At 42.0% G+C, this 144,179-nt stretch overlaps 1 protein-coding gene across 4 annotated transcripts; it reads right to left on the bottom strand.

The window, feature by feature from the left end:
• Positions 1 to 30,211: 30,211 nt before the first annotated feature.
• On the bottom strand, positions 30,212 to 142,259 carry SLC12A5 (solute carrier family 12 member 5). 4 transcript variants are annotated; one of them, XM_063459167.1, is made up of 26 exons: positions 142,032 to 142,259; positions 127,620 to 127,699; positions 126,280 to 126,411; positions 122,294 to 122,440; positions 107,962 to 108,016; positions 106,207 to 106,337; positions 104,560 to 104,801; positions 82,445 to 82,656; positions 81,621 to 81,785; positions 79,746 to 79,844; positions 79,470 to 79,527; positions 77,952 to 78,126; positions 76,192 to 76,310; positions 75,941 to 76,039; positions 75,510 to 75,629; positions 74,067 to 74,171; positions 72,609 to 72,777; positions 72,026 to 72,221; positions 71,718 to 71,887; positions 52,876 to 53,007; positions 49,006 to 49,113; positions 47,340 to 47,462; positions 47,033 to 47,232; positions 38,987 to 39,001; positions 35,723 to 35,856; positions 30,212 to 35,034 (listed from the first exon to the last, which is right to left on the bottom strand). In XM_063459167.1, exons 1-26 carry the CDS (start codon positions 142,081 to 142,083, stop codon positions 34,943 to 34,945), a joined length of 3,330 nt encoding a protein of 1,109 aa, XP_063315237.1. In that variant the 5' UTR covers positions 142,084 to 142,259; the 3' UTR covers positions 30,212 to 34,942. The 4 variants fall into 4 exon arrangements, with proteins under 4 accessions (XP_063315237.1, XP_063315238.1, XP_063315239.1 ...); XM_063459168.1 differs by lacking the exon at positions 38,987 to 39,001 and having other exon boundaries at positions 47,018 to 47,232; XM_063459169.1 differs by lacking the exon at positions 38,987 to 39,001.
• Between the last annotated feature and the right edge of the window lie 1,920 nt (positions 142,260 to 144,179).

The raw sequence follows: 144,179 nt of genomic DNA, 5'->3' as shown, positions 1-144,179 counted from the left end.
AATGAGCAGAATATAGACTTGTACATCTGGTCAGACCACATGGCTCATCCAAGACAAAGGAAATAAGTGCAATTTCAATTCCTGCATTCCTGCACATGCTCAGTACATTGATGACAGTATCCTAGCTATGTGTAGCTAACTAACTGACACAACATACACTTATGCCACGTGGACTAAATTTACATTCACTGAAATTCCACCACATTCCCCCCTTTGATGCCTCTGATACAAATTATTCCAGATGCATCACCAATCACAGGTTACCAATACCTCTCAAGTAGCCATTGAACCAGAGTAGACCTTGTAAGCATCTTAGCAAAAACTCCTTCAACATTCCTCATCCTGAATATGTTCTCTTTGAGCTAGGGGATCATATCTATAGACAGCCATTACATGAGCCGCTGTCTTTCTTTCTATAGTACTCTCTATAATACTACGTAAGGATCTCACCACTAATGGAATTAGACAGGGCAGAAAAAGACATAAGAATATGATAAACACTACTCCTCCTACTAATGCCTTAACTCCTCCAAGCTGCTCATACCAACTTCCAAACCAACTATTAGGATTATACCCATTCCAGACCTGAGTCGGTACATGCGCAAGTTTAACCATGTGACTAGTAAGTTCAGCCACTGCCTGACCTTCATCATCTATATGCAAACAACAGTTGCTAAGGTTAAACTTTCCGCATACACCTCCTTCCACTGCTAATAGATAATCTAAAGCTAATCTATTTTGATAGATGGCTGATCTCATCCTGGTATTTTGCTTAGCTAGAAGATTAAGCGCTTGAGCTGTCTCATTAGTAATAATCTCAACCACCGCCTGTGGTCTAATAATGCGGTTGAGTATATATATCGGAGTTCTATATCCTTAAGTGCCATCTTCTGCCCAAGTAGCAGGTCCATAATAATTAATAATGCGTTGAGGGGGCCACTCATCATCTTCCCAACTACCTATATTCAAGGATGCTCTCTTCTTTTTATGATTTACATAGTAAACCTTAACTCCCAAGGTCTCACCTGTCTCAATTGGCAACAAGAAGAAGGATGGTTTGAGCATACCTAATACACATGCCCCTTCCCAATCTTGTGGTAACTCCGAATATGCTTTCTTACCACAGATCCAATATAGATTTGCTGGGGCTTTCCAACTAGATGCAGCAGATAAGTCAAACCATACCTCCTTTAAATGAGTGTAATTGGCAAACGGATTAGTAGGCTCCGAGACATTTGAAGCTGACCACCAAGTAGTATCTTTAGTATTATCATTATAGGCTTTTTGTCCCAAACAAGTTAGCTCACCTACAGACGTGTTATACATTGTCCCTTTCCTGGCTACACAAACATGACCTATAATGGAGGTTTTTAACCGCCATTCCGATTTACTTCTAGTCCTTACTTGATGATCAGACTGAAAAGGTATCCGTTGTTCATATGTCTCAGAGCCAGGGTACCATATTTCCCTTGCCTCCCATGGCCATTGGTCTCCCATGTTAGTACCTGCACATACAAAGCAATTAGTTACATTAAGACTACCCGCAATACTCTCAGCCAAATCAATAAATAGGTTCTTAACATTATGGGGAATTTTATCCTTAACACTCATCTCCTCATAAAAGGAATTGAAAACCTGATGAGTTTGAGTTGCTACTGTCTCAGTTTCAAGACCTACATATATTATTGTTCCTGGATCTACTCCTGTACCATGTATTTGGAACCCAAATAGATTTCCAAATTTGTCAATAAAATGCTGGGGATTAGAGATGGTCATATGGACCGGATTACATTCCATAGATTTACAGTATGGTGTGGTAGGCAACCTTTGGATAATCATATCTCGATCCACTGTTTTCCCCAGGTTGCCCACCCTACACAAGACCAATAGGGACAAAAATTAGAATCTCTATTTGGGCAATCAGGATCAGTAGATCTTTTACTGGGACATAAGTATTTATCATTAAACCCATAAGTCCGTTCCCATTTAAGATTACCACATACATTCCAAGGTTTTCTACTACCAGAAATCGCCTTACATGCATCAAATAGCAGAACACCCGTAGAATGTATGGTATTTATCACAGTCCTATTTATTAGAGTTCCCTGGGAATTACTATTCCTAATTACCAACCAAATTGTATGGGGTTGGAATTGGGGATCGAAACATTTAGACTCTCCTGATACTGGCTTGCACACACTGTAATCAATATCCAAATATCTACATTTAGATACAGATCCCTTACATTCATACTGTGAGTGCCAAATAGGAGTTTGGGATATTTGGTTACCTGTTTTAGTAGTCTTAATGCAACTATCGCAATTCGGTATGTCTGTACTCTTACCCTCCTGAAAAATCACACAGATACTTAAACACACAATATAACACATCATTTCATAATTCCTCATTTTTCTTCGACCGTGCGACGGCACCTCAGCTTCCCGTTTGTGAGGGCTGCAAGGATGTTGTTCTTCTGATCCTCACTTTCCTTCACAGAGATCCCTTCGAGACGCTCTGGCTATGACACGTAGGCAGGTGGTCAGGCTTTATTATGGCCGTCAAAACACCTACTTGTTGATATGTGTTGTTAATCTAAATGTCCCAATATCTCCTCGTCACTCCGACTGAGTTGCACGCTTCAACCGGATCTTGCAAGGATTCTCAAGATCTGGGATAGCTTGCCAAGAGTCTGATGCTGGTTTAACCATAGAATGATGAATCCACGGAGTCACCTCTGCCACCTTTACAGCTGTTGGAGTAGATAAAAGAACAACATAAGGACCCCTCCACTTTGGACCTAATGGAACAATATTCCATTCTTTTATCCACACTTGATCTCCTGGTTGATAGGAATGAACAGGTGGATATATGTTCACCGGTAACCTATCTTGCACCCATTTCTGCACTTCCTCCATAGTTTTACCCAACTCTACAACCTGCTGTCGAGTAATTCCTTCACACAACTGATTTAAGTCCCCCCTTAGATTACTAAGTATGGGAGGTGGACGCCCATACATAATTTCAAAGGGAGACAGACCCATTCTTCTGGTAGGCGTACTACGTATCCGCAACAGAGCTATTGGCAAAAGGACATTCCACTTGAGCTGAGTCTCCTGACACATTTTAGCCAACTGGGTGTAAAGGTTCATCCTTTCCACCTTTCCAGAACTCTGAGGTCTATAGGCTGTATGAAGTTTCTACTTGATACCAAGCACATGAGTTAATTGTTGCAAACACTGATGGATAAAGGCTGGACCATTGTCTGATCCGATAGAACACGGAAAACGTACAACTTCTCCTGCCTTTTCTGTACGAGTTGGACAAGCTTCTACCCAGCCTGAGTAGGTACACACAGCTACCAACACATAATGGTATCCCCCAGATTTAGGCATTACAGTGTAATCTATTTGCAGATCTGACATTGGGAGCCCTCCCACATATTGAACTCCAGAGGGTTTGACAGGATCTTGTCTTGCATTATTTTGGGCACACAAAACACATTTCCGAACAATGGCTTGAGTAAGATTAGATAACCTTGGTATGTAGAAATGTTTCCTAAGAGATTCTTCCATATTATCTCTTCCAGTATGTGTACCATTATGGAAATTTTTAACAATCTCTATAGCCAGAGATGTCGGAATAACTATTCTTCCATCTTCTAACTGATACCAGTTTTTCTCCAGATATTTCCCAGCTTCAGTCTTCAACCACTCCATCTCTTGGGTTGTATATTTTGGAGTCCATTGAGACAGAGGTGCCGGTACAAGGGTTGCAATATATCCCATGTATTCCTCTTGCCCAGATTCAGCGACATGTTTTGCTGAGTTGTCGGCCATGCGATTTCCTTTGATGACATCACTATCACCTCTCAGATGTGCACTACAGTGTATAATACTGACTTCCTTCGGTTCCCATACCGCCTCTAGCAGTTGGAGTATCTCAGCCGCATACTTGATCTCTTTTCCTTCTGAATTCAATAATCCCCTTTCTTTATACAATGCTCCATGTGCATGGGTGGTTAGAAAAGCATACTTTGAATCAGTGTAGATATTCACTCTCAACCCTTCAGCTAATTGCAAAGCCCTAGTTAATGCAATCAGTTCCGCCTTCTTTGCTGATGTCCCTTTTGACAGTGGCCGTGCTTCTATCACCTTATCTATAGTCGTTACCGCATATCCTGCATAACGTACACCTTCCTTCACATAACTACTACCATCAGTATAATACTGAATGTCCGGATTCTGGATGGGAAAATCATGAAGATCATGTCTACTTGAAAACACTTCATCCATTATCTCCAAACAATCATGCTGACTTTCAGTAGTTTCAGTAGTCTGAGGCAAAATGGTAGATGAATTCAAATTGTTGACGGTTTCGAGGTGTACTCTTGGATTTTCACACAACATGATATTTGGTCATTCGACTGTTGCTAAACCAATGATTTCCTTTATAATCCAATAGGGTCTGTACTGCATGGGGTACTCGCACATAGAGTTCCTGACCCAAGGTGAGCTTGTCAGCCTCTGCTACCAGTAGGGCAGCAGCAGCCACTGCTCGCGGACAAGGTGGAAGACCACTGGCCAATGCATCCAACTGTTTGGACATGTATGCAGTTTAGTTATATTTCTCATACTAGCTCCAGGGGCGTATTAGCCGCGAGGCAAACAAGGCATTTGCCTTGGGCGGCATTTTCTAGGGGGCGGCAAAAAAAGCCGCCCCCCAAATGCCCAAGGCAAATGTCTTGTTAGCCTTGCGGCTAACAGACATGCTGGGCTGCTGCTGGGCGGTCGGGCGGCGCTCTTGGGCGGCTGGCGAGGGAGCACTTCATCTGAGCTGTCTGCTCAGCTCCCTCGCGTGCCGCAGAGTGAGGCTGGGAGCCGGAATATGACGTCATATTCCGGCTCCGCCTCCCAGCCTCACTGTGCGGCGCGCGAGGGAGCTGAGCAGACAGCTCAGATGAAGTGCTCCCTCGCCAGCCGCCCAAGAGCGCCGCCCGACCGCCCAGCAGCAGCCCAGCAGCCACTGGACCACCAGGGAAAAAAGATGCGCCCCCCCCCCCCCAGCATTCCCAAAGGTAAGGAGGCTGGGGGGGGGGGGGGGTTGAAGTAAAAAAAAAAAAAGTGTTAATGTGAGTGAGTGAGTGTGAGTGTGTGTGTCTGTTAGTGAGTGTGTGTCTGGTAGTGAGTGTGTCTGTTAGTGAGGGTGTGTGTGTGTTAGTGTGTTTGCCTGTGTGTGTATGTTAGTGAGTGTGTGTGTCTGCTAGTGACTGAGTGTGAGTGTGTCTGTTACTGAGTGTGAGTGTGTCTGTTACTGAGTGTGAGTGTGTCTGTTACTGAGTGTGAGTGTGTCTGTTACTGAGTGTGAGTGTGTCTGTTACTGAGTGTGAGTGTGTCTGTTAGTGTGTTTGCCTGTGAAGTGTGTATGTTAGTGAGTGTGTGTCTGCTAGTTTGTGTCTGCTAGTGACTGAGTGCATGTCTGTTAGTGCGTGTCTGTTACTGAGTGTGAGTGTGTCTGTTAGTGTGTTTGCCTGTGAAGTGTGTGTCTGACTGTGTGTATGTTAGCGAGTGTGTCTGCTAGTTTGTGTCTGCTAGTGACTGAGTGCGTGTCTGTTAGTGCGTGTCTGTTACTGAGTGTGAGTGTGTCTGTTACTGAGTGTGAGTGTGTCTGTTACTGAGTGTATGCGTATCTGTCAGTGAATGTGTGTGTGTGTATTTAGAATGCGGGACGGGGTAAAGGTTGGGTGGGGGTGGCGCGGGGGGGGGGGTGCCTGAGTTTTGTCCTGCCTAGGGCAGCACAAAACCAGGATACACCACTGACTAGCTCACGTTCTGATCTCTGTAGGACCTCTCTGAAGGCCTTTCTAAAGTGTTTTAACTGTTTATTCACTACTTTGTCACTCCTCTGAATAATCTTTCCTGACATACGCCTTCTACTAACCTACTTAACAAAACGAGTCACCAAACTATTGTACTAACGATATCCATTTAAAAAAAAAAGTGCCTGACTAATCTGTGCCACAACCTGTAATGCAACTGTTTACCGTTTTACCCTGATGCCGCTGTCGTGGCGCATTGAGGCTACCTGTTATTTCTGCGCACAACTAAAATAAAGAAAAAAACAAACAAAAAAAAACGCATACTTGGAGTCCGTGTAGATGTTCACTCTTAAACCTTCTGCCAATTGTAACGCTCGTGTTAGTGCAATTAATTCTGCCTTCTGTGCCGATGTTCCTTTTGACAATGGCCGAGCTTCTATCACCTTGTCTATGGTAGTCACTGCATATCCTGCATAGCGAATCCCTTCTTTCACATAACTACTGCCGTCCGTATAATACTGAACATCAGGGTTCTGGATAGGAAAATCACGAAGGTCCGGTCTACTTGAGAACACTTCATCCATCACCTCCAGGCAATCATGTTGACTCTCAGTAGGTTGTGGCAAAAGGGTAGCTGGATTCAAGGTATTAACAGTCTCTAAATGCACTCTTGGGTTTTCACACAACATAGCTTGATACTTAGTCATGCGGCTATTGCTAAACCAATGATTGCCTTTATAGTCTAGCAACGTTTGTACTGCGTGCTGGACTCGCACGTAGAGCTCTTGACCCAGAGTGAGTTTATCGGCTTCAGCTACGAGCAAGGCGGCGGCAGCTACGGCTCTTAGACAAGGTGGAAGACCACTGGCCACTGCATCCAGTTGTTTGGACATATATGCAACAGGTCTTTGCCATGATCCCAAGTATTGAGTTAATACTCCCACAGCCATTTTTCTTTGCTCATGCACATATAGATAAAAAGGACGCGTGTGATCTGGTAAACCTAAGGCTGGAGCACTCATAAGAGCTTTCTTAACATCTTCAAATGCCTTCTGTTGTTCAGAGGTCCACAAAAAGGGGTCATATTCTGTTCCTTTCACAGCTTCATATAGAGGTTTCCATATCCTGCAGAATCCTGCCGCTCCTAAGAATTCTCGCACTTGTCTTCTACACTTGGGTATAGATATCCGACACACTGCTTCTTTTCTTTCAGGTCCCATCATTCTTTGACCTTCGGCTATATGGAATCCTAAATATTTAACACTTGGCTGGCACAATTGTGCTTTCTTCCTCGATACCTTGTATCCTGCTCTCCATAGAATGTGAAGCAAATCATAAGTGGCTTGTTGGCATATCTCTTTAGTAACAGCCGCTATCAATAGATCATCCACATATTGAAGTAGTACACATTCTCCTGGGATGGACTTGAAATCTTGCAAATCCTGGCTTAATGCAGATCCAAATAGGGTAGGTGAATTATTGAACCCTTGAGGTAGTCTGGTCCAGGTCATCTGACGCTTTGAACCTGTAACAGCATCCTCCCATTGGAAAGCAAAGATATGTTGACTCTCAGCAGCAATTCGAAGGCAAAAGAAAGCATCCTTAAGGTCTAGAACTGTGAAGTAGGTTGCTCCACCTGGTATCAAAGCAAGCAGATTGCAAGGGTTGGGTACAACTGGGTGTATATTAACTACTGCATCATTAACTGCTCTCAAATCCTGTACAGGACAATATTCGTCCGATCCTGGTTTTTGAACAGGTAATAATGGAGTGTTCCAGGAGAAAGTACAAAATTTTAGGATGCCATACCTTACGAACTTATCCAAGTAGGTTTGTATGTTTTCCTTAGCCTTTTGGGGTATGTGATATTGACGTAGGCTCACAGGATAGGCCCCAAGCTTTAGTTCAATGTGTATGGGTGGGATATTACGAGCAAGTCCTGGTGGATTATTCTCTGCCCATACTCCTGGAATGTCAAATAAGGATTCATCACTCTTAGGGTTAGCACTTGTCACTATGGAGTAAAAACGCCATTCTTCTTCTCTTGGCACCGATACCGCCATTATGCCTGGTAATCCATTAAACTTCAGAGACGTTAATCCATTAGGTAAAAAGGTAATCTGGGCTTGAAGCTTCGATAATAGATCTCATCCTAGAAGTTGAATCGGACTATCTGGCATATATAGGAACTGATGCTTCACCAAATGGCCTCCCAGAGTACAAGTACGACTCTTAAGAACCGGTCTAGCTGCGCTTCTCCCAGTAGCTCCTATCACAGTTATAGTCTTCCCCGAAGGCGGAGCCACCATCTTAGTTACCACGGAATGTTCAGCACCTGTGTCAATCATGAAAGAACTTCTCTTTCCCCCTATTGCTACATCGACCATAGGCTCCGCTCGGCCAAGGGGGATGGAGTCCGGTTGGTATCAATAGTCTTCCATGATAGTGTCAGCCAGACCCACAAAATCTCTAACCTCTCTTTCTCTAGGTCTTTGCGTGGGTGGATAGTATCTGTCTCCTCGAACACTTCCTCTACTATTCCCACTGTTCCCTCCATAACAAAATGCTCTCTCTGTGGACACTCATTCTTCCAATGTCCCTCCTTTCTACAAAACGCACATTGATTCCTACTTAAAGATCCCTTACTCAGCCTATTCTCGTCTCCTCTATTCACTTCCCTTCCCTGTCTTTCTACGCTTGTGATAGCTACCGCTAGCATATCTGCCTTTTTCCTCATTTTACGTTCTTCCTGCCGCTTTACCTCAGTCTCCCTATTCATATATACTTTATTTGCAATCTCCATTAGCTGTGATATGGACATCCCTACAAATCCCTCTAATTTCTGCAATTTCCTTTTAATATCACCTTGGGCCTGGCTGACAAATGCTGAATTAATCATCCTAGAATTCTCAGGAGCTTCCGGATTAAGAGGAGTATACAACCTATACGACTCCAACAATCTCTCATAAAAGGTACTAGGTGACTCATCAACCTTTTGCAACACCTCAGCCGTTTTTGACATATTAATTGCCTTCTTCCCTCCTGCCTTCATGCCAGCAATTATGGCTTCCCGATAAGCCCTTAGTTGGGGCATGTCAGCACCATTCACATTCCAATTTGGATCAACATTTGGATAATGGGCTGCAGCCCATGCAACTGGATTGGTCTGATTTTGAGTACGGGCCGTTTCCTCAAGCGCTTTAATAGCCGCTTGATTAATCCGGGTCCTTTCCTCACAATGAAATAAAGTTAATAATAATTGCTGGCAATCAGCCCAGGTGGGATTATGTGTTTGGATAATTGGAGTAACCAAATCTGTCATGACTTGAGGTTTGTCAGTATATGAGGAGTTACGAGTCTTCCAGTTAAATAAATCAGTCGTAGTGAAGGGGACATATACAAACACTGGATCTGCCCATTGTATTTGGCCATTCTCATCCACGTGTGTTGGGCCTGATGTAAGTCGGAGGGGCATTTGGTAATGTCGGGGTTGGAGGGTACCAGTCATCTGTCGGGTTAATATGGGACTACGATACGATGATTTCATAATGAGTACCGGTCTAGGGGTAGTAAGGCAAGGGGAGTGAGGCGGATTAATTTTACTGGGCTGAAGTTCAGTCAACAGGATATTACGGGCCGGACTGGGAGGAGCCTAACCAGGAACCAGAAGTGACGTCAATTCCAGATATATGGAACTAGTGGGGGCCGGTACCGGAAGGGGAGGGCTCAGAGTCAGTGGGCTGGACTCTGAACTAGATGCATGAGTGGGCAGGGACAATGGAAAAGGGGGAGTGGCATCACCAGTAGCACCACCTCTAACCTTAGAGAAAGTGTAAGGGGGTGGGGAGGGAAGTTCAGTTTCAGAGGGAGAGTCTAAAATGGGCGGGGTTGCGGCCCTAATGGAGAGGCGAGTCCTGGCCACCATGAGGCGACATTGCTCCTCATGGCATACCTTAACCCATTTAGGCAATTCTTCTACAATCTGTTTCCAACAATCAATATACGGAAACTGGTCATAAAATTCAGGCCTACTAGATACAGCCGCGTGCACACGTTGTACCAAAATTAGATCGAGGCTACCACGTGGTGGCCATGCGGTCACCAGGATAGGCCATTCTCTACTACATAAGGTAGTCAAACGTTTTGGGGACAATTTCCCCCAAATCACAAGCTTTATATCCCTTTGTAAAATTCTTCAACATACACGACAAGGGATCAACGATCTTTGAGTCAGACGCACCCATACTGGCAACGGAGCGTCTAATACAAAGAAACACAATACTCCAAACACACTTCCAACAGTCACACTTGTTTCCCTAGCAACAGCACCACGTGGCACAGTTGCTAAGCCAAACATACACACACGATAACACGCAGAGAATTCTCGTACATACAGTGATATCACAGCGTCTCACTCACAAAGATTTACCAAACACTAGCTACTTACCTCTATAACTATAAATAGTCTCTACAATTATCTGTATTATAAATTAACTTTTAACTAACGATTATCTCACATTCTAGTAATCTCATCTTTACAGTCAGTGGTTATGGTACAGTTAGTAAGTGGTTATAATACAGTTTTAAAGTCACAGATCAGTTAGTAACAGTTATGGTATTATACATATAACATAAAACAGCAATTGTTAGTAATTTTTACACAATGTCAGTGGTTATGGTACATGTCAGTGGTTATGGTACTGTGCGCTATTTTACAGTTCTATACACAATTTACACTCCCACTAGACGGCAGAGCTCAAGCTTTCTAGCAGGACATACAATTTAACCAATTCACCAACTACAGTATATTTAACAACATTTACAATAATCCCAACTATTCTAACTGGCCAGCACCTCGAGAGCTTTCGATCTATTTGTACACCCGAGATTTGATAAGTCTTCGCTGCCCAGACACCACATATAGCGAACTAGAGGGCAGAATTTACACCAATACCCTTTTAGTCTATATACGCTATCAATAATCTAGTGGCTGGATTTACAAGCGAGCACACTTAGTCAAGATAGGGCGAGATCTAGCGGACGGAATATACACCAATATCCGCTTACTCTCCCGGTCTCCCTGACCTAGCAACCAAAATTTACACCTAGCATGCTAGTCAAGATAGGACACCGTTGTCCGACATGAAGTATGTACACCAAGTTTCAGTCTGACTATACCACCTATATTAGACGGGCTGACTACAGAGCGTCTAATGTCCAGATAAGCAGTGGGCCTTCGCTTCTTCCTTCCAGAGGGAAGGGGCCAATTCCAATAACCGGTTCCAAATATAAAACCCCTTGTGGGTCTACCGCTCTAACGGTATCAGTCTTACCTGTTAGTTCCTGGCCCTGGGTTCACATTCAAACGACGGGGCACCCCGGTACTCACTGTGCAGAAGCCGATGATCTCCTGGACAAAAGGCCAGTGGCGCCGAGACGAAAGGAGGTCCACACAGAGGTCCAGGGGTGCTGCCGTGGAGAACCTTGGTAAAAAGTTTTACCGTCTCAAATCTCTGCGCCAGCTTCCGTGCGATGAGAAGTTCCTGCCAATGCACCAATTATGTTACCGAGTAAACTAACAGAAGCCAAACATAGAGAAATGGATGCAGATCTTCAGGAAGTAAGAAGTCTTTATTAACATACAGATTGGGCCTCAGATGAACTACTGTTCCAAAAATATCTGAGAGACCAACACATGGTGTACATTCCTTATATAGCACTATAACTCCTCCCATTAATAGCTCCACCCACATATACCTTTAACCAATCAATGAGCAGAATATAGACGTGTACATCTGGTCAGACCACATGGCTCATCCAAGACAAAGGAAATAAGTGCAATTTCAGTTCCTGCATCCCTGCACATGCTCAGTACATTGATGACAGTATCCTAGCTATGTGTAGCTAACTAACTGACACAACATACACATATGCCACGTGGACTAAATTTACATTCACTGAAATTCCACCACATATCCACGAAATCCACTCAGTCACCCACCCCAGCCCTTAACCATAGCAGTAATGAGTACACATCCTAAAATGGGAAACACCGGCCTACCCACTTAAGTTACAAGGACCCCAAAGCGGAAGACTTAAATACCAGGTGAACGGAAGTCTGCGTGCTCCAGTCAAGTTATAGAGTACTAACGCGTTAAATCGCTACAGAGTCTTGAAGACTCAAGTCCCTTTATGTCACACTTTTCAGTTATTCTGTAATCAGTATTCCATGTACCATTTACATAAACTAGGCATAGCTTAATTATCCAAACTGTATACTGTATAATGTACAATTACTGCTACGACCTTGTTATGCGGTCTTACTAATCGCATTATTAAGTGTCACTTTTTATCTTTGTGTAACCAACTATTTTGACGGTGTGTTCCCACCGTACACAAGCAATATATTAAAAAATAATAATAACATTTTATTTTAAGTATTTAACTAGGAAAGGCACATTCAGATTACTATGGTTTTCAAGTACGTCCTGGGGATGTTACCTTAGCCCAACATCCAGGGGTTGTTACTATTACCCAATTTAATCAAAATAAAGAATGTTAAAATAAATAAATAAATAAATATATATATATATATATACATATATATATTTATATATATATATGAGCAAAAAAACCAAAAAAACACCACATGCCTTTACCAAACATTTCTACACAATTATTATTGCTGCACAGAGATATGTGAATATAGACTCATTTATTCATCCTAAATTTGGGTATACCACATGTGCCTCAGATTTTCATATATTGTTGACTGTTACGTCACTGTTTTAAGATACAAAAAAAAGACTTCCAAATTTGGTATATTTTTTTTCTACAAATTTTCTCCAAACCCAATTTAAACAGCAAAATGCATTTTGATACTTTATTAACCCGTATAATCAATCTCTTAATAAGGCTGTATGGTAATATTTTTTTCTAGTGGGGACAAGGGTAAACACACATGCTGTTACAAGCCTTAACCCCTTAACACCGCAGCCAAATGTACAAGTTGTGAACTAAACAAAATGTAAACAAAACCTGGCATTTGTGCTATATGTCTGTCCAACCGTAATTCACCTCTTTCATATTAAATGCACCCCCCCTTATTATATATCATTTTATTCAGGGGAAACAGGGCTTTCATTTAATATCAAATATTTAGCTATGAAACATAATTTAATATGAAAAAAATGGGAGAAAATAAGATTTTTTTTATTTTTTTAGTTCTACATGCCATTTTAACTGTCAATGTCATAATACTGTTTGCTTTTACTGCAATAAAATACACATATTTGTATTCAGCAAAGTCTCACGTGTAAAACAGTACCCCCTATGTACAGGCTTTATGGTGTTTTGGGAAGTTACAGGGTCAAATATAGCGTGTTACATTTGAAATTGAAATTCGCCAGATTGGTTACGTTGCCTTTGAGACTGTATAGTAGCCCAGGAAATAAATTTACACCCATAATGGCATACCATTTGCAATAGTAGACAACCCAAGGTATTGCAAATAAGGGATGTCCAGTCTTTTTTAGTAGCCATTTGGTCACAAACACTGGCCAAAGTTAGCGTTAGTATTTGTTTGTGTGTGAAAAATGCAAAAAACGCCAATTTTGGCCAGTGTCTGTGACTAAGTGGCTACTAAAAAAGACTGGACATACCCCATTTGCAATACCTTGGGTTGTCTACTATTGCAAATAGTATGCCATCATAGGGGTAATTTTCATTCTTGGGCTACCATAGGGTCATAAAAGCAACGTAAGCAATCTGGCGAATTTTAATGTGAAAAAAATGAAACACAAGCCTTATATTTGACGCTGTAATTTTTGAAAACACCATAAAACCTGTACATGAGGGGTACTGTTGTACTCGGGAGACTTTGCTGAACACAAATATTTGTGTTTCAAAACAGTAAAAAGTATTGCAGCAATAATATCGTCCGTGTAAGTGCTGTTTGTGCGTGAAAAATGCAAAAAACTTCACTTTTACTGGCGATATCATCGTTGTAATACATTTTACTGTTTTGAAACACTAATATTTGTGTTCAGCGAAGTCTCCCGAGTAAAACAGTACCCCCCATGTACAGGTTTTATGGTGTCTTGGAAAGTTATAGGGTTAAATATAGTGCTAGCAAATTAAATTCCCTATACTTTCGGCATGGGTTGTCAGGCAGGTCCCGCTAATTGTAATTAATTAGGATACCTAATTATGTAAAATTATTACATGAATATATGTGTAGAATTAATATATGTATATATATACATATGTGTATATATATATATATATATATATATAATTTCTTTTAAATATTTTTATTTATATATAGGTATATATATAGTGATATATACGTATATATTTATGTATATAGATATATATATTATTTCGTTCTACGTGTATTTTGATATAAATATATATATATATATTAATATCACAATACAGTTAGAACGAAATAAAACACATCTATATATTTTTTAATATTTAATTTGTAATTTTTTTAATTTTATTTTTTTACGTATTTACATATTTTTTTTATATTATTTATAAATATATATATAACAATAATTATATATATATTTAATCAGTATCAGTCTACGTGTAATTTGATATTAATATATATATATATAATTATATTTATATATATTAAAATACAAATACAAAAAGAGAAGTCCTGCGCTTAAGCTGCAAGGACTACAACACACATCAGCCCCAATATATAGTAAAAACCAAAGAAAAGAAAATGTTACTTGCGCTTTTTCCTTAATCCCTATGTATATTTAGACAAATGGAGGTCATTTAGTTGCTCCAATATAAAATATTAAAATTAAAAATTAAAATACACCTAGACGGTGTATGTGTGTGTATATGTGTATATATATACTTAGAGCATATATATATAATATATATATATATATGATCTAAGTATATATATATTTTTTTACACTTATTTGAACTTATTTTAATTTGATTTTCAGCCAGCAGGGGGACTAACTGTCATTACAGTTAGTCCCCCTGCTGGCATTGCTGCAGCCAGCTATCCCGGCCATGTGATTGTGAGGTCCTCGCAAGGACCTCACTCTCACATGACCGGGAGGGACCGGAGGAGGAAGATCTGCTGCGGGGGGGCTCCCTGGGAGTCCCCCCAACCGCGATCGCCGGCGTGGAACCGCCGGCGACCGGGTAAGTTACTAAAAACCGGAGGGCGTACTATTACGTCCTGCGGCGTTTAGAGCCGCTTTTAAAAGGACGTAATAGTACGCCCTCCGGTCTTAAGGGGTTAAACTGAAAGTAATGTCTGTTTGCTGTTTACTCTGAGGCTATTATCTCAAATGTGATGTCTTTACACCACCAGATAGACTTAAAGGGACACTATAGTCACCAGAAGAACTACAGCTTATTGAATTTGTTCTGGTGAGTATAATCATTACCTTCAGGCTTTTTGCTGTAAACAATGTCTTTTCAGAGAATATGCAGTGTTTACATTATAGCCTAGTGATAACTTCACTGGACACTCTTCAGACGGCTGTTAGAGATCCTTCCTGGGTCATGGCTGCCTAAAATGCATCCAAACATTCAGTGTCTCCTCCCTCTGCATGCAGACACTGAACTTTCCTCATAGAATTTCATTGATTCAATTCATCTCTATGAGGAGATGCTGATTGGCCAGGGCTGTGTTTGCATTGTGCTGGCTCTGCCTCCTTGTCAGTCTCAGCCAAACCTATAGGGAAGCACCGTGATTGGATCAGGCCACCACTTTTTTTTTTTTTTTTTTGTAAATTTCGTTTTTATTGAAGTTTTATCTGCTTTAACATGCCAGCATTTTGCACATTCAATATATAGCGACATATGAAATAAAGATAAACAAATCCAATAACAATAAAGGGTTTAGAATGTTGAGAGATGTGTGAGTAGATACTTCTTTTTGAATTAATGTGGGCTCGCAGGCCCAAGTTCGTATGAATAGCTTTTTGGCACGGAGGCCTCAATTGCATTATACATCCCATTCTCTTTACGCATAATCATGATTTCTATTGGGATATACACCCCGATCTCATGTGTCGTTAATCGTGTTCTCGTGTCTCGGGTGTAGTTCCTGATGCTGGTTGTGTGTGTGTTCGTGTTTTGTGTGAGGGTACGTGTGTGTGTGGGGAAGGCCCCGCAGCAGCCGCGGTCCCAATGTCCCCCGATCCAGTTCCCTTTAGGGCATGCTGGTTTTTACGCCTTCCAGCAGCTTGGGGGTTCCGCAGGAGCCCTTCTCTCGTTCTCAGGGGCTTCGTGCGAGCTAGTGGGTACTCGATGAGTGGGTTCACGTACGTCCCCCCCTATCTAACCTGTTCCCCTGTGGGGTTGTCCGTATGCTTATCTAGAATCCCACCTCTTGTCCGTCCTCTGTCAGTTCGCTTGTGTCGTTTGTTCATATGTCTGAACTCCCTATGAGTGTTCCAGCAAAGGTTGGAGGCCCCAGCCCCGATTTAGCCACGTTACCGGGAACCCCCCCCCCGTTTAGAGGCCGTGTCCTCCCCAGGGTCGTCTATATGTCGGTCAGAGGTGTGTCTTGTATAGCTACCGTGAAGTCTGGTTTGGATGTCTGGATGATCCAATGTGTCCATGTGTTTAAGTATTTTTGGAATGAATCGTTAGCGGTGTGGTGAAGTTCTTCTAGGGATCTCAGTTCCTCCATCTGTGCAAACCATGTTTTTAGGGGAGGGGTGTCCCTTTGTTTCCAGAACTGTGGTATCAGTGCTTTGGCTGTGTTTAGAATGCGTATTGTGAGCGATTTCTTGTAGGCGGATCTGGGGGTTGTGGTGTGATGTAACAGCATAGCTGCTGGGTTGAATGGTGGTGGGTCGTCCGTGAATCGTTGCAGTATTTTGTGTATGGCCTCCCAGTATGGGGTTATTTTTTTGCATTCCCACCATATGTGTAAGAGGGAGCCTTCTTTCTCCTCACATCGCCAGCACTGGGGGGACTGCGATGGGATTCTCATGTGTAGCTTCTCGGGTGTACGATACCACTGGGTCAGCAACTTATAGGCCGTCTCTTGCGTTTTACTAAAGCAGGAGCAGTGGTGAGTAAGGTAACATATTTTCTCCCAGTCTGCCTTTTCCAGTGTGAGGCCTAGTGCCGTCTTCCATTTCCCGTAGAATCTCGGTTGTTCTGTAGGTGTGAGTGTTAGTAGGAGGGTGTATAGGGCGGAAACCCCGTGTGCCAGTGGGTGTGGGTCTAGACAGAGTTTCTCAAAGGTGGTGGGCGCCCTGGTCAATATCGGCCCTTGGGGGAGTGAGGCTATATAGCTGCGAATCTGTCTATATTTCAGTCGCGTCAAAAGGGTGTGTTCTGTGGTTCCCCGCAGGTCCTCTAATGTCTTGGTGCCTTCTGCCGCGTGTACGTGTAGTAATCTAGGTATTGGGTCGTGTATTAGGTCTTTGAATGCTCTTGGATCTAGGCCCGGTGGGAAAGTCGAGTTGTGTGTGAGTGGTAATAGGGGGGTCGGGTGTGTGGTTAGACAGTGTCTCCCTTTTGTACGGTTCCATATCTCTAGGGTTGCCCTGGTGTATGGGGACTGTTTCGCGTTCCCTATAGAGGCCTCCGGAGGCAGCCATGGCAAGACTGCGATCTGTATGCCTGCTACGTGTTCCTCTGCCTGCTTCCATAATTTATGGTTCCCTGTCTTCGACCACTCCAGTATCCGCAGGAAGTGGCATGCCTTATAGTAGAGAGTGAAATCCGGTAGAGCCAGTCCACCCTTGTCTTTGGGTTGTGTTAGTAGTGAATGGCGGAGCCTGGGTTGCTTGCCGCCCCAAACGTAGTGCCCCAGTGCCGCACGCAGCGAGGCGAAAAAGGGGCCTGGGATTGCTATGGGGATGGTTTGGAATAAATAAAGGAGGCGTGGGAGGAAGTTCATTTTCACGACCTGTATCCTGCCCAGCCAGGAGATGTGTGGGAAGGCCCACTCTTGCATGTCCGCTTGCATTTTTTTCTGCAGGGTGGTGAAGTTTTCCCTGAACATGTCCCCTTCCCTTTTCGTTAGCCAGATACCCAGGTACTTAATTTTTTGGGACGCCCAGTTAAAGGAGTAACTTTGACGTAATGGTTCCGCTCTGCCTTCCGGGATGGAAACATTAAGTATGTAGGACTTGCTCAAGTTTATTTTTATTTTTTGAATTCTTTATTTTTGCGAGTAACGGAATGTAATACAACATATTTTGTAAGTAGCAGGTATAAGACTTAGACATTGCAGTTATATATACACATCACATAGCCGGACCTACTCAATTTTTTTTATTAGTTGGATACTAGTGCACCCAGGCTCATCGGTAAGTGGACCTACAGCTTGTAGTGTGGGGGGGGGTGCTGGTAAAAGGCTTTTTACGCCCTGTGGCTATGTCGCGGTGCGCCCTGGTATGCAATCTTTAATAAGGCGTTTATTTTAAGCTTTAAGCGGGCTTGTAGCTTCCCACGGCTGTACTATATGTTTGAATGTCTGTGCTGGTTTAGGTGGCTGGAATCGTGTGCAGTGTATTCAGAGGTCTGCTGTGTTGTGCGTTGGTGTCGCTTGTGGACCCTGTGCTGTGGGGGGGGGGGGGGGGGGAGACATGGTTACTCTACGTTAGCGCTGTGTCTTAAGCTTACGGAGCCAGCAGTATTACTACAGAGGTATGGTATATAATCAATCAAACAGTGAAGAAAGGTAACAATTAACGGTTTTGGTGGCAGACATGTGAGTATAGTCCCAAAGTTCAGGGTGGTGGTTCTGCCGCCGCAGGTGCTCCCTCTCTGGGTACAAATGGGGGTAACGTTTGCCACGTTCCAGGTTGGGTGTTCCGCTGCCCTTGTCTGTGCCGCTGGCAGCCCTAAAGCTTGTAGGAAAGATGGCGCTTCACCAGGGTGTGATATGGTGTATGTCTTCCCCGCTTTTTCGGCATGCAGACGGCGGGGGCCCCACTTGTATACAATGGAGTTGTCTTGGAGAAGCTGGGTTATAGGCTTGAGGGATTTCCGCCAGGATAAGGTATGTCTGGAGAAGTCCCGAAAAAATGCTAGTTGTGCTCCTTCAAAGGACACCAGCGGGGTGTCTCTGACCGCCCCCATTATAACTCCACGGTCGGAGTCCCGCACTAGTTTTAGTAGGACATCCCTGGGTACCTCTTGGGCTGCATTGGTCGCCTTGTTGATTCTGAAGCAGGTATCCACTGCCATCTGTTTGGCCTGTTTGGGCACGAGGAGAGTGGCAAAGAGCCTCCTGCAGTAATGAGGGAGTTCTGCTCCCAAGACTGTTTCAGGCACTCCCCTGATCCTCAGGTTGCGTGCCCTGGCTTTATCTTCCATGTTGGCTAATTGGGCTTGCTGTTCAGCACACTGTTTCTGCAGCGCTCCCATGGCTGCTTCTGTGGCCGACTGTGCCAGTTCATATCCTGCCATGCCGTCTTCCATTTTGTGTACGCGTGTAGTGAGAGAGGACACTGCGTCCCGTATTGGGGCTAGGTCTGCTGTAAACATGGCCTGGATCTCTGTCACTAGGGCTTTAATATCTGCCCTTGTTGCTGGTGCTGAGTCCCCCTGTGCTGTGGCCGTTGGTGGTCCCGATCTCCGCCTCGGATGAGGTGAAATATCGGCTGAGCTGCTGTCTTCCTCCGAGGACAGTGTTCCGTATGCTGCTGCGGGCGCCATCTTGGCTGGTGCAGGTCGCGTGGCTGCGCGCATATAGGCGCCGATATCCTGGGAACCCGAGCCCGGGTCCGGTCGCAGCTTCTTATTTTTCTTCCCCATGTCTTTGGGGATCGGGCAGGAGCTTGCTTGGGCGTTTTCCGAGGGCAGTGTCGGCTTGTATGCCTTCGTTCTCGGGCCCGTTTGCGGAGCTGCTCTGAAACACGTCCGGCTCGTTTGGGCGCTGGCTCCGCCCCCCTGCTCAAGTTTATTTTAAGGTTGGATAGTTGACCAAATTCCTGTAATGCTCGCAGTATGTTAGGGAGGGATATTTCTGGGTTGGTCACGTAAAATAAGAGGTCATCTGCGTACGCCGCAATTTTGTGATGTGTCGTCCCTAATTGCATCCCTCGTATGTCTGGGTTGTTCCTGACGGCCACTAGAAGCGGTTCCAGGGCCAGGACGAATAGGATCGGGGACAGGGGGCATCCCTGCCGCGTGCCGTTTTGTATGTCAAACGGCTCCGACAGGGCGCCGTTCACTATGACCTGTGCTGAGGGTTGCGAGTATAACGCTTCTATCCACCCCCGAATTCCCGGTCCCATTCCCATGTGTGCGAGGGTGCGAAATAGGTATTTCCACCCCACCCGATCGAAGGCCTTCTCCGCGTCCGTGGATAGCAGGAGAAGGCCTCCCGGGGTTCGTCTGCCGCTATGCATCACTGTGAGGGTGCGTATGGTGTTTTCCTTTGCTTCGCGTCCTAGCACGAATCCCACCTGGTCTGGGTGTACCAGCATTGGTAGATGTGTTTGTATCCTGTTTGCCAGTATTTTAGCTAAAAGTTTAAGGTCGCAATTTATCAGAGATATAGGGCGATAGCTCCCGCACTGTTCGCCGTCTTTGCCTTCCTTAGGAATAATCGTGATGTGCGCCGCCAGGGATTGTTTGGGGAATTGGTGGCCCTCCTTTATAGCATTTAGTGTTAATACTAGTGGGGTGTACAGAATGTCCGCGTACGTCTTATAGTAGCTGAGTGGCAGGCCATCTGGGCCCGGACTCTTGCCTGGTTTCATCTGCTTCACCGCTTTCGCCAGTTCAGCTATCGTTATCTCCTCATCAAGGAGCTCTGCTGTGGTTTTGTCTAATGTGGGCGTCAAGTGTGTTTGCAAGTATTTGTCGATCGCGTCCGTCAGACGTTCGTCTGCGTGTCGTGTGTGTGGTCGTGGGAGCGCGTATAGTTTGGCATAGTATCCTCTCATGGATTCCTGTATTTTTAGAGGTAGTCTGTGTAGTGTGTTTGCGCTGTCTCTGATTCGGTCTATGTACGTTAGTTGTCGGCGTTTGGCTAGCATTCTCGCTAAGAGTTTCCCGCTCTTGTTACCGTGCAATGCGAAGAACGCCTTGTGTCTCAGGGCGTCTCTGTGGTATCTCGTCTGGAGGAGTTTGGTCAGTTCTCTGCGCAGTGTTAGTAATTGGCACTGCAATTCGGGTGCCTGAGTGGTTTTGTTTAGGCTGTCTGTTTCTTGTATTTTCGTCAGTATGTTTGCCATGGCTGCCTCTCGCTGACGTTTAAGTATGGAGCTTTTTTGCAGAAAATGTCCCCTGATCACACTCTTGTGTGCCTCCCACCTAATCGTCGGGGACGTTTGGGTCAGCGTGTTAAGATCAAAATATTCTCGGAGGGTAACTCCGATGTCTGAGCTAACTTCTGGTATGGTGAGGAGATGCTCATTAAGCCGCCACTTGGCGGATCTCGGTCTGTACAATGGGGATGCGATTGTAAGTGTCACCGGCGCGTGATCCGACCACGTGGCTGTGCCGTGTTCAACTTGTAATGCGAGAGGGAGGTGATAGTGTGGTGTCATAAAGTAGTCGATTCTGGTGTATGAGTTGTGGGGGTGGGAAAAGAACGTGTAGTCCCTCTCGTCTGGGTGGTGGGCCCTCCAACAGTCTACCAGCCTGTGTTTAAATAGAAGTTGTTTGAGTGCGGTCAGGTGTTGAGTCGGGATGTGAGTGGTGCCAGTGGACGTGTCCCATTTCGGGTCTAATGCCAGGTTGAAGTCGCCCCCTATTATTAATATACCCTCCGTGAAACTCTGAATCCTACGGAGAATACCCGCTAGGAATCTGTAGTGTCTCTGATTGGGGGCATATATATTTGCAAAAGTGTAAGTTTGTCCAGCTATCGTGCCTTTCAGAAGTACGTATCTGCCTTCACGGTCTGTCTGTGTACCCTGTTCCCGGAAGGGGACTCCCCTGTGGATTAGAATTGCCGTGCCTCGAGCCTTGCCCCCATGATAGTCACTATAATACCCCGTGGGGTAGTGTTGGTCGTGCAGCTTCGGCCTGGCTCCCTCCTTAAAGTGTGTCTCCTGGATGAAGACAATAGATGCCCTAGCGGCGTGAAAGTCTCGTAGGGCTGCCGATCTTTTTTCGGGTTTATTCAGACCTCTTGCGTTGATTGTAATCAACGTGAGGTTAGCAGGCGTTAGTGTCATTTTAGGGCCTGTCTCGGCAGGTCCGGAACCCCGGCTGCTACGGGTTGGAGGGATGGTCGTGTCTGTGGGATATGTATGTGTGTTGTCTGTAGTGTCCGCTGTCTCTGCAGCGTTAGGGAATTTGCGTCTAGATGACCGTACTAACCCTCTCCCTCTCTAGGGTTTTCGTGTCGGCCACCTTAAAGTGGCGCTTCTCCCTTGTGGGAGTGGAAGGAATGCCAAGAAGTTCGGCTTTATCAGCGGGTAGGTGATTAAGTGTGGGGTGTACCCTTCACTAACCCTATCCGGTGTTGTCTTCGTGTCTCGGTCCGTGACCCTAGTCGTCCCCTATGGGGCTCCAAGTGATTGGATGCGTGCTTAGTAACCTCGTCTCTATCTCGTTGCGTGGTGTCGGGTCAGTTGAAACCCATATTGTGTTTTGTAACATGAAACATATAGTAAAACCTTTTACATAAACATATTAAAACATCAACTTTAAGGTATTTCCCCTTCAGTCAGTTTCAGGCGTGAGCCTTCCTTTTTGCTTCTGTTGCCTTAGGTCAGTCAGCGCCCATGTCCTCAGTGTCCTGGTCTCGGGACCCTCCCCCCCCCCCACATCTGCCTTCTTATGCGTCCGTCCGTCCCCATGGGTGCGTTCCTATGCGTCGGTACTTGTGTAGCAGCTGGAGTATTCCCCCCTGTCTTCTCCCCTCCGGTTCCCTATGTCCGTGTGTGTGCCGTTCGGGTAGTTTTGGTCATATAACATTGGGGTTGGGATATAAGGGTCTGTCTGATTCTGTCCTTTCCTATCCACTAGCTCCCGGTTCCCATCATATATAAACTTCTTGGTGTTATTGCTCGGAGCCATTACATCATTCCCCTCCCTCCTCCCCCTCTCCTCACGCCTGCGTGTCGGAGCGGCGCGGGCCCCCGTCCCCCGGCCTGCTCCTGGGAAGGTCATCACTAGGCCCTTCGGGGGGGAATGCGGTTGCCCGCGTCGGTCGTCTATCACCCTCCCGGTTCCCTCCCAATACATTAAATCGCTTCACATGCAGTTTTACCCCTCTGTACATCCCCCTCCCTCCTCCCCCCGTTACTTGTTAACGTTATCTCCTAATTGGTATGTTAATACGGTGTGGAGCCAAGAGTCTCTCTGGCCTGTCGGCCAGCTACACTAAGTACTTGCGTTTGGTTTCTTCCGACCCTCTGCCACCGGTCCTTGATTCCCGGGTCGTGGTTCAGTCAGTAGATCTGGGATCTCCAGTTAGCTTTTTCTGGGATGGAGGGGTCAGTGTCCTCGGTAGTCCTGCGGTAGAAAATGTCCTTTCTGTGGCCTGCAAAATGAGCCGTGTAGTCCAGATAGCGTTATGTCCACTGGGGTTGTGTATGTGTCCAGTAGTGGGGTGTCGGACGATGGTAATCGCGGCAGGTTAGGGTGTAGGTGGGTGGGGGAGAGAACTCCCCTGTGTGGGATCAACTCCTCAGTTGGTTCCAAATTTAGGCGCTGGCTTTTCCTTCTGCTCCTCACAGTCCTCTAGGACCCGTGGCTTGTTGACGGGTGGTACGTGGAATCTGGCTGCTTGCATCTTGCGTTCTCATATTTTGTGTAGGTGTCGGCGTATATAGGGTGAGAGGGTCCGGCCACTGTAGCGGGGCCGGCATGATTTGGAGCTCCCTTCCCAGGGCCTCCATGTCTGCCCTTTCTTTGATCGTAAACGGGCCTTTTGGTGTGTGCACTTGCAAACCGTTCGGGAAGCACCATCTATATTTGATTCTGTTCGCTTGGAGCTGCCTGGTGAAAGGGCGTAGGGCCCTGCGGTAGGCCAGGGTGGTGGGGGCACAGATCCGGGAACAGTTGAAGTTCTTTGCCCTCCAGCAGTACTTTGTCAGCCTCTCTGGCTCTGCGCAGGATCTCCTCCTTTGCCTGGTAGCTTGCCAGGCAGCAGATTACGTCTCTGGGGAAGCTACCCGGTGGGCCCTTCGGCCTGAGTGCTCTATGTGCTCTCACCAGTTCAATCGGTACCTGGGGTGTGCGGCCTAGTAGGTTATTGAAAACCTCCAGCAGGGTAGTCTGTATAGGTGCATTATCATCTACCTCTTCAGGTATTCCCCTAATCCTGATGTTCTGCCTCCTTCCTCTGTTATCAAGATCCTCCAGGTGGAACGCCATTTGCTGCATGCGTTGTACAGTGAGCTGTAGGGTTTCTGTGTTGGCAGACTGCGCCGCTTGCACGTGGTCGCAGTCTGCCTCGAGTTGGGACACCCTCTGGCTGAGGCCGCCAAACTCCTCCCTCATGGCCTGCAATTCTAGCTTGATTGAGGCCCGTAGTTCGTTATTCGCCTCTGCCAGGTCTGATTTGGTCGGTAGGCTTCGGAGGATGTGCAGCCATTCTGGGTGAGTATCCGCTGGGTGTTGTGTTGGTGCTTCGGTCAGGATCTCCTCTCCGCATAGGGAGGGCGAGGACGGGGATTCGTCCGAGGCCTGTGCCTCGCGGTCTGCCGGAGTGGACAGATACCGCCGCATGGAAGCGTTGGTGCTCGCCGTACCTCTCGGGGTGTCCGTCGGTTTGGAGCTGTGGGCTGCCCGGTGTGATTTGCCCATTTTCTAGGCAATTCGGAGCTTTAGACGAGGTTGTGCTTGGAGCCTTACGGGGAGCTCCGGGTTCAAGCGGCCATCTTGCTCGGCTTCCAAGCCACGCCCACCTTCCAGGCCACCACTTTTGATGATGTCAGCAGACAGCTTGTTTTTCTGAGACAAACAGCATGCAGATCTACAGTTTCTGGCTGGAATACAGTAAGATGTTGCTATATTTATAGAGGCATGATGGGCCCAGGGGGGCTAGATGGTGGTTTTAGCACTATAGGGTCAGGAATACATGTTTGTGTTCCTGACCCTATAGTGATCCTTTAACTGTTCCTGCATGACTGACATCATTTTGTAATTCTAGGGATAGCACAACCATAGATGTGAAGCAGAAACAAAGAGCTGTCTTGGCCAAAGAAAGACATACTGTTGCTGACATCCACCAAAGGTTCATAGCTGTGTATGGTGAGGGACAGTTGATATAAGCAATGTGTGAAGATGGGTGAAAAAGTTTAAATCAGGCGAAATGAGTGTTGGAGACAAACTGCAAGACTATCGACACCAGTCACGGATAAAAACCAAACTGGTGGATAAATTGATTCACACAGGCTGACGGATAACTGTCCGAGAGATTGTGGAGGAACCTGGCTGTGGTCACATTGCTGACTTAAAAAAAAAAGCAATCTGTAAGAAAAGACCACAGGAAACAGCTGAATGCAATCCAGCTAAGCCATGAATAATGCATAAGTTCACACTTATTTGGCAACATTGCAGGTTTTTCCAAAAACAAGATGGTCACATCCACCTTACAGCCCCGATTTCGCACTCTCAGACTTCGATTTGTTTAGTCAAATTAAGGAAAGTCTTCAGAATGGCACTTCAATGATACAGGTGAACTGAAAGACGATCAGATAATGAGTGAGGGGGTGCCCCAAAGACTAATTCCAAATTGGCTTTGAATAAAATGGGTTTTAATGATGGCGCAAATGTTGTTAATGTTGTAGATAAAGAGTTACTCTATATGTGTATATAGTTTTTCATTTCTTTTTTGTCTTGTACATAAAGGACTAATTACCTGACAGGCATTGCTTTCAGTACAACCCTCAAATGGGTTATTGCAGCAAATAAAAACAAACAACCCTTTTGTGGACTGCTAATAAATTTAATAGAACTATACCCATCCCATGCAATCATTTACCTGATATCTAGAATTCTGATAATAGGCTAATGTCCCATTTGTAGCTGTTTAGTATCCCACCAATTCACATTACCTTTTTTTAAGGCCTACATTCCACAAAAGACCATGCACAGTATTTCCAATGGGATATTGTAAGCCTTTTCATGTGCCCATTCTACTATGAAATTTCTGTGAAATGTATGTTAGTAGTTTTATGTATACATTGACTTTATGTTGCTCTGATGAATTTTTTATGCAGTAACATAATTCAGTTTGTGAGCTGTTGCATCTCTCGCGTACAATATCAGTTTTTTTTTTATTTTAATTTTATTATTTACGTGTAAGTGGAGTCCTCCATAGTGTCCGAGTGAGGGTAACAATGATGTGTTGTCTGTGAGCAGAGTTACAACAAAGCGTTTACTCTTTATCCCGACAGGGTGATATTAAACTTTGTATATGTTTGTGTTATAGCAACTTGCCCCCCCCAAAAACAAAGCTTCGCATTGAAAAAGCTACAGAGATCCGGGTCATAAAATACCAGGTAACATAAACATGTGTTCTGATGTTAATGAAAAATCTTCTGAAAGGGATAGGAAACTAATCAGTATTATTATCGCCATTTATATAGTGCCAACAGATTCAGTAGCACTTTACAATATTAATAAAGGGGGGATTTAACTATAAATAGGACAATTACAAGAAAACTTACAGGAACGATAGGTTGAACAGTACTCAAATGAGCTTACAGTCTACAGGAACCATTATGCATTATTTTTTTTATTTATTTTTTTTAAATTCTTTATTTTTGTGGTGCAAATAGTTAACACAAGCTCTTGCCATGCCCCAACAGCAGGTACAAGATTGGTAAAATACATACATGAACAGGTATAATGCATAGAAGGTCACTGCATACATTTTTTTTTTTTTTAGTTAAGTAGCTAGGTCACAGGATAGTCAAACATGTCTATATAGCAAAACATAAGATGTGGTCGATGTGAGTTACGTAGACATGTGAGTGAGTATAACACAAGCTGGTGAGACATGAGTGTTAACAGAGTAAAATAATAAACAAATAGATTATTAGGCAAACACATGTGTCAGTGTAAGATTAGTTGGTAACAGGCTATCTGAACGCATGCCTAATGAATGCTACATAAAATTATAAAAACATAAAATTACAAAATAAAATAATAATCATGCTGGATCTAGGTAAGGAGCTTTAGAGAAGCTATCACCCTGGTTGATCGAGGTTACTTGAGCTTATTCAAAACACAGGAACCGGCGCCATGGCGGGTCTGAGACCTCACATAAGGGAGCAGTTGTATGATTAGCCAATGCCTGCTCTGCCGTATCGGTGTAGCATGAAGTGAGTGTCTGTCGAGGCAGGAGTCTGGGCACAGTCCAGCAATGCTTTTCGCTTAATTCCTCGCTGGGTTCCCTTGAGCCGCAGCTGTGGTAAGTTGGGCCAGCCATATTTGATAATCAGGGTACCAGTGTCCGCCAAGGCAGGGAGCTAGATGTTATCCAATAAAACTTGCCACTGACTTCCACGCTGGATTTTCGGGGCCGTCGCAATACAAGATGGGTGTAAGGTGATAATGGGGTTAGCCCCGTTGCAGGAGTACCTCGCTTAGCGGCAGTGTCGATTGTCCCTGGCGGGTATGGTCGTTGTGCAGTGTTCCGTCCCCTCTGTGCTGCAGCTGTCATCAGCTTGATTGGATCGCCTGCACAGCTTGTCGCTGGCTTGGATTGTTGCGGGGACGGGTGAGAGTTCTTTCGTCTGTTTGCATTGTGAGGTAGGAAGGCTGCAAGCCCATCAAGCTTGTGCCCGGGAGCCGTGCTGATTACTGTGAGCGCAGGGAGAGAGCAGTTCTTCCCTCTGCCTGCGGTGCACATGGCGCCCGCCATTTTAGATGCAGCGCTCGGAACGCAGATCAAGGTGGTGTTGTCGCTGCGCCTTGGTTGCAGTTCCGCGGTCGGGGCCACAGGGTGAGGACCGGGATCACCTCCACCGGTCCAGAGGGGGGGGGGGAGGGGGGGGAACAGGGCCAGGGCCACGCGAGTTTGGGCCTCTAGCTGGGTTCTGTTAGGCAGGATAGCGGGGCAGCGGCCGTCCGCCCCACTCACTGCCAGAGAAGGCCCCAACTGGGACATCGAAGATTTCTCCTCCAGGGGACTGAAACTTGAGGAGCCAGCCTCTCCCTGGATCCAGTGTTCCCTTTGCACTGAGTACCATCGCTGTTGGTCTGCTTTTAGTTCAAAAGTCATGTTTTAAAAGCTTAAACGTTGCAGGAGCTGGTCTTGCTTGCGACCGTCCAGCTCGGCGGTCCGGCACCTCCCCCAACCATTATGCATTATAAACATAAAATGTCACGACAGATAAGAACCATTCAGCCCATCTAGTCTGCCCAATTTTCTAAATACTTTCATTTGTCCCAGGCCTTACCTTAAGTCTAGGATAGTCTTATGCCTATCCCACGCATGCTTAAACTCCTTCACTGTGTTAACCTCTAGCACATCAGCTGGAAGGCTATTCCATGCATCCACTACCCTCTCAGTAAAGTAATACTTTCTGATCTTATTTTTAAACCTTTGCCCCTCTAATTTAAGACTATGTCCTCTTGTTGTGGTAGTTTTTCTTCTTTTAAATATAGTCTCCTCCTTTACTGTGTTGATTCCCTTTATGTATTTAAATGTTTCTATCATATCCCCCCTGTCTCGTCTTTCCTCCAAGCTATACATGCTGAGATCCGTCAACCTTTTACTGGTAAGTTTTATCCTGCCATCCATGAACCAGTTTTGTAACCCTTCTCTGAACTCTCTCCAAAGTATCAATATCCTTCTGGAGATACAGTCTCTAGTACTGCGTACAATACTCCAAGCGAGGTTTCTCTAATATATGCAAAATATAATAGAATTAAAGAAAGGAACATTTCCCCTGTAATGGCAGAGAGGTCGGTGATAGGCTTATAGTTGCAGCAAATTTTACAAATTGATGCAACCATAGGAATCACTGGTAGCAGAGACAGGGCATATACCCTTAAAGAGATGCCCTCACTTCTTTCAAATTTATACCATTGAATAGAACACTGAACATCATCTATAATTTGTGTTAGCCTTTTTTTTTTTACTAGATGATCTGTTTTCTTTTAAACTTATATTTAAAAAAAAAAAAAGTAAATTACATAATAATCCATTTCAAACAAGGCAAAGCAAGGGAAACCATTCGGAAAGATACAAAAAATGCTTCTTGTTTTCCTCTTCTCTGTATGCTTTTTGTATGCTGACTGCTTGGTGCTGATATCAATGATTGACAGGGAAGATGGAGGCGCCCAGTTGCAGGATAAAGAAATAAGGATTTTTAACTTTTGATTTTTCAAACCTCACAAATACATATTTGTTATGCGTTGTTAAGTAAAAATCCTATTAAAAATCCTGGGACGTGGTACTTTCCCTTTAATTTAAAGGGACACTATAGTCACCTGATCAACTTTAGCTTAATGAAGCGGTTTTGGTGTATAGAACATGCCCCTGCAGCCTCACTGCTCAATCCTCTGCCATTTAGGAGTTAAATCCCTTTGTTTATGAACCCTAGTCACACCTCCCTGCATGTCACTTGTACAGCCTTCCATAAACACTTCCTGTAAAGAGAGCCCTATTTAGGCTTTCTTTATTGCAAGTTCTTTTTAATTAAGATTTCCTTATCCCCTGCTATGTTAATAGCTTACTAGACCCTACAAGAGCCTCCTGTATGTGATTAAAGTTCAATTTAGAGATTATGATACAATTATTTAAGGTAAATTACATCTGTTTGAAAGTGAAACCAGTTTTTTTTTCATGCAGGCTCTGTCAATCATAGCCAGGGGAGGTGTGGCTAGGGCTGCATAAACAGAAACAAAGTGATTTAACTCCTAAATGACAGTGAATTGAGCAGTGAAATTGCAGGGGAATGATCTATACACTAAAATTGCTTTATTTAGCTAAAGTAATTTAGGTGACTATAGTTTTCCTTTAAAATAAATAAATACATCTATTTTCATTACAAGTGCCACATTAGAAACATATACTAAAGAAGTAAGACAGGCAAGGCATACCGAAATATCTAGTATGCAAATTATTAGCAGACAAAAAAACACTAGGAGGTGTCAGAGGCTCTCCTTGAGAACTTAGTCCAGCCCCCAAAGTAAAGGATACAGGGACTTTTTCTGAAAATGAAGGTTGGTAACAGATCTTTATTTATAAACTCCCAAATTCTAAAATTAAGAATGCTGGCTACCTTAGAAGTTCTCTGTTGGATTGCCATACATCGCAAAACCCGAGAATGTATTTCTCATTCATCGCACTTACCTTATTCGTTAGATATTCTGTTACCAAAAGCCATATGTATACATACTAGAATATCATTGTATTCTGAGTGATAGCAAGACCTATTCTATGCCGAAAGCAAAACATGACTTCTGTGTTCCATTATTTTTCACAGTATGAAGGTAGAACCTAATACGACATTGAAAGGGTGTAATAAAATTAATTTTATTGCATTTTGTGCTGACAGGAGTCTCAAAACAAATGAAATCTGCACATTAAAGCTATGTAATGAGTAAGTAAGGTAGATTGCAATCAATCACAGAGTTAAACTACACAGGAATTAACTGCACAAAACATCAGTACAGAAGAGTTAGTTACACAAACAAAAAAAGCAGCAGATATATATAGCAGTGTTTTCATTTGGTTTGTAACCGTAATATCTGTACACAGGTTAAATCTATCTATAGTTTTATGAACAAAAAAAGTTTAAAGCATTTCAGAGTTGCTAGCGGTCTAAAGAAATACTACACTCAGTCACTGGGAGGTACATAAAACATAGAGTGCTATTGGGTCATCGGGGTTGGAATTGTTTGTGGTAATTATCATAATATCTGTAAATATATATATATATTTTTTATTTTTATATATATGTATGTATATTGCACAAATAGCACAAAAGTGAGTTCAGTAGGAGACTTGAAGCTATCGGGAGTCCATCTTTTACTGAAAGCCAGCTGGTTGCCAGAAACCACCCTGGCTCTTGTAGTGCAACTTGTAAATTCCAAATCACCGATTTAGGTCCCCACCGTCCCAAAAAAATCTAAGCTGCCATATTAACGTCAAGTTCCAAGCCCCTCCCCTGAAAAGAAAAAGTTAATACATGACATGCTTTTTAGCAGCATAGGAGTACTGGAAGATGCTAGAGAAGGTATCCTCGCTCTACCATTAGCATCCTGTCACACAAAGAGCAAAGGGTTTATCCACCAGCTCCAGTCAGTGCTAATGGCTGCGAAACGAACAGGTCTCCTCGCTCTACATCCTTTGAAGATGATAGAACTGTTACCAAAATATTTTATTTTTACGCAAAGGTCCCTGATATGTCTGCATAGAAGCAAGAATGTGTGCGTTCTAACTGAGCTACAGCACAAATACAGAGACTTAGCATGTTTCGATGATTATTCTGGCCTCTTGGGTAAAGTGCTCCACAAATAATAAAGAGCAGTGCCTGCTAACGAGGCCTACTTCGTTTTTAAATCTACGTTTTTTTTTTTTTTGCAAGGCATACATTTTCACTCCCTTTTCCAAACCCATATGATTGCTATAAATCATTCTCACGTAGTGACCTTAAAAAAGGTGGCTCTGTGGCAAGCTCTCTTATAATGCTCTAGCTAAAGAAATGGACAGCAGATTATATGCGTTTTAAAATAATATTCACATTTCTTCAGTATGGGAGTACTTTCTATCTTTTGAATGTAGGGGTGGCTGAAAAGGTAGCTGTTCGGCTGTAGGCAGGCAATGCATCACAGGAGATGGAATTCCACAACCACGTGGACAGTTACCTGTTGTCCTCCCCTCGTTCTAAAAGAATGGTGTTCTTCAACATTTAATTTACGTTTGTCTTTTTCATTGGATATTGTTTGCTGTCAACTACACTAGGAACAACACCTGGAGCAAGGAGAGAACCAGTTTTTCATTCTTAAGAGGCACTTTACGGAACAAGTAACAAAAACCAGGGGACACTCTGCTCACATGCAAATTCAAACCAGCCAGTCCACCTTAATTTGCTGGCTGTCCCAGCTTCATTTTCACAACATAAACTTAATTTTCAATTACAGTAAGGTGCTGTTACTGGTTAAGTGCATGATTACAGACATAACAGCATGCTTTTTTTTTTTTTTTTTTTTTTTGCACAATAGCTCCACCGATTCAAAATTTGCAGTGTCTATCACAAGCATGCGGGACTGGTGAATTACTCATTCCATACAAGGCAAAATGGAGTAGTCAGAAATATAAATAAATAAATATATAAATAAAACAACAGAAAAAGGACTTCATACAACAGCAAATACAAATACACAAACTACATCATTGGTTCATATTTGTTTTTTTTTCTGTTTTTATATTTTTTTTAAAATTAACTCCAGTACTGCCGAGGAGAATACTACTCTACATCTGCCGATAAATCATAAATTTAACAACCATATTTGAAATTACTATAATATTAAACCTTTTTTTGTTGGCATAGATAAATATTCCCAAAACATCCTTTTTCTTTTAGATTGTTAAATCTAGTTTATTTAGTTAATCTAGTTAAATTTAGTTATGTCTTCTATTGTGTGACATTTTTTTCTTTATATGTTTTAGAATGGGTTTTACCAACAGCAAAACATAGATTTAAAAAAAATAAATCTTTTTGCCATGTCCTGGTATATATATCCTATATTTCACCAGTGTTTTTAGAGAGTATATCCAATTGTGTGTCCCCTGTTTACTCCAAGGGCTGGATTCTACGACTATTGATAAGTTTATACCTGATAACAAAAAAAAAAAATGCTCACAGGTGTTAATGAGAGAATTGCTTTTCCTTTGCCACAGTTAAATACTTCTCTAGTGCTAGAACCTTGAACTAGCTCATATAACAATATATGGAGGCTCTTTAGAGATACAACAACAACAAATGAAGCATATTTATGACTTTCCCCATAGACGCAGTTAACAGTAGCTATGCATGACATTTGCTAACATGACATTATTTCCAGTGCATAAGGGCTATAAGGAATAAAAACCTACATATTTGTCGGAAAATACATGTCAATTATTATGTTGGTTTTTTTTTGGCATTAAGCTTCGAGCTGAAACATAAAAAAAGGCCAAATAAGATTAAAATCGGTTTAAATTATTTAGTTAAAAATATATGTTTTTCATAAGATCCAGGGCTTGCAGTGTCTATGTAGGGATTCTAGACAGTGGGAGCTAAGTCAGAATGGTGTTGCTAGATTACACTTTTAATCAGGGTTAACATTTATTAAAAATATATTAAAATATATAATCAAAGGCTGTATTTGATACCTAATCCAATTTTACTCCAAACAGCCTAGAAGTGTGTGTTTTTTTGTGTTGTTGTTTTTTTTTTTTTTGTTCAAATTAACACCACTCATTAAAATGGCGATTTTAAAGTCCTAACTCAAATATAAGGTTGCCGAAACCGCACTTCCCAAATGGTAACAGATAATCTTGCAACTACATCACGGTGATGTCATCATGTTACGTATTTGCACTCATTTGGCATCAACGGGATAGGATGACATCAGTGGTTGGCAGAAAAATGTCACCAATCAAAAATTAACACAGTGCTTAGTCGAAATTGACAAACTCCCGCCCTGTACTGCCCTGTTTCGCTATTCTTCACCCTTCCTAAAATGTATTTCAAAATATATAGTGCTATGGGAAAATTTATCATTTGAAAGTATTCCTTTACTGGAAGACGGAATTTTGGAGATATATTGGGACTCCATCAAGCTATCATCTCTAGTGGGATAGGTGAGGTCCAAACGTGCATGCACAACACCAGCTGAATATCATTTTAATAATTCTTGAGTAAACAATATCACAGATTATGTCACACACCTTAACTAAACAGCTATCAAATCCAATCACTGCTAACTCTAGACTTTTCAGACATGTAATGGACAAATCATTTTAATGTGGAGAAGAGCAAGCACAAAACCACTTGAGGTGAGTGAGGTTCAGCATGAGGTGATTGGTACGAAAAGCAGTCTATCCTAGACCATGCATTGAGACAAAGAGAGCGAGAATGAGAGCAGCTCACAGTCTCTGTAGGGTGCATTGTGGTTCCCTGCCACTGATGCTATATTTAAAGAAACAACACAAAACATAAGGCCCCGGGGCCCATTTACAAAGTTGATTAAATCACTGTGTATCATTTCTCTGGCACAGCTCCTGATCAGAGGGCAGTCTATGAAAGGAAGGGTTATATTATAGTAAAGGCAGACGATAGTACCTAATTAGTTACTTTTCCCTTTTTTTTCCCTGCCCTTTTTTTTTTATGTACTTTTTTCTCTTTTATATTTTTGCATCAGATTATTATTGCAACAGGCTCCTCAGCATCAAACATATTCTTAGAGAGATAACCCCCTTCACGCTGTTTTATTTCCTTTTCACGTTTAAAAGTCCTCCGTATAGTGTGTACTATGTTGTATTTCTTCGTCCCATAGTCTGGATAAAGAGTAAACACTTTGACATAACCACACTCACGTTGCTGTTTCCGTAAGTCCCGTCAAAATGCTCGTGCTGGCGCCAAGGAGAAGATAGTGGCACTCAAGAAAAGAGTATAGAGAGAGGAACATTTGAAACGTTAAGCATGCTGGTGAATACCCCCCTCTCTCCCTTAACTTGTCTTACTAGTGCCTCAAACGACGAAATTGGTCATTGTCACAAGAATGTAAGAATGCGAAGAGGAACATCGAACAAACAAAAAAATAAAAAAAACAACAAAAACTATATCCAGAATTCTGCCAGTACAACCCATGTATTCTCCAAGTCTGTTTCAGGGAGAGAATGGTGCAACAGTGGGTCACAGGATGCACAAAGGGGGCCAGTATTGGTAGCGTCTTAAGCAGTGCGGCTCAGTATAAGAAATGTACATAGACTTTATGTAAAGATTTATATATCAACTTCACCAGTGGCACTCTGATGAAGATATGAGGAACAGTTGCACTTGTGCTGGAATGGAAGATCTGGTGCTGCAGTTCACATGTAAGGGCATTTATAAGGGGGTTGGTGGAAGCAAGTGAAGTTTCTGAGCACTGACCACACGCCTCCCCACTCTCTCAGATTTCTCCTGGATGCCTGTAGGATGGTGGGAGAGAGGTTGAAGGCTCCTGTTTAGTGCAACAAAAACTTCATCCAATTTCTGCTCTTCAAGAGTAGATGGTGATAACCTCTCGTCCTCCACCACGAACTAACATGACCCGATCCAAGTGCTCTGTCAGAACTTCTAAAAATTCCATATCTACAGAAAATATTAGTTAAGGTAACAAATACATCAACTCAAACGTATAGGCAATTGCCATAAACATGTATCTGTTGGATGAAAATAAGTATTCTGGGTGATCTGTGTCTTTACACCAAAATAACTTCAATGGAATTTTCAGAAAAACTCACAAATGCAATATGCGCCATCTACAGGGATTCTGTTGAATCGTCTGGGATAGTATTCTCATTAAGAATGCTACTGTAAATATATGGAAACAAGAGCACTGTAAAACTGCTCTAAGTGTGACAACGTTGGACAACGTTTATCCATACCGGAACTAAAACCTTTGTTAATAATCAGTGGTTTTAATACTCTGCCACAGATTAAATAGTTCTGGTGCTGGTCTTTCCTTCTAACCAGACAGATCATAAAACAAAATGGTGGTCATATACATTGATGTCACAATAACTTAAATTGGCAAGTAGTAGCATTAAGCTCCTTAAACTAATTGTATAAGAAAGTAATGTATATCCCTAGCAAATCTGGTTGCTGGAGCATGCTAACAATTCATACAAATCTTTTACATCTCTTATGGTATACATACATGCTTTAACCAATGAATGTGTAGACTTTGGTTTTATTTTAGAAGGTGGTGGGTACAAGGTTAACACATGTCCCAGGTCATACAAGAGCAGTAGGAACATCATTGAACTGAAAAGGATACAGTTTTCATCACCTTTCCTATTACGAGGTGGTCCAGGCATATTTAGGAGAACCAGTTTCGCATCTTGAGATTTTTTGACAATTACTTCGTTCAGCTTAACAGCTGTGTGCATCCTTCGAACGTTTGATTGGTTTCTAGGGAGTAAAATTAGAAAAGCCATCTTTCCAGTCAAATTGAGAAACTTTACATATATTTTATTAATTTCCTGGCAAGGATATCCTCCACTAATGCATATACATTTAGCAAGCAATATATGTAATTTAAACACCCGTCATAGACAGTGTTATTAAAAACATTCTCTGAAAACTATTGCTCTACTTCAGATATGATGGTACATTTACAGTTCCTTTGCCAGTTCTGCACAATTCCATAATTAGTAAATCATTCTAAATGGGTTTTTGTGAGAAAGGGACATGCAAAAGTCATGCACGTATATGTGGGGACCAAAAATGTTTGTTCCCTAATGATTTTCTGAGGCTTATAAACCAAATTTAGAAAATAATTAGTGCTCTAATATCAACTCTCTACAGTATATATCATATAATATTACAGAACAATATTTCATTGTTTTTGCATAATCTTGTAGACATGTCCGATATCTCCATGCATGGCCCTACGGGCATGTTGAAACAGATGACATTGACCATATAAAGCAAGCGAGGAACAAATTGCTGGGGATCGGAATTATTTAAAGCAGGGAGAAACATGAGGAAGGTGGTATTCCAAGAAGTTTTCTTGGTCATGCTGTCTGACAAATTCTTCAAGCACTGCACTGATGAGACAGGCCAAAAGGTCTACATCACCTAGAACAGGGGTAGGTAACCTTTCACATTCAGGATGTTGTGGACTACATCTCGCATAATGCTCTTGCAACCACAATGCTGGCAAAGCATCAGGTGAGATGTGGTCCTCAACATCTGGAGTGCAGATGGTTGCCTACCCATGACATAGAATTTTCCATATTTCAGAATAGTGCTACACAGTCTAAAAAAACAACCAAATCTAACATGGTAAAATTAGCAGGATCAAGCACTCAGAGGCAGCACCATAAATAAGGGATTTATTCCAGATTAAGGAGTGATAATATTTATTTCTTGTATTTTGGAAGAGGTACCATTAGTCAGTCTTTAATACTAATTATAGTGCAGTTTACTGTATTTTACATTTTCTTTGATACATAATTCACTAGATTTTAAATTTCTTATCACTGATAAGGATATTATGTATGTATACAACGCCTGTGGAATAGGCTGGACAAAGACTTCAAGGAGGCAAAACATTGTCATTCCTTAGTCTTAGGTGGAACATATATATTTATATATTTGCACTACCTTCAAGTGCCTGAATATACATTTTAAAAAAAGTCTAAATAAAAAGATTTTAATTTTAATTTGGTTCTCAACTTACTGTCTCACACAGTTTAGTAAACTATCCCCTTCTAACTCTTATATTCTACTCAATTTAAAAAATATATATTTTTATAAATTACATTATTTTTTTCATTAATGGTCTATTGTTTATAACATAAATTACTTTTTTATTTGACTATTTTATTATTTAACATTTTAAATCTATAGAAGTTGTTTAATTATGACTGTAGAAATAGTTTAATGCGTGCCCTTCTGTACCTTTGCATAATGAACTCTGTCTCCCCAGCAGTTATCCTGGTATTGATTACTAAATACTTAACACAATACAGAGGCATTATTCTACACTATATTGATTGGTATTTTGTTAGATGTCTTGTCTACTTTATTGTATTTTCTTTATCATTTAAGAATGTTTACATGACTATTTAAACATGGCATCTTCAGTTCACCTTTAATTTTAATTTTTTTTCCTTTTATCTTTCCATTCAGTAATCCCACCCCTCCTTCGTCAACCCCCGATGAAGTAAGTCACTAGATTTGTATTAACGGAATAATGGGATAAGGAAACAGTTTAGTGACCATCTGGTAAGGTACTTGCTGTTTCTCAAGAGCTAGCTGTACAGATCAAGCCTTTAATAATTCAGCTTTGGGTAGAAAAAACATTCCCATGTTTGCAGACTTGCTTATGATTTTGTAAAGATTTAACTACAAGCTATAACGTGCAATTTTCAAAACCCTACTTTGTCCAAGACCATGTAGTAGGAGGTAAAACGGTTATCTAGGTTGAAAAAAGACTAAAGTCCATTAAGTTCAACCTTCAAACCCATTCTTTTATGCTATTGATCCAAAAGAAGGCGAAAAAATTAAATTGTAGCTATTTCCAATTATGCCACTAAAAAGCGAAAAAAAATCCTTCTTGACTCCATAGTGGCAATCAGATTTCTCCTTGGATCAACAACCTCTTTACATATATATCCTTAAATATTCTAAATATGCAAAAAAACATCAAAGCCTATTTTATAGAATTTACTAACACAACCTCTTCCACATATTTATTGTTTTTACTGTAAAGAACCCTTTCCTTTGCTGTAAGCGAAATCACCTTTCTTCCTGTCTCAATGGGTGACCTATTGTCTATTATATATTCCTGATAATGAACAGGTCAGATCATAGAGGTTTGTACTGACCGTCTATATATATTTGTCTAGTGCAATCATATCCCGTCTGAGGTGCCATTTTTTCTAAAGAAAACAATTCCATTTTTTCTAGCCTTTCCTCGTAACAAATATTTTCCATTCCCCATACTAATTTTGTAGCTTACCTCTGCATTTTTTTCTAATTCTGCAATATCCTTTTAAAAAACTGATGCCCAAAATTACACCGCATATTCAAGATGGGATCTTACCATTGATTTGTAAAGAGACAACATTTTGATGAGGTTGTTCTTTTAGATACAGCATAAATCATAAAAATATAGTTTAAAATTTAACTCGTGATCCAGTTTCAAACAAGTCTAACGGCAGATGGAACAGACTGTATATCTTATTTTCTTTAGCAAAAAAGCTAACGTTTTTATCTACCCTAAAAATTCAAGATCTAAAACCACATGATCCATACAATAAGAGGTAAAACATACTTACATGCTCTGGAGTCCCTCATATACCTTTGCTTAAAATTTAAAAGGAACACACTTCTGGTTCTAATAAAGTAGTGTGTACACTAGAGGTCTTTTTGTACAACATGCTTACGTGTAAAGAAGTTAGAATGTTAGTGGAGCCCGTTTATTGCAACTCCAATAATAAATACACGTTCAACTGAAATTATAATAAAATTACTGTAGAAACCCCTTTCACCCATACTTTCCCCAAAGTATACTAGTAAGATGAAAACTTACAAGTTCTCCCACTCACTTCATGCCGCAAGAAAAGAAAAACAGAAATTAGAGATTTAGGAAGAAAATAATTGAAAACTACTTATTTGTGGCAAACTGGCAGGATTATTTACTGAAGTGAGACTTCAAAGAGAATTTCAAATTTAAGGTCTAAGTAGCCAAAGGGAAAGATCTGATGACCCTGATTTCTCATTTAAGTGAATAACCCTGTAGGTCTTCAGCTGTTTTGTAATCATCTATGTCCACCCGCTTCACCCCGAGTTTCATATTCCACGGTTTATTAATGTCATTTGAATCAATGTTCAAAATGATACATTATAATGACTTAAAAACAATACCACCCTTTTCAGCGCATAGATATTGCAAAAAAATTCAAATTAATCATATTTTCCATTAATTTTCAGAACATTTAAAAAAAAAAAAAAACCCTGATACACTATTTTATCGCTGATCTTGATATATTAGTTCTTGTAGAGATATTGGTAATATGACAGCACAATGGACTTTTGCAGCACAAAAGGCAAACACTTACTATAAACAAGGTGACAACTACCCGTAAACCCTACCCGTTGGGTTTCAAACTTATACCACCCCCCATCCCCTCCGAAAAAGGAATATAAAAAAAAAAATTCTCTTGTTTTCTATAATGAATAAAGAAAGGAAACTGAATGAAAAAGAGAAGAAAACTCTCTACAGTAGACCCAGCTAAATGAGAAACCCGATATTTGATCTACAAATGGTGACAAGGTGACAAGCCAAGAAAAACCTCAGAGAGACGAACACAGATGTTTAGTAATTTAATATCTAAAACAATTCAGGACTTGGGGCAGGCAAATTCTTGATTAACACTTCTATGTTTAAAAAATAGATACACATTTTCTAAATACATAAATAAATTATAGGAAAAAAAATAAATATATATATATATATATATATATATTTTTTTTTTAATATTAAAAGATTACCATGTCTTTGCCTGGATGTACGTAGTTAATAATGAGCGTGCCTCCTAATGAGTCTGGGAATGCATCTAAGTATGCTAACTGGGACATTAAGCACATAACAATATGCAGAACTTCTCAGAAACATCCAATTATAATTTAAAATGAACATAATTCAAATTGTGTGCAGTAGGGCAAAAATTAGTCAAATGTAGGATTACAGTAAAACTGGCAGATTAAGTGGAACAGTAGTTTAATAATGGCCATGAAATTCTATGTTCCTCTTTTCTGTTTAGTCTTTTTTTTTTTAAATATATATATATTTATTTATTTTTAGTTATTATCTCCATTGAAAAGTTAGTTGCCTCCTATCTAGAAGTAAATGCAAATTATTATTTTTTTAACCAATTTAACAAAAAAACTGTATGTAATGAAATAATATGCACCGGAAACATTGAACGCACCGTATATCACAAAGATACATGGTGTATGAAATTTAAAATATAAAGATCTGGGGGGCGGAGCCTAGCAGTGAAACAGGCCAGATGCCATATTTGGCAGCTCCTGAAAATACAAACACATTCCACTCGATATCGCAAAAACTAAATGTCATCCAGGCACAAAACCCACAGCACTGAACAGGGGAGACCATCCCGCATCACCCGATGCCCTTCCGGTATACCCCAAGGCAGGCCAAGCCGAAAAGCAAAGTTCGGGCCTACTACACACCGAGCAGCCGTGGCCTGTTGTACCTGCTGGGCGGAGAGGACGCCTGGAACGCCGGGGGAGAGCTGCAACAGGACTCAGAGTACGACAGCACGGAGATGGGACGCAGATCACAAAGATCCCAACAAGGTACTGCCACAGCACAGCCTGACATAGGCACCCTATTCCAACGACAGGCACCCGCCAAAATGGCGGTCGAACAAGGCCCAGACCTCCCACACACTGCTACCCCCACAGATCAAACCTCCCAGGGAGTCACACAAGGGGCCATGCAACCTAAACAAACCACTCTGCCCAAACCCACACCCCAGCAGGGAACCACAGATCTGGCTACCAAGCAGGACCTGCAGCAACTGCAAACCATGCTGCAGGACATACAACGCTTGCTGGCAGCAGACTTACCTGGCTCAAAACGAGCATGCAAGAGATCACAGAGAAAGTTGTCAATACAGAGAGTGAAGTTAGAATGATCCAGGGAGAAATCTCCACGCTGAAGGAGTCATTCCTCCAGCTGCAACACAGCCACCAACTCCTGACAGTACAAGTGGCAGTACAAGAGGATAAAAACCGACGCAATCACATTAAAATCAGAGGCATACCCGCCTCAGTAAACAAAGAGGACCTACCACACTATATTAGGAGACTCATGCAATCACTACTACCACCCGCAACGGCAAGGAAGCTCTCATTCGCAGGGATATACCGCTTACCAACACCTCCTAGAGCCGTCACCACGCTTGCTGGAGATGTCATCGTCCGCTGTGTCCTACCCCAAGACAAGGGGCACATCATGAATGCGATCAAAGGCAAGACTCCACTGGATTTCGAAGAGTCCCAACTAACCTTCTATCAGGACTTAACCAAAACCACTCTCCAATGGAGAAAATCACTCAGTGAACTCACCAGTCAGCTGCGTTCAGCGGGGATACCATACCGCTGGGGTAACCCACGCTCCTTACTAGTCACCCACAAAGGGACCACACACAAACTCTCCTCGGGGACTGAAGCACCCGCACTTCTAACGAAGCTGGGCCTACCGAACAAACCCGACCAAAACACCGCCCAAGCCTGGAACCCAGCAACCGCGGAAATATTAATTCCAAGAAGGCAGAGACTGGACACACAGGCCATCTGACAGGTAGAGGGGGAGAAGTCTCCTACCCCTGCCTGTTCAAAGGCGATACAAAATGTTCATGTTATAAAATGCCTATATACCATTTACCGCACAGGCATACTTGTTAATGTTACACAAGTTACGACACTAGTTTAATGCTTATTATAAGAGCCTGCTAGAGAAGGCGCTGACACACAATACCGCGTCGACAGAACACGTATCACGGCGCAAGACGGAACACACACCCCCGACAGCCCCAAGGTTAGGGCTACCACCACTCATCAGTAGTCTCTATTGAGCTCAAGCCAACTACACCTCTACCGAGAGGTAGAGCATACTGAAGACTTATTCACAGGACTCAACAACCAGCATTGCAACCTCTACCAAACCCATACTGACCCAAGCAAGGAACCAGAACCACGACCAGCCCGCTGATAACACTCACACTGGGCCAGACCTCCGCAACCGACCCATGACCTAGGTAACAAAACCACAATCTCATACGTTAGCTACACATATTCTAGACCTTACTCACCACCTAGGATTATCTGCTTGTTATAACTAAAAGAACAATTTGTGCTAAGCTCTGACACATGCATTGTATAATCTTTGTTGAAATCTGTTAATACCTGCTATTATGCATATGGAAAACCTATTGTGGGTTTGCAGCACGTAAAAATAAAGAATAATAAAAAAAAATATATATATATATATATATAAAGATCTGCTTACTTTTCCTCTGTTCCATCGCCAGTTTGTATGTTTTACTCTTTGTATAACACCCAACTTCTGGCTGTCCTCTGCTCCCAAAGCAGGGCAAAGCTAGTGATTGGCATTGGCACTAAGGCTTAATTGTCAGAAGCGCCGGCTAGGGAATTTCCGTAGCAACCGCAGCGCATGTGCTGCGGTTGCTATGGGAGGAAAGTAGAGGGACCACGCAGACACACTGACTGACAGCGGAGATAAAAACCTATTGTTAAAACTGCTGGTGCAATGTACAAGCATTGTAATGAGCATAAGTTGTTTGGGGGCTTGACAGGTGCCCTTTTACGATTCCATAAGGTCCTGAGGGTTCTTTTGCTCTACAAGACTATAATTCCATAATTAACAGACAATCAATTAACGTTATAATACGCCATGTATCGTAGCAGCTCTTCAAAATGCACTGTTTACAAAGCATAGTGTGCCAATGACCCTGGAGGGTGTCAAGTGGACCTCCCGGTTTTGTGTAATTATTTTCAGAAAAGACCTTCGAGTGTTGTTTGTACTTCAAAAGGAAGTCAAGGTTATCACAGGGCAGAAAACGCTGGGAAATATCTAGGTTCTAAAGAATCTTCGCTAGTGTCGAATACTACTGCTTCAACATGATCTTGTAAAAATATTTACATTGCTAGAGGTGGCCACTGACCTCTCAGAAAAGTTGAAGAAATAGATATAATCAGGTGGCTATGATCTAGAACATTTCTGTGCAATATGTGAACTTTCTCTTGGTCTCTATGTTAGCTGTGAGTTATTTGTGTATTAAACGAACACTCTAAGCACTCTAAGCGCTACAGATCACTGCGGTGGTTATGGTGTCAAGAGTGCCCTGATGCCCCCTTAACCTCTTAATGACACAACTTCTGGAATAAAAGGGAATGAATGACAGAATATTTCCATCGTTTGTCCTTAAGGGGTTAATGGAAGTAGTCAAATCATTCTGCCCTTCCCTTAGTGTCCTGAAAGGTATGGTTCCTTTAACAGTTCAATTTACTACATCTCTACAATTTTTCTTGCTATTTTTTTTTACTTTGTAGCAAAGTTATGCAAAAATTGCTTGAGTTCATTTGGAAACCAGAGAAACCACATCTTTTGGTATTTACTAAACGGTGTCACTGTTTTAAGGAATTCAAAAAGCCCTTTTAATGACATCAATGTTACACACAATCAGGTTTCCTGACGTGTGCAACATTGGTTAGATTAACTCTTTCAGTCCGCAGAAAACTGCTTTCCCCTTCTGCAACGATAGTGAAAGTAAAGTTGCACATGATGAACATCTAATTTACACGGTCAGAATGTAATAAAGGAGACATCACCGGCTTTCATCATTAATAAAAATCAATAATAAAAGAAAAACATGAGGTCCCATGGGACCCTGAAAAAAAAAAATAAATCAGGAGTGGCTTCTCTTCTTCCTGTACGCCTTCGGCTGTGGATTGGAGAGGATTATATTTAGAAGGGAAAAATGCCTAGTCTCCTAGTCTTTATAATAAAAATATATGACCCCATACAAGATGCCCTTAAAGAGGTTAATAATGTCAAAGATGAACCATTTAAAAAATATATATATGCCCCCCCCCCCCCCATTTGATGCCTACTTTCCCTAATGAGTTAATCTTGTTGGGTATTAGCCCCTTATTAGCCACACGTATATGGCTATGGGTTACCAATCCTCTAGACCAGGGGTGCCCAATAGGTAGATTCCCAGATGTTGTAGAACTACAACTCCCATGATGCTTTGCATGCATTTCGAATGACAAAGCATCATGGAAGCTGTATTTTTAAAACATCTGGGGATCTACCTTTTGGGCAACCCTGCTCTAAACACTCTTCTCAAAATATGTCCCTATGTATATAGATCTAGACTCATCACAAGGCAAGTCTCTCAAAAACTGATGCTTGGCCATCAGAGATCTGTGATAGGTGGGATTTGAAAACAAACAATCACAGTGCTCTGACTGAGCATTCGAAGCACAAAGCCTTTATAAAGGCTTTTCCTGCCTTGAATGCATGATGTTTATGTGTCCGGGTTTTTGTTTTGTTTTTGTGTGCTCTTTTTTTATTTAACCACCAAATCCTTGAAGGTTGTCTCAACCAAATCAAGTAGAAATGGAAAAACTGTTTATTCCATCAATGTAAAAATAAGCATTTTAAAAAAAAAACTGTTTTGTCAGGATACAATGTTTTTTTATTCAGCTTCCTTGGAGCTGAAGAAAGACGATTGAAGAAGAACTTCATATGGTAAGTATTCATTTTTTCCCCCAAGATTTATTTTAACGCCCCTCACTACTCTTAATTGCTGGGGTAGGTAGGGATATATTTTGGGAAGAGTAACTAGGGGCTATCCAATTGAATAAGGGTTTGACTAGGATGTTCTCAAGTTCAAAATTTCTCTACTTACCCCCCACATATTAAAATCAGTGAGGTGGGACCTTTATGTTTTAAACACCCTAGGGTTTCGGAGAATGGGCATCTTCTTGGCCTTTTTTATATCACTCACAGGTCATGGGGTTGAGAAAGATGAGAGGCCACTTGCTAGGCCTCTCCTGTTTGTTTTTGGAATTCCCAAGGTTCTGCACATTTATTTAGTGGAGAGAACCGCAAGCGTGAGATTATTATTATTATTTTTTTTACTATATGTATTTCCATACTATTTGTATTTCCTGCTATTTCCCTATGGTCATGCATTGTTGGCTCTTATACAATAGAACCAGATAAACTTGCAGAGCTTGCTTAGGCTCAGAAGCCAGCCTGCGGCACATGGTAGTAAATATTTAAACTGACTTCCGCACATAACTATCGTAACCATCACTGCTTTTTACACTACCTAGTAAGTTAACTTGTTAATCTATAACACACACACGTGCAACTCACTTTTATATCTTGGTTATAATTTTCATTTAAATAAAACCTACAGCTGACATACTATTTTTTCAGTATATATTCATGAGCTGTATGTTGGAATTGTTTCAATCCCTTGAACAAATGTATGATTTGAAATGGCGTGCTCAATTCATTTTCCGCAAGATGTGGAAGGCCATATTTCTTGGCTTTCATTTGTTAAGTACTCCCTAGTTATTTCCTAACCTGGTAACCGTAAGACATGTCATATTCTACAGCGTCTGAAAAAAACACATTTTGCATAGACTTCCAAATGTAATGGTCCCCAAGCACACACTGAACTGTAAATTAGCGAATTTTCATTTTCTCAAATACTCTTACAAAATGAACCTAGGCAAGTAATATATTGTTGTTTAATAGTGGAGAACAATTGTAAGAAACATAGATCATGGCATGAATCCTTAATGAAGATTATTTGTTGAAGCATAACACACTTGGAAGTTAAATTATGACTTTTTTTTTATGTATATCATTTTCGATTTGTCATATTGTTTGTCCACACTCGGCAAACTTGCACATGCACAAGAGTACAAAAAAGGATCTACGGCGAAGATCAGGGCTCAAAATCTCCATCCGCCACTAGCCATTGGCTAGTGAAAAATTAGCCATGGCGTGTAGAAAATCACCCCTGGAGGATATACTATGGTTTACTATGGTAACTTTTAAGGCCAGGCTGGTAGCACAACATTGCATATTTTAAGCCCGAGGGGAGATAATCTTGTACATGCGCAATAATGAACTATAAACCTCTTCTGTGCATCGTGCAAGGTGCTCTGTGTTTCAATCAGCCGACGCAACCAACAGCTGATGGAAAAAGCAGTGGAATCTTTGCCAAAGATTGCCAATTACATTAATCAGAGTAGTCCCCACTTTGTCTCGCTTATATATTTTGAATTTAAAGATATTCCAACATACTAAAAAGATTCCATCTTTATGAAAAGCTCAGAAGTGATAGGGCTGCTTTAATTGGCTAACTGAAGTTAACCTGAGATTAGCCAAAAGTCAGGATACAGGACTAAAACAGTGCTGAACCACAAATCAGGGGACAAATAAACAAAAGCGATAGCAAAATTACAGGACCTGTGAAGTTTAAAGTAATAAAACTGAGTAATCATCCCTCCCCCCTTCTCTGCCCCCTGCCCCCTCAAAAAATGGAGAAATTAAGAAAGAAAGGAAGGCAGGCAATCTTAAATTCTGAATGCTAATTAATATTCTGACTGATCAGCGAACCAAAAGAAGCCATGAGATTAATCAGCCCTTTCTTTAATCTACCAATAACTATAAAACAATAAAAACATTTAAAAACAATATACAAACAAATTTTGATAATGAATTTGATTATGCTCAAAACTAAACCATATAAAGAATGGTCTAGCACTAACATTCTCACCTTTAAAAAAAAAACAAAAAAAACCCCACACAACTGGTTGTGGAATCTTCAGGAAGATTGGGTACCAAAACCCAAAAAGGGCTACCTCCGGCCCCTAGCTGTAATTGGACAGCACTGCCCTATCACAAATTCCTGAATACACTCTCCTGTTGATCTGTAGCCACCCCGACAACTCAATGTTTTGTACAAACCTAACAAACCACAAAGAATATACGTACGGTTTCATATTGAAGAAATCTCTTATCCCTTCTGGAGTGCTGGAACTTTTACTCTTATTTTTGTCGGCTGTGAATTTTTCCTTTGTCCAGGTAAGATGGACTTTCTCCTGAGATCCCTCTGGCTCTGGTTCTGGAGGAGAATCTACAAGAGTCTCCGTAACAGAGAACCCTGTTGCATTCGTATCGTGTATTAGCTGTACCTAGTGAGGAAAGAGAAAAAGTTCAGTAGGTACATGAAAAGATAATTATGGGGGGAAAAAAGGGAGATGTCGATGGAAGAATATAGCATGTACGATGGTGGAGTTACCTCTTCTTCGGGCTTCTCTTCACAATCTCCCACCTGCTCCTCTGGCACACTTAGGTGCAATCTGGAGTTCGTGGGATTCTTGCGTCTGATCGATCCACGGGATTCGTCTGTAATGCTCTGAATCTGCAGAACGTAGTATGCATGTAAATACTGCTTCTCTGAGCCACAGTAAATGATCTACTAAGGATCTCTGAATATTGACATTTGTACACTAATGCTTTAAACCATTTAATTTTGGAAATATTGTTTTTTTTTGGAGGGGGGGGGGGATACATATTTAAAGTATTGTATTTCCAAGTGTTTAGAAAATAGGTCTGTAGAATATTACATTATTCTATCTTCCTATTCATAAACATATTAGGTATGGAACAACGTCAAATCTATTTATTTATATGTATATTTGGATTTTTCAATTTTATTTTGCAAAGAGTGTGCATCTTCTCAGAGCATTAAATGCCATAGCTTGGCACTAGCTCTATACATAAGGAGCTTACGCTGTTCTCTCATGCACGGACAGCAGATGTTCCCCGCACTATAAGTAGTACAGCATTGTGCAGCGAGGGTGTAGTATCGCATGGCAGAAATACACACATCTAAGCTACAAAAAAAATTCCTTAAATGCAGATAAATATAATGCAATCCTTGAAGAGCATACAAATGATAAAACCATTGAAAATTGCCCATATGATCTTATTTTTTTATCCATGAGATGTAATATCCACTATTTAGCTTTTTAGTTACCTCCATGGTATTTAAACTTCCCTGTACACTGTGCCCTGTTGTGGTTTCTGTCCCAGTACCCTTTAGTGTGTTCCTTGATCTATTGTGTATTATTCTGGTATTGACCTTGACTTTGTTACTGAAACTGCGTTTTTATCTTTAACCCTTTCCTTTGTTGTTTGCCTGTTTGACTAACTACCATGTACCTGACTCTGGCTAGTTCTCGTTTTCGATGTCTCTCCATTACCCTGACCTCGACTCATTACTGACTATGCTTTTCTTTCTATCTAACGTTAAGTACAGCAATTCTACTGCCCGGTAATACGTTATTTCCTTGTTTCGTCCCTTGCTATCCTAAACTTTGGGTGTTGTGGTTTTACCTCGTGACATACTGAGACAATGTAGGGACTACTTTGTCTCAGCCTTTTTACTCTGCGCCACAAAGCTAGCTTGACACTAGGTAGAGAGCTACAGCCGCCAAGCTTGTCATATGCCCCAGCCATCACCAGTGACAGGTGTAGGGAAATTAAGCTCCTTCTACGGAGGATCACACAGTCTTGCGATATCCTCTATAGACCTGAATGCTGTATTCTTGCACTTGCACGAGAGTACATCACTGATGTTGGCTCCTGGCAACTGAAGTGCCAGGAGGTGAATAGGATCAGACGGAAGAGGATGGCGGCGACTTCAAGGGAAAGCTACAGGTGATTAAAACCCACCTTTACCTGCCCCCGCCACCGGACCTCCAGCAGCAATGTCACCGTCGGGGGACTTTGAAAATTCTGCAAGGACCCCAGATAGTGACAGATCCGATTTAAGTGTTAAAAAAAGAAGTTTAGTCATGCCTATTAGTCACAGATACATGTCAAAGTTTCACTGTAATATCCTAACAAATTATCAATCTAACATATGTAAATATCTAATATTGAATTATGATTGTGCTTACCTCCCTTTCACGTTCGTTTTTGGTCAGGTGCATTTGTTTCAGGATTTGGGACCTCTGCTCCATGACCAGAGTCTTCTCATACGTGTAGGCTGAGATGTCGCTGTCATGCTATAAAGACACGTGTTATATTGTATCATGCATTGGGTGAGCGGAGTATCAGGTATCAGGCTTGCATGGTGCTCTGCTAACATTCTCCAGTGGTTGAAATGAACACGAATATGCGAGGATGTTCATAAACAAAGCTGCTGTTTTGAAACATCACAAGTCACTTAGCATTTAAAAAGAGACATTATGCCCTCAATATCATTAAACCAGGTAATGATTTTAACATTTCAATAGCAAACTCAAAGAACCTGTCAATGCAATTAGTTTCCATAGTAACATACCAGTTGGCATTAAAGCGGCACTGTCGTGCCGAACTTACCTTTTCCCCAATCGATTCCTCTTCTCTCCCTCTCTTCTGATCTGCTCTAGTTTTTTTTAAAATCATAAGACAAAGTAGGGACTATATGTCTTATGGAGGTTTCCTACGCCTGACCAGCTAGGACCAGCGGAGGAGCAAAGTGTGCTTCATTTCCGGTTATCAGAGCAATTTCCCCATAATTCTCACCTTTCAGCCTCCTTTCACATTTCCCGAACATCCTGTCATTTTAGACAGAACGCCGGCGAAACTACCGAATTTTATACACAATTCTATACAAAATGTTAATGACACATTTTTGGAAGTAATAAAAAAAAAAAAGCATTTTGCTTTCTCTTTGATGAATTTCACATTGTAAGCGTGAACCGCAAATAATTACTGCCTATGTAAGTATATGCACCTGGTATCTGTATCTGGGGGGGGGGGGGGGTAGCAACCCAAAAGGGAGTCCCTCTAAGACCCTTTGAGAAACAGGATGTAAAAACAAAGAGAAGGTGAGGGTTGCGCCCAAAGTCTTGTAACAGTAAATATACAATTAGAAAACCGACCAAATGGTCAAAAATTAAATTAAATCTCACTAAAATTGTTTTTTTTTTGTTACTTTTTTTGTACCAATTTACTTTTTTGTATTTTATATGCACATTTTATTTCTTGCATTTTTACTGATTCTGGATTCAAAGAAATCCTCGGTGGGGATTATTCCATCAACGCTACTATAATAGAGCTGTATCTTCTGCTCTATACTTGTGAGTATATTTGATATATTTTATTTTACTACACTCCTTTCAAAATTGAGAGCACTATTGTTGTTTTTATATATTCTGGAACCTAAACTGGACAGACAGAAACACCTCTCCATTGTATCCCATAGTGGGGATTGTACCGCTAGACGCCATCCAATCCAGAGCTGGCTTAAGCTCTTTTAAATGTGAGTGTACTAGCTTTATTTTATCCATTTTACCTCTGGATTTCTGACGTATTACACTATCGGCTGTCTGTCGTATCTCCCCTTGTCTCTCCACATATACAGATATTTTATCATCCGGGCGGATCAACTCCCAAGGATTGCACCCCGAATTTATCCTGTTATATCACTGAGACTTTTTAGACGTATTTTACCATCCGGACGGATCAACCCATAAAGTTTGCACTACTATTTTAGTGAGATTTTATTTCATTTTTTACTTACATAGCCTCATTTTATTATTGTATCATTTAGACCATTTGGTCGGTATTCTAATTGTATATTTACTGTTACAAGACTTTGGGCAAAACCCTCACCTTCTCTTTGTTTTTACATCAAGTCTCTACATTTACCTGTCACAGCACTCTGATTGGTTGGCTTGAAATCCAACCAATCAGAGTACTCTGTGTCATTTTACACAGCGTGGGAAAGTTCTTTGTAATTTGACTCATTTTAATGAGTTTAATAGACATGCCCATACTCGCGGTATAGCCAGTAGGGGCAAATTATTTACTAATACTAAGTAAACTTTACTTAGTATTAGTAAATTTGACTGAAAGACCAAACCTGTCAGTGTTTTGGTAGATAGCGCCCTAATACAGTGGGAGCTATCTACTAAGCGGCTGCAAAAATAGTTTAATTCATTCTAATGAAATTCCGATACGAACAAAGTCCAGAATTGTGTCCTAACACAAATGGAGAAACTGTTCTCAATGCTGGAAAATAACTCCAGTCACTCTGATGTCCATCAATTAACGTTCTCCATCTTCTATGATTTTTGCAAGCATATTTAAGTAATGTAAATGTATTTTTTAAAATCTTATTTCATTTACAAGACTCTATATAAATTAAAGGTAATTTAGCAAAAACCTGGTGAACATCTTCTGGAAAAATAGGTAAATCTGGACAAAAAGCTTAAAAGAGCAACGGTTTCCATGGTGACTGCTCACTGTGGTCTAGTGTCTAACGATATTTCCAAATACCAATGTTATACCTGTACAACTATTTTCAGAGCGAGCTGGACCTATCATGGCCTGCACATAGAAAAGCTTGCATCTAAACTTTATCCAAAACTAGGTGCCCTGTACAGAAACAAATCCTGCCTAAGCCCTACAGTAAAGGAAAAGATTGTACAGCAAATGCTGATGCTAATCATTGATTATGGGGATGTAGTATATGACTCTGCACTGCAATCCCACATAAATAAACTCAACACATTGTATAACTCGTTCTGCCGATTTGTGCTACAATGTAATTACAGGACCCACCATTGTGACATGCTAAAAGAACTAAACTGGCTGTCGCTGGAATCCAGACGCACCCTTCATCTTTCCAGCCTTGTGTTTAAGAGCTTTTCTGGGAAACTCCCACCCTACCTGAACGCAATGCTTTCCCCGGCTGTTCCCACTTCCTATAACCTCCGATCCGGTATCAACACTTTACTTAGTCTACCCCAATACAAAAAGAAAGCAGCCCGATCCTCCTTCTCCTACAGAGCGCCGCAATTTTGGAACGACCTCCCACACAATTTAAAATCTTCCCTAAGCCTAAAGTCCTTTAAGAGATCCCTCTCTACATACCTCAAAACAGTAACAATGCAATGACTTGTGGACCCAGGACATACTTGAAAACGAGAGAAATCTCAATGTATCTTTCCTGGTAAAATATTTTATAAATAAATAAATAGTACTGTGCAAAAAGTGAAAAATTAAACAAAAACACCAACAAAGTTCCACCTCAAACAAAGCTCTACTTGTAATTTTCTTTTGATTAGATATTGTCTAATAACATTTGCCTGCTTATGAGTAAGGGCTTCTTAAAGAGTGAAGTTAAGCATCTCTTGTGAGGCTGCCATTATGGTAATGTTAGACAATCAAAGCTAAATATTAACTTTGGTCTCAATTTAATATTGTTGGATAAGCTTATAAGCGTTCCAAATTATATAATATTTTTGGATACACCTTTAAAACTATTTAATATTATGAAAAATATATTAATTTTGTAATATTTGATATTTTTTATATATTCAGATTTTTTTTTTAATTTATGATATATTTTTGAAATGTTGAAAAAAAAAAATATTTTAGAAAGTTTATCCAAAACTAATAAATGATTTGAAATGCATACCGAAAAATATTAAATCAAGTTTTAACTTTTTGTTGAGCTCCACATTATTCTTTTTCTCATATATTATGGACACAACAAATTACATATTGGGTTTAGATCACCAATTTAAAATAAAAAACACTCTACCCCTAAATGCCATTTAGAGTTACATAGAAACGCTCACGGCATTCAATTAAATAGTGGCCAGAGGAAAACTGCATACAACCTGTACATTCTCAATTCGAGTCATAAGGTTGCCTAGTAATTGTGGTTATACATACACTTACAGTACTGAGAAAGAAAAAGGGGAAAAGTATGAGAGATAAAGAAGGAAATCAAGAAATTGGCATGGGTAACGAAAGCTATGAATATCACTCACCATTTCCACCACTTCTACTTCAGCAGTAATTCTAAGGTGATAAAGGAACGTGGTCAGATCTTTTTTCATTTGGATACTGTTATCGTCCATCTGAGCTACTGTGAAGATCCTCATCGTGCAGCGTTTCCAGACCTGAATGGGTATAAGAGAGGTTCATGTGGACAGATAAAATCTTGGAATCCCCATCAATTTCAGATTATAATTTAGATTTGTTGGCAACAAATAATGAAATGTAACATGTTGCTCTGGAATTTAAAATGTTGCCAGATTGTCACTTGGTTTTGATTAACAAATCAGAAGCATTGCAATAATTGATAAATATTCCATGTTTTAAGAAACAGTGCACCATGAAAATTAAAGCAAGCAATTTAAATCTCAAAAATATGAATGATTAGAGTAGTGGTTCTAACTTCCCTATTTCATGTTAAGTGAGTCCACATTGTCCTCCACCACATCCCCTCCAACAGTAGGAATGACATGACCCACTGAAACATCCTGTACTGTTTGAAAACAGGGGATGAACTTAAATTTTCAGCTAATTTAATCAATGAACAGTGGATATTGGCAGTGAATTCTGTTCCTCTACAGGCTAATAAGCAGAACCAGAGTATAGATAAAGGTGAGTGAGGTTTCTATGGACTAGATTTTATTCTGCAAAATACATGAAAATAAAAAAATTATATTCTAGCAAGTAGGAAAAGGATTGATGTCACTAAACATATTTTAGAATTCGATAATCCGTTACCAAACTAATGCCACGTATGAAGAATGGGTACCTAAAAAAAAACAAAACGTAAAGAACCACTGGATTCTTGTGATAATTAATTTATGATGTGTACTAGACATGTGCAATTCAGTTCAGTCCGAATGTAAATTGCCAATGTGCCGAATTTCAGAAGTGCCGAAATGTTTTGAATTTCTGAAAAGTGGCAAAACAGGAGAGGGAGGGAAAATTAAGGGAATGATGACAGGAACCTAACCCTTCCCCTCGTTGGGGGAGGGTTAGTGTTAGGGGTAGGGAATTGCTGAAGTGCCGAAGTCACAAGTTTTGGAAGTGTCGAACCGAATTGCCGAAGTCCCAAATTTCAGAAGTGCCAAACCGAACCAAATGTTTTGCTCATGCACATCCCTAATGTGTACAGGAGGTGGCAGAGATAAGGGCTTTTTGATTTCAACATGTGAACAGTTTTCCAACAACTGGTAATTCTGTACAAAATGTTAATGACACATTTTTGGAAGGAATAATAAAAAAAGGCATTTTGCTTTCTCTTTGATGAATTTCACATTGTAAGCGTGAACCGCAAATAATTACTGCCTATGTAAGTACATGCACCTGGTATCTGTATCTGTTTTCTAGGAATTCATTCCATCTCTAATATATTCCAAACTATTTCCTTTTTAGTATCTATTGAAGCCACATACATGCCTTTAACATCTTCTTCATCTGTCACTACAATTGGTCCAGATTAATGCTCTTAATCAATGAACCTTGTACCTATTGATTTGTTAGAAACCTTTCTATATCTTATCTCGGCTCTGTTGAGGACTATATTCATACGGTAATATAAAACCCACATACAGCTTTTGTGACTTCAAATCACTGATGGGAAACCTTGACTTTAATGATATCTGTTTGCTGTAAATCTAGCAGAGTATCGTGGGAAATAAATCTAGTTCGTGAAAATCTGCATTAGCATCGGTAGTCATCACTCACAATGATGAACTTTTTTTTTTTTATCCCCAAAAAACCTGACTTAGATCCAGGCACATTCTACAGTATGTATATAACGATAAGGTTAAAGGGACATTCCAGACCCCTAAAGCACTTTAACTTCCTGAAAAACTTTTGGAGTGAAGAGTGTGCCCTCTTTTTTTCATTTTGCAAAAAGTGCAGATTTCAATAGAAATTAACAATTTTATAAATTAACCTAGTAACACCCCCTTGGCTTTTGAACTGACAACTGGTCTTTTTACTTCCTGGTTTTGTTAGCTCAGTGGAGCTATTGCCCAGAGAACCTGCCTTGCAAAGACTTCTCATTGAGCTGCATTAGGAAGTCTGTGATTGGACAGCCACAGAAAGTCTGGGCGGGGTTAGAAGAGGAGGGTTTGCAAAGGCAGCAAACAAGAGAAACGCAGGTTCTGCAAACTGTTTTTAGATTTACCCCCAATTAAAAAAAAAAAAATGCATAATTAAATGAATGCAAGTTTTCATTTGGGATATATACTAAACATTATTTAAAAAAAAAAATATTTTGTATATGAGCAGTGGAGTGTTCCTTTAACTCATCTATTATTAAATAGGTAACCCATACAACTTGAATACATTTGATAGATTTTGGCTATGCTGTATTTTTGTTTGTATGCTCCAATCGTCATAGTTTTTTCACACACACTAAATTGTTTTATTGCAGAATGCTGCACCATAGGCCTGCCTCTTTCGCCATGCTCCCTCACACCAAGAAAATACATTCTTATCAAATGTATGTACGCCACTCACCCACTGACAGCAATTTGTGATCTAAACTACAATGCAACCTGCAATAGAGAGAGAAGACACCCAGGGAGAAATCTTTCTAGCATGAGGGTCATGACTACAGAGAAATCTTCTGTTGCAGAACATTTATTTTGTGCACAAACTATAAATATTTGAAGATGCAAAAAAATATATATAGCATATTAATGAAGCCAAAACCTATTAAATGCATTAAAATTGTATTGGCGTATAGTGTTCTTTTAAGGATTGTCAGATTCCAACATTGCATCAAAATCATATGGAGAACTCCGTGAATTTCCAGTGGTATTGAAATGTTCCTCATTATGGCAATGCCACCATATAACATCAGTGACTGAGAACAACTCATTCTCAGTGTGAGATCAAGGGACTTTTCCAGGAATAAATTGACCTCTAGTCTCATATATACCCCGACTCATTAAATCTGCACCTTTGATGCAATACAATTCTCCATCTCAAAAGTCGCATTGTGCAATCTCTCCTGACCTGCACGACGTTGCTAATAATTGTCTCCTGTTCTATAATATCTGCAGTTCTTTTATAAGATACGTCATCATCCAATATTTATATACAATATAATGTACAAAAATCTTAATATGCATAGACTTGATCCGCAACTTTCCTCTTCATACATTTCAACACACATACTACCAATATAGTGCCTTTCATAAATATTCACCCTTTAGACATTTCAACATGTTGAAGCATTACAATGTCCAAACATTCCATCTTAACACAATTTTACATCCAACAATAGAGATTTTTAGGCTTTGATTTACTACACTGGAATCCTGAATTTTTTTGCTTACTCTTCTTTGAAAATTGTTCAAGCTTTCTCTGGTTGGAGAACGTTGTTGAACAGCAATATTGAAATCTTTACACAGATCCACAATCAGATTGTGGTCTGATATTTGACTGGGCCATTCAAACTCATCATGGACTTACTGCCAACGTGCTTTATTGTGGCATTCTCAGAGTTATGAACACCTCGTTTGGCAAACTCCTAATGGGATTTGGCATGAGTTGTTATCTGCATGAAGTCTACTTTTGGGACTACTTGGGTTTTAGTTGTCCCACTGACAGTTTTTCACATATTAGAGATCTATGCAACTCTTTCAAAGTCGCCATTGACCTCTGGTAGCTTCTCTTTCTAAAGCCCTCTTTGCTTTGTTAGGTGGCAATCTACTTTAAACAGTCTTGGGGTTTGTTTGTTTTTTTTTTCATATTCCTTCATTAATTTAAAAATGAATTTAATGGTGCAAAGTTTGTGTTATTTTTCATAATTAAACCTGACTGGAGCTTCTCCAATACTTTTTTAAAGACATGTTTTGACAGCTTCATGTGTTTAGCTGCGCTGTCTAAGAAACTCTTGGGAGGTGTATTAAGTTTAAGGTGAACCTGTCATGGGTTCATAAACTTAGGCTAAATTTCATCCCCTGCCACGTCAATGCAAACCTCTTAGGTGGCAGGTGGGCTTGCATCTAATGGCCATTAAAGTTACTAAATAACCTCAATTTATTTAAATATGCATAGGGATTTGGGAAGTGCGCTTTTTTTCTTTCTTTTTCACTGTATTTATTGGGGCCAATGTGTATTGTGGTTGTTGCTGCCGCCCAAGAGTACTGGGAGTTTGAGCGCAGGACTTATTTTTGTAAATTCCCCCCCTACTGCATTGAATACATCATGTATTGCAGACGTACTCAATGAAAATGATTGAGATATCGCTTACCATACCTCTTATCCAGGGCTGCCATTTCCACGTCTTTGTGGGTGTTACTGTTCATTTAATTCCCACCTCTGGTCCACCTCCTGCTCTCTTTATTGATTTGAATTGCTTGGAAACCTCCTGTGTGATGCCAAGACACCGGCTTGTTCCTATTCTCCCTAGCCACCACTAGCAGCGTCAGCTAGGGCGTTTCCATAGCAACCACAACACATGTGCTTGGGAGAGCAAAAGGACTACTCTCCCTTGTCAGTCGAATCGTGCCAAAGATTTAACTGAGACGTAGGAGGAGGACCTATTTTTAAATCGTGTTTTTTTTTTACCCACACTGTACATTTGCTAGAAAAACTGCTAGTACAAAGTATAAACAGAATTTCATGCACTTTAAAAAGAGCAAAATTGGGGGCGGAGCCTAACCAACGAGCTGGCTGGACGTGCTCTGATAGAGCTCCCGCCACCCGACACCTATATCTGAGGATTATACGAGCTACAAAGCCCCAATCAACCAGGGACCTGGCCCACGGCATGGGGGAACCCGGCCGGAATCGGATGATGCCACACTCGACGCCCGGGACGACCGGGCACCGCTACTGCAAATCGGGGCCTACCAAGAGAGGCGGAGGAGACGGATGGCCGCCTTCCCTCCGAATACAGCCAGCAGCACGCAAGTACAGACTTACCCCCCCCATGGATCGGTGGGGGATATCCCGGTCCCCGCCAGACGAGCCCTATACCTCCCGACAACGCCCGCGACTCTCTCAAGCAAGGTGGGCTTTGGGGCCTCCAAAATGGCGGACGAGAGCAAACTAGCTAAACAACATAAGCAACCACTACCTAGCTTGGGCACAGACATAGCTGTGAGAGACCCAATCGATAGAATCTTTGATGATTTTTGGGCTAGATTGCTGGCACTCTTACAGCCAACCGGGCTGAGCAACACAGAGCTTTCAAAGCGCACGGATCACGCAAAGGGGAGACCTGGGAACCCCCCACGAGACAAATCGGCACCCCTAACCACAAAGCCCCGAACTCGAGGCCCTGCCACACTGAGGGCATCAGAGGTAAAACCCCAGGGGGGCCTGCAGCACCAGCGGAGGGCGGCGAAACTTAAGAATCTGAGGTGGAAAAGCAACACCCCTTGCATTATCCCAACAGGCAGAATTCGGAGCCGTAGCGGGGGCCCCCCAGCTCACGCACGGTACAGGGGGATACAAGCAACCCGCCACAGACCCAGGCAACCCGCAGGGGCGAAGATCTCACACTCCCTCTGGAGAAATCGGGCCCTGGGCGTACCGACTCAGGCCCACAACGCAACCTGGAGCTCAGGGGATGGCACATCCGACTTGCGCTACCAGCCGCAGAAGGAACATACCCAGCGCGACAAAATCAAGGTCTCCCAACAGGGAACATCAGCTAGGAAACACACACCTCCACGGGTGACCACAAATCTAAGAAGATGGCAGCAACCACTAACAGGACATCGAGCAGCGACAGGTGAGCCAAGGGGTACCTCATACACGGGACACTACAGATCCTCCTCTGGAGCAACAGCCTGCACATGTACACTCAAAAATAGAGATAACATATATAATCTTGTAAACATCTCTCCGGCTGCTGCCGCTAGCGTTAACTAATCTTCTGAACCACTCACCCTTACTCTAGCGCGTGTGGTAGTTCACTCATAGCCTCACTCGTAGCTCCACTAGCTCTTGCCACTGCACAATAATCTCATGTCTTGAAAGTTCAGCGATATCACTCTGTTATTTTACGTAAATACCTAAACAAAATGCATTTATATCGTTTCTATCGTTATATATATTAAAAAAAAAAAAATTGTGCTTGATCTACCTTGTACCCCTGTGTTCAACTGTTTCTATTATGCTAGAGGACTGCCTTTGGGGTACCTCACATGCAACTGTTATCTGCCTACGCACTACAAAAATAAAGAATTAAAAAAAAAAAAAAAGCAAAATTTGTACCTGGTACCCTTCAAATTGCCCACAAGTGGACTCCATTCAACATATTATGCATTGTCTTGTATAAGAATAGATATACACTCATACAATGTCTGTTTTTCTGTTCAAATATTTTTTTTTGTCACAATGACCATGTGCCCATTGAAAGTGTTAGATATGTTGTATAAATCAAATAAATGAAACAAATCTTAATTTTAGTTGCTGAATACTTTTGCAAGGCCCAGTAGAATTGTAAAATGTGATCACACCATGTCTCTACTAAACTGTTAGGACACTCATCATGGTGCACACCACACATGTCCAAGTTAAGCATCTCTGAACCAGAGGCCAAGAAGGGGTATGCTTTGTGGCAGAGGATTTTTTGTCTAACATATAAAAATTTTTTTGTAAATATCTTTTTATTTGTATATTGGGATTACATGTAGTTTCATGAAACATAAATAGCAGTGTGGACACGCAGGTCCCGGTATCAGGGTATCATTTGCATGTATATATATTCCGGGGTATAATGGGCCCCTTCCGAGATGTCAAGATTCAACATTGTTGGACTCGCAGGTCCAGTCAATAAAAAAAAAAAAAAAAAAAAATGCAACGTATATATACTGGGGGTACACATTACCCCTTTCAACTATACTTATCTCTACATTAGTGGACTCGCAGGTCCCTTTAGCTTGCATGGGTACAGGGTTGAGCATGTCTCCGGCTTCCCCTTGCGTGTGCCGTGATTATGGTATTGGCCGACTCGGGGATTTCAGGGGTGTGCAGCCGGGGTCTCCCGGTTCATGGGTGGGAGCCCCTCTCTTCGTGATATGAGGGAGAGGGGGTCGAGGGGGGGTTCTGTTTGTCGGGATCGGCTGATGACTAAAGGTATCTCGGGATGTCGTCCCTGTCTCACATCTTCAGTCAGTCCCCCTTCCCCATTATCTCTCTGCTATGTGGGCTCAGTGTATCTCTTCGGTGTATCCGCCTCCCCCTAAACCGATTTGGTACGTAACACTTTTCCCCACTTGGTAGTCAACCACTGCCTGGAGAGCCTGGTTTCTTATGCTTGTCCCTGTCTGACCCTGCAATCTAGCATATTTCTTTAACTTAGTTAGTGCACGCGTCTTCGCCCCCCGGTTCCCGGGAGGGGGGGGGGGGGGGAGGGGAGCAGGGGGTCAGGTATGTTGGAGGAGGGAGGGGGGGGGTCGTGTCTCCGGGTGTGTGTCAGAAGTGTCATCCGTGTCTATGACTGTTAGCGTATCAAGTCTTGGAAGTCTGGTTTACCGGTCGTTAGGATCCAATGGGTCCAGATCGTCTGGTATGTCTGTGATTTCCCCTCTGCCTGTAGGGTGAGCTCCTCAAGCGTTCTGAGTTCCTCCATACGTTGGAACCAGGTTGCCATCGGGGGAGCGTGTTGTTTTTTCCAGAATACTGGAATCAGGCTTTTAGCCACATTGAGGATTCTAACCGTAAGGGATTTCTTGTATACGGATGCTTTGGTTTTGGTGTGGTGTAGGAGGAGTGCTGCAGGGTCCTTCGGTGGCGGGGTGTCTGTAAATCTCTGAATGATTTTGTGTATGTGTTCCCAATAGGGTTGGATAATTGGACATTCCCACCAGATGTGGATGTAGGTTCCTGTGTGACTTGTGCACCTCCAGCATGTATCGTCTGTTGTGGGGTCGTATGTGTGTGTTTGGAGCGGGGTGCGGTACCAGAGGCTCAATGTTTTGTAGGCTGTCTCCTGTGTCCCACTCGACGGAGAGCAGTGGAGTGTGAGTGTGCACATCTTGTCCCATTGGGCTGTTGTGAAGGTGGTGTTAAGTGCTGCTTCCCATTTTCCCATGAAACTTGGGGGTGGCCTTCTCCTCAGTTGCATAAGCATACCATAGAGAACGGAGATGCCTTTCGCTAGGGGATCGGGGTCCATGCAGATACCTTCGAATTCCGTCAATGATCTGGCGGCGTTATGTGTATGGAATAGTGTGTGCGTGAACATGTGTAGTTGGCGGTACCTAAACTGTAACATAAATGAGTTGTGTGCGTTCCCTGTCATTGCTTCGAGGGTTTTAAGTTGTCCACTGGTGGTCGCGTGGTGGAGTCTCGGTGTCTCCTGTGTCAAGAGTCTAGTTAGCGTCTTCGGTTCCATCCCCGGAGGGAAGTTCTCATTGTGGGTCAGTGGAAGTAGTGGGGATGGTGTGGTGGTGAGTGTTAGTGGTATGGCTATTCTGTGCCATACTTGCATTGTGGCTTTGATTAGGGGGTGTGGAGCCGCCAGTCGTCTGCCCTGTGGGTGGTCTAGCCAGGGTAGGATCGAGATGGGTTTGCCTATCTGTGCCGATTCTATGTCTTTCCAGGGTTTGGGCACACCTGTTTTGGTCCATTCCACTACTCGTTGAATGTGCGAGGCATAAAAGTATCTTTTAAAGTCAGGGAAGGCTAGCCCCCCCTTCTCTTTCGGTAGCGTAAGTGTGTCATGTTTTATCCTTGCCTTTAGTTTGTGCCAGGCGAATCTAAGGGCCATGGACCTGAGGGAATTAAAAAAGGCCTCCGGGATGGCGCATGGGACTGCCTGGAACAGGTACAGCACCCGTGGCAGGATGTTCATCTTGAGTACCCCTATTCTCCCGAACCACGAGAGCCGCACCTGCTCCCAGTCCCGAAAGTCCTTTCGGAAGATGTCAAGTAGCGGTTGAAAATTAGCTGTGTAGAGCTGGGCGAGGTCTCTTGTGATGTTCGTCCCTAAGTATCGCAGGGAGGTGCCTGACCACTGGAACGGGAGTTCCCGCTTCAGGGTTGTGGCTGTGCGTGATGGTATTGAAATATTGAGTATGGTAGATTTAGAGTAATTTATCTTGAAATTCGACAGTACCCCGTACGTGTCGAATTCCTGTAGTATTGCTGGCATTGTGGTTTCTGGTTCGGTGACAAAGAATAGTAAGTCATCAGCGTATGCTGCTACTGAGTGTCGCTTCCTCCCTATTACTAGACCTGGTATTAGAGGGTTGTTGCGGATTGAGGTCAAGAATGGTTCCAGGGCTAGTATAAACAGGAGGGGTGATAGGGGGCAGCCCTGTCTAGTCCCGTTCATTATCGAGAAGGGGTCGGTGAAGGCTCCGTTGACGCATACTCGCGCCGTTGGTGTGGAGTAGATGGCTCTAATCCAGGACATCATGGATGGGCCCATCCCCAGCCGCTCTAGCACTTGGAACATAAAGTCCCATGATATTCTGTCAAAGGCCTTCTCTGCATCTGTTGAGAGCAGAAGAAGGCCCGTGTCACTGATTGTAGCGGCGTGGATCAGGGCAAGTGTCCTGGTCGTATTGTCCCTCGCTTCCCGATGTGGGGTGAAACCCACTTGATCATCGTGGACCAGGTCCGGGAGGTAGGCCTGTAGTCTCTGCGATAGTACCTTGGTGAAAAGTTTAATATCGCAGTTGAGCAGAGATATAGGCCGGTAGCTGGCACATGATTCGGGGTCTTTCCCCTCCTTAGGGATTAAACTAATGTTCGCCGCCAGGGACTGTGGCGGAATGTGGGTCCCGTCGCGAATCGCGTTGAGGGCTACCAGAAGGCGTGGGAGAAGGAGTTCAGGGAAAGATTTATAGTACCTAATCGGGAGTCCGTCCGGACCTGGGCTCTTGCCCTGTTTGGTTTGTTTAAGGGCCCCTGTTAGTTCTGGAAGGTTCGTCTAGTTCCGTGCTCGCCTCTTGTGTCAGACTGGTGCCTATACGTGATTGTAGGTAGTGTGTTATGCGGGCTTTCTTCTCTGTTAGTTCCCTCTCTGTCAGGTGTGATTCTAGTGAGTATAAGTCTGCGTAATAGGTCCGTATGGTGTCGGCCATGTCTCGTGGCATGTTCTGGAGGTGACCCTGTTTGTCCCTGATTTTGGGGATGTATGCTGTCGATCTCTTCTTGGCAATCATGCGGGCAAGGAGGGCTCCGCATTTGTTGGCGTTAGTATGGAAGAACGCCTTGGAGTGAGTGTATGCTCTATGGTAATTGGTGTTGAGGAGGGAGGAAAGTTCCCTGCGTAGGGCTGTCAGTTGCGCCCCGTCTGATGGAAGGTGGGATTGCTTGTGGGTGTCCTCTAACTTGCGAATGTCATTCAGTAGGGTGGTGAGTCTGGCGGTTTTTGCTCGTTTGAGGGCAGCACCTTTAGCTATAAAATGTCCCCTCATCACGCATTTGTGGGCTTCCCACAGGCAGAAGGGAGTGGTGTCAGGGGTGTCGTTCTCTGTGAAGTATTGTGTCAGTCGTGTTTTAGCTTCTGTCTGGGCTACTGGGTCGTTTAGGAGGTAGTCGTTTAGTCTCCAGTTATTGCATGTGGGTCTGAATAGCGGGGATGTCAGTGTCAGTTGGATTGGGGCATGGTCCGACCAGGTAGCCGTGCCTATTGCGGATCGTCGGATTTCTGTCAGATAGTAGTGTGGTATTAAAAAGTAATCTATTCTTGAGTACGTACCATTAGGGGTCGAGTAGAAACTGTAGTCACGGTCGCCTGGATGAGTCGCTCTCCAGCAGTCTACTAGTCGGTGGACGTGTAGGGTTTTGTCAATGTCCTTCAGTATGTGTCGGGATATTGAGGAGGTGCCTGTTGATGTGTCTAGGTGTGGATTCAGGGCTACGTTTAAGTCTCCCCCTATAACCAGACAGCCCGTGGCGAAGTTCGTTATAGTTCTGGTCACGGAGCCTAGGAAACGGTGTTGGCGTCTGTTGGGGGCGTAGAGGCATGCGAACGTGTAGGGTCGGTCTGCTACCATTCCCTTGACACAGACGTAGCGCCCCTGTGTGTCACTGAGGACGTCGGTGGGGTCGAAATGTAGGGATTTGTGTATCAGAATCGCCGTGCCTTTAGTTTTCCCTTCCGGGTTGTTACTGAGGAAACATTGTGTGTATCTATGGTCTGTGAGTTTAGGGGCTTGACCCTCCTTAAAATGTGTCTCCTGGATTAGGACAACCTGTGCCCTTTGGCTGTGAAAGTGTCGGAGCGCTGTGGAGCGCTTTTCGGGCACATTTAGGCCCTGTGCGTTTATGGAAAGGAGGTTAATCTCCGCTCTCTTGTGGGTGGTATATGAGTGCGAGGTCATGTCGTCTCCGGATTGTCTGTACGTGGGAAGGGGTGGGTCGGTGTGGTTGGGGATGAGGGGGGGGGTGGGTGACGGGAAGGGTACGCTACTAGCGTTAGCCTGTAGCTGCCCCTCTCCCTCTCGGGTCCCCGGGACGAGAGCTGCGCGCTCACAAAGGCAACAAAATAAAAACCGTGAACAATTAACTGTTTAACTAACTATACAACCTACGAAGGTAAAGGTGTGGGCTAGGTGGGAGCCGACTCGGCCGAACCAGTCGGTCCAGTCGGGTCCCCCTGCCGTGAACTGTACACCCCTGTCCGATGGGAGCGTGGCCTATCTCTTCCCTTTCCCCACTGGTCGGTCTCTGTCTGGGGGACGGAAGTCTAGGTGGTATTTGAGTGTGTCCTTCCAGAGGACTATGTGTGGGAAACCTCTGTCCGTCCTATGTCCTCCTTCCTCGCCCCTCTAGGAGATTGTCTTGCCAGCCTCAGCGGTCATTATCATGTGGGAGACCCCTCCCTCGGGAATCCCGTTACTACTAGGGTGACCGGCCTAGTCTGCGTGGCCGTGGCGGTCTCGGATAGTCTGTGTATTTCGGATGTCCCTCATCGCATGTCCCCACCCTGGCCCAGGGGGTCTGGAAACTGTGCAGTTTTGGTCTAGGGGTTCGGGTGGGGAACCCCTAGGTATACCGTGGTATGGGTCCGGGTAGTGGGGGCCCTGGGGGGGGGGGGGGGGAAGAGGGCAAAAGCAGGAATAGGGGAATGGGGGGGGGGGGGGGGGGAACCATCACTCCCTTCCATGTCCACCCTCCAAATCCCCCTCCCCAAACAACCAAGGTGTCCCATTGGTCAGTCCAGGCCCCGGTAGTCCCATTTCAAGAAGAGTCCCTGGTGCATATCAAGTCCCCTGCCCGCCCCCCCACCCCCCCCCCCACCCCAGTAATGCAGCAAAAAACACAAAAAACAGTGTCCCTATGTATTGTCAGTGTGTTTGTGTGGCCAAGGGCCTAGTTGGATGCGGTTATAGTTACGTGTTCCGCCGGCCCCTCTTCGTCTTCGTGGTCTCTTGACGTGGCTAGTGGATTGCTCCGGCCGGTCTCGCAGTTTCCGTCCGGGTCCTCTGTCGGCGCTGTGATTGTGGCTGTCCCCGTGGTGGTGGCGGAGGGCCGTTATAGTAGTCGAGTGGGTCCGGCCAGTTCATCTGAAGCGGGGGCAGATGGAGTTCGTCTGTGAGATCTTTCAGATCTTGTGCAGTACGGATCTGTCGAGGGCCGCCGGTAGTACTGGCAATAAGGCCTGTCGGGAATGTCCATCTGTACCTGACGTTCTGGTTGGCCAGAGCTCTGGTCAGCGGTTTCAGAGCTCTGCGATATCCCAAGGTGGCAGGGCAGAGGTCTGGAAACAATTGAAGCTGTTGTCCGTTGTGTGTGACTTCCTTTCGGTTGCGGGCCTCGTGTAGGATCTCTTCTTTCAGGGCGTAGACTTCCAGGCAGCAGATCACATCTCTTGGCGGGGCCTCTGGTGGGCCTCTGGGTCTAAGCGCCCTATGTGCCCTAACAAATGTTATGGGGGTCCCTTCAGGGCGGTCCAGGAGGCCATTAAATATAGTCGTGAGCAGGCCCGTTAGCTGCGCGGGGGTCTCTTCCCCTTCCTGTAGACCCCTTATCCGTATATTATTTCTGCGGCCCCTATTGTCTAGGTCCTCTATATGTCGTGCCATGGCCTGCATTTGGGTCAATTGTATAGCTTGGGTCTTTGTCTGGGAGGTTTGTGCTTCTGCCAGTTTATCATGGTCTGCCTCTATTTGGGCCATGCGGTCCGCCATACCTTGTATGTCTTCTCTCATTAGTTGAAGGTCTGCCCTGATGGATGCCTGAAGGGCCGTGTTGGCGGTCGCCAGGTCTGCCCGGGTGGGTAATTCTTTCAGGAGGCTTAGCCAGTCCGGTGGTGGGGCTGCCATGCGGTCTCCTCTCTCTGGGGACTGCGAGGTGGGAGTAGAGGCTTCAGACTGTGAGTAGGCCTCCGAGTCCGCCCGGGTGGTCGGGTCCGGTGTCGCGGTCAGGAACTGCCGCATGGAGGCATGCATCTGAGCTTGGCGGGTTCCCGAGGGTCTGGGGGTACTCCCTGGTTTAGAGTGTTTTCCCATAACGGGGTGAGGCGGCAGATAGTAGGCAGTTTTCGGGCTTGGTCGGAGGAGCTCGAGATTTATGCGGCCATTCCGTTCCGCTGCCAGGCCACGCCCCTAACATATACATTTTATCACGGTTCGCTTTTGGCACAAATTGGCATTTACACTTGCTGGATAGGAGGTCAATGGCACGCATGGTGGGAGGGATATCGTGAGCCACAAAACCTCTTCCTCTATCAAAACTAACATTATACATATCACATACCATTAAATAGTGCATTATCTAGATATTAAACTCAACATTGGTTTCTTTTTATGATAACGATTTACAGAGGGTTATTACGTCTGGATTAACAGCAGGAATTCACAATCATTTCTGTACTGCAATGATCCATTATTAGAATGTCCTTAACCATAACACAAATTCTCACAGCTGTCATTGAAATGCAATGGTTGACATTGGGAATTTCCATCTAAACAACATCAGGAACTCAGATATGTCTTCATTTATTAAGCCAATTTAAATTAGGGCATTACCCCTGAATAACACCGGGGGCTTATAAATGTCCTTTAATAGAACAACAGATTGTGATTAAATCAGTCATTCGTGAAATAAGATATTGATTTGTCAGAGGATATTCTGGCTTGCTACATTCGGATGGGATCATAGATGTGTAGGGTAAGTAATGTTCTACTATATACTAACTAATACCTTTGTGTTTATCCCTGTAATTCTTCCAAAAAAGACAATATTTTTTTAATATGCTCTCCATTTCTCCTAAAGATTTACTCAAAATTAGAGCGGGAATGGCTCTTATTGGCGGCTAGACATTTGGGTACTTTGGGGTGTCATGGTTATGTCTAAAATAATAACTGCCATACATGCCATGCCAAATAGTTGGGGAAGTTGGCCACCATTTGATGTAATGACTTTGAATTTAACTCAGCCAGGTGTCTGTCAAAGTTCCTTGAAAACTATCAAAAGCAAACATCAGTCAGATTTGCTGCCAGGTTTGTTGTGGTTAGGCTTTGTAGCAAAATTCATAATTTAGAACATGTGAGACCATAAAATAACTACCTATGTGAGTTGTCCTGCACTGGGGCTGGGCTTTCTTTAATTGGGTTCACAAGGATGTTAGCTCTATAATTCCTTCCTTTCAATACTGTCATCTTTGCTCCATAGCTGATCCTCACCCCGCACAGACACTAATAATTTTTCTACCATCAGGAAGGTACAGATATTGATCTGATAAGTGGTCTACTCAAACAGGGGGATTAGAGAAAATCAGCAAAAGAGTGGGACCCTTGTAAGACCAAACAGCTGCCCCCTTTCCATTTACATGGCGCTGCTGGGAGATGTTATGTCAAATAGCTTCCTCCTCACTTGTATGATGCCACAGGGAGGTTCCAATGAAGGCAGTACCAAAGGCAGTAAAATAAGACGGTGGCCAAGACAAATCAATGTGTGCGTGTGTCTTGTAGCATGTGTCTGAGTGTATAATTGTGCTTGTCAGTGTAACCCTTTTTTGCCCTACTCCTGGCAACAAGCCGTAGCTAGCAGCAGTTACTCCTTCTTCTGTCGCTGACAGGGATCCTGAGCCTCCGCTATAGTTGGGAGATCGGGACATCTTGTTCTGACGCAGTGCCTCCACTCAGTGCAACTTCTATTTATGGGGAACCCACCCCAATGAGTAGATGAGTACCCTCCACTTAATACCTCAAAGACATAAAATAAATACAGACATGGAAATACACACTGTATTGTGGTTAAAGAGATACACATATAACAGCCACATATAACAATGCAATTCCTGACTAATGTTAAACACAGTCAAAAGAGTCTTTAGCAGCAGGAATCCAGACAACAAACTTATCTTAATAACATTAATAACTACATCTGAACAGTTAAACTTCTAGGTACCTGCAGGTAAATTATGTGCACAACGTTGGGGCCCTTAGGTGTAGGTAGCGCTACCCAGGTACAGTTATAAGGGAGAATCCTGAAGCATTCTCTGGAGACAGTATCTTGGAGTGACTTCTGTAACTGCAGATATTTCCAGAGAGATCCAGCAGAATGTAGGACAGCAGCAGAACAGCAGTGGCAATCCTTTCTCTTCCTTCTGCTGACAGGATGCAAGAGCTCATTCACACTCCTGCAGAAAGTTCCAGAATCTGCAGGGAGTGAACATAAAATGACAGTCTTCTAATTCTCCTAGCAGAGTGGTAGACCGTCTCCAGCTTCTTGTAGTTGCAGTGCATTAGCCTTCCCCTGTTATTATCTCACTGTCCCAGTGTCACGTCCTGCTCTGTTCTGTGGAGATGTCTGGCAATGGCTTCTGGTATCCAGTACTCTTGTTACAATTCTTGTTTAGTTTTTCTTGGTTTTTGGTTTTCTATTCTATGTCTGGTTTTCTTTATGATGGGATTTCTGGGTTCATTCCTGTAATCCATCCCTGGATTTCCCAGTCTCTTGGATTCATTTAAATGTTTGTTTTATGTTGCCACACCCGTTTGTTTTCCATCATTCACTCTGTTTCAGAGTTCCTGCAGGCAGCTCCTCAAGGCTTCTGCCCTTTCTTGCAGGTAAGTGCTATATATGTCTTTGGTTGTTTGAGCATACATTAGGCAGTGCAGGACCTGCCAGATATGGGGTACATTGGTGTTGTTGGCAGGCTTATGCAATGTATGATCATATAGTGTGACTAAATCCCCATGATTTCCATATGTAGTACTTAGTTATTTATCCTCTTGTTTTGCCTATGTTATCCTGTCTTGTTTCAGTTTGTATACCCAGCCCATGTACAGTCCTGTCCAGTCATGCCCATGTTATGTTCATGTTTTCCTCATGTCTTGTGTATATGTTCTGGGTTTAGCTTACTATCTTTCTCTGGTTCTGGGTTCTATTAGTTCTGTCTTGTTTTCATGTTTGGTGCCTATCTCTAGTCTTGCCTTGTTTCTAGTACTGGATACAATCTTGCTGCAGAGCCTCCCTATTAAGCTCCTGGGAGGTCTGCTTAATTTCCAAGCTCCTAGTTCCTGGTATCCGCTGAAGCTGATTCAGGGTCTTGATATGTGGCTGCACAAACGCTGGTGCTCAACACCAGGGGGCGTGCGGTTACCCTGCACCAGACCCTGCTAATCCACCTCCACGCTGAAGACTCCCACTTAACATCAGGCATATTGGGTCCCGATCCATGCGCCGCCTGGACACTGTGTCTGGGTTCCGGGCACCGGACCGCCACCCTGACACCCAGCAGTAATAGACCATATAAACAGGTAGGAACACACTTTCTTTATGGCAGACTCAGAGAACATGGCTTCTCCCCTGTCCTCTTCTTCCTGCCATGCTAGCCCCTCCTCCTCACAAGACAGGGCAAAGGGCAAAGTTCAATATCTCAAAACTTAAAGTAAAAACAGTAAAATATAGCAGTCTGTTACATCAGTGTATACGTAGCAGTCTGTAGCAGTATGTATCTGTGTGTGGGTGTGTGTAAGAAATATAGTTGAGGGACTGCATATGCCAAATTTTAATGGGATGGGGCCTACACAGACTGATGATGTGTCATTCCCATCCAATAGATACTGGCAAAGAAGGTCCAGGCACACAGAGCTCATCCCCAAGCAGACTTTATTGGATCATAGAGCACGGCAATGTTTCGGCCTGGGGCTTGAAAAGGCTCTAGACAATGTGTTAATAATGTCCTTTAAATTATTGGCAAATAATTCCTCCAACTCAACAGACTGTTTAATTTTATTCCAACCTGGCAATTTTCTCCTAATGTTTGTGAGCCAACTAAGCTCAGCTCACTGTTTAGTGAATAAAGTCCCGAGTGATAATGAGCTTAGCATAGGATTTGCTGTGCATCACATTCTATACGCATTGTCTGGGTTGGCTTCCAGTATCAAGTGTCAGGCAAGGGAGAGCACAGAAGATAATGTGTTATCTATCGGAGGAGATTAGGGAAAAAAAAAAAAATCTAAAGAAGCTTCTCATTCCTAACATCTAAATTTTCTGTAATACAAGCAGACTTAGTTTCACATCACAGCTTCCCATTCTAGCTCCATAATTTGCTGAACGTATGACAAGGTAACTCGCCATGGTTAATAATGAATATTGATTGTTAGAGAACACGAACATGCGCTGACCCCTGCTGTTATTTGTGCTTAGCTGTTTTTGATTACACCTCAGCCCAGGCTGGTTACATCAAATGTGTACAAGACTTGAAGGTCAAAAAGTAAGGGTGAAACACAAGAAGGGAAGGAGTAGCGTTTCGACTAGGAGAGAAAGAGTCAGAAGCACATGAACATGGGAAAGACGTGGCAAGGCAGAATGTTTAAGATAACAAAGAGGGGCGTTGTAGAGAACAAAATATAGAATTATATTATTTGTACAGTTGGGAATGAGAATGTAAGTCACTTTATTCACTACATTGAGATTTGCAGAGAATTGACCGTGAGGCAGGAGGGCGTTGTAGGGTAGCACTATAGTTTAAATTTAAAGTTGTAATGTCCGAGTGTCTCTTTAATTCTGGGTTGGGAGTTGTAAAAAATTAGAAAGAGAAGAAGGATGTTTAGACAGAAATATATTAAACTAAGTAAGCTTGATGGTCCAAATACCAAACAGGCTAACAAGTCAGGGTTATGGATAAAATGCCTTCATATAGGGGGGGAACCCAGACATTAAGGGAACTTCTAGACTTAAAGAAACCACCATAAAGGTAGTCTCCATAAAGACGACAAAAAATAATTGAAAATTTGTGCTAAAAAAGAAGTGAAAACTCACTCATTACTGTACATACCTCACAAGTGTGATTTGCTTGATTCCATATGGCCAGTTCAAAATATGACTTCGCAACACCAACATCATTCTTATGACAGATTGGTAGTTTAAATGTTTAATGAGCTTTTATTATGGGAAATGCAAAGTGAATTGCCTGTCAATCAAATCTTCAGTATTCGCCATGTGTTTTTTGCCCAGTATTTGCCCTGGCGAGTTTTGAATTAGGGAGCAATAAAGGTAGTTGTCTATATAAAGAGTACCTGACAGCACGTGACTAAAACTTTTCTTTCTTATCTTATATAAAGCTAAAATATTTATATATATATTTTTTTATATATATAAAAAAATGAGAGTCTTGTTTGACAAATGTTTGTAGAATTGAAAATTACAGGGATTTGGCTGCAACTAGTATGACGTTTGCAGTGATGAGTCCTCGGAAAACAATGGTACTCCTATAGTTAAGAGACTAACGAAATCTCCAAGGTGAATTTGTTTAATGAACCCAACTTTCATTACATTGCATGTTCACATATGCATTAATTTAACAATACTATTCTGTTTTCTGTATACCTGTCATAATGTGACCTTGGTCATGATTCTATTACAAAATTATTATTGTAAATGATTAGGCCTGACTTTAAAAACCAAACAGTGGTGCACTGACTCTTACCTTGTGATGACGAAGGAGGAATGGAAGAAGCATCAGCATTCCCCCATCATGGACCACCCACCAGACATCGATATTGCCTTCAGAAAACCTCTCCTGGTTTCCAGGAAACAAGGCCACATTTTTGGCAACAATCAGGGCCAGGTGAGCAGCAGTCGACTCTCGTACAAGTTCTGTTTGGAGAAAATAAAGTTGAGAATTATGATGGTGAATGAGGGTTAGCAAGGTTCCCAACATGCAAAATAAACAGCAGGCCAATATTAATTTGAAGACTTTACAGGTTGCTGGAAATAAAATATTGCCAGTCATACCGATAAAATTCCTCCAGGTCTGATGGTCTTCCTTCTGCCTCCAATTCCTTGGCCAGCCAACTAGAACTGTGTTATGTTGAAGACCTCCAAGTCCGCTAGACTGAATTAAATGGGAAATACCATCCCGGATATTTGAAGAAATAACCACCTGGCAGAAACCTTTCACTTTCTCTGTTTCCATAATCCGGCGAAGAGACTGTATTAAAGAGAAGGACATAACACATGAATAGGACATCTTCCCTCTCACGGTGACAGTTCTGAATTTCCGATGGCTTGCAAGAACGTCAGAGTATTACAATTCATTTTTAAATTCTGATAGCTCTGCTTTTTTAACATGTTCTACGTGACCTCTATTGTACATGTTTTCTCTTCTGTAGAAGTACAGAGTGTGTATTGAGCTTGACTTACACATATTAACATAAGAAAACGCACACCTTTTCTCATTTATATTGTCATGAATATAAATGAGTAATTGACCTTATGGATCCCTGACATGTTATTTACTAATCAGATTATGGTAAGTGGACATTGATGGGTTTGTGTCCTTTCAGCTCGGATGACTTCATTACATTCCTGTGCTCACCTCTTCTGCACGCTGGGACTGTGGGTGATTTTCCAGGTAGGTTCCTTCTAGTACTGAACCAACAATGGTGAGACCCTTTCCAGCCTTCAACTGAGAGGTGAGGGACAGTAACTGTGGATGAACGACATTCTGCTCCTGATCTACTCGGGCCAGAACAAGCAGCTGGGGCCTGAAATGAAGAACAAATGAAGTATATATAATTTATTTAAATACACGTTTCCATATACATGAGACACACCCTGAGAGTGTGGAGAAGGGCCGCGAGGAAGGGGAAACATGTCACCATACCCCTCCCCCTCCTACCATTGACGCACAATGAGGACTTTCCCCCGGGACTAGACCCAAGAGCCCTCAAACACATCCTCACGGACACGTCCCCACGCCTACACCACATCCTCCAGGGAGGGAAATGTAAAACACTAACAGATATGCTAGGGGAAAGGCCCCCGACCTTCATGCACCACTTTCGATACGCCCAACTAATCAACTTTGTCCACTCCCTGCCACAGGGACCGGACCACAATAGAGGTGGTCAGCTCACACCGGTGTCCTTCCTATACTCCATGCTACAATTAGAAACCCCTTCCGAGACGCCCCTATTCATGGGAAAATGGGAGGCCGCCCTCGGCAACACGCTTACAGACGCAGAATGGGAATCCATCTGCTACCTCACACACCACTGCTCCACACACAGTAAAACACAGGAAACAGCCTATAAGCTGCTAACACACTGGTATAGGACACCACATCTCCTCCACCACGTAAACCCAGACCACTCCAGGCTATGCTGGAGATGCGGACGAGAGGAAGGCACTATAAAACACATTTGGTGGGACTGCGCGATGATCCAGAGGATACACAAAATGCTAGAGAAATTCACGGACGCGCCCCCCCCCCCCTCCCCCTGGAACCAGCAGCGATGCTCCTGCACCATACAACAGTTCCCCACTCTAGGTACAAAAAGTCCATGACTATTAGAATACTTAATGTGGCCAAACGAGTGCTGCCCCAATTCTGGAAACAAACCTTGACACCCCCGCTCTTGACCTGGTTTAGCCAAATGGAGGAACTCAGGACAATAGAGGAGCTGACCATGACGGCCAATAACACCACTACGACCTACATGAGCATATGGACGCACTGGATCCTAGAGACAGCAAAGGGATTCCAACTAGATCTCAGAACCGACCCTGACGATCACCACAACACAGACAGACAGAACTCAGAACACACACTCCAAACGACAGAAGAAGACCGACAGATGACAGGAACAGAAAAATAACCATAACACATCTTGGAGACCTGCGAGTCTCATTGTTCCTTGATACTAACACAACTTATAAATAAAAATTATATTCACAAAAATAAATAAAAAAATACACGTTTCCAATATTGGGAAACATTGTTTTTTTTTTTTCATCAATAACAATCAGCCAAAATATTGAAGATGACATTTACCTCCAGTTCTTGGTGTGTGGTGGTCCTTCTTCCAAACGTAAGAGGGCATAGCGAGCAGCACTGAGTGACAGACCTCGGATCCCATCACCCCACTCTTTTTCGGCCCTGCAGAAATATAATACTGATTTATCAAGATTGTTCTTTCTACTTTCACTCTCATTTACAACAGTGAAGCTCAGCGTTCCAAACCAGACATTCAATCAATTAGAACTTCAGAAACCAATGGCCAAATAATCCAGCTTTTCGGTTGAATGGAAAAAACAAACACCTGCTACCCCTTTTCCTATTATTAATTCATTACCTGACTTTCACTCCATTGGCCATGTTTTCTCATATACGTGGCTTGATAAATAAATAACTCTGTACCTGTAAGTCCCATTTTGGTAGAAGCAGCTTATTTTAAAGACTGTGTTTCTTACAATATTTGAAATCAAATCTACGTCTTTTGAAGATAGCAAAGAAGAACGGTATCCTATCTGCTGTTCGGAAATTGGCAGGTGATCTTACTATTGTTTTATTTGTAGATGATGTTAACACAGAATAAGTTATGATTTAAGAGTCTCTGGTACTGTAAATGACAAAGTAAAAAAAAAAATTTGAGACCTGAGCGGGGACTAGTCAAAGAGCAAGCTACAGAGTTTTTCTAAGCTTCTGTCCGTTCCCACATTCTCTGTTTTTGTTGCAATGCATTTCCTTCGGGTCTCCCTCCGCTAAAACGGTAATCCAGACGTGGACCCCGCTCTCACTGTGCCTAGCGGGTTATTAGCTAAACCTTGCTGACAAAGAAAGGCAAAAACAATCAACTGGGGTGGGCTGTATCTCTCATGCAGGCAGAACTTGCCAGCATTTTGGTGGGCTGCCTTTGTGGGGGGAATTAGACAAATATGAAAATGGCATAAGTACTCTTTGTAATGGCACATGTGAGCAAAAACATTTTTGAGACCTGAGCAGGGTATAACCGAAGGGCAAGCTACTAAGCTTTTCTAAGCTTTAGTCCGTTCTCAGGATTCTAATGTTCTCTCTTTAAATTACCAATCACCACAACTCACAATTGAATGAATAGTGGTTAAGAGTGCCTTAGTGGTTATGGTGCCAGGAGTGCCCTTGCACTCCCCCAATTTCAGCAGTCAAACAGTTTGGTAGCAGTTTGAATTCTTATCAGGAGCCCATCAAGCACCGGTCCCCAGCCTTTCTTCTTCCGTATCAAAGGCCGAAAGCTCCAGCTAACCGTTTGACTACTTACATTGTTGGGCAATAGGGCACTCCAAGTTTAAAAAGCTGTTTAAAGGTGTGGTAGTCCCACCGCTTGCCTTTCAATCATCAGTCGGTATGGAAAATGTATATTTGCAGTAAATATATTCACTGCTTAAAGAGTTTTTTTGCCGTTAAAGGAAACACAAAAATAAAAATAAAGACTTAATTTTGCACATTGTCATCACTCACCCTCTGTATTCAATGTATTTGTAGATCAGACCAGCAATCAGCATGGCCACTAAAGCATAGTACCAGGAGCAGATAAACATGAGGGACAAACAAAGACTCATGCCAAGGAATGAAAGGGTCCTGAAAAATAAAAACATATAGATAAACGTGACATCCTTACATCCCATTGACTCATATACAGCTGTTCCAGACAAGCACCACAAGAAATGATCAAAACACCAAATGTGAGATAATCCAAGAAAATGTAGAATGAGGCAGATGACTACAACTTCAGGTATGTCCTATGGGTTGAAGGGAGTTACACAAACAAGGTGGAATTTTTATTTTTTTGAAGTCTGGATGATGTCGCAAGACATGTACGTCTTTCACAACCTAGGTTTACAGCAAACCAGATTGCACAGATTGCTGTAATCTCCAGAGCGCTCACTCACCAGTGGTAATATTTGAAGCGAGGCCTCCAATTGGGAGTCCTGAGCAAAGTCTGCACTGCACAGGCCAAGTTAACAAACATGTAACACATCAAAAAAAACCTGCAGAGACAGGATCGAGAAGAGAAGAGATAGCAGCCAAAGAGTCAGGGTAAAGCAGAAGCCAAATAAGAAACCAGAGCATAGAAAGCACGGAAAATAATAGTTGAGAAGAATAGAAAAAAAATGCATTAACAGGAACATAGCATACATACATAGAAAGGATTGGAGCCACTTCGTCTAGAGATGCAATAAGGATCCCGATCTCACAAATACAGGCTGTAAGGAGTAGGGCCCATGTTGGTTCGCCATTAGCTTTACCATGGCCGAACACCTGGATATAAAATGAGTAAATCCAATTAATGCATTGTAAATTAATTATACATACGGCTCATTTTACAGCAATGTGATGTCTGGAAATCTATTCATAAATAGGACTATACATAGGACATGAGACCACTCATTTAGACTGGAAGAAAGGAGATTTAGTCAGAGGGAAAACAAGTTTTTTTTTTTTTTTTTTCAATAAGAACAATAAGGATGTGATGTGGAATTATCTGCCTGAAGAGGTGGTTTTATCAGAGTCCATACCAACGTTTAAACAGCAATTGGATAAATACCTGAAAAAACATAATATACAGGGATAAAAACATTTATTATTGGGGTAATAGCTTCTTGAATCTAAGTAGATATCTGGCTGCCATTTTTGGGGTCTAGAAGGAATTGTTATCCTAGTTTGTTGCAAAATTGGAAGCACCTCGTACTGTTTTTTTTTTTTACCTTCTTTTGGCTAACAGCAAAAACAAATGTGAGAAAGGCTGAACTTGATGGATGCATGTCTCTTTTCAGCCTATGTAACTATGATATATGTATCTTTTTAGGGCCCATCCTGGGTGGGTGCAAAGAGTCGGATCTGCAAGGCGTGCAGCACTATGCTGCGCCCCTCCTGGTAGGCATCACCCATCTTGATGGACTCCGCCCCCACAGGGCCTAGAGCTGCACACCGTGCCAATCTGCCCTTTTGCACTCACCCAGGATCCACCCTGTATCTTGCCATTAAACGGGAACTATCCCTTCTTTGGAAATTACACCATCAAATAAAACATTGAAAATCACCTATAACAACTTGTATTAACCTTTTCCTTTTCAAGTGAGGCTCCATTTCGTATTAAATTATTAAATCTGTTTAGTCCAGGCACAGCCAGGGCACACAATGCAAACAAGAAGGAGAAATAGAAACAATGTTTCATTTGTCCTTTTCTAGCTATGCTTTCGCTATGCAGACTACGAAAAGCAAAGGACGGAGCTTATAGCAATGATAAGCACAGAGCCAAGATGGAGGTGCTCAATTTCAGGATAAGGTGCATTTCGTTTTATTTTTCACACCTCACGAATACATATGCGTTAAAAATAGAGCTAAGTAAACATAATATCAAGAATCCTGGAAAGTGACAGTATCCCTTTAAGGCTGTAAGATCCCCATTAACCAACACAGCCGAGATAAATGCATTTTTCCATATGTTGCTTTAAAGAAAGTCATGATATGGCAACAATACTCGGGGTGTGTATGCAAAATACTGACAAAGAAAATGGCAAGTTTTATTGTCTTGGTTTTAACATAAATATAAGTGGTGAAATTATTATAATACGATGTTAGCGCTCTCTGAATACAATGAACGGCTGTAAAATTAAACAATTACATTGTAACTCCTCTATTATTAGTGCAAAGCTTTAATGCCGTTGTCTTGTGTACGGCATAATGCAATGCATTTTCAGAATACACAGCAACATGTTATTGCAGTGTCTTCTAATGTAAACCCCTGTAATCAATGTCAGATATTCACATCCTTTTTATGAATAAAACACAAAGTGCTGTCCATCTTTTGTAGGCATTAGAATAAAGTCTCTGCGTTCTGCTCTCGGGGATATTATTCAAGCTGAATTATTGATTTGTATTGATCTGTTTGTGACTCACCCTCAGAAAAGGCACAATGCCATCCCGTGAGATAGCCTGAAGCAGTCGTGGTGCTCCGGTCAAGCTCTGCAACCCGGCTCCGCAAGTGGAGAAGAAAGATCCAATCACAATGACCCAAGGTGATGGCCAAGCTAGGGTTCCCACCACCAGATTTCCATTCACCGCCTCCCCGAACCTGTAAGAGAGAGCAGAGTAACATCCGGCCATAGACTAACACGGCAAAAACGACAGACATAATTATAGCAAGCACACCAAGTAATCAAGAGCAATTAATCTGCTTCTGAAACAGCATGCCGTTATCCATAATGAGACTACACAGACAGAACAAATTGTACACAAATTCTGCATACACCTTATGTCAAAATCATAGAAACAAATTGCACTGCTAAATTAAAATGATCAATGTATATTTAGAGAGAAAATTGAGATACTCCTCCACCCAATGAAATACATTCCATTCAGGGAGAAAAACTCTAGTACAGAAGTTGTTAAAATGGGTTTGCATGCCATTTTCCTAGTGGGTGGAACATTGTAATGTCATGCTGAGTTAAAGGGACATTTCAGGCCATCAATACAACTTTATAATGCATTTGAAAGATTCTGGCCTTATTATTATATATATTTTTGCATGCTCAAATCTTTATAGTTCCCCCCCCCCCCCCAAAAAAAGAATTCTGCACCATGAGCCAGCCCCCATAGCCACGCCCCCTCATGCCAGAAAGACTTCCTTATCAAATGTGTGTACACAGCTCAGTCCCAACTGCACTGGGTGAGCTGCTTCTAATTCACAACCTGGTTGCAGACAGTCAGAGAAACTACCAACAGGTTGCGCTATCCCTAGTATATGTCCTACTGGATTGTTTTGTTGTTCAGATCATTCGGTTGAGCTGTGAGAATACATTTGACAAGGAAGTACTAATATGGAGTGAGGGGATGTGGCTAAAAAGGCAGGCTTTTTTTTAATGTAAAAAATATAAAGATTTAAGCATGCAAAAAATACTGTATATCAGTGAGGTCAAAACCTGCACGTGCATTAAAATTGTATCGGTGCCCAGAATGTCCCTTTAATTTCCAGTAACAAGCCACCCAAAAAGAAGATCCCTTTGACATTGGGAAGAGTTTAACAAAATAGTTCTGCAGAATTTATTTTGGTATATCCAGTCAAAGAATGAATCACAGAGCTAGTGACGTACATAATTTGTGTCCATGTCAAACAAAATGAGGCATTACTAATCTCCTATAAGTGACTTGATGTAATCCTATATATTCTATTTGCTTAAGGCATATAATCATTTTATTGACATTTGTCAAAGTGGCTATAAACAAGTTGTGACGGTATAAAATTGTATTAGTTACTTACTTTGTTTTATTAATTTTATTCACTTGAATGGGAAAATCATAAACATTTAACGCTCTTGTTTCAACACTGTGTGTACATTTTTTATGAACGTGTGACTCTGTTACACTTGTATGTGGCACATAGATGTGTTAACATAAGTGACATATCAGCACACTCACTTGTCACGCAAGACTATACCCTCAATGCAAGCCCCAAATAAAACAACAGATGTAATATCTGCATATCTGTTAAGGAAAATATTACAACAGAGGTCTGTAGAGAACAGGTCATCAAACACTTGTACAATTAACATGGTTCTGGGTGAGATTAGGTATGGTCAGTAGGACAAAAGTAGGACATAGTTGAATATACAGTTTAGGTGACATGGGTTAAATTAGATGGCCACAAAACAAAGAAGGAAAACTGGAATTGTTTTAACATTATCTCAAGGATACACACAAAAGATGTTGTGGCAATGGCCATTATGGTGCCAATGGGAATAGACCTCTGGGCATCTCGCAGATCTCCAGACCTGTTGGACCCTGCCATAATTCCTGAGCAAAAGAAAAAAGACAATAAGAACAAAGAAACAAGGAGAGGTCACAAATTATAAAAACAGCTCAACAGAAAGAATCATTTAATCTCTGAAATGAAAAGTCAAAACTATATGTTATAAAAGAAATTCAATAATAAATGTTCTGCTTAGTTCCACCGGTATGGGTCCCACTGCTGAGAGGGTTAACCCCAAAGATTAAAATGTTATTGTTATGTATGCATTCTATGCAGAGAATAGCCGATTAGAAGGTGCAATATTGTGGTAACGCCTACCCTGGCAAAGACAATGTATCTTATCTCTTTGATAATTCATTATTCAACCACCAATACTTCACATACTGCTATTAGCTCCAGGAGGTGAGAAAATCTGCCTATGAAGTTGAACCATCAAGCAGCTTGCTGCTTTTCTTCTTAGGCGCTGTGATGTATCAGTCCCGTTAAATAATACAGGGATTAGAATGATTTTCTCACAGGGGAATGATTTTCACCTTTTTTTTTTTTCTACTTTTACCATTTTTTTTTAACTTCTTGCTTTCAAAACATTTCCTTTATTAAATCACTACCTGGAGGTGATAACATGGGATTTCATTAAAGCTCAGATAACTTAAGCTGTGAAATGTTATTAAAGTAATGACATGTTGAATATTCTTCCACTCAAATCACTTCCTTCTTTCCCCTTCCTTGTCAATCTTATTACAGGTAGGCGAGATCAGACTCTTTGATAACAGTAAGCCCTCCCCTGATTACGTATGCATATATCGGAGATTTTGGATATGTGTAAGTTTCTTGCCATTTCCACTCTTGTGGAAAATAAAATGAGTAAGCTTCACAAGAAGGTAGCAGGTTCGACCAGAAAAACCGTCATCTAAAAAGCTAACTCTACAGGTCTTCCAGGACATCCCTCGAGGCAGAGCTGAACAGGGGTGAGTGGATAAAATGTCCAACATCCAACCATCCATCACAGCAAAGAACGTTTTGACCCAGGAGCCCAAAAAGTGTGTCCTAAGGTGTCTCGGGGCCAAACAGCAAGTTTCTGGTATAAGTATGCAATACTGAAGAATAGAGGACAGGGGGTTTTAAATATATAGAATTTCTTCTCTCCTACACTACAAGGCAATGGTATTTTTCCATACAAAAACAATCAGTTTCTTCAAGAGTCACATTCAAAGCTAAATCGGAAATACTTTAGTAAGAGTTATATCTATGATAATCATTCCATTCTGACACTGACACAATTGTAAATCAGCATTGTTGACCCAACAGCTAGGGCTATAATTGAATCAAAGGTGACTGTAGGCACATAGTTCTTAGGTGTCTCCCCTTCCGCCTCTTTAGTTTCTTGCTCCAAGGTCTGGTAGATCAACATGAGGTTCATTCACACCCTCTGCATACAAGTACATGTCATTTTTGTATTATGGTAAAAAGAATGTCAAAGAATATCTAAAAATTAAAACATGTACATGTGTATCTTGGGAGATGGTCCCTGTAGGTAGCCGCCTACTCTACTGACAAATCCCTGCTTCCATGTGGTGGCCTGTAAGAGCTATAATTCTGTGCATAACATTTTAAAAATTGTTGGCCAACAACGAATGGGAAGGTCAAGGTTGGACATGTAAACGACAGTGAAAACACGTTTAATACGGTGCAGTAATTCTAGTGAATTTAGAGACTTAAACATCAGTCAAAGAAAAACAAAAAAACACATTACAATCCACTGAGTGCATGTCTATATCTGCTACTATAAGAAATAAAATATACATTTGTGATATATTTACCTGTGACGGAGGGAAAATATATGCCCACCAAGAGAGTGAAGTAAGTTGTCATGTCACTAAATACATATGGCTGGTTCAGACTAACAGTCTCACTGTTGCTTACAGAAGTGAGTCCTATCTTCTCCACTATCACTCCCGTTCTCATATAGTAAGACCACAGGTTATCTTAGGAAGAGAATTAGGATGGGTTAAAAAAAACAACAAATAAAATAAAATTAACAACCTGAAATCATTAGTTACTCCACACACAGAAGACGAAAACCCAACCAGTAAGATTTAATTCCTCTCCAATATCCATACTTTATTAACGTGGGCTTTTAAGAATGAGTTCCTTAGGTTTCTATTTCTGGATCCCCCTAATAGAATAATGGGACATTAATAAATCATGCACATAATAGTTGGATGAGCAAAAACAGGTAAAAGAATGCTGTTTATTCACAACTAACAAGAGCTGTAGGGAGATCAGTGTACGCATGCCTTCACTTCCACTGTCACATTGAAATTAATACTTGCTCGTACCATTATGTCACTTGACAGCCTCTCATGCTAGTCATTAAATATGTATTTACATGATTGTACATTGTAAGTTCTTAACCATTGATAGAACTCCGTAACGGGAACTTCTGTTGGCCAACTGATGCTTTTGAGGTCGATAAAATAAAGTGCCAATGAGTTAGGTAACAATATCAACTATACTCCCAGATATACCTGATAGTTAACTCAACCCATCTTTGTTTCCCGGTTTTCTACCACCATACTGGTTTTAACTCAATTTCACTTTTTTTATTTATTTCTACCTCTAGCAAATCGTACTCTTTACTTACCTTTGATAAGTCCACTGGCAGCACCAGGGATGCCCTGAATTTCAGTCACATTATTCTGGGCAAAATACGTATCACACGTGGCATTCAGAAATGGAGAAGAACAAAAGAGAGCCCAGAGTTTGGTGGTGACTGTCTCGTTGCCATTGTCAATGAACTTCGCACAGATATCAAACCCTTTCTGAGATAACGTCCGGTTACCAAGGATACAGACACTGAATAAAGGACAGAGAGTCAGAATCTTAAAGGGAGGTAAAAAGAGTTTTTTAAAAAAATACGTTTTCTGTTGAAGATAAAAGTACATCGCATATGGAAAATAAACACTAAGAATAGAGAACCGCAGTGTGAGCTGGATTCAATTACTTGAAATTCAATTTACGACTTGTTTTTATTTCAGAATTTTCTACTGCATTTTAAATGCATGATTCAATTACCTGAGATAAATTTATCTTGGGTAATTGGATACCAAATACGCTGTGGCATACAAAGGAAATTTTGATAAAAATCCAGAGATAAATGTTGGCTCAGATAATGAAATTCAGCTTTTAAAGGGTAAATTTAATTAGAAAACCATTGTTGGATAGCATTCTAGTATACGTTTAGAACATCTCAATAACAGCCCTAATCGCGTTTATTTAACTAATTCTATCAACAATTTCCAGCATTTAATTAAGTTTTACTTTTGTTCCGTGTGCTGTGTTAGTGTAGCCAGTTTCATCAGATTTTTTTTTGTTTTTCCATGGTGTGTTGAAGCTTTCAGGAAATGCAAAAAGGCAGAATCGATGAATGAATCATGGCCGGAAACCCAAGGGAACCAGCACAGTTAATTGATTCAACTCCTGCAGCCTACAAATTCTATATAATAGTGAGAACATTCATTTTTACACAGGCATTACATTGCAAAAAAACATTCATTATTACAACCTTATTCTCTTCTTCACACTTCACTAAAAATCTTTGGCAAACAGTAATTTTTGGAATCCTAACTATTGATGGGAACTACCCATCAATACCCTTTTCTGTCTAAAAGGTAAGGGCCATTTGAGAAAGGCTCAACATTTCCATTAACCACTAGCCTTTGGCAAGTGAAAAAACTTATAAATTCACATTTGGTAAGTTTGCCACGGACCCTTCAGGCTTGCAGTGGCCACTAACTTTTAAGAGCCGGCTAGTAGCTTGACTTGACATCTATCACCAATTGAAACGGAGCTTCCGTACTCCGACTGAGCACCTTTGCCTGCTTCCTAGCCGCTATCACGGACCCTGGAGCGCTTCAGAACCAGTTGCTGAAGCTTAACTTGGATCTGTGAGGGCCTTTTCCACCCTCTGGGTACAACTTTGGGCACTGGGATTCTTCTGTAATACAACAAGTCTCTGGGGCCCCTCATCCACAGGGACAACAGCCCTTTTTAGGGGCTCCTGGGACAGGTTCATAGTCTGTGGAAGTAGGCTAGCCTTTATGCCTCTCCAGAAGGCTGTGGCATGTGAGATTCCATCACACCCTGATATTGAGGATCCTAGACAAATCCTGGCTTGGCATATTTCTTTAGAAAACCAACTTGCCATATGACCATGATTCCAATCTTACAGCTTCAACTATACATTTAATTTCATGGCCATGGCAAAATTGCCATATTTTAGGATTTATAAAGAATTTGACACATGCAGAGCATAATGATGTGCACCAAACGTTAAACAGTGTTTGCCTCGTATATGATATAGAAAGACCAGGACAAAATAATTCTAAATTACTGCAAATATTAGAGTCACTATTGGCATCCAATTTTTAACACACACTAAATAATATGGAAAATAAATAAGATACTTCCATTAAAAGTCCCTGCTGCTTCTGCTATAACACAGCAAGTGAAAATGCTTCACCAGTCAGGAACCTCTCAATCTGTCTTATCCCATAAGCCAACTGTCCAGCTAGGCTTTATGGGATTTTTAGTTCATATCCTAGGTACAGTCCCAGATATGATGAGTGGAACAATAAGCTGAAAACAGCCATACCACTGCTCCTATCGCCAAATTTACCGAAATATGAACCAAACTTTGAGCACAGATCTCAAGAGTTGCCAACCACACATACGTATCTCAGGGAAAGGTAGGAATTGTGTTGAGCATGTCTGCCCAGTACACTGACGTCACATACTTTACATGGTTGGAGTTTCCACAACAAAATCTTGCCTGCTCTTCACATGGGAGCAGTCCTAAAGCTACAGTGAGAGAGATATATATATATATACACATATATATATATATATATATACACATATATATACATATATATATATATATACATATATATACATATACACACACACACATATATATATATATATATATACATATATATATATATATATATATATATATATATATATATATATTTATTTTTTTTATTTACCAATTCCTGTTGTTATGAACATATCTGTGCACGGAGACAGGGACCAGGGAACACTATGCACCATGACTTATACAGTGAACATAGGTCATTATGGTGCTTAGAAGTGTCCCTATAAATCATTCAACGGTTTAAACATTAATTAATGCAGACATTGTTTCTTAATAATATCCAGATGTTGGTAGATCATTTGTAGGATACAATGGGTAAATACAAACAAGATAATATATTATCATTATGTTGCATGAAGGAAACATGCAGACCCATAACCAACCGCATGTTCACATAACACGTGGTTGGTTATGGGTCTGCAGCAAAATATTAATCAGCCCATATTAACCAGCAAAATATTAATCAGCCCAAATTTTACAAACTGTTAAACCAAAAGGTTTGTAGTCAGAATACCACTAAGACAGTTCCACAAAGTTTATCTTGAGCTCCTGCAAAGCACACACGGTTTTCTATAAAGCCTCAGCTTGAGTGCAGGTAGGGATTCTAAAAAGTGACTCTATAGCGTTTTAACGGACAAACTACCACCCGAGGACGAAAGAAAATTAGCCAGTGCTTAAAGGAACACTCTGAAAGGATAATAGTCTAGCACAATCTCAATATCAGCAAGGTGTTCCTTTATTTACAGTCCCCAAATAAATCAATCAGCACCTTACAGATAATTGGATCATGCTGGACTGTTTATTTTTCTACAATTGTTTCTGAGGAGCTGTTGCTCGAACCCTCCAGGTGTATAGGTGTCTTGAGTAGTTTGTTTATAAAGGGACACTCTAACCACTACAGCCCATTTTAGTGGTTATGGTGCTATCAGATTACTGTTGCCATCCCCCTCTTCTGGGGCATATTTTGTGGAGCCTGATAGCATCATAATCACTATAAAGTATTGTTGTTGTTATGGTGCTTAGACTGCCCATTTAAGTATTAGAACTGTGAAAAGCATGTCTGTTTGGAGAACGTGAAAAGTCTAACATACTAACAGTAGGAGGGTGAGGGGCAGATTAGACTAGGGTGTCATACAGATAACGAGGAAGTTAATTTCCTCATTATACTGTCAACAGCAGAGGGGCAGGTTGTGGAGAGTCTCCGTTCAATCAAAATCAGTTTGACAAAAAAACAGCGGGAATTCACAAAAAGACTCCTTGAGTATCCATTTAAAAAAAAAATGGCAGATAGGTCGGTGGATTCTCGGGGGTGTGCGTGGGCGGAGGTGGTGCGGTTTCAATGGCCAATAGGTGGGCAATGCAGCTCTCTGTCCCCTGTAACGGGAGTGGCAACAAAGCGGGGTCAACGATGAGGCTGCCAATTCACACCATTCAAAATTATTTTCCATCTTTATAAAAAAGTTAAAACATTGACCGCTTGAGACCGAGCCAATTACCATTGTATTACAAAACACATGTCCTCACGATATAACATTTCCTTTCTGTATCACTGGATAATGTTGTATACAACATGCCTTGGCTTTTGCACAAGCCTCCATACTGCAGATATATCGCAATTTCTGTCATTTCAAAAATAAAGATTTTTTTATTGTCTTTTTTAAACCGCAAATAGAAGTGTTTCTCGGGTACAGATATTGAATAGACTAGGGCCTAGTCCAGTGACGGGCAACCTTTTCTAACCACTGATGTTTCTGAGCTACATTCAAACGGTACTCAATCATCTTTACGGTTCTCGTATGTTTGGTGAGTGTAGTTTTTGTAGATTCCATTAAGATGTATGGGTTTTCCCCAGACATACTTTCCGGTGCTTGCTCATGCGTTTACCTTTATTTCACTGCCTGTCATCCCTGTGCGAAGCAAAGAATACAGTGGAACAGATGCAGAGCTTTTGATTCTGATTATCACAATTGGTAGATCCGACGCAGCTTATGAAGCGGCAAGATTATTTCAGGCCTGTGAGGACTTTTACACCATTAGATGATAATAGGCTTTTCAGCCTTACTTTGGTCCTTAGAAAGACAGCTCTGATGGAGGGGACGTCCTTATGTATTTTCACAGCAAAGAAGTTGATAGCTAGTATGAGTACAATTATACGGGATATCACAGTCTGACACGCGAAACAAGAAGGTGGATACAATTCTGCAGATAAAAGTGTTTCAAAAATGTATGCATATTTAATATTTTTCATTAAAAATGCAGAATTTTAAGTAGGATGCTCAAGTAGAACCGTACGGTGCCGGAGAGAGCTCTTTGAACTGGTTCAGCGCAGACTGTGAGCGACTGGGCCTATTTAAATAGCTTCACCTGAATCCCTAAGAGACGTGTCAAAACGCTATACCAGCCACACATTAGAATTGATAGCAGGAATGTTGTCCGGACTTGGATCTCTGCCTGCAATTCAAACCCAGGTGTAAAATTCAGAGTGTGCTCTGACACCGGGGATGTTGTAAGGACCTGGAATTCAGCATGAGACTGAAACCCAGGAGAAACATTTTGACTCTAAATCAAAGACAAAAGGGAAAAGCCAGCAACTCGGGCTCTTAGTGGTAAATGCAGGACCCTCCCCCCACCCCCCCCCCCCCCATCAGACAAAATTGTGCAGATGTCTAAGTATTCATTAACAGTGTACGGGTTAGTAAATAGCTGCTGTTACTGCCAATGCTACAATGCCTTCTTCCAATTTTTTTTTTGTTTTCATTTTTTACATTATGTATGCAAATGTATTTTCAAACATATAAACAAATCAAAACAAGAGGAGAAATAAAACGTTCATTTGACAATGATGTGACAACGATACCTTAGCTAGAAGAACCATGGAGATAAGCAAATGTCCCAATTGCTCACAGTAAACACTAAATGTATAGCGCGCTTCTAAATTTGCCCAATTGCAGATTCCCAACAATGAAGTATCCAGGCTAAAGTTAACTTTATGAGATTGCTAAAGATAATCTTTGGAGTTTCAATCCCAAGGTAAGGAGCCCAGATTCAGAGCTGGGCTAATGGATTTAAGAGTGATAGAAACAATAAATAAGAGGGGGGGAAATAAAATATAACAAGAGAGGCGGAGGGGGTGGGAATGGGGTGGGAATGGGGTGGTGTGACTTAAAAAGGCAAAGGGGGTGAGGAACCACCGAGCCGTAGCAGACCTGAGTCAGTCAAATCCACTTCAGCTATGGAAAAGAATCGTATATGAAGTTAAAACTTTTCCCCATTCTGTGTTTTTAGAATAGGTCATATTGTGTCCAGGTTCCATGGACCACACACCATGTCACCCCTCCAAAATAAAAGGTAAGGAGAGGCCTATTCCTCTCTCTATACAGACATTGAAAATGATCACAAAGATCTCAATATCTATCAATCCTTGCCTTCTATTATTATTTGAAAGTTTTGTTTTGTTTTTAAAAACAAATTAAGTAATATAAACGAAGTCAAATTTCAGAATGCAAATTAAGAAATAATTTGAATAATCAATTGCGCTTAGAGTAAATGTAAGAAAGGAGAAGATACATGTATCACATATAGGTAGCCTTTGAGCTGATCACCTCAGGTGTTCAAATTATGAATACTATAAAAACAACTTCCTAGTTGTATTTTACTGAATAATATAGGTAGCGATATATATATAAAAAATTGCCAGTATCCCAATGCAGCTCTTAATGGGAAATATCCTCGGTATTTCCTTTATATACAATATTGCTACAAAGAAACAGAAAAGAGAGCACAGAGAAACTTATAGCTTTAAATAAAAAAAAACCTTTATTCTGAATAGAAAAAAAAAGCAAGTAAAAAAATCCTTTAGAAAAAATATATATTTGGTGCTTCTAAAGGCTAAGTAGAAAAAAGTACAAGTGGATTAATGTCTAGCTCACAATGAGCATATGTCTATCATCTCAAAGTGGGTGTAAATCCAGAAATGTAATCCAACCCGTTATGTTGTGCAGTATTTTCAATCTAAGGGATCTCTTGAGATACTATAAAATAAGCTGGAAAATAAAACAGTCTCAGCAATCCTCCTGTGTAACGTGGTTGCTTACTGTACTGTGCTGGGAACGGAGCCTGTGCAGTGTGCTCGTCTCTCTGCTTCAGCGTCTCTCCGGTTTGCGCGCGTAGATTGAAACCGGAGGATCGTGGTACGGGCACTCAGATAGTCCAAGGACGTGATGCTGTCGGTGTTCACTGAACAGTGTCTCTCCGAGGAAGTGAGCGCAGAGCTCATGAAACATGTCGGAGCGATAACACAGTGAACACCGACAGCATCACATCCTTGGACTATCAATTTTTTTATTTAAAGCTATACGTTCCTCTGCGCTAATATAAACTAAGGCTTTTCAATTTGTCACCTTCTGGCCACTGAAATATGCTCCAGATATCATGAAACCCTTATGGGTCAATGTAAGTATTAAAATAAAAAAATAATAACGTGCAAAAAAAATCCAAAAAGTTAATCAATTAAAACTACCCCAGAAACTATTGCATGCATTGCTGAAGAGTTGAAAAAAATGAAGCTTTAGCAGGTAACAAGATCATTAACATGCCATTATTATTATTATTATCATTTATAAAGTGCCTACAAGTTCCGTAGCGCTGTACAATGGGTGGACTAACAGACGCGTATTTGTTACCAGACAAGTTGGACGCACAGGAACAGAGGGATTGAGGGCCCTGCTCAATGAGCTTACATGCTAGAGGGAGTGGGGTAATATGACACAAAAGGTAAGTGTAGGGTAGAAAAGAGGGGTTGCTAGGATAGTATTCATTGATGGCTTAGTGTTTTGTTTTGATGACAGTTTCAGGAGAGGAATCAGGGTGCGGGGAGGGAAAGCTGTTCACAGTTTAATTGATATGCTTTCAAAGAAGTACGTATTCAAATATTTTTTGAAGGAGTGGAGATTGGGTGAGAGTCTAACAGAGAGGGGAAGGGCATTCCATAGCTACGGTGCAGCCCTAGAGGTTAGACATAAGTCTCCAGCATATTTGTGCATTAGTGAGGATAAGTAGGTGGGAGCAGTATTGTGTAGAGATTTGTAAGCAAGTGTCAGGATCTTAAATTGAGCCCTATATCTTACGAGAAGCCAGTGGAGGGACTGACAAAGGGGGAGGCGTGGGAGGTTCGGGCGGACAGGAAGATGTGCCACGCCGCCGCATTCATTATAGACTGTAACGGGGCAAGTTGGGAACATGTAACAATGAGAAGTGGATTACAGTAGTCAAGGCGAGAGAGGACAGCAGCATGGACTAGCACCACCAGCATGGACAAGCAGGTGTTAAATTGGGTCGGATGCGCGCAATGTGTTTGAGATGCAAGCGGCAGGATTTGGCGATTGATTGGACATGAGGGGTGAAAGAGAGGCTGCTTAACTTTAATGAAGTGGATAATAAATGCCCGAAACATACAGCACAATGATATTAATGGCAAAGCAACAATAATGGATGACTGGGGGTATACGCAGGACCTAGAGGCTTCAAGCCAAGTCTAAAAAGCTGTGCTCCATACACTTAATGCATAAGCTTATAATAACTATATGCTCCCCAAAGATACTAGTAGCCCCAATCTGCATCCGAAATCTACATTATGTCACATAATGAAACTACCCAAAAAGTCTCAGGAACACCCAAAAAATTATTACTGCCTAATTGCTAAAATGTAGAAGGCTGAAAATGTCAGTAAAAGATACGGAGGTACCTCAGCATGCATACCACTAGTAGTGCTTACCAAATATCGCTACCAAGGTTGATTGGAGCCTCCTGCACCTCAGGACAGCACAGAAAACTTTGCTAGTACCCTACAAATCCAGCAAGATAAAGCCTGTGAGGGTGCCCTAAGTTAATCATTGTGCATAGTGCTAACCATTGTTGTGAGCTTAAAAAGAGAGAAAAAAAAAAAAGGCTCTACGCGCATAACTACACTGGCGTCAGGGGCAACCGTGAAACCTAATGTGTAGCCATCTAAATTTACACCTCGACTGCAACTAGCTGTGTGTATTTCTATCTTCATGGATCGCATAATCCATAAGGTGTGTTTAGGATGAGAAAGGCCATCGAGACCATGGGAGGCGGGGCAAAAAGGCAGTGGGGTGTGTTTAGATAGTGACATGTAGTGAACATGGTCCATCACTTAGTACGGCCTTATTACGCCCTAGGGGTGTATCACAATTGCATCGCTCAGCTTATTTGACGATGTAAAGGATACGGGGTAGTGAATCACTAGGTGTGGCTGTTAATGAAAATGGCGTTGTATGACGGAATGAGCTGTAGCTATAGTGTGTACAATTGAATAGGCTGCCTTCAAATGCTCTTGATAAATATAAAACATACCTCAAATGTGCATAATGAGTTGTAGGAGTACAGACACGTAACGGGGGTAATATGAAATGAAAACAGTAAGCTCTACCACTCCATTCAATGGCAAAGAATCTGTGAATCGGTATAACACCATAATGTCCTTGCATAAATACAGAGTAAAATTAATTTAATTTTTTTATTTAAAAAAAAAGGGGTGGCAGGTGGGCCAAGACACCGTTGTTATGCCAAGGGTGCATAATTCATTGTTGCACAATAGAATATTGCCATTTAATGTAATGTGTGTAGTGCATATATGAATTGGCCACTTGGTTGCAAGGTCAGATGACAGAAGGGGTAATGTAAATGGTATATTAATGTGAAAGGGGGCAGATGGTTTACTACATTGATTGATCCTTTGATTAATCAAAGGCTATGTAAAGTGTGAGAAGTCACACATAAGTGGCCTGGAGGTCTAGTACCAATGTAAACTAACTACCTTTTAATTGATGAGTTAATTTCTTTGATATGTTAATGACCATTAGCCATGTGATCAAGTATCATATCTAAAAGAAACGTTAATATGTACCCACAGAATAATAATTAAGCCTCATTTTTATTATATTTAGAATAGGGCAAGCGCCATATTCTAAACAAGCCCAAACATGATTGCCCATATGGGAAGGGATTTGGATGTCCGCAATATTGGGTCACAAGTAAGAAGTGTGAAATTTGTATGGAATGGAGAAATGGTAACAATTTCATAGATGCGATTATTATTTCTGTGGCAAGTACAAAAGAGGAGATAGAAGAAAAAGTTTCTATTTGGATTGATGTAGGTCTGGAACACAAGGGGGTGGTCACTTATTGTCTCTATAGATACACCTTAACTCCACCGGCTTAGTAATCCACAGTGTATATTTCTAATGATTCTGAAATGTGTATTGGACTTGCTTGGGGGCCATAATCTAATTCTAAGTGAGTCACCACACTTTTATTTTTACCAGACAACCGCCTGGGCAGAAGTTTTACTCTGAAAACGTGAGTAAGTGATTAGGACTTGTTATTCTATCCCTTTTGTTTTTATCTGTTGTTGGTGTAACTAATTTGATTGTCATCTTTATTTTTTTATGCACTGTGACTATTTTTTGCTCATAATAAATATTCCTTTATTAAGTTCTGCCTTTGTCTGGTAAAGAATCACGTTACCTGAAGAGACTAATTAATATTTTTGCAATTCCTTAAATATTGTTCTAAGTTGTATTTGGTGGGTTTTTATTATTGATTTACCTGGGGGACCAAGACACCCCATTTATTTATAAATTGTCTTGGTGGTGGCAGCGTTAAAATAGTAATATTTATATTATTATGCTTAAGTGTGGGTGGTGTTAAGGGGGATTTTATCATTATTTCCGGTCTAGTGCAGACAAATAGTGAACATTAACCCTTTCACCCCCTCAACTACATCGTGACAACAGTGATTTCTAAATCACAAGTACATTTAAATAGGCTGCCTTGTAATGCGTTAATAAATATAGCTAACACCTACTAGGTACATGATACACTGCGTGAAATACAGGCCAGTTAATGGGCACAAGGAAAGTAGTAAGTACAAAACCCACCCTTTGATGGCAAAGTGCACTTATTACTGTCTGAATTAATTTAACACCAAACTGTCCTTTCGTACTAGCAGAATGCATTTATTATGAATGCTTAATATGAAAGAGGGGGATACGGCACAGTCATTTCGAGATCATAGGTACATAAACGCACTCATTATACCAAGGAGTCTGTAATGATGAAACGTATAGCCTCAAGTAGGAGGCAATCGTGAAAAGCTATAACGAGTAGTAAAACTGCAAGCCACAGATAGCATTAGAGATCTGAGGATGATGCTAACGTAGACATAGGTGATCAGTAAATACAAAATAAATGTGACAAGGCCAAAAAAATTAAAAGGGAATAAAGTCAAAATAACCTACATTAAATCATACAAATAACACTTGCTGATAAACTAGAGAGGACTGATAAACTAAAATAGAACGCAGGTTAAAAAAAATGGGAAGAACAAAAGATCTTCATTGAGTCCACCGGGACTCAAGGTTTTCAAGTAGTAAATCTAATATGACTGCCTAAGGCAGAGCCTCAGTTCTCAGTCGCCTTTATGTTGGGGTTAAGGGATGTTTTCAAAACCCATAAAGCATGTCATGGCTAATCTTTAAGCGCCGAGAGATAGGGGGATCTAAATGTCCTCTGATTGTATTCACATGTTCTCGAATTGAAATCTAAATTGTCTAAATGTTTTCCCAACGTACTTCGGGCCACAGAAGCATATGAACAAGTAGATGACTCATGTGGTCCGGGCAATTAAAGAAGCACCAACCTTAAATTCTTCTTAATTATCACTGTTCTATAAATGGACATGCACAACAGTGATCACATTGGAAGGTACAAATAGGTTGATAAAGCCCGGTTTTGCAGTTCATGGATATAGGGGACAGGTGGCTTGGCACCAATAGGTCCCTGAGATTATGGCCCCATCTTGCTGTGACTGAGGGAACCAGTGTTATCACATCTTTAAAATGTGAATCCGAAATAAGAATGGGACAGTATTTGTGTAGGATGCTAAGCATATCATTCCATCCTGAATGACAGTGCACTAATTTTTAGGAAATTTGTTGAAAGTCACCTTCCCTTAGAAGGTCATTGTCATTGTTATATAGAGCTTTCTCATCCACTTTTATTAAAACAACGATTGGGATAGTCTTTCTGACGGAAGTCTTTCCGATGTTGCCGATGATGCCACTAGTTTCCATGGTGATTGTCCCACTTTCAGTATTTTGTGCCACATTGTAACAGAACACTTTGAAAAATCAGATGATTTGAAGGATTCTCTAGTATATCCATATCTACAATCTAAAATAGTAAGGCTGTTGGGACGGCTACAATGGTTGAAATTAGAAGTTTTATTATTATAAACTCCAGTCTCCTTGCTGGGAAGACAACCTGAGCAAATAATGCCATATTTTAAATAATTTGTACATTGGAAGAACAGAAATACAGACAGAAAAGTGATATGATGATATCAGGTTATTTACTAAATTGAGAATCGCCATGAATTCAAAGTGAATGCAAAGTTACCTTCAATATTTACGTAAAAATAGCCAAATTCTAAAAATTCTCCAAGTCAGTCTTGTTTTCAATTGGGCTACTTTGTCCTTAAATTTTAAATTCACGTTGAATGCCGAGCAAATCTTACTTCAGTGAATAACCATAGACCAGCAGTAAGCAGTTGTGGACTGCATCTCCCATGATGCTTTGCCGGCATTGTCGGAGATGTAGTCCAAAACATCTTGAGTGCCAAAGGTTGCTTATCCTTGCCCTAGATGATAGAGTCTAACAACTGGTTTGGAACTCTATTTAAGTCCAACTGATGAATGATCCTGCTTCAGTTATCAGATTTTGGTAATCACATAAAGTCATGTTTCAATTTAAAAATACCCATTTTTTGTGTTTGTTTTATAGAAACATGGATTAGAAACATGCAGTCTGTTATGTAGAGCAAGATCAGATTAAAATACATTACACTAATTCTTTATAAATGTAAAGGACCAATCAGGATAAAGGCCCTTATTAATCTGTTTAGATACATTTGAGATTTAAACCAGGTCACTCGTATGTTTTAACATATCTCATACAATATACAACACATATCACAAATCACCAATACATTCTAGGTTATTTTTATTATTTTTAAAGAAAAAAAAATTATGAAATCTATCAATCAATCTATATATATTACAGTATTTTCTGGAATGGATAAACTGGATCATAACACAAATCTTTAACTATGTTTGATTTTTTTTGTTGGCCATAAACTGGTAAAAAAAAAAAACAAAAAAAAAACACGGGTTACTTAGTGGAAAAAACTGAAAGAAAAAAAAAATAGACATCAAAATCCACTTAAAACCCTGTTTTATCCGTTAGAGCCGAGTTATCATACTGACACATTTTAAGATAAGTAACGTAAAATATGAATTAGAGGACCTGTTTTTTCTGGCAAAGGCATTTTTTCACAGCTGAATGGAAAAAATTATAAACGTGCAGGGAACTTCTCTCAAACATACGCTATTCTACAGAGACTATTTGTAGATGTCAGCTGAAGCATAAGCGTAATGTTAACTATGTAATAAAAAAAATGTGGTGTTGTTTTCTGAAATTGCAGTGGGATCCATCCGACCTATTAATCTCTTGTTTGTAAGCACCATTAAGTCTACAACACCCTCTTCTACAGATGTGGAAAAGCTAAACAAGATGAAAACTAAGGATGCGTGTTGGTAGACGATGAAACAGTATGAAAATCAAAGAGTTGAGTGACCTTCGCAGGCAGAAACAGTACATTAGAATGATTCTTGGAGCCTTTTTGGGAACAGTTTTTGGTTTATACATCTGCAGATAACCTTGAATGCAGATTAATAACACACCACAAAAGTTCACTTCACATCTTGTCACAACCTCAACAATAGCACTTCCAACAATCCGTCATGAAGCAAAGGGTCAATTAATTTTATCACTAGTACTCGAAATGTTGTACTTTGACACGTTTTCCCCAGATCTGTTATTTTGTTAACATTTTCAGTGACAAGGCTTGGGTTTCGTGTAAGGTATGCTAGGAACATGCGTGGAGAAATATTTTTTAATTGATGGGTAAATAGTTTATATTGTATATTACTTATTTTCGTGGACGCTACATCTATTTTCTAACCATGCCCTTCCCAGGACTCACTGTGTTTGAAAATTTAAGATCAGCCTTATTGATGAGAACAAAAATATCGAATTGCCATGGCCTTTCTTCTTCAATGAGCAAAGCATTTTTTTTTAAAGTCTCATATTTCTGGAAATTATACCACTGATAAAACCTAAAATCACCTATATCTAGAGTTAAAATTTTCTTTCACAGGGGCGTGGCCTGGAAGCCGAGGAAGATGGCGGCGTGAACCCGGAGCTCCCCGCAAGGCTCATAACAAATCCTCGCCAGTAGCACCCAATTGCCCCGAAAATGGGCAAATCACAGAAGGCAACACAAGCCTCGAAGCCCGCAGACACCCCGAGGGGAACATCGAACCCCTCCATGCGACGATTCCTGACAAATCAAGCCGATGGAGAAACACAGGCCTCCACTGACCCGTTGGTTACGGGAGAGGCCCTCCCGACACCGACATGGAGTGGGGATGACACACAAGTAGAGAAACCACTGCATCACCCCTCAGAGCCGAACCCGGAATGGCTATCCATCCTCCGCAACTTACCTACCAAGGCAGACCTGACAGAGGCAAACAATAGCCTCCGGGCATCCATCACTGCGGAACTACAGGCCATGCGGGAGGAGTTTTGCGGCCTAAGTCAAAGGGTCTCCCAGATTGAAGCGGACTGCGACCACATGCAGGCGGCGCAGTCTGCCAACACGGACGCAATACAACTCTCCACCCAGCGACTCCAGCAGATGGCACATCATTTGGAGGACCTCGATAACCGAGGTAGACGACAGAACATTAGAATCAGGGGGATCCCTGAAGATGCCGATGAAACTGCCCCAATACAGGAAACCCTTATGGGTCTCTTTAACAACATACTGGGCCGAGCCCAGCAGGAACCTATCCACATGGTGAGAGCACATCGGGCACTGAGACCTAAAGGCCCTCCCGGGAGCCTGCCAAGAGACGCCATCTGCTGCCTCACGGACTATCACTTAAAAGAGGAAATTTTACGCAAAGCCAGGGAATCCGACAGAATACTATTGGGCAACACAGAGGTCCAACTATACCCGGATCTCTCTCCAACCACCCTTGCCTATCGTAGAGCTTTACGTCCGTTTACTAGACAACTACAGGCCAATAGGATCAAATACCGCTGGTGCTTCCCGACCGGATTACAGGTTCACACGCATAGAGGCCCATACATGATAAAGGACTATGCCGATATAGAGGAACTGGGGAGAGAACTCCAGATCACACCAGCCCCTCTACAATGGCCAGATCCCTTAGTTCTCTATACACCCACCCAGGGCCCGAAACCACGAACGGCAAGTAACCAACCCCCAAGGATCACTCGACAACAAGCGACCGGCCCACGTGGCCTCTGAAAAGGGGTACAACCAGCCATTATCAGGACTTAAATTGACTCGACCCCCCCTACTGGGAACAAACTCCACCTTGCTGAACTCCATCCCTCCCCGCCGACAGACTCGCACAGACCGAGAAGAACTTCAACATGACCCACACAGACAGGGGGTAACCCGTCACACGGGAGGGCACCTTTTACATGCTGACAAGTGGCCCACTCTCACAAGTCACAGACCCAAGGACTATGGCGCAAAGACAATTTGCTATGGGCACCAGGACTCACACCTCTAATCGCAAGTATCACACTTTATTGGCCGACAGGCCTGAGAGACTTTTACTGCTCATGTGTAACCCTGCTTACAAACTGCTAACTACCATATGAATGTCATAACGGGGGGACAGGGGAGGAGGATGGGAGGGACGGATAACAAGGGCTCGAAGATAATCAGGGGCCAGCTATAGGGGAGACGAGGAGGGAGGGAAGACCGGGATGGGCAACCGTCCCCCCCCCACGAAGGCCTTGTGATGACCTGGACAGGAGCAGGCTGGAGGGACGGGGGCCCACCTCGCTCAGACCCCTGGCACATGCACACAGTTTGAATTGGGCTCCATGCAGGGTACGATCTCTAAATAGGATACGAGTCGAGGGACTGCTTCATTGTGGTGAGAAGGGAGGGGGTGAGAGGGAAACAGCCACCCAAGGGCTCAAAGATAAGATGGTTACACGGGAGCTGGGAGGTACTTTGATATGACTGAATCTCAACAGATATAACGGGGAACTGATGGGTAGGGATGGGGGGAAATGGGAATCCCAGGGGGCGGGGGACGGGTCGACAAGCAACACATAGATGCCTCCATAAGTGATCGGAGGAATTAGAATGCAGATGACAACCTAGGAGGGCATAAGGCTAATAACTGACAATGCATGCTGTTATTTACACTGTTACTGTTTTCCATTATGTTAATTGTTATGTTATATGATATATGTTGCTACTGTCACATTTGTACACTGGCGAGGACACGAGAAACATACACGATCGCACAGAGCCACAAAGGGGACACCTAGGGACTAGGTGAGGGACACTAGGTCACACCAGAGGGAGACTCGCGGAGCGAGCGACTAAGACACTTTCATACACACGCTGAGGCCTAGGCCTTCCAGCCACACCCACGAGGGACAGGCGTCACTCACAAGGGGTCGAAGTTTAACACCTAGGGGCGGCCGCGAGCCCCCACGACCACCGAGACGCTAACACCCTAACGCCGAACAGACGGCGGACACCCCACACTGTACATTCACACACATCTCAAACACTACACACACTCAATTTAGTTTCCGGCCTGAGACTGCCGGGTCCGAGGACCGGATAGACATAGCGCAAAATGTCATTGACCCCGGCAAACCTCACACTTATAACCGTAAATGCAAGAGGCCTGAATAAACCTGAAAAGAGGTCAACAGCCCTAAAAGATTTTCACGCCGCTAGGGCATCCATAGTATTTATCCAAGAGACGCACTTCAAAGAGGGGACAAGACCAAAGCTACATAATCACCATTATCCCACAGGCTACTATAGCGACTATCACGGGGGGAAGGCCAGGGGAACAGCAATCTTGATACACAGAGGCATCCCGTTTCAGGAACTGGGCCTACAGACGGACAGGGAGGGGAGATATGTTCTCCTCAAGGGAACGATAGCGGGTCAGACATATACCTTCGCCAACATATATGCCCCCAACCAGAGGCATCACAAATTCCTGGCAGGAATACTCCGCAAGATACAGGGGTTTGCGGAGGGTACACTGATCGTAGGAGGGGACTTCAACATTGCCCTAGACCCTAAATGGGACACGTCCACGGGCACATCCCACATACCCGTACAACACCTGAACACGCTCAAGCGCCTCATATCCAAATACACACTAGTAGACAGTTGGAGAGCACACCACCCAGACGAGAGGGACTATACGTTCTATTCCCACCCACACAATTCGTATACCAGAATAGATTATTTCTTTATGACCCAATACCATCTCCCACTCGCCCTACGAGTAGAACACGGCACGGCCACCTGGTCGGACCATGCCCCCGTGACACTCACGATAAAATCACCACTCTACAGACCCAAAGTCTCTAAGTGGCGACTCAACGAACACTTGCTCTCCGTACCGGAGGTAAAGGCGGAAATCGACACGGCTCTCCGTGACTATTTTGCCACAAACACCCCATCCCAAACATCCCCGACGATCATGTGGGAAGCACACAAGAGTGTGATCCGGGGCCACTTTATTCAAAAAAGCGCTAAACTAAAGAGACAAAGGGAGGCAGCCATGGCAGACACTCTGACAAAAATTAGGGAGATCGATAACCTGAACAAAGTCAACCAGACGCCCGAATCGCAAAGTCAACTACTCACACTACGCAGGGACCTGACCAAGATGATCCAGACAAAATATCACAGAGATGCGCTGCGACATACCGCCTTTTTCGCACTACATGGCAACAAAAGTGGTAGGTTACTGGCACGGATGTTAGCCAAACGCAGACAACAGACGTACATTGACCGCATACGGGATGATAAGAACACATTACACAGACTACCTTGCAAGATACAGGAAACAATCAGGGCATACTACGCTAACCTATACGCACTACACGGGCCACACACACACCAGGCAGACACAAGATTGACGGACTCCATCGATGCATACCTGACACTCCACTCGACGCCTAAGATAGACAGGGATACGGCTGACTTACTAGACAGGGAAATAACATTAGACGAACTGACCACAGCAGTGAAACAGACGAAAACGGGCAAAAGCCCGGGCCCAGATGGCTTACCACTATGCTATTACAAGACGTACGCTGACATACTATATGCCCCACTCATATTGACGTTTAACGCCATAAAAGAGGATCACCCACTCCCCAAGCAATCCCTGGCAGCGCACATCACTATTATCCCAAAGGAAGGAAAGGATAGGGAACACTGCGGAAGCTACCGCCCTATTTCCCTAATAAACAGCGACCTCAAACTCTTGACTAAGATACTAGCGAATAGACTACAATCACACATACCCACTCTGATACACCCGGACCAGGTGGGGTTTGTACATGGGAGGGAGGCGCGAGAAAACACCATGCGCACCCTCACATTGATGCATACGGGCGCGCGCACTGCCGGTGGCCTTCTCCTGCTATCCACGGACGCGGAGAAGGCCTTCGACAGGGTGGACTGGAAATACTTATTCCGGACCCTCGCCCACATAGGCCTGGGAACGGGCATCAGAGGCTGGATAGAAGCTCTGTATGCGCAACCATCCGCGCAAGTGATTGTAAATGGAGCCCCTTCGGAACCATTCGATATATTAAATGGTACGCGCCAGGGATGCCCCCTGTCACCGATCCTCTTCGTCCTAGCCCTGGAACCACTACTGGTGGCCATTAGAAACAATCCGGACATAACGGGGATGAGGACAGGACCGATCCACCACAAGGTTGCGGCATATGCCGACGACCTACTATTCTACGTGACTAATCCCGAAATTTCACTCCCAAATATACTCAAAACATTGCAGGAATACGGGCGACTTTCTAATCTAAAAATCAATCTGAACAAATCATTCATACTGAACGTAAGCATCCCTGACCGAAGGGCGGAAGCCCTACGCCAACACCACTCGATCCAATGGGCGACTCAGAAGCTAAAATACTTAGGAGTTTGGTTGACTAGGAAGGCAGGGGATCTATTTAAAGTAAACTTTACTGACTTACTAACGAAAATGAGCACAGAGATGCAGGAATGGGCGCACCCCCATATATCATGGTTAGGCCGCATTCAGGTGGTAAAGATGAATTTCCTACCGCGCCTGCTCTACCTGTTTCAAGCAATCCCAATACAGATCCCACGCACATACTTCGCCACACTACGCACAGCCATAATTCAATACGTGTGGAATGGGAAAAAACCTAGGGTCAACCATGCCCTCCTAACGCAGCCAAAGGACAGAGGTGGGCTGGCATTGCCGGACTTCACCCTGTACTACAGGGCATGCCACTTTCTACGGATAGTGGAATGGACCAAGACAGGTACACAAAAATTATGGAAACAGGTGGAGGAACATGAGGCGGGAATCCCGATCGCAGTGCTGCCGTGGCTGCCACCTGACATACCGACAGGGCACACAACACACTCCCCATACACAAAAGCGACTCTATGGGAATGGAACCATGCCAAAGGGAAACACGGTCTCACTACCTATCCCACCCCCCTACTACCTCTCACTTATAACCCCGACTTCCCCCCCGGAACAGACCCAAGAGCGTTCAAGGACTTAATCCAAGATCCTCTACCCAGACTCATACACGTACTTACACCTAGAGGCCCCAAGACCATAGATGACTTACGGGGACAGTTGGAACACACCTTCTTGACACACCTCAAATACAGACAAATAAGGAGCTACATAACCTCCCTCCCTCAGGGTCCCATACTTACAAGGGCAACCACCACTTTTGAGAATCTCTGCATGGACCCCCACCCATTGACACATGGAATATCTGTCTTATACACCCTGCTACTAACACATACGCCAGTAGAACAACCACGATTTATGGGGAAATGGGAGGCAACACTAGGCCACACAATAGATAAAGATGACTGGGAAAAAATTTGCTACCTCACACACCACTGTTCAAGCTTTAGCAAAACACAGGAAACGGCGTACAAGCTATTGACCCACTGGTACTACACTCCCGCAACACTACACACACGAATCCCGACACAATCCCCACTATGCTGGAGATGCGAAAAAGAACAGGGCACCCTCCTGCATATATGGTGGGAATGCGAAAAGATTACCTCTTACTGGAAAACCATACACCAAATCATTTGCCAATACACAGACGACCCGCCACCTTTCACCCCGGCAGCAATGCTGCTACATCACACACAGATCGCTAAGAACGCATACAAAAGATCGCTCACTATCCGCATTCTAAATGTAGCCAAGGCACTGATACCTCAGTTCTGGAAGCAACCAGTCACTCCTCCCCTTAGGATATGGTTCACACGAATGGAGGAACTCAGATCCCTTGAGGAACTCCATAACACAGCAAATGACACCTTCCAAAAATACCTCAATACATGGACACACTGGATACTAAAATCTACCACACCAGATTTCCAAGAGATGATTATATCTCTACCAGACTCTTAACATGTAACGGCCGTACGAATACTGACCGCAGGAGGGAAAGAATCCCCAACACAGGGATACCCCACCACTACCCCAAAACGCTGAGACCGGGACCCCGACCCCCGCCTAGATAGAAGGGTGAGAACCCATATACATAATGACCCCACACATAATACCAAAAAAAAAAAAGGATTAAACTTGGGACGTCCTCAAGTCAGAGGGGACACACAGTAAGGAGGGGATAGGACACACATACGGCAGGTAAATCAGACCTCTGCCATAGCAGAGAATAGGAGACACATAACTCCAACCTAGGAAGAGAAACGAAACACGTAAGAAACGAATACCAAAAATCAGGGCCTCGGAACGGAGGAAACTTGGACACCGGCAGTCTCAGGATCCGCCACACGCTACATTTCAGATAAGGACCAAACAACACAGATACACACACACACACACGGACACAACACATAGGACAGGAGATACACCGACTAATAAGGGTAAATGCGTTAATCGATTTAAGAAGTTGAGACAAATCAGGGCCGAGAATACGGAGCATACACACTCTAAAGCTCTAAAGTGAACCAAATGTTGTAAAAGTTAATATGTATTTCATAAAGGGTCCTGCGAGTCCCTATTACACAGAGGCGCATGTGCCCTTGAAATATTCTGAATTTATGCAACCGTTGATACTGCCTATTGAAAATCTTTTTGGAGACCTGCGAGTCTCGACACGCAACTTAACATATGCTGAAATTTTTTTCGAAAATAATAAAAATCATATTTACAAAAAAAAAAAAAAATTTTCTTTCAAATGCATTTCAAAGATTTAGCAATTGACAACACAATCCAGTTCAGCCCCAGCACAAATTAAATTGGAGGAGGACAAGGAATCCTAATTTCTGTTTCTCCACCACCGTACAACTATATTCAATTATAAAAAGTGCAAAGCTCTTGATGATTGAAAGGGAGACAAGATGGAGCCACTCCAGAATAGAGCTAAAGAAAGGGTGATAGATTTATACACTTAAGGGACAAATGTCACTTCAAAAATATTTTGATTATAGTTATCCTTTAATCAAATATTAAAAGTAAATATTTTTTTAAAATAAAGTATATGTTAAAACCAATATTAAAAAAGCTCATCCTCGCCTTTAGTATATGACAGGATCCTTCTGCCATATTTGTGCACCTTGGATCAGACAGTGTTTGAACACATACAGTTAGTCTCTATGGTCTTCCCTTCTTCTGTGGAGGGAGTGAAGCCGGGAAGACCATAGAGACTAACTCTTAGTGTTCGAAGACTGTCTGACCCAAAGGAGCATGAATATGGCAGAAGGATCCTGTAGGGATGAGTGTTTCTCAGTTATTAAAATATACTTCATTTGCACACACAAAAAAAATTAAATGAATTTCCTTTCGAAACTTAATGAAAGTATTATTACATTAAAATATTTTTGAGGTGACAGTTTTCCTTTAATTTTATTTGACAGACCTCACAAAAAAACAACAGATTTGTCAAATATAGGGAGATTTATAAGCAAAATATAAAAAATGAAAGAATGAAATGTTTCTCCTGAAAACAATGTTTTACATATTTACTTTAGTATTAGAGCTTATCAGACCCTAAAGCATATCTGTCTTCAAACTACAGTTTTTTTGTTTGTTTCTCCTACGTGCTACATCCCACTCCCATCTTAGACTATCACCTCTCATTCCGCTACCCTCACCTCCCTTAAAAATTTATTTTTGTTTTTTTACTTTCCTCTTTTTTTATCCTACATCTTCCAATCATTTCTCCACAAATTCAGATCAGCCAAGGCATACCACAAACCAACATTTCTATTTCCTTACAACTATGCTCGTACTGTGACTGTAACCACAAGTTAATTAATAATGATTTAGATGTGAACCAAGTTATGACTTTGAGAACTATAAGCTGGGTAAATGTAGCAGTAAAAGACTGTCTTGTCAATGAAAAAAAAATCTTATCTAGTCTACGATATATCGAAATACTGATTTCCAATACATTTTCCTGCCTCACTTGTATTGTGCTTCCATTTTCTCTTACACAAAAGTTGTAAATTTGAAAATATTTTACTTAAACTAAAAACAGGCATAAGGTACAAAAAAAGGAAAAATAACCAAGGAACTTACGGGAAGTCTGGTGGGTCGAATGCAGTCTTGATTACTCCAGCGTATATCGACAAGATTGATAGGATCACGCAGCCAAGGAAAACCAACGCAAACTTGTTAACGTACTTCACTCCCACAAACACCACAACGGCCATGCAGGTAAGTACACACGTGCCGTACACACGCATGTTATTGAGTAGAACTGCAGGCTCCTCGCTGGCTTCCTTTGCTTTAAAGATAGCCATGTTGGGGAAGAGATAGGTCTAGTAGAGAAGAAGGCATCTGTTGGATCATCTGAGTTGTGGCTCATTTAAAGGTACACTCTAAGCACCAGAATAGCTAATTACCTAATTATGTGGTTTTGGTATATAGATTATGCCCCTGCAGTCTCACTGCTCAATTCTCTGACATTTAGGAGTTACATTGCCTTTTTTTCTGTTTATACAGCCCTAGCCACATCTCCCCTGGCTGTGACAAACAGCCAAGATGACAAAATTGTTTCAGTTTTAATCATATCTTAAAGCACAGTGTGTTAACTTTAAAAGTTCTTATCTTCTGCTCTGTTCATGAAACTTTAATCAGACATATGAGGCTCCTGCTAGCAGGCAATTGCAAGTGATATATAAAACAACATCTAAATTAAACACACTGTGTAATAAGGGAAGCAAAAACTCCTTTTTCAGGAAGTGCGTAGGTTTTGTGAGTCTCAGTAGGAGGACGTGTGGCTAGGGTGCACAAACATTGATTTAACTCCTAAGTGGCAGAGAAATAAGCAGCAAGGTTGCATAGGCACTATATATACACACCAAAACCACTTACTGAAGCTAAAGTTGTTTTGGTTCTTAGAGTGTCCCTTTAACTTTCTAGTAAACAGGTAACTTATCAATTAACACATTTCTACTTTTAATTGTAAGAAACTATTAATGTGTATTTTGTGTTAAAATAATTGCAGACAATTTATGTTCAATTAAGAATGTTTAGATACATTGAAATATATGTATAAGTCATAGAACATAGAACATTTACATATATATTTAAATAGTGTGCGTTTTATTTCACACACAAAAAATAATACTTTATGTGCAAAGGCATTGTACTAATTATGTAATTAAAAAATATAACACAACTTGTGTTAAAACATTTATCATTTATGCCAGAGTGATGTCAGATAATCAGGATTATCAACCAAACATTAAAATATCTGGAAGTGACGAGGGAATTTGTAACTTTATAACCTTATTCTAAAATAACTGATCTGTATGAATTGCAGAACTGTAAAAAATCCAGTTAAGTAAATAAAAATAAAAATAAAAATAAAAATTCCAGTTAAGTAAATAAAAATAAAAATAAAAATAAAAATTCCAGTTAAGTAAATAAACCTTCGGTTATAAGACCCCGTTTAAGTTTAACCATTTGTTTTTTTTTAATAAAGTAAATTATATTTTAGAATACATTTTAAAATTATAGCGGCACAGGTATTGCCAGGGAAAAAAAAACCATCAGGTGCAGAAATGAAAGATTCTGAATAGTATACACAAATATCCTTTATGGTGGTATATTAGATCATTAAGCCAGTTAATTATAGTTTTATTTATTTATATAAGTATACATATATTCCATTTAAAAAAAAAAAAAGTACAGTACAACAAGAGGTTAATTGGTACTCACTATTAAGATCTCGATGGTTCCAAGAATGTACATAGCTCCTGCAAATGTGGTCCCCAGGTAAAAGCAAAGTCCAACGGCTCCTCCGAACTCCGGTCCCAGTGAGCGAGAGATCATGTAATACGAACCACCGGCTACAGAGAGACAGATGTCTCAGTGGACCTCACAGCAATATGCACTCAGTGACTCTGATCAACACTGCACCTTATAACACTGCACTGCACATCATACCAGTGCACTGCTCAGTTTACCAATGCACTGCAGCCTAATACCACTACACCCACGTATTGGTGCACCCAATACTTTAGATCTCATACTCTGGGCGGCATTGTGGGTCAGAGCTGCTATAAGGCAGACAGTACATTCTAACTGAACTATGCATACATTCTGATTGCACATTTTTGTAGATGACCTATATTATCTCTCCAGCAAGCAGTGCTGAATAGAAAGGGACAGTCCAAGTTTGATAACCACTACAGCATGGTTTAGTGGTTATGGTGCCAGGAGTGTCCTGACCTCCTCCACTGTAAGTAGTCAAACTCTTTTAGAATGGATGACATTGTCTACTGGGAAGAGCCCCCATCTTCATTATTTACAACATAAAGCTCCTAATTAGGAGCTTCCATTAGGTCTTCTGAGCAAAGTTCTACGATGCGAGACTAGCTCATTGGTTGAGAGTATAAGCTGATCGCTCTTAGCCAATGAGCTATCTTCTGTCTCTCAGTCAGATATAGTGGAGGTGCAGTGGAACTATTCTAAAATTGTTTGACTACTTACGACTGGAGGGGAGTCCAGGGCACTCTTGGCACCATAACCACTACATACCGCTGTAGTGGTTATGTTGCTTGGTATGTTCCATTATTTATAAGGCATCCCTAGATTTTATGGCCTGAACATGACATCCGTTCCTTGGAATGAAACACATTTTCTTTCTACGTTTTAGCAATTCATGTGTTTCTACGTTTTAGCAATTAATGTGTTTAGACTAAACCCTAACCCAGTCCATTTATCTAGTAGTACATATTGGCGGTTATGGGTGATAAGAACTTTTTTTTAAGTAGAGAAATCATCACCGACACCAGTGGACTGTTCCCATTTACAACTCCATTTTTACATAACCCCCATTATGTTATAGATGAGTTATCTTATTTCATATATTAACATATTAACCTGTCTCCATAGTTAGGGTAGGGCAGCAAGGCTAGCTTATGCACCAATTCTTACCCAATATATATTTACCCAACATTATATACAGTGCATCAGTGAACAGTAGACTATAGTATGGTACATTTCATTTCAAGATGCAGACTCTATTATTTTCTACGTTTTTCAACATCTGTGTCCTACACAACTGTGGTGCATACCCATCATCCTAGACCAGGGGTAGGCAACTTTCAGTACTCCAGATGTTATGGACTGCATCTCCCATGATGCTTTGCCAGCATTATGGCTGTACGAGCATTATAGGAGATGTAGTCCACATCATCTGGAGTGCCAAAGGTTGCCTACCCCCTGCCCTAGAACCCCCCCCCCCTTTGTTAGCTACCCCACGGTGGTACATTAAACCGGTGTCAGACTGATGCGTAGTTAACCACCTTGCACAGCGTCTGCATTTGGTTTAAAGTCTCCGGTAAACCCCCACACAGCAACACACTGCTTCTGCATCCAGCAGCATTGCCAATGCTTACCCCCTCCCGCTTCCTCCCATGCATTGTATCTCCATTTGTTTTTTTGTTTTTCATCTGAAATTCCCCCTACCTGGCACAACTCCATTGGTAGCGATGGCGCTCATTGAGATAGCAGTCAGCATGGTCTGCAGAGCAAACACAGGGAGGCGCCATGAGCCTGTACCCAATGCATAATGGGAGGGAGATGATGGCAGGAGCAGTGCATCATAGGGTGGGGGGAGAGACATGAGACGCAATGCATCATGGGAAGATATTTGAAGCAGTGCACCATGATAAAAAGAATTTGTCTCAGGTACAGCTTGGCAGGGTGAAGATGTCAGACGCAGTGCAATGTGGGAGAAATATTTTTGGTTCAGTGCATAGTAGGAGTAAATGATATCAAACGCGGGTCACAATTGGAGGATATGATATTGGATGCAGTGCACACCAATGGGAAATGTAATAACAGATGCAGTGCGTACTCAGGTAACACTATCCGAGATGCAGTGCACAGTCAGACAATGCTATCCGAGATGCAGTGCACACTCAAAACAATGGGAGCTGAAGTACCGTCCACACTCAGATGCTGAGATCAGATGAAGCACGCACTCGATGTCATCTGAGAGGTGGAGCACACTTAGAGGTTATGGTATCAAATGCGTTGCACACTCAGACAATGTGGTATCAGGTGCAGTGCACACTGAGGGGGTATGATATCAGATACAGCGCACAATCAAGGGGGCATGATTCGAGATGCAGGGAACGTCAAAAAAAAAAAAAAGGTATGATATCAGATGCAGTGCACAATCGCTATAGCAAACGCTATATTAAACAGTCACAAGCTAATATTTCAGACATGGTGGGAGGACGTTCTACCCGGCACAGTCAGACGTAATTGGAGGATGTCAGACACAGTCTGTCAGTGTATTATGGAACAGTCAGTAGATGGCCTTTTCTCTACATGCAATTGGCAGCAATTATTTAACTTTTTTGGGAAATTATAATCCTTAAAGGGACAGACTCACGTAAAAGTGAAAACAAATCCTAATCACAAACACATTACTTTGTATAAAGAATTAGAACTAGAATGGTATATCGAAGCACGGAACTATTTAAAAGGAACAGTAAAGTAAGAATAAATAAAAACATTGCTTAATGTAGTGTTCAAATTAAAACTCTCCGTTGAGAAGGTTCTGAAATTCCTAGCCTAAGAGATATATAATTTTACTGCGAGTAAATTAGTAGGGAATTAAAACAAATTGTTCTTTTCCAATTTAGCTTCTCATTTATAGATATATGTTATTAAAGAGATAAGCATATCCCTGGCTAGTGAATAAAGATTTCCCAATAAACGTCGGAGGGAAAACTGCCATTTATTAAGTGCCCAGAATAATGGAGTGCTCTAAGCACCATAACCACTACAGCCAACCCATTTTAAGAATCAATGTTATACTAAGAGTGCAAGATTAAAGGAACATGTCAAGCACCATAATCACTACAGTGCACCATGGTGGTTATGGTGTTTGGAGTAGTACTTTAACAAAGTTCTCCCTGCCTATCACTGTAAGCCATATTCAGGAATGTTTTTGCAGAAGGTTACATCTGTATTAGGAAAGAGGTAGGTGATAAGTCAGACTCTAGGACAGGGATAGGCAACCTTCGGCACTCCAGATGTTGTGGACTACATCCCCCATAATGCTCTTACACACATAATGCTGGCAAGGCACCATGGGAGGTGTAGTCCGAAACATCTGCCGTGCCAAAGGTTGCCTATGCCTGGTCTAGGAGCCAGGGATCTGCCACAATTCTTGTGAAACCACTCCAATATGGTTTCACACAAACTGGGGAACAATGCTCATAGACTCTTTGCACCACAACCAGTACAATGAGCTATAGAGATTATTGTGCTGAGAGTGTTCTTTATTTGCATCTGTGTAATAATAATAATAATAATAATATCCAGGCTTTCATCTGATTCAGCACTTTGCAATACAAAGCTGTTTTACAAATTAGTATGCTGTCTATTTTTCACTGTGTTTTGAGTAGGAGTGTCTAACTATTTGTTTTAGACAGCCAAACTGTACACTGAAGTAGGAATGGAGGGTCGAATGTATAAACTTTCTTCATACGCACACACACACACAAACAAACAAACATGAAACAACAGACAGTAGGCACAAACCTATTACTTCGTATAATTAGATAAATGTAATTTACTACTCTTTCTTACAGCAACGAAAAAGGGGGGTGAGGAGTGTAAGTAGGGTGTTCCTGTATGTGTGCAATGTCAGTATGTGTGTATATGAGTGTTCGTGTATTTGTGCAATGTCAGTTTGTTTCTGTGCATATGCATTTGAATATATGTATGTTGATGTTACTTTGTTTGTACATGCACTGTCAGTTTGTGGGTAAGGTGATGCCTCAGTGTTTGTGAAAAGTCAGTTTGTGTGTATATTGGTATTCCTGTGTTTGTGCAATGTCAGTATGTGTGTGTGTATTAGTATTCCTGTGTTTGTGCAATGTCAATATGTGGGTATATTGGTATTCCTGTTTGTGCAATGTCAGTACGTGTTCCTGTGTTTGTGTCTATGCGTATGCACTGTGAATATATGTGTATGTTGATGTTACCTTGTTTGCACATGCACTGTCAGTATGTGGGTAAGAAGGTGTCCCTGTGTTTGTGCAATGTCAGTATGTGTGTGTGTATCTGTATTCCTGTGTTTATACAATGCCAGTATGTGTGTATATTGGTATTCCTGTTTGTGCAATGTCAGTACGTGTTCCTGTGTTTGTGTTTGTGTCTATGCGTATGCACTGTGAATATATGTACATGTTACTTTGTTTGTACATACACTGTCAGTATGTGGGTAAGAAGGTGTCCCTGTGTTTGTGTAACGTCAGCGTGTGTGTATATTAGTATTCCTGTTTGTGCAATGTCAGTATGTGTGTGTATACTGGTTTTCCTGTGTTTTTGCTATGTCAGTATGTGTGTATATTGGTATTCCTGTTTGTGCATTGTCAGTATGTGTGTGTATTGGTATTCCTGTGTTTTTGCAATGTCAGTATGTGTGTATATTGGTGTTCCTGTGTTTGTGCAATGTAAGTATGTGTGTGTACTGGTGTTCCGATGTTTGTGCAATGTCAGTAAGTGTGTTTATTGGTGTGCATGTTGGTGTTCCTATATGTATGCAGTGTCAGTATGTATGTATGCTACAGGTCCTTAGTATGCGATGTTAATATCTATGTTGGTGATCTTGTGTATGCAATATCAGCATGTGTGTATATCTGTGTGTGCAGTGTACGTTATCTCTCCCCAGTTTCATAACTCTCTCCAACCTCTAACATTATCTCTCCCCACACCCCGACATATCTCTGCAAAGCCTAGCCAAGCTATCATAGAGGCACTTCCCCGTCCTGTGCAGCCTTAAGCCCTGTGGGACTGGCAGCTGGGTTCTGAGTGTGGGGGGACATGTAGTAACATCGAATCTCCGCCTCTGTTTCTGAAGCCCATGGAACAGCGGAGTCAGGGGAGTGGGCCTTGACAGAGCCAGGGAGTAGGCAGGGGAGTTACTAGTTAAAGGGGTGTGTTTAGCTGGGAAAGGGGTTGGAGGAATATGGGGTATATTAAGCAGCCATTTTAGAGTAGTGGACATTTTAACAGAACCCTCACTTACCTGTTAATTGTTATCTTCTTTCTTTCAGGTCATGGCTTCGCTGGAGGAGATCCTGGAAGGAGTGAGAGCAGCTGTGCGAGACAGAGGAATGGCCTGGCTTCATGAGCAACTGGGGGCTCCAGGTCCCCCCCCCCCCACCCTCTGCGGTGGCTGAACGGCGTCCTGTGAGGAGGGCGAGACCGCCCCAGCGGCTGAGCCCAGGCGAGGAGCCCGAAGTCGGCAGACGGAGGAGCCCGTCGGCGGTGGCTGGAGGGGCCCTGGAGGTGGTCGCGGGCCGAAGCGGAGCGGAGGAAAGTGGCCGGCACCGTCTGTTCGACGCGGTGCCTGTCGGGCGCGGGAGCAGCCAGGCCATGGCCTGCCACGCTGTGCGCGCCCCGCCGGAAGGCGGCCGGCAGGGCGGCCATGGCGGAGGCCGGGAGCTCAAGCGGAAGAGAAGGAGGGAGCAGAAACAGGATGCGGCCCGGTGCTGGGGCCGGGCAGCATGAGGATGGCAGGGAGGAGGACTCTAGAGAACAGGCTGTCCCCCTGCTGGCAGGGGGGGCCTCTGGGACCGGGGACGCACCGGGGGCGGCCAATAGTGGGGCCGGGAACAGCACTATGGGCACAGACGGCGGGTCCACCCAGCCAGGTATCCCTGGGCAAGCAGGGCCCACGGCTGTGGGGGACTTTGGGCACCAGGAACGGCAGGTGCAATCCCCTATTAACATGGCGGCCCAAAGGAGGCCAGGTGCAGCGCACAGGGACCGGTCACAGGGGTCAGCCTGGGGCATGGATGAAAGAGGGGTTAGGAGAGGGCGGGAGGGCCGCAGGGGCAGCTCCCAGGGGCAGCTGGATTATACCCACGACCCTAGAACGCATCTCAGCAGGGATCAGCGCGGCTACAGTGCCAGGCGTGACAGGAGGCAAACGGAAGGGTGGAGTGTCAGAGAGAGGAGCCGGTCAACAAGCAGGCGTTGTAGGTGGAGGTCAGTTTCCGGGGAAAGGAGGAGGAGGGAGCGGCGCAGTGCGTCTGGGTCCTCAGGCAGGAGCTCGCCAGGTCAGCAGCGCAGCGCATACGGCTGGGAGGGCCAGGCAGTGGGACGGGACACGGTTAGGAACAATGGTCGAGAGCGTAAGGAGGAAGGGCGGGTATGTGAGCATGCGGATAGACTACTCAGGTGTCGTTCTCTTTACAGGTCACGGAGCACTACACCTACGGTCCCGAGGCGGGTCCAGGCTGACAGGAGTCGGCGCCTATTGGATGCTCCGGAGCCAGGCATGGCGGACGGAAGGGAGACGACCCCATGGCCCTCCGCGGCCCATGTCTCAGGCGGTGAGTCAACCAATGCACCACACACAGGAACACTGTTGAGCTGTTTAAAATCCTTTTTAGACTCATGGGCGGGCGGGCGGGCGGGGAAGTATCCTCACCACAGTTTGGGAGAGTGTGGGCGTGTGAGAAGGGACATGGGTCGTCGGTTAGGGCAGATGGACCGGCGCAGGGTGGCGATCTTGGGTTATCAGTATCTGAATCAGGAAAGGGGCCGGGGGAAAAAGCTGATGCGGGTGGGGAGATTCCTGAAGCAGCGTGTCAAAACGTGCATGTGTCTTTTGCAGGCCCCTTAGGTTGTCATTTGAAGTTGGAAGTCAAGGAGAAGATTTGGAAGGGAGAATATGTGGAGGTTTTTTCCCTCCTCCCGCTGGAAGAGTTTCTGGACTTGAAGGAGGAGGACAAAAAGGAGGAGAAGAAGGAAGAGGAGGAGAAGAAACGTAGATATCGAAAGATTCCCAAGACATTCGGGAATTGGCTACGGGCTTTTTGTATCCTGGCCAGGGTGATAGGGGAAAAGTCGCCTGATCGATGCTCACAACTCTTCTGCTATCTTGATGGGATTGGGGACGCGTACCGGACGTACGGAGGTGTAGCATGGTGGAGATACGACGAGCAATTCCGCCAACGGTTAGCAGCGAATCCCAGCATGAGGTGGGACCAAATGGACCTACCCCTTTGGATGCGGCTCATGATGGCGCAGAAGGCTGCGCCCTTTCACGGGACGGCCGGTGCGGTACCTGGGGGACCAGCATCGGCCGGGCAAAAGAAGGGCTTCTGCTGGCTCTTCAATGAGGACCAATGCAAGTGGGGGACGTCGTGCAGGTTTAAACACGAATGCTCCGGTTGTGGAGGGGCCCATGGAGCCAGCCGGTGTTTCAAGAGAGGTAAGTCTGCACCCGGAGCTAGCGCTGGGGGCAACCCCGGTGAAGGTAGGCGAGATGCTATCGTGGCTAAAGCGGTACGTTAACCGACAGGACGCAGAGTTTTTATGGAGAGGTTTTACGGAGGGGTTTACTATACCGTTTCAGGGTAGGGGCTTGGGGAGGATGTGTGCTAACCTCAAATCTGTTAGGGAGCACCCAGAGGTAGTGCGGGAAAAGCTGCAGAAGGAAGTGCAGCTGGGTAGGATGGCGGGGCCTTATGCGGCCCCGCCGTTGACGGACTTGAGGGTGTCCCCGCTGGGGGTGGTCCCCAAGAAGGAAGCGGGCAAGTTCCGTTTGATCCATCATTTATCATACCCAAAAGGGGCTTCAGTAAATGATGACATTGATGCGGCCCTGTGCTCCGTCTCGTATGCATCATTCGACCACGCGGTCGAGTTGGTTCGGAGATCAGGGCGAGGGGCGTTAATGGCGAATGTGGACGTGGAAGCAGCCTTCAGGCTGCTTCCTATTCATCCGGACTGTCACCACTTGTTAGGGTGTTTTTTCGAGGGAAACTTTTTCGTTGATTTATGTCTGCCCATGGGTTGCTCCATTTCCTGTTCGTATTTTGAGAAGTTCAGCACATTTTTAGAGTGGGTGGTACATTGGGAAACTGGTGGGGGAACAGTGGTCCATTACCTGGACGACTTCTTGTGTGTGGGTCCGGCAGGATCCGACAGATGCGCCCAGATACTACGAGTTTTCCAGGGGGTAGCACAGAAGTTCGGGATCCCTTTGGCGGAGGATAAGACGGTGGGCCCGACCGGGTGCCTGAGTTTTCTGGAGTTAGAAATCGACTCGGTCCGGGGGGAATGTAGGCTGCCAGCGGAGAAGTTGAGGGTGCTCCGCCAGCGGGTGGGTGAAGTGAAGGGCGCTAGGAAGGTTACCCTGAGGGGACTGCAGTCACTGTTGGGAAGCCTTAACTTCGCTTGTAAGATGATTCCCATGGGGAGGGTTTTTTGTAGACTGCTGGCCAGGGCTACTTGTGGAGTTCGGTTGCCGAGTCACTACATCAGGGTGTCGGTGGGCATGAGAGAGGACTTGGACATTTGGGACCGTTTCCTAAAGGAGTTTAACGGGCGGGTGTTTTTTAGGGGTGCGGCGGCGGTGTCGGGTGACGCCGGGCTGTTTACGGACGCCTCGGGGAGCGTTGGCTTTGGGGCATACTTGGGGGGTAAATGGTGTGCCGAGGTTTGGCCTAAAGTATGGAAGGAGAGCCCCTTGATTAGGAATCTGCCATTTTTTGAGCTTTTTCCCGTGGTAGTGGCGGTGTCGCTGTGGGGCAGGGAGCTCGTGAACAAAAAGGTTATCTTTCACTCCGATAATATGGCAGTGGTACAGGTGATCAATAGTCTCTCGGCGTCGTCACTCCCTGTGGTAAGGTTATTAAGGCATCTAGTTCTCCTGTGTATGTCTTGGAATATTGTTTTCAGGGCTCGACATGTGCCGGGTCTGTTGAATGTTGTTGCTGACGCGCTGTCTCGTTCGCAGTGGGAGCGGTTTCGGGAAGCGGCTCCGGATGCACAGGCGTGGGGGCAGGCGTGCCCAGAGGAGATGTGGCGGCTCGGGACATCGTGCTTGGGCAATACATAAGGAGCTTGTTAGCACCTGGGACATGGGACGCACATACTAAGGTTTGGAACGAATGGGAGGAGATGGTGGGACAGGCAGGAGTGGGTAACTCCGCAGCAGGTAGGTTGGATACATTGTTATGGCTTCTATGTAGGTTAGTGGCGGGAGGGTCGTCCCCATCTAGGGTCACGCGTTATATGTCAGCTCTGGCGTTTCTGTTTAAATTTAATGGGTGGGAGGACCTTACTAAACATTTCTTGGTGAAACAAACCCTGCGGGGCTTCCGGAAAGGGAAGAAGTCAATGGATACGAGGAGGCCAGTGTCTTTTGTTGTCCTTCAGGGGCTGGTAGGATTTTTGAACGATACGTGCGTATCGTCATTCGAGGTAATATTGTTCTCCGTGGCCTTCGTATGGGCTTTCTTCGGGGCTTTTCGCATCGGCGAATTGGTAAGTGCCAATAGGACGGGGAATACGGGGCTCCGGTTTGAGGACTTGGTGGTTGAGCAGGACAAGATTGAGATTCGGTTACGACGCTCGAAGACGGATGTTTTCGGGAAGGGTAAGAAGATGGTCTTGTTCTCTCTGCCGGGGTCCGAAGTGTGTCCAGTGTTGTGTGGGGGCAAGTTTCTGCAAATTCGCCCTAGGGTTAGTGGTTGCTTCCTGATACATGAGGACGGACGGGCGCTGTCGCGCTTTCAATTTTTGCGGGTCTTTCGCATGGGTCTAGTGAAGCTGGGCCTGCAACTCAGGCAATTTGGGACGCACTCATTCCGCATAGGGGCGGCAACTGAGGCGGCTGGGAGATGATCGGATAAAACGGATTGGAATGTGGGAATCCATCCGGTTCCGTTCATATGTGAGGCCGGACAGGTTGGTGTGAAGGGAGCGGGTATGGTTGTGGGACACAGGTACTCTGCTGGATAACTAATGTTGTTTCTTTTCAGGTTTGGTCGCATGGTTGGTGGGTCACTCGTATGTTTATTGGGCACAGAAGAGGGCCGCAGTTCGGAGACGAGGCCCACAACTGGGTTTTCTTCTGGACACGGTGAATCTTCGGTGGTTTGGTTTTCGAGGTTTTAGTTGGCAGAGCATCCGCGGAGAGATTTTCAGGAGGCTATTGGGGGGGGGGGCTTTTTATATTTCCAACAGAAATATGGTGTCTGTAGTTATTGGGGTTTTGGGGTAAACATCGCACCTGCCGAATAACGACTGTGCGCATGTCAAGTACACTGACTCTAGTTGCGTGGGCTTTAATGGACCACTAAAGGCACCCAGACCACTTCATTGAGATAAAGTGGACTAGGTGCAGTGGGCCTCCAGTTTAACCCTGCAATCTAAATTATTGCTGTTTAGTAGAGATGGTGATGATATGATAGCAGGGTTAACACACCTCCTGACAGCCACTAGAGGCACTTTTCTGGGAGAACCGAATCAGACTTAGTTCTTAAACAAAGTCTGCTCCTAGGGATGATTTGATTGGCACAGAGCTGCAATTTGCTAAACATGTGCACTAGCCTCTCAATGCAGTATTCAGATTGGCAAGGCAGAGGCTCTTTTCTTTTTTTAAATGGGGGGGGGTGGAGGGGGGAGGGGGTAACACATATCTAGTTAGTAGGATTCTATAGGGTTAGCAATACATGTTTCCTTTAAGAATGGGTAATTGCACCCCCAATAGTTCAGCCATCCACCCACCGTCAACTTGTATCCCCATGTGATATCATTTGATATCAGCAGTAGTCCTTATTATGTTCTGTAACCCATGACCCTGGCACACCTCAAACCCTTCAAAGAGTTTTTCTTTACCTTACTTTACCGTCACTTTAAAACAGCTGGCATCAGCTAAGAAGGGAACGCGTGGACAATCATTAATTAATTAATCTCAAAGTGATATGGGCTGTCATGCACTCTGCTTTCAATACTGTAAATCTGATGTAAGAACTGACTTCACTGATTGTAACATGAGATGATGTGATGTCATTTCCTGTGTCCAGCTGGTACACATTATTAAACGAGAGATCTACTCATTGTAAAGCGCTTCATCAAAATATTACTTTATAACTATATCATAATAATAACATGAGACGTCAGACAACTGGTATGATACAGTCTGTAGCAAAGGTAAACTACAAGTCACAGGCTGTGGTATGAGACAAAGTCAATGGTATATGAGCAAAACAAGTCACATGGTAACATATCTATCAAAAACATTGCCTGTCACTGCTTTACACCTGAAAATGTTATTTAAAATTCTATGGGGAATTGTAAGAATAATTTTTTCCAAACATACATCCATGGCTGAATCAGTGAAACATTAGTCATTGCATCCTTGATGGTAAATTAATTTTACAGGAGTAGTGATCTCAGATACAAACAGCGAATGTTACAAGCTCAAACAGGGGATGTTATGTCAGACTCAGACAGGAGATTTGATATCAAGCGCAAACATGGAATGATGTCAGATGTAGAAAGGACTTGATGTCAGAAGCAGACAGGGTATGATGTCAGACACAGAAAGAAACTGATGCAGATGCAGACATGGAATGAAGTCAGACGCAGACACGGAGTGATGTCAGACACAGACAGGGAATGATGTTAGACGCAGACAGGGAATGATGTCAGACGCAGACAGGGAATGATGTCAGACGCAGACAGGGTATGATGTCAAACGCAGACAGGGTATGATGTCAAACGCAGACAGGGTATGATGTCAGACGCAGACAGGGTATAATGTCAGACACAGACAGGGTATGATGTCAGGTGTAGACAGGGAATGATGCAGATGCAGACATTGCATGAAGTCAAACTCAGACAGAGAGTGATGTCAGAAACAAGCAGGGAATGATGTCAGACGCAGACAGGGTATGATGTTAGACACAGACAGGGTATGATGTCAAACACAAACAGGATATGATGTCAGATGCAGACAGGGAATGATGCAGACACAGACACGGAGTGATGTCAGACACAGGCAAGGATATGATGTTAGACGCAGACAGGGTATGATGTCAGACGCAGACAGGGCATGATGTTAGACGCAGACAGGGTATGATGTCAGACGCAGACAGGGCATGATGTTAGACGCAGACAGGGTATGATGTCAGACGCAGACAGGGCATGATGTTAGACGCAGACACGGAGTGATGTCAGACACAGACAGGGCATGATGTTAGACGCAGACAGGGTATGATGTCAGACGCAGACAGGGCATGATGTTAGACGCAGACAGGGTATGATGTCAGTTGCAGACAGGGCATGATGTCAAACGCAGACAGGGCATGATGTCAAACGCAGACAGGGATATGATGTCTGACGCAGACAGGACATGATGTCAGATGCAGACAGGAGATGTGATGTCACACCCAGACTGGGTATGATTTTAGAGAAGGGATATGATGTCAGACTGAGACAAGGGAAATAATGACAGACTCAAGTCAGGGATGTGATGTCAACTTGACATATAATATTAGTCAGAAGTGATGTCAGACAGATGGTCTGTCACACATAAGGAAATGGTAAACATGTCAATTTTAAGCATGTGATGTTAGATTAAGTAAAACAAAACAGTAATGAGTATTAATGCATATAATCAGTAGACATTGTAATATGATAATTGTTAATTAAGATCTCATATAAGCTATAATGGGAGGATCTGATGTGAGACAGAGTTAATGGATGCTATGTAGAACAAGATCACAGCATGGTGGACGATGCAACATGACATATCAGGAGAAGACAACCTGCGTGATTCCACATGTTTAGGACTACATCTCCCCTACTGCTTTGCCTGCAGCATTATAGCTGTATGAGCATTGTGGGAGATGTAGTCCACAACATCCAGAGTCACGAAGGTTGCCTACCCCTGTGATATAGAGCATTAGATAAAGCTATGGTAAAAACTCAGGGCATATTATATGTTATTAGCTCAAGGCATGCAATATGGCACTAGTTCCGGACATGTAATATGGCACTAGTTCACAGCATTTCATATAATATGCAATTAACATGAGACATTACCAGTGGATTCAAAATTAAACAAATGTCCCTCAACCCAGGGTTACGAGAATTTCTACAGTTATTACATGTGATAACAATTGTCATAAATGTTCTTAAATTATTTTATTTTTTTCCCTAACAGTTCCTGTATTTTAAACCTGGTGGAAATCACAATAAAATTGATTATATAACTAAAAAAAAATTCACATTACGCTTTGCAAATCTAAAAGATTTTTTTTTCTCTCCTTTAAATAGCACCTTCCTACATTGTTATCACGGCTTTCTAAAACGTGTGTAAGAGGAATCTTATTATGCTATAAGATGATTCTCATCAGCTATTGTCTCCTGCTTCGACTTGCTGTTTTAACACAGTAGGGAGTAGAAGCTTTTTACAGTGATGTCTGAGCTATGAAGGTCTTCCTGAATGATGGTGGGTGGGCAATTTATGCCTCACATTCTCTTTCTGCTGAATGTCTTCCCTACGAGGGGCTTAAAAAGTTTTAAACTTCTGTTTTATAGCGGTGTTTAGACATTTCTATTCTCTTCCATGAGTTTCAGCAACTGTTTTTATTGCACTAGATTCACCATAATCTATTGTTTTCTGTTGCAAAGTTAAATTGCATGGCATAAACTACCGTATGTGAATATATCATTCCGAAATCCTGACTATTCAGTTTTGTTCTTCGACTTCAACATTAACAAATCGTTTCTTTATGGACTTTGTTTTGTGAAAGTACTGTCATTCTAAACAGGATAGGATTTTCCCAAAACTGTTGACACAAAACTTAAACCAAACAATCTTTCAGATTGTCGTTGTGTGCAGGGGCCTTAATATATTCCATCAACAGGGCTAAAAGGCCTATTCGTCTTCTTTCAAAGGAAGCTTGAACGGATCAGGGAGCACATCTTTAGTATTATACCGTTCGAGAACAAACTGGGTCTCCACGTGATGACACTATTTCCAACTCTAGTGTGGAAGTCTGATTGAAGTGGTGCACATAATTAAAATGTGTTAACTCATGTTCTGTGAACTTGTGTGGCATAATAGTTCGCAACACTGAGCGGTCGTTGCTCCTAACCACTTGACCAGACAAATTTGTTGGAAGGATTGTATCCTACGAAGGAGACATGGACATCACTGATGTGCAGTGAGGATCAATTTACTGGAGATGTTTGGCTGTGACCATGTGATTGATATTATGCACTTGTGTCCATATGCTTCTGGCCACATAGTGTGATAGTGTTATTCAGTAGAGTCTTATTGTACATTGAATGGCCATTTTCATTTATTTGTGTTTTTATAAGATGTGAAGTTAATGTATATCTGGATGAAGCAAACAAAAATTTATTTTTTTATTTTTCTACTTCTCCAATTGTTTTATTTGGATTTAAATCAGAAGCTTTTCTGAAGATACACAGAAAGCATTTGAAGTTAATAACCTAATTGTCCTCAATCCTGCTCATGACCTAATTTGTAGCGCACTGCCACAAACTCTGCATGTGAGTGAGTGAATGGTGGTAAAAAATATGGGTGAAATTGATATTGTTAATATTGAAGTGCAATGTCCACATTGGCATTTTTTGTCAAGCGGGGTCAAGGCTGCAAAACAGTGCCTTCACTAAGTACCCGCAGCCTAATGACACCACAACCACTATATTGGCATGCAGTGTACATGGTGTCTAGACAGCCCCTTTAAAGTATTTTAGTTTACTTTTAAAACATACCTTGGGGTGTAGTTGCTAGGAATATAAAATGTAGCATAGTTGAGCCTACTGAGTAGAATCTAACCTGGAGTCCTAAGGTTTATGTTGGAACTACATCTGAGGACTAACTGAACAATTGTCATTACAAGTGATAACAGATACCAAATTAAACCCTCTGTCAAATTATGAGTGAAAAAACAAGCATACAAAGTAATGTGCATTGCAGGATGGATATACTGAACTGTGAACCTAATTTACTCATGTTCTGACAATACTAATGTAATATGGTATTGATACAGTACTGTGAAAGGGAAAGAAAGCCTTAATTGTGACATGTCATTGCGTTGATGTTTTACAATAGTGCTGTGGGATATATGGGATAATGGGTAACTTTATAAAACCACAGAAGAAGTGTCAGATGGATTCAAATGAATGCAGTGAAGCTGATGGGCCAACGTTAACCAACGACAGAAAGAAGGAGAGAATCTGAATGGCTTCACGCAGAGAATATCAAAGTGAATGCGCGACAGTTAATGACGAAAAGAGAGAAAAGCAAAGGTCAGAGAGAATATAAAGCCAATTATATTTGGGAGGGAATCAAAAAAACAAATAACAGTGTGAGGAAAAAGAAAGCAATACTGTTGAAAAGAAGAAAAAAAACACAAACTGCTTAATTCAGTCAGCAAGAGATAAACCAAATGTCAGTCTTTTTGTCTATTTTTACACAATGCTACCTTGAACGGAGCTCTACAGTATGTAAAATATATCTAATCCATAATGCTTAGTACATATGTCTTGTCTTAAAACTATGATTCTCGGCCATAAGATGGTGCCATTATCACAGCTATCATCCTACGTTTAGTATTACTGCTGAGATCTGCAAATATTGCATTTCTAGTTAGGTTAGTTAATTATCTCTCATAATTCTGTGCCGGTCCTTGGTAACCCCAGACACCAGGCGACAATTTATATTGTTACGTCACATTATTATTTTATATTAAAATGGTAATACTGATGTTAATGCCCCACATGTTCGTTTATTGTTATGTGGGGATGTAGATTTCTAACATCTAGTGTTATACCCCTTCCACCACTTTACTGCCCTTCATCACAATTTACAATTTAGGTTCTTCTGATGTCCTGGCATTGGTGTTACCTTGGTTGTCGAAATGTTCTCTAGTGTTAACCCTGGAGCTACTGCACCTGTCTCAGGATTATATTAAAGCCAGGCGTCCGTACTCACACATGAGCAGCACATGACAACAATGATGAATGACTCAAAAATGCCACAGACTCCCACGACCCAGGTGAGACGAAGGAACAGGATCACACCGAAGATGTTCTGTAGGCAAGGCAGGTAGACACCCATAAAGGTGCCCATCCTTGGTGCCTGAAACAAAAAGAAAGCAGGTGATCTAGTATACTGATTCATTAAATCTCAGAGGCCCATAGTGACCAATGGACATATACAATGTGTTATAATATAGCAAATATGGAAACAGTGACCAAAACATGAGGTAAGTCAACACTGTTTAGGTTATGGGAGTTGTACTTTTACAACATCTGGGGATCTACCTTTTAGGCTACTCTGGTTTAAGTTATGTAAGGGGTCTGGAAACATATGTACAGTCTGATATTGTGTGTCAAAACAAGTCAGAACATATCCAAGACTTTAATGCTTTGAGCTAAATTGGAAGCCCTAATGTAGTCATCTATCTCGGGACATTATATAGACATGCTTGGTTTTTCCATGTGTAAGGTGAGGTGGAGAAGAACAAAGAAATCCAGAGTATGTATGTTTCTAATGTATTTTTTTTTTTTTATTCTTTATTTTTGTGGTGCAAACATTGAGTACAGACGTTTGTTGTACCACAACAGCAGTAAAAAGAATAGTGAGGTCCATCGTTTTTGGCATAGAAAAGTATTGCACACATTTTTTAGGTTAATGAAGTAAAGTTGCAGGGTTTCGTGCTTATCCAACATTTCTAAAGTGTGTTTAAGAGGTTGTCGTCGCTATGTATCTAGTCATGTTGGTAAACTTGCTTAATTAGGTTAAAGAACATACTTTTGAACTAGGCAAATGCTTGTAAAACAGAGTATAACATGCACAGTGCTTACTAGACTAGCTAACAGTTCCTAGTTGAATAATACTAAGTGCGCTGTAGCTAAGTAGATGGTTATGCCTTTAAAATGCTTGTAAAACAGAGTATAACAGAGTGTAACATGCACAGTGCTTGCCAGACTAGCTAACAGTTCCTAGTTGAATCATACTAAGAGCGCTGTAGCTAAGTAGATGGTTATGCCTTTAACCCCTTAAGGACACATGACATGTGTGACATGTCATGATTCCCTTTTATTCCAGAAGTTTGGTCCTTAAGAGGTTAAAATGCTTGAAAAAAAAAAAAGTGTATAACAGAGTATAACATGCACCGTGCTTACTAGACTAGCTAACAGTTCCCAGTTGAATTATACTAAGTGCGCTGTAGCTAAGTAGATGGTTATGCCTTTAAGATGCTTGTAAAACAGAGCATAACATGCACAGTGCCTGCTAGACTAGCTAACAGTTCCCAGTTGAGTATTCAGTGTGCTGACATAACCCTGGATGCAAATAGCATAGAAGAGACATATGGGCTGAAAACACAGTAGTAGTTTGTTGCTAGGTAGACATTTTGCCCAAAGCCATGAGATTACACAATCCTCTCTGTATGATAGAGTATTTAAAATAAACAGTGGTCGCTAATTATGCTTAAACAGGGATAGGCTATACATGGCATGGGCGTTATGCGACACTAAGTAGTAACAAAAAGGTGAAAAACAATAATATATATATATCTGTAATGTAGCCAGCTTCTTGGAACTGCGGATCAGGAGGCTCTGACAGTCCCAATATCTTTCAGCGTTGATTGCTTCAGAAAAAGTTGGTCTCCGGCAAGAATGCTGCTGTGCTGCATGGTGGTTGTTGCTTGAGGTCTTGACAAGCCGCCATCTTAGATGAGTATTGCATATGTCGGCCAGGAAGGCGCGTGTTGCAGGCAATGGGTCCGGTGGTTCACTTGGTCTCTTCGCTCTCCAGTCAGGGTTCACTGCTTACCCACTGTGCCCTTTGGTTAGGTCAGCGGCATGGTTCTATTTTGCCGAAGCGTTTGGTTAGGTGCTCCGTGTCGCCGCCATCTTTGTTTGTGGGACTTGGGTATTCAGCGCCCTTTAGTCGGCTCGATTTCGTCCCAGTGGGGACCGGGATGACCCCCCCGGCCCAGAGGGGGGGGAGAACAGGGCCGGCAAGCCCCCATCCTTCTAGCGTGTGGCAGTGTGGTGGGGAGACATGGCAGCGGCCGTCCACCCCGCTCCCCCCAGGGTAGGCCGCAGCCCCCGAAGTCTCGTGCTTCCCGTGGGGGGTCCGAAACTCCCGATCTCGGGGATCCGCAACCTCTCCCACAGCTGTGTGGGTATTGTTAGGCTCCGTTCAGGTAAGGGTATCTGCTGGTTGTGGCTTAAAGGCCCGGTTCCTCCGGAGCCTCTCCGCCATGCGACCGGTCAGCATGGCGGTCCAGCCCCGCCCCCTCTAATGTATTTTTCACAATGGGAAGTCAGTTATTGGCTGAGAGTGTAAGCCAGAGTTCTCATCCTATTACCCGTACCCAGAGTAAGACCTTCACATCGAAGCCGGGGCCAGGAGGACATGTGCTATCACTTTGGGGTTAAACTGTTTGTACATTTGAATCACTTAAGGTAAGACTGCACCTAAGACATCCAGGCACCATTGCAACTTCAGTGAAATCAAATCATTATGGTGCCCAGAGTGTCCCTTTAAAAATATCTAAAAACATTTAAAAAGTACTATAGCTATGAGTAAGAGTTATGAGTGAGTTTTCCCAAGTTCTAAAAACAGATGATCCCCTGAGAGTTGAAATGAAGGAGGATTATCTATCTGTCTACCGAAGAGAATATACTCAACGTAAGCCTTTCCCAGAACAATCTAAATGCTAAATCCCGCTAAATATTCAGATAGTTCTTTCCAACAGCCTATGAACGCTGCAACACAATGATTGTGATTATATAGGTTCAGGAAAAAATGGGTGTGAGTAAAAGTCAGAATTAGATCTCATTCACAGTAAATCACACATTCAATAGAATCTAAATGACCACTATGGCCTGACAAAAATAACAAAATATCGTGGAAATCATGAGGCATTGACTCTACAACTGCACAGCAGCTAGCAAAGACTTGATGGAGAATTTAATATTCTCATGTTCCCTGCTAATACTCGTATTAATTTGTTTACAGTCAGCTGTTTTTTTCGTTCTTTTTTTCCTTTGTTAAGACAGTTAATTCCTTCACTCCCAGCAGGATCCGTGTGCAGTGGGAGCACAAACATACAATAAACATTGCCACACAATTAGTTTTTTTTTCTACTCCCACTGGTTTTAATATGCATATCAGTAAAAACTAATTATACCCATAGCCTGAGCTTTCAGTGGCCAAACCACTTCCCTCGACCCCCGATAAACTGCTCAGAATCCCACGTGACCCCCTATATAAATTAGCGATTGCTCCCCTAGTGAAGAAAAAAAATAACAAAACAAAACGGTGTTCTCAGGACAAAATAGGCCAATCGTTTTCCACTTTGATTTTGGTCAAATAGTCATTGAAAATCTTTGACTGTCTATATACAGAGAATTATCGCAACATTTTACTAACAAGTAGGGTGAGCTATTATACAGTATGTGTCAAATGAACTATTATAAATCTCAATCGCAAGTATAATCCAACAGGACATTTTTTCGTCAAGGAAAAGTGGACACGGTGTCTTAGCCATCATATTCCTAAATTTCCTTCTTCCTGAAAAAATATCTATCGCAAAAATAATGTTCTAGCAAAATATTATTGTATACTATGCGTAAGTTCCAATGCATTCTTTACCCACAAGTTTTGTAGACTAACAGACAAACATGCAAATCTTAGAAGCGAGTATTCTTTGACTGAAAGAGACAATTAACCCCCTGCCCTATTTTTTTATCTTGTACGTAGAGAGCCTTGTGCATTATTATGTGATAGATTTGAGAGGAAGGACAGGGCAGTACTTTATAAATATAGACTCTGAAAACAGAGAATGTATTGGTGGTATAAATACTCTACGATAGAACTCTCAATAGAACTATGTAATACCACATGACAGCAGAAATCTATTATAAAGGAGGGGATTAAAGGAATGAAATTTATTAGCCGACCTGAACTGGCTTCTTCTTGGCTCCTTCATTATTCTCAGCCTCCTCGTGCTCCTTCACGCCCTGAGTCAGATTTGTGTAATTTGCCAAGCCGCTGAGAAGGGAAGACACCATGGGACTGGTATCCATTTCCTCCTGCAAGCCAGAAAACCAAACAGAAATATATGTTAAGTGTGAGACAATAATTAATTTTTTTTTTTAAAGGCAGTAATAGTAAACATATGGCACACGAAACAGGTCTAGCACACACAGGCCTCTGAAAAGGCATGCAGTGTCCTCTACAGGGGTAGCTATCAATCTTGAAGGCTTAATTAATTCTGAAATGCTAAGATGTTTAATGCTCCATGGTACCATCATCAGGCAGCAGACAGCAAAGGAGAACCCTACATGGATGGTAAAGGCTACTGGAAATGGAAAGGAGAGACTATATGTGGTCAATCACTAATGATTATTATTATTATTATTATTGCCATTTATATAGCGCCAACAGATTCCGTAGCGCTTTACAATATTATGAGAGGGGGGATTTAACTATAAATATGACAATTACAAGAAAACTTACAGGAAGGATAGGTTGAAGAGGACCCTGCTCAAACAAGCTTACATTCTATAGGAGGTTGGGTTTTAAACTACATTAAGACAGGAAATAGCAATCAAATAAGGTGGGAGTGAAGCAGAGCTGGAAGAGAGAGTAGAGTGCTGACTTTTAGGAGAGAGCAAGAGACAGGTATGTGAGGTAGAGGTTACTCTGGGAGGCCATAAGCTTTCCTAAAGAGATGGGTTTTAAGGCACTTCTTAAACGATTGAAAACTAGGGTAGAGTCTGATGGCGGTAGGCAGGCTATTCCATAGTAGGGTAGCCGCCCGCGAGAAGTCCTGCAAGCGTGAGTTGGCCAGACGGGGGCGAGCAGCGGACAGGAGAAGGTCATGGAGAGAGCGGAGAGACCGAGAAGGGGCATACCTATGGATCTGTGAAGAGTTCTAAGAAGAGCTAGAATTGCTCAGTGCTTTATAGCTTTAGGTTAAACGCATTTTGAATTGACTCCTATAGGAAGTCAATATAAGGACTGACAGAGGGGTGAGGTGTGAGAGGAACGACTAGAGAGGAAAATCAGTCTGGCGGCGGCATTCATTACAGACTGTAGCGGGCCAATACGGCTTTTGGGAAGACCAATTAGGAGAATGTTTGCTTCCAATGAATTGTGGGTCGAGGAGTAGCAGAGGGTGCTTGGAGAGATGGAGAAAGCATTTAGATAGTATCCACTGTACATGATAGAATGAATGCTGACTAAGAGAAGAGGTAAAACAGAAAGAGGTCGTAAAGTACACGCGGGAAGTTCTTACCTCAAATAACGCCATGTTCTTTCCTGTATCAAGTTCAGAACTATTAATGAACGGGGAACTTTCCTTGGGGTTTCCATCTCCTGTGGACAAAAAGAAACATTGGCACCACTCTTTGGTCAAGGCTATTTTTTCCTCCCTATCCATCCATATTAACATCTGTAATTATCTGCCTATATGCAAAAGTAGGGAAAGGCAACCTTCGATACTTCAGATGTTGTAGATGACAACCACCATGCTGCTTTGCCGCCATTATGACTGTACGAGATGTAGTCCATAACATCGGGAGTGCCAAAGGTTGCCTACCCCTGTACTAAAGAATACACCCCACATATTTAAGAATATTTCTTTGTATCTGTAATTCAACCCACTTCCCAAAAAGAAAAACCCATGATTTTTATTTACACTGAGAATGAAACATCAGTTCTATGTACCAGTATTTTATTAATTAGATGTACAACCACCTTCTAGTTATTTTGCTTCTAATTGTAAGCACAGACTGCCAAAACATATTAGTATAACAACATGAACGTCTAGGCATGTTGTACCTAGAATACAAGAGAATTGTCGACACTGAAATACTGGGAATTAACTGTCTAAGACCCTGAACTCAAACACCACTATGTGGTTACGACTAGAATAACTGCCTCTTTGAGACTATACATTTGATTGTGACTTTCCTCCTGCCTCGCTTAAACACACAGAATGGTTTTAGACCTGTATTTCATACACTGCCACTTGTTCCTTCGTCCATAAAAATCGATTTAGGCCTGCAGCCTATCCCACAAATTCAATAAGTTCTCCATTTATTGACGAAAGTGACCTTCATTCGGCCTCGTGACTGATCCTATTCAGTTATAAGGTCACTTTTATCAATGAAAGAACGGTGGAATGTAATATTGCAGTAAGTACTGGGGTCTTAGAGGTGGACGTCTCATTACTGCAGTCCTAAAACCGGAAAACGCCAACCGCCATAGTTTACTGATTGTGTCTATCACTTTTAAAACATCTGGTGCTCATCTTCACAAGCAACACTACACACCGTCATGCATTTTTACTGCATTATAAGATGATTTTGAGTTCATGTAGTTAATGTTATTGTCATCACCGTCAATATATGCAATTGATAATTATTTTGTTTATTAACATGCGTCCTTTGCCATCTCTATTCCACCACTGGTCACCTTATGTATTATTGCATTAATCGTGTTACATATCATACAGTGCATTATCATGATACTATCTAATCATCATAAAACTGTATACAGTTTTTGTACAACTCTGTACAACTTAATCATCTCATAGACTCCATATGACGGGTTGTTAACCGTCATTAAATATTCTACCCTTAACGACCACTACTGTGTTCTAAGCCTTTTAGAATCTTTAGTACACAGCACAACATCATATGCCATACAAACAGCAATTTCTGATCAGCATATAACTCGTGCATATAAATAAACAGATCGTCCTTCCACCATTTGTAATTAATTAAAAGAACACTCCAAACACTGCAGCACCCTGTCAACCAATGGAGCCCCAGGTAACAAGTTAAACTGTTACTAAATGGTTTAACTACTTACAGTGCTGAGGAGCCAGGGCAGTCCTGGCACCATAACCACTACAGTGAGCTGAGAAGTCTATATCACACAGTTTCTGAGTCTAATAATTATACATCACACTACAATAAAACTACATATTTAGAGATCACCTCCATCAAACTACAGTTACTTCCCAATAATCATAATTATGTTGGCTTCCAACTCCTTATTTTCATCCTATACGTGGAATTCCCTTATTTTCACCCTATAGGTCCTCCGGATGACGGATGATACGTTTTTTCTTTTTCCCATTCCACACCTTATCTCGAAATATCTGCTCCTTATTACCAGAAAGCTTTCTTATCACTGTAACACTGTTCCTTATCACCATTCCACTCCTCCTTATCACCGTACTGCTTCTCCGTGTCCCCACTTATATCTTCATTATCACTCTACAAAATATCACTATAATGCATTTCTCCATTACTTAACTCCCTCTCCCTATCACCATATTGCTTTTTACTGTACGGTGCATATTTGGGAAGAGTTCTGCAGCACTGTACAATTGGAACGGATAATGTATAGGTTGGGTCTGTACTGTAAATTTATACATTTATAAAAGGCAAAGAGCCATGCTCCAATGAGGATCTATAGGCATTACCAGGGATAGAAGTGACATTTTGAAACCAGCAGGTTTATTCAGTAAAATGAGTATTGCTGCATATTCAAACACGGTTAGTTAATAAAGTAAGAATTATTGGGAATTAAAAGTGGATTTCATATCTAAGGTCAAAATATCTCAATTGGAAAAATTCTACAGGTTGAAAGAAAAATTGAATTCTATTAAAGAAAATAATACTAAAATGTAAATATATTAAAAGTATTTGTTTATTAACCTTTATATATTTTGTTCACTTTATTACATTAAATGCAATAATGTATTACGTATAACTTGTTTCCCCATTACATTGTCTAGTTTAAAGGGACACTATAGTCACCCAGACTCCAGGTCCCTCAGGTTTCAGAGAAACTGCTATGTTTACATTTGGGGTTAATCCAGCCTCTAGCGGCTGTCCTCTGGACAGCCGCTAGAGGCGCATCTGCGATGCTGGATGCAACTTTCGCATCCATCGCCCAGAGCGTCCATAGGAAAGCATTGAGAAATGCTTTCCTATGGACTCTTTAAATGCGCGCGCGGCACTTGCCACGCATGCGCATTCGGCTCCACTCAGGAGCTGACGTCTGCGGGGGAGGAGAGGTCACCAGCGCCGAGGGAGCCCGGTGCTGGATTAAGGTAAGCTGCTGGAGGGGTTTTAACCCCTTCAGCGCCATGGGAGGGGGACCCTGAGGATGGGGGCACCCTCAGGGCACTAAAGTGTCCGAAAAACCGCTTTGTTTTCCTGACACTATAGTGATCCTTTAGTCTTTTGCACAAATGTGTTTCAGCAGGTTTGAACGAATCAAATTCCTTTAAATCTGCACTGAACGAACCGATTTGTCTGACTCTGCAGTTAAATTCCAGACTGATCAAAATTGCTTGCGCGTTTGGACCAGCTAAAACAGATTTGTGCACAATTCGAGTTTTTTTTGCCTTCGACATACAGTTGATCAATATAATAAAAAAATGTACCTTTGTGAAGCAAAGTCTATATTCATTTAACGTACAAAATTCTAAAATATATATATGGCATTGAGAAAGAACAAAAAATGTGTAGTTTAGTGAATAAATCAAAGTTATCTACTGCTCCTCAGGATCCTGTTAGAAGGTGTGATATTAGAGAATAACTAATTGACCAAGTCTAATATAAGTGCAGAGGTGGTACATTCGTAAATCAGTTGTGCACTAGAACCTTTGGTGATTAAGTGGTATGTTTATTAACTGATTATAAATGGATTTGACTCTGGTCAAGTCTGACAATACAATAGCATATTCCCATAGGAAAAGCACAAGAAGAGCGATAAGGATAGGTTTAGCAGTTAAAAGGTACTGACTTATACAGATCATGAAGCAAATGAGTATGAGTTTTGGCTTGGAACTCTTACAGCATACCACCCAAGTGTCCCTCTTTTCTATGCTAATGTCCCTTTTTTCTAGGAGATACATATTGGTGTGTCTGGGAGTATAACAGAGCTCCACAGCAACAAATACTCACAGAAATGTGTCTTTACACTAAAGTTAATGTGTTTAGGAATCACATAACTCCTTCTCAGGTCTTAGATTAGAACGTTGCGCAGTGCATGCGCACACACACCAACATACAGCTGATAAGTTATTTCCCCATGAGGGGAAGGGCTTGCAGAGGTTGCAGTCCATAAGATATAAGCTATTTTACGATATACCTCCAATAAATACATTTATGAAAAATGCATGTGTGTCTATCTACTAAATAGTAATTTATACTTGTTTACCCATTTGGGTAGTGGAGTGTCCCTTTAAACAAGTTATCATAGCCAGCATTTTCTCATGGCCAGTCTTAGCAGTGTGGTTCCCTAGGCTATTTCAGACAGTCATCAATAGAAGCCACAGAGACAGCATAATCATAAGGCCCCAGGCAACTGCACACGCTATATAGGCTAGAGAGTCCAAGGAAGGTGTTTTGCAGAATTTATTTAGCTATATATTACAAATGAAAAGAATAGACCACTTAATTCATTCTTAACCCCTTAGGGAATGTAATGATTCCCTTTTATTCCAGAAGTTTGGTCCTTAAGGGGTTAAATGGAAAAATGGGTTGCCAATCTAATGCCACATATGTAATTTGGATCTTTAAAAGAAGGTTAAGAGCCATAAACGGTTACTCAAGCACCATGACCACTTCACTGATTTGAAGTGGTCATGGTGCCTGGAGTCTGTATGAGCAGTGTTTCACTAAAAAAACAAAGCACATACGGAGTTTAAACCATCCGCTGCCGGTGGTGAAACCCCACCTCCAGCCACATCATTGGAGCATTGCTGGAAAGCACGGATTTCGGGGCTGGTTAATGTGAATTTTGTACAGACTTGGTGTTTGACACAAACATATACAGCATGCTGTTGCCAGACAGCCAATGTCTGTCCTCTTTGCGGGAGGGAGGAAGCGAGGGAGGGGATGATGTCAGCCAGGACGGTTCAGGCTACAGGGACAACTTGGCCTTGGTGCTGAAACACACGTAAGCGTTATCATTATTATTTTACTGGGAGGGGGGCTGGGGATGGACCAGCACAGCAAAGGTTTCTCTGACCAAAAACAGTGTTTTATGAAAATGCAATTTTTAAGGTTGGAGTAACCCTTTAATAGTCTAGCATTATAACTGCTCTTGTTATAGTAATATAGTTTGTTACTACCTTTAGCATTCCACCTCATACATGAAGACGCTGATAATATTTACAGATCTTTTATACGTCCTTTGTGAAAAAGTCACCTCTGGCTGTCACAGTAAATCTGACCACTCTCGTACACACTATTACTAGGCTGCCTGACACCATCATCATCTTAACCTCCACCACTTTCAAAACAAACCTCATACTTTCATTACTTAACATCGCATTACAGTAACCACTCTAGCCTCAAGATATACTTTAAAATCAACTGCGTACAGTCTCTGTCTCAATAAACAGCTAATGATCACCAACGTAAAGCTTCGAAACATCAACTAAAAGCTTTTCCCGGGCAGCAAATAGAGCAATCCCATCTGTCAAAACCCAGATCATGGATATCACAATTTGGGGTTTTTATATCCCCGAGTGCAACAACTGTACTGCCTAGAACTCATAGCTAGTACAGTTTGTACACGTCTACGGGGGAAACTGTTGATACTTATGAGTGACATTGCACCAGGCTCGCGTGAAGGCTGTATCAGTGGTTTATCACCAACGCACCTTAACAAGGACATGTGATGACTCAAGTTTCATTATGTTTCTTCAGTCTGTTTCATGTCCACTTTTAACATTCTTAGACCTCAAGAGAAATCCTTGTTATATCTCGGTTATATCGTGTGTTTTTTGTATTCCAGAAATTGAGAATCTCAGAAAGTGCGTCCTGTATTCTAGAACTAGCAGACTTGTATTTTAATGTTAATAAATGGTCAGTTCCTTATTCTGTCACAGCTAAAGCAACATATTTGCCATAGTCTTCTAGGTTTTTGTTTTTTTATTATTTATTTGGCTGGTTATGTTTTGGTGACCTGGACTAGATATTTACTATATTTCGAACCTCAAGCTTCTTAGCAAGTATTAAAAGGCCAGGCAATGGGGGCTTATCCCTCTTTGGTGGCTGTGTGCCTTACAGCTGTTAGGTTTCTTGCAGCTTTTACGGTTATATACATGGGTCGGAGCGCCATCTGTTTATTCCACCGGCATGTTTGATGCCAGGGGCTCTAACCACATGTTATTTATTGACGTGTACACGCTGTTGATGCCATGCACTATGAAGAAGACACGACTCTTATTACCCACCATTTGTGCCATGTTTCACAAGTCTTTTATCTGTTTGTTTTTTAAAGATGGGTACACCGTGCGTTGGACTTTTAAATATAGACAGTAGCATTTCTGCTCAGTGCTTTTTCGTGATTTATTTCTCAGAGTTTAGTGAGTTTTAATTTTATAATATTTTTTTTTCTTCCAATTGTTTTTACTCATCTCATATTTAATTACCGGTACTCTTTGTCTTTCGCCTTTGGCTAGCTTATATCATTATTCTGATTTCTGCAACCTTGACGATTATCTGTACCCAGGTAAATTGTTACTACTTTCGAGGAGGTATTTACATCCAGGCACCAGCAGTAATAAATCTTGCCTGTCCCTCTCTCGATTCCTGTATTTAGGGATCCATAAATCCTAGTCTGTGGCAGCTGGACAGCAGCTGCATTCAATATTCCAAACAATATACAGTCCCCATTATAATCACGTACCACAGCACCATGTTACAATTATTCTACATCATCACTTCTAATTTCCTTCATCATAATGAAGTTCTTCTTCATAATCATATGTATATGCATTACTTTCGATACTAAGGGTCTAATCAGTGAAGGGTTCCACGACATTGGCTGTGAACACATACATCAGCAACTCAAAATCATAGCCAAGCAACATTTCACTATAATATTATAGCTTTCCATGAAATCAACCAAGATTTGTATCCATAACGAAGCTGTCAGATGTATCACCATAGAGTCTCTGAATGATTACCATCCAGCTTCCATCCATCATTACATAGATGTCATCATCTCAAAGTCCCCTGGTAGTCACTCCATACATTCCCATATGAAATATAAAGCCTCTAACACAGCCATCACTATCATATAACCTGTCACCGGCTACAAATATCACCATCATCACTATATGGTCCATCTCCTATATTATATTATTCATGCAGCCTATAACATTTTTCATTTTTATCAGTACACCGACTTCTAAGGTGGTGTGACCATGGGGCTTGTGATGAGCCACCAATATAAATGGGGTTCTAGAGCTAAAAACAAGAGTAAAGACTAGTATATGTCAGAGCTAGTAGCAAACCTAAGTGGTCAACCAAGAAGCACGGGTTCAAGCATGATATAACAAAGTCAAGGTCAATAGATGGCCTATCAAACAGCAGAGATACGAAGAATCAGGAAAGAACATTTTTACAGGTGCCCCCTTACCTGTCCCCTTCGCAATGGCAGCTGTCACGGTGTGTTGGGTGGATGACACTGCATTTTCCATCACTTCTAATAGGTAATGCTATTGTTTGCTTTTACAGCAAATGTCAGTGCCATGATGCCAATATTTTGGCACAAGTGTTGAGATGCCAGAACACTTGTGTAGCATAAAGGCATCAGCACACCTTCAACCCTTTTCTGAATGTGAGAATATGCCTACTCACAGGAGGTGGCCTCACTCAACACATGACTTAGTCTATGAATCCCCATAGAGTGCCCACACACTCTAGTCTATGAATCCCCCATAGAGTGTTTAGCGACCCAGTCTTCCTGTTCCTTGTTCCTACCACCTGCGTTACTGAACCCTTCCACTGCTTTTCTTCCTTATGCATTGGATTCATTGGCATTTTAGGACCAGATTGGATCTTGCCTTACTTTCCCCTTTCGAAAGATGCCTTGATCTCGAATTTTCTCACTAGTTTTCTCTCTAGTATTCTCTTCCTGCCCCTTATCTCCTTAATAAAGTGATTTGCCAACACAATCCTCACTGAGATCATTCTAAACCATAAGACAGGAAAGGAAATAAATAAAATAAGCTCACTGCGATCATCACATGGCTTCCCCTATCATCAATATACAATCTCTATCATTATATAACTGCTCCCCATCATAAACTTACACCCTCTCGTGATATCTAGTTCACTCCCTTCTCAACACAGAACAATCATCGTTGTGGACTCTCTCACTAAAAGTCAATACAATCAATTTAAAACCTAATCATTATGTAACATTTGATTACAATTTTAATGAGCTACTTTATTTTTATCATAAATCCCCCTCATCATCACCACCATCATATTCATCACAGTCATTCTTCTCGTCAATAACTGATGTCATTTGGCTTGTCAGTCTATATCCTTGTTGGATTTCATGTAGGTTGACCACAGCATTATCCCTTCTTTGAATAGACACCGACATAGAGAAAGAAGACATTCATTTTGTAATGCTCATCCCTCTGTTACATAACCATCACATTTGTAAAATGTACAACCTCTTAGGATCGATGTATAGCCTCTCACGGCCATTACATAGTTTCATCCTATCACCAACAACCTTTCATATTATCACGCCTTCCCTATAATTAGCATATCATCTTTAAACATTATAAACTCTCCTACTGTAAATATATAGATAGTTTTTTTTTTTTATTATATATACCCCATATATTATCATTAAACAACTCATTAGCATTGGATAGCTTAACCCACAATAGCTTTTCACATCACTATATAGCTTCCTCTATCACCAATATACAGTTTATTCTAATTAAATAAAAATATTACTACCATAACAACCACTCATTCTCATGGCACTCTCGTTGCGTTGCTTACTCTTATCAACATAGATTTTCTCACTATTTATGTACATATCCCCCTATCATCAACGTACAAAATCTTACTAGTATTATGTATTATTATCATCACCATAAACCCTATCACTACAGGTGTCAACATTCACCTTTCACAACCATTTTACAAAGGTCATCACAATCAATTCAAAATATATCATTACATATCTTTGAATTAAAACCATAATCAGATATTGCATTTGCATCACGTAGTCTCACCGGACAAATATGTCTTCTATACTCATCTTATATAACACATGTGCATTATTATACTCTTTACAATTATTATCACTGTTACCACTTCATTTTTGTCCTCCTACCTTAACAAATCTAAATGGGTGTCATTATAAATGGAGAGTAACTAATTATCATAACACCGTTAAAGCACTCAAATTGTGCTTTGTCATGTTATGGAATTCCACCCTTGGACTCTTCTCGTCTTGATTTTCTTTGAAATAATATAATTCTTAATTAAAAATTAAAAAAACATTTAAAGACATCATAAAACATAACGCAGTTCTCTATATAGTTGTCATACCTTCCTTACATAATTAGGGTGAAGAAACACAGGCATCTATAGTTTATTTCAAGTTCAAATTTTTTTATTTTTTTTTAAATGGTGGAGCCAGTGGAAACTGGTCCATTGGGGCAGGTGGGGAAAAGGCCATGTTTCAGGGAAAAATACCCTATTAGACATGCTTAGTCTGCTGTAACATGATTTCTGACATTACATGTTGACTTTGAATTGGCCCATCAGATCCTGGGCGCCCTAAAAGACAACATCTGCTCTTTCCAAATATATTTATCTTGAAGATCATGGTATGCAACAGATCGTGAGAGCTCATAGGACAGTTGAGAACATGGTTTTCAATGGGAAAAGACCAATACATCAGAGATAGCGTGAAATGTCCATCTTCAAAAACGTCATTATTCGCCACTTGTAAAAGATGCCTGTTTTTGATACATTTCCAGGTCTAGCTAACTTGTTTTCTTTCATTTCTCTTACTTTAGTGTCTTTTTAAGTATTGTGTTATTCCTCAAACAAATGTCCTGGTCCTTGTTTTACAAACCAAATTGTATATAATTTTATCAATATTCTATATTAAGTATATATACTTAACTCTACATATTTATTAAAGGCTGTTTTTATCGCATTATACTTCGTTCGTTATCAAATTCTCCTTTTTAGGCTATTCTTGCATAGAGAACAATCCAATGATTCTCGTGAAATTAGCCCTACAAATTTTCTTCGGTTTAAAACACCTCTGCATCAACCACCCCCATAGATTTAATCTTTATTCTTTTCATTAGCATGTTCCTCTTCAAAGTCTTGCAGCGATTTCTTTATAAATCATGACATTCTAAATTGATGTTCCTTTCATTTTAAAAGAATGTACCACTCTTTCCAACCTTCCACAACAATGATGTCCAACTTCATTACAGAAAGGACTATGGAGTCCAACCTAGGTATGTCAATGATTACATACACTAGAATACTTTATCTGACAAGCTAGGAGCCATCCAATTAAGTATTGCATTAATTAAATAAATAGAACACAGAAATTATTCTACATCAGCCTTCAAACGCAAACCATCGTCTTTAATCTCCACCTCCTTGTTCCCATAAAATAGTCATTTATTAAAATGCATTTCACCATACAGATCATGATAATTATAATCTTACAATGCAACATATACTCTTTTTTTTCTGCATTGTTAAGCATCACAAGAGCACAGCAGAGTCCTTTATATATTCAGCATCATGCAAGCACTGCTTTTACGTGATATACAATTTATCTTCCTCACCATATAATCCATTTCTCCTCAGTAGTCACCTACTTTCTCGTCTCATCGGTGCAGGAAAGGAATGCACAAAGGGCACATGCACTGGGTGTCTTAATTGTATGGAAAGCCTGAAGGTTATATAGATCATTCCTTTATATCAACAGTATAGTTAAAAGTAAAAAAAATAAAAAAGAAGCAATGAGTTTAAGAATAAAATATGAACACAACACTTAAAGGACCACAAGTGGTAGTCTGGGTGCAGTGGTCCTATCATTTTAACCAATCCAGGTAGAGCATTGCCATTTTGCGGAAAGGGCAATGTTTACCTTGAAGGGTTAAACGCACCTCTATTGGCTACGCTTCTGCTGGACTGACTGAGTAAAACTCGGTCACGTGGAATTTAATGCTTTACTATGAGAAGTAATGGAGCATTCGCCACTTATGCGTATTAGGCTGAGGAACATTGGATTGGGCCATCATCAGAAGAGGCCAGGTTGCAGGAGGTGGAGAAAGCACGGAGGGAGTCTCGGCACTGAAAAAAGGTGAGTGAAACCTTTAATTTATTAACTTTGTTGGAAAAAGGGGGAGGGAGGACCTTTATATAAATAGTGACAGGGGCTTTACAGCGGTTTGTATTCCTAACGCTATAGTGTTCCTTTAAGTCTGAATATCCTCTTTAGTCGACTGTTATATTATCAGTGCTACCATAATCAATTTACATTGCTAAAATATAAGAAAACGAAAATATCTATCTATCTATATATCTATCTAGGAAAAAGAAAGAGACCCCAATGGTCTTCGTGCCTAAATACACACATCAAACATAATATAGTCGGGGCTCAAAATTTTAAGTCATAGGTAACTAGTCAGGTCTAAAATGTACTCAGCACTGCATGCCTGAAGGGTCCATGTCACACTCACCAGGGCTAAATTTTCACTCACCCATGGCTAGTGGGAAGGTGGACGTTTTGAGCCCTGATATAGTTTTAGATTGCCACCACCTTTTCATTGCAGTGAAATATCTACACTTTTCCTCAATATGTAACATGTATCCATGAATTGAAGTCGTTTGTTGAGAAATAATAATAATTTTTTTTTGCCATGAAAAATCTAAACTATTGCATGGTGTCTTGTTTCCCATAAAAATGAGATCCACTTTGATCACCCATCAAGTCAACTTCTGGATTTCAATGTTTCCACGAGAGGAATCTAACAGTGTCAATTTGCAAAGGAATATGCATATTCTTATCTTTATAGTATTATTTGTATACTTAGAACCACATAAAAGACATCTTAGGTGCAGCCATCCAATACCCATTATCTTTATTAATATGGGATATGTTGATTGGTAGAAGTTCAACTAGAGTCATCATCAGAGTTCCGCCTGAGTCTCTTCTTCAAACTTGCCATGACAATCAATGCCCACTCTAGTATCTAGCGCATTATCACATCTGCTTATCATGACTATCACTATTCACCACAAGAGTGATCATCATCAAAATATCTCATAGGTGTGAAAATTGTGCAATAACCCACTAAAAAACAATCCATTATATTGAACTGCCACAATAGTCACCCTGAATTTATACATTTATTTTCTTTTACCAATAATATAATCCACATCACCATGGTCAAAATCACAAGTATCACCACCATGTAGTACACCATGATTCACTTTGTCATGATTACAAAGTCCCCATTTATCAACCAAAGTATAAAATCACACATGTTCTGCTTATGAAAATCGAGGTCCCTCAGCATACAGGACATTATCATATTCACTCTTCGGTGGCTTTGATTCATGGCCCTTTGCTTTTTAATATGTTCATTCAATACCATTCTATCTTTACTGTCTACAGTCATTGCATAGACATAGAAAAAAGAATAGAGACGCAGCTGTAAATATTAAGGGGAAAGGTGCTAAAAAGGGTGAGAAAATACTAGCATTAGTTATGAAGCGTGGCGTTATAGAACGGAAGCTAGCAGGAGATTTAATTAAATTGTTTAGAACATGACTCGTGCCTTGTGTTTTTCAACCTCTGACTTACCAAGTAACACAGATTTGTCCACCGAATATCAATTTTTCAGAGAAAATTACCCTCTATACCAGTGGTTCCCAAAACAGTCCTCAAGGAACCCCTACCAGTCCTGGATTTAGGGATTACCCGGTTGTGTCTAAGGTGTTTTTATATATTAAATTTTTTTTAAAAAAAATGCACAACTCGGTAATCCCTAAATCCAGGACTGGTAGGGGCTCCATGAGGACTGGGTTGGGGACCACTGCTCTATACCAACATTTATTTTCAAATACAATTTAATTCTGAAAGTTGATGTCTATTGGATGAGTCCGTGGCCCTTATTGTAAATACCCCAGGGGTTAATACATTAAATAATACTTGATAACTACAAGATGATAAACAGTGCATTTGGCAGTAGTAGTCTAAAGCTATTGGGTGTGAAGACTTTTAATAGGGGCAAAAATATGTAGCATTCATCAGATATATATATAAAAAAAAAAAAAAAAGAAGTGACAAAAACAGTATCTGGGTCACACAATACTGACGGGTATAATGGGATTAGCGCGAAAGGGTTAAATATGGGCAATGATAAAATCACATTATGGTAATACTAAATCTGGCTCTGTTGCAGTGAGTACCAGCGAATATTCACTGAATGTGAAAGGGATGCAGTAATGCTGTTGACAGTATCACAGAGAATCCGGTTGTGATGCAGTAAGGATGGTACGGAATGCAATGATAATGCAAAGTGTATGGGATAGGGTTAAAAAAGCATAAATCGGGGATGCAGAGAGTAAAGGTAAGCCATTGCATACTGAAAATTTAAGAGATAATGCACCAATGATTTAGGTCGAGAGAGAAAAAAAAATGCAGTGACTATGGGAGGTAATGCATTAATGATGCAGTCACTGCGAGAGGTGATGTACAGATGATGCGGTGAATAAACTCCGTTGATGGATTGTGGTTGCCTTTTTATGTCCATATATGAAAAGTAAACAGAACTCATACCAGCGGCACAGGAAAATTACTTATGCATGTGCTAGGGGGGAAAGAGGTCAGCAAGGAAGGAATTACAGCTGAGAGGCTGAACGTCATGTAAGAGTAATATACTCGGCACAGGAAAAGAGTTTTAAAAAACGGGCAAAAAAAAAATGAAATACAGCAAAATCCATTTGATTTATTGAGGGGCATTGAATTTGTAATTTGATGCAGGTGTAGCGGTCATTTGCCACCTACTTGGCACAATGGGTAGCTTTGCAAAAAGATGGGGCTATGCAGATGTAAAGTTTATGGGGTCATAGCGTGCTATGCAGAGGAACAAGTGCGATGATTAAACAGGTTATTACGTAGATTGAGGATACTTTCATTTTTGTACAATTTTTTTTACAGGGGTTGGACAGTGGTCCTCAAGACAAGTCTCAGGATGAGATATAACAGAATAAGCGGGTGGTCCATTAGTCAGAGGACAGTAGACAGATAAATAGGGGTCAGATGTACTTTGCAAGAATCAGGAGGTGCAGTTCTGATGCAGAAGTGTAGGTGTCAGCAGGTAGCCAGGGGTTTTGTATCTGCAGCTGTAAAGGGGTCATAGGTAGTCAAATACTGTAATGCTAAGCAGATGTAGGGGTGGGATATGGATACATTATAGATACAATAACCAGAATGGAACGTTGAGCAACAGCTGCATTGACAGACACTAGCAATCCCTGATCTGTAGCAGCAATTAATGTCCAGTATTGGGTTACTCATGCCTTGCAGCATTGGGGTACCCAGGCCTTCCAGTATTGGGGTACCCAGGCCTGGCAGTAGGTGGTCACTCAGCCCAATGAAATGCTTGTGAAATCCAGCAGTCACTGTGCAGGTGTCCCCTAATATCTTAGGGGACCCCACATTCTATCCCCCCTAAACCCCCCAAGTCTGGTCACTACCCCCTCCACCCCCCTGCCTCCCCCCCCCAACTTCACTATCAGCACTGCGGAGAATGAGCTCCCCCCTCCCCTCGCCTCCCACCTCCTCCCTCATGTTAGATTCCTCCACTTACCTTGACTGGTGCCTCCCTCTCCCTCCTCACACTCTGTCAGGTTATTCAGCATCCTCTCTCCCAAGCACCCCGGCTGCCACCTCTCTTCTTGCTTCCCAGGGACTGATGCCGAATGCTGCAGCGATGCTCGGTGAGAGAGAGGGAAGGAGAGAGAGAGAGAGGGAAGGAGGAGGCTGCAGTGCAGAGAGCCTTCAGCGCGCACACTCACAGCCCCATATACTGGCTGGAAGGGAGGGAGAGGAGGAGGGGGGGAGGAGGAGGAGAGGAGGGGGAGACAGTGACAGCAAAGTCGGGGAGGATGAGGATGGGGAGCTTGAGAGAAGGAGGGTTGAAAGGCAGGAGTGATGTGGGAGAAAGAAGGAGACAGAAAGGGGAGACCCCCACTTAGAAATGGAGGAGAAGGGATTACAGGGGTGCAGGGAAAAACAGGGGGGGAGGGGAGTTGCAGAATTGGTGAGAGTTTACTAAGCTATGGAGCAGCAAAGTGATCACAGTAATGTCAGTTTATACAGGATGACAGGGGAGCATATGGAAAAAAAAGAGAGTCCAATATAGCCAGAGAAAATATAAAATGGGGCATATTCACTAAGTGGTATTAAACCTCATTAGCAGACCAGAAATGAAATGCAGTAAATGCTTGGGGACTGAGGAAGACAATCATTGCTAATGGGTGAACCTTCATTATTAAGGGGCACCTAATTTTAAAAAAATTGCTAGCCGTTTGAAAATACCCCTCTGGAAATGTTAAAATATGACAAGATATTATCCTCTTCATTTTTATATATTTATATATATTTTTAGCACCATTTTCTGTTTTAGAAACTCCTGCATTCCAACCAATAACCTTTTGCATGCCAATGGAGGAAGGACATAATTGTATCTACCCTCTGGTACACAATTGGTTAACAGGTTTCTGCTCAAAATAACTGAATATTTTATGGAATCCATGAATTACCTTTATGTTTTGAGGGTTTGGTTTTTTTTCACACAATCTTTCTTAATTATATTCATCAATACACACACAGTCATCAATATTTGACAGTGCCCATGTTAACTCAGCAAATTAAGTGTCATTTTTTGGAGAAGCAGGTCAACCACGTTATTGATGTGGTTTGTCGTATGTGGTTGCATTGTGAGTGTACATTTTATTGGTTATGTTTATTCCAGTCTCACCAATACCCCGTGCATATATTTGAACAGGTGTGTACGCACACACACACACACACACTTACAATGCACGTCCACATTCACACGAGTAACTACCTGCATGTAGATTATACACAGCAAAGCAGTATTCCTAAACCAATTTATACCCACAGTATCAAATGCACCTCCCTAAATAAAAAAAAAAAAAACATTGAATAAAATAATAATTATAATGATTTCTCTAAATGACTTCCTTGTCTTCTCCCTCCCCCTTTGACTAGTTTTCCTGATCCCTCCAGTTTCCCCACGGGAGGATTCACTTCATCTTGAATTCTGAATGCATCTATCCTCTCCCCTGAGTGAGGAAGTCGACACGTTCCACAAACCTATATCCAGAGAAGACACTGCAAGAAGGAGGAGGGAACGGGGGACACACACTATGGTTTACATTCAGATACAGTGACACACTGGAAGGTCTTGGTTCTACAGAGGTAATGCTACCTGTTAAGAGATAGCGAAGATGGCCCCAGGCTAGTATAAAACGAAAAGCCACGGTGCATGCTGTTTTTGGGACATGAGCTGGGAATGTGAATGTGTCCGACACTGTGGCAGTGATAAGCCAGTCTTTTGACTTGGGTATAGTGGGATGATGCAGGTTACCCAGCAATGATGCAAGAATCTGTGCATGTTCTGAATAGATGGGGTGTTCAATGAGCAAAGGATGGGTAGTGGGATTCTACTAAATATAGGGAATCCTTGGGGAAAGTATAGACGGGATTTACAGGCCATGTTTGTAACGAGAAAATTTGGGGCAAACTGTGGAATGTGGAGAAATCGCCATGGAAACATGCAATATTTGTAGCTTTCACCACATTTAGTATGTTACCCAGATTTGTACTTTATTCATAACATAGTCCTAAACTTATAGGGGGATGTATATAGTATATTTTTAGATGGATAGATAGATAGATAGATACGTAGATAGATAGATAGATACGTAGA

The sequence above is a fragment of the Pelobates fuscus genome, chromosome 6, assembly GCF_036172605.1.
Source record: "Pelobates fuscus isolate aPelFus1 chromosome 6, aPelFus1.pri, whole genome shotgun sequence".
NCBI classification, from domain to species: domain Eukaryota; kingdom Metazoa; phylum Chordata; class Amphibia; order Anura; family Pelobatidae; genus Pelobates; species Pelobates fuscus.
The sequence above is the reverse complement of the archived record's forward strand: the minus strand, read 5'-3'. Positions and strand labels throughout refer to the sequence as shown.

Excerpts from the sequence above, each read along its gene's own strand:
- SLC12A5 (XM_063459168.1), bottom strand. The coding sequence starts at position 142,083 with ATGCTGAATAACCTGACAGAGTGTGAGGAGGGAGAGGGAGGCACCAGT. Across the intron at positions 47,463-49,005 it reads AAAACGAACGTGAAAGGGAG|ATTCAGAGCATTACAGACGA; the intron begins GTAAGCACAATC and ends TACGTTCTGCAG. Across the intron at positions 35,857-47,017 it reads AAACCGTACGTATATTCTTT|AAACCAATCAAACGTTCGAA; the intron begins GTGGTTTGTTAG and ends TTTACTCCCTAG.